A 142,573-nucleotide genomic window follows, 5' to 3' on the forward strand; every position below is an offset into this window, starting at 1 on the left:
GGTTTTTATTTTTATTTTTTATATCAGCAATAAAATTTTATTGAAGAAAACTTGATAAAGGGTACGTTAAGTTGGAAGAGGGGAGAGTAATCTAACCAACGGTTGAATAAAAACAACTGGGACAAAGCCCAAACACCCTAGGCGTCTATTTGTGTTCTCAAGAGAAGGAGGAGAGTTTGAATCCTGAGGGGAGATAAAACTTTGCCATTCTTAATTTTTACACGAGTGAGGTCTCGAAAGCAAATACTAAGAATCAATTTCAATTATTCATTAGAGTTCTTCCATATATAATGTGAGTGTGTCAGCAGCAATAACATGGTGTAGACCAAATTCCCATCAAGAAATCATTGATGTCTTGGATGTTCGTTCCACCACTACTGGTCGAGGAACCTATACACAATATCTGGTTAATTGGACGGGAATAGCACATTGTGAAGATGCTTGTGTTTCAGCTCAAAAGCTTAAGAAGTTTGATGAAAAGCTTTGGGAAGATATAGTTGCGAATTCCGGGAAGGCTTCTTTGGACGGGAAAAACACATTGCGAAGATGCATGGGTTTCCGCTCAAGAGCTTAGGAAGTTTGATGAAAGGCTTTGAGAAGATTTAGTTGTGCGAATTCCAGGAAGGCTTCTTTTCCAGCGGAGGAGAATGATACAGCAGCATGCTAGGGAAATGAGAAGTCTATTTAATACAGATCGAGTGAAAACAATGTTGGGTACACCCAAGTGTGTGGGTGTGTGATGCAGGGGATTACTCCCCATGTTAAATACATGTGCTGTGTGTGCAGAGTGTGTGTGTGTGGGCTGAGGGACAGAGAGAAGGGCCAGGTAAGAGTGTGAGCCGGTTAAGGCTCCCCAGTGGGGGGAGTGGGGCTCCTCGGAGATGCTCGTTGCGACTGTCGAAGAGCCACCGAAGTGAGGGAGAGAGAGAGAAGGAGTGATGGCAGCCGGGTTGTGGCGTGCCCGTGAGGTTTTTTCATGTGTATTGTATTTGTTTTGTGATTAATACATATACGGAGTTTTTTCTCGCCTCTCTCGTATTTGTGCTTGGAATGTTTGCGTGTTGTGCTTGAGGGTGCGGATTAGAGGGTCGGGGTCACGACCCAACAAACAAACGATACAAAAGTGAACATAGTAAAAGTTGAACTGAAAATTTAGACAGTAACAAAAAAAAAACAATAGCAAAATCCACGTAATCCCCAATAGATGGGGTATGGGCCAAGGAGGACCGAGTTGGACATGATTTTTGACAATGTATGCACAAAATAGCTACTCTCAGAAAGCTTTACTACTGAAATATCTTCCCCCTGTATCTCCAAAATTTGAGAAACTCAATGGACATTATGATGCGAAACCATGGCGCCAAATCAAAACCGCAAAGCACCAGAGAGGGCAGAGAAAGAGACCCAATTCAATTTATGTACTCATTACCTTGCTTCATCCTTTCAAAATTTAGATCATCAATACACAAACAAAATCTAGACAGTAACAACAGTGGCAATAGAAGTCGAGGGAGTCTATTCAAATGCTTCTTCATTGGCTCTTATACTAGACAAAAGCTCTCCCGTGAGTATACCGACTTTTAGGCTGTAGGTATTACAGGTGTAGTGTTATTGCTAAAGGTCATTGGATTTGCATTCTACAATCTCTCATTCACTGAGGAATCGCAAACCGGCAAACTGGGCATCGACTGCTGCTCTTCACCCATGGCAAGATACATTCTCCATGGAAAACATGACTGCATGGAGTGACCATAACCTCCTGTCTAGGTTCAAAATCTTCCAAGCAAATGGCACACCTGTAATAATCGTTGTCGTCCTCTTTTTTATCCTTCTCATTGAGCATATTTCGGGCATTGTCTCTATAGTACAGGTTCAGTGATCTCCTTCTCCGTGGGTTGTAAATTCCTTTCCTCAGCTTGTTCGAGGCTTTCTTTTGCTTGTCTTGCATGATTGATTGGCCCAGCCTAGGGTTGATGTCATCAAGGACTAGAACATGCATATGAGAATCAGGTGGTACTGAAACACTGCAAATTGATCAATATTTGGAGGTATGAAATTCGTAAGAGCCATAGAGAAACATTCAAATAAAAACACGTGCAAAATTTCAAGTATTCATTCTCGAATACCCACTAATATAATATTTGCATGCCGCATGGTATTTTCTCAATTGTAGTTGTTTGACAAAAGTTCCTTCTGTTCTCCAAGCAAAGCTCATCGCATCGCAATCCATCATTAATGGAAATAAATACAGAAGCTTACTGTTTGCCCTTGATTCCACACTTACGTGTCCAAGTAGATACTGTTACCAACTCTCAAACCATAGTAAAGTTGAAGGAAAGGCAAGACCTTGGCATCCTGGTTTGGATTTTGAATATATGGAGAGAAGAACCAAGATGAAAAAAAAAATCTAAAAAGATAATGAAGTGAAAGAAGCAAATAAATGGAGAAGAAGCAAAAACATTTTTCACTTTTCTTATTGGGCTTAGGAAAACGAGAAGAGAGCAAAATTATATCTTCCAGAACGTTTTTCTTTTCTTTTTTCGTTAACTGAAAAAACTGGGTTTAAGTCTGCCGAAAAGAGAACAACTTTTCTTTCTGTTGCAAGGTGGAATAGGTCTTTGCCTTTGGAAGTAGAAGGACCTATTTGTGGAGTCTCAATCTAAGTGATTCAGTGTTCTTTAGGTTTGATGCTATGTTGTCGATAGTTCCTGGCGCAGGAACGTCTTTAGAGGTTAAACTTTTAGGCCAGTGTATAGAGCTTCAATGAAATCTCTCTGGTTTTAAGGTAATAAAATCAATTACTTACCAAACAATAATGAAAATAAGCATCTGTAAGACATGTTGTCGCCATTTTCCTTTCCTTATCCTATACAAAACAAAGATCCAAATATAGCCTTATTGATAGATGTAGAACGGTTAGCTATCACCTGGTTAAGCCCGAAGATCCTGTCCTCACTCTTTCCTCCACAGGCAAAGTTCCACTGGCATTCTGCAAAATACACATGCCAAAAATTGTCAACTATACAACCTTGGTCAAACTTCAAAGTAGATACTGACCAGAGGAGCCCCCGAAGGAGGCAAATGTTGCATCAAGTTCCAGTAGTTATTATTATTCCAATCATAGGCTCCATATCCCTGTCCAGATTGCCAATTTCCTGGGGCTTGCATCGATGGTACATTGGTGGTGTTGCGACTCATACTATCTGTCTGTCCTCTTGGTTGCCAGAATTTTGGTTTTGTCACCAGAGAAGATGATGGTGACTTCGACTCTGGAGTCTTGTAGGTTTTATTCCTTGTTTGAATGTCACTCACTCAGAATAGCATCTTTTTGTTGGTTCTTTGTTCCCCTTATTCTTCTATGCTGACATGAAGTGTTATTCTGAGCTTACTTAAAGAGATGCCCTTTCATGAATTTAAAGACTGATAAAAGAACAGATTCAATCAGTGAATTTGAAGAAAGCATCCCATTCTTTCACACAGCAGTAACATATGATCTTACTTTCCAAAGCAAAGATATGCCCAATTATGACCTTGAGTTTTTTCAGCAAATATTTTTGTTTCTGTTTCCTTTCCCCCAAGGAAACAAGAAAAAAGAGAACACAAAAATAAGTTCTCTCACCTTATGTCCTTTTCCCATGTATTCTTTTCCCTCAGCAAATCAAGTACCCAAACTCACACATTATAATGAAGTGATTACGGCTCTTCAGCTCCATGCGTAAATAGGGATGTGTAACATGTGTTAGTCGCATGTGACACACAACAAGTGGCTCTAATTATGAAACTAAAATCAAAGAACATAGCCTAATCATCCAAAAGTAGGTAACTTTAAAAGACACAACTCCTAGTTTGATCTAAGCTACGTCACATGGTCAGGATGGTTAACAATCCCTCTTCAGAAACTGTAGTCATGGCTCCTTGTACACGCTGTTTTTTAAGGTTAAAACCTAGTAGGTTCAAGGGGAGGACTCCCATCCAAATATTTCTACAATACTCATTGCTCACGTCACATGGTCAATGAACAAGCAGCTCAATCAGAACAATCACCAGAAATTCTGCTTCAGAAGCAGCACAACATACCATTGTGCCAGAATAAACTGAAAGACTAATACTCCTATGTCCTAGTCACAACAACAGGCAGTTTCTTTTATCCAATGGGTAGTAATGTCGGGATCCATAATTCAGCTCTAAATCTAGTTAATCAAGAGCTAACAAGTTTGTAGTGATATGGCAATGGAAAAAGCACAACAGGTGTGTTAATCTATGTTCCAAAAGAGGGCAAAAGTTACCTTCCTCATGCTGCAACCGTAAAGCTCCCAGGAGAGACAGAGCACATCCATTGCACAACAAGAACCATTGAATCGTGTGATTTCAACTCCCTTCTCTTTTCACCAGAAATCTCCACAGTTGCAAATTCCATCCTTGAAATGATGAAATCGACTGGCATCTCTCACAGTTATTTTTCTCCTCGTAATGATCGTGATATACTTTAGGGCTTCATGGCAGTCTCCACAAATTCTCAAATTCTTAGTTACAAGAATAGGCTTGTCAGAGCCCAGAGTAAGAATCCCAAATGTAACAGCCAGCTTCTCACTATGATAAAGGAGAATGCTTTCCTTCTCCTCCTCTTCAACATCTTGGAAAACAAAACTAGATTCCGATTGATAACCCAACCTCTTCATCTCCATTAGCAGATCTGCTAATTTATTGTATATTTCTGCTGAACGAGGGTGTGACTGATCTCCACCCACAAATGCATGGATAACCCCGTTTATCTCCACCCAACTGCATCCGGGTCTTTTCTTGAACCCCTGATCCCTTTGCTTGATTCTAACATGTGCTGCATCATCCCACCTCCCAGCAACACTGTACATATTGGACAAGATAACAAAATTTCCACTACTTTCATGTCCCATTTTCTGGATCTTATTGGACACTTCTTCCCCTAGTTCAATATTTCCATGGGTCCTACAAGCAGCAAGCAAGGCACTCCATACACAAAAATCAGGGTCACATGGCATCTTTTCAATGAATCCCAGGGCCTCGTACAAGAGTCCGGCCCGGCCCAAAAGATCGACCATGCATACATAGTGTTCCATCCTTGGTGTTATGTAGAAATATTGACTCATTGCAAAAAAACATTTTTTCCCTTCATCGACAAGCCCAGAATGGCTACAAGCAGATAAGAGACAAATAAAGGTCACATCATCCGGGCGTAAGCCTGCAATCTCCATATCATGGAACAGCAAAACTGCTTTCTTCCCTAGCCCATGAATGCCATAACCGAAAATCATAGCATTCCACGAAACGATATCCCTTGTACGCATCCTATCAAAAACTAGTCGGGCTGTATCAACCTTTCCACACTTGGAGTACATGTCGATCAGCGCATTACAAATTGAGGTATCCGTTGAAAAACCACTAACAATTGAGTAACAGTGGCCGCAAGCTCCATGTTGAAGAGCAGCCAAATGCGAACAAGCAGGCAAGAAGCTAACCAAGGTTGTCGAATCTGGTTCTAACCCAGACAACTTCATCTCTTGGAAAGTAACCAGAGCCTCTTTCGCCTTACCATTCTGTGCGCACCCTGAGATAATAGCATTGTGGGAAACCAAATCTTTTGATTCCATTTCACCAAATAGTCTCACCGCATCCTCTATAATCCCACACTTGGCATACATTGACAGCAGTGTGTTACCCACCATTAAATCAACCAAATACCCAGACTTAACTATGCTACCATGTATCTGTCTTCCTCTACTCAGATCAGTCATATTTGAGCAAGCACGCAGTATAGTCCCAAGTATAACTGGTGACAGACACAAACCATCCCTGAGCATTTGGTCATACAATTCCAATGACCGGATAGCAAAATCACATGACACATATGCTCCAATCATAGCACCCCAAGTTACCTCATTTTTCATACCCATTAGGTCAAAAATCCTACTTGCATAAACTAGGCAACCACACTTTCCATACATGTCCAAAAGCCCAGTTGCCACCATTAAATCACTATGAAAGCTCCTCCTCAGACAATAACCGTGGACTGCTTTCCCCGCACTCAACCCATTCACTTCGCCAATCGCAGGAAGAACTGCTACTACTGTAGAAGGATTAGGGCACAACCCCTCTTCCTGCATCTGAACAACCAATCTCATCGCGTCACCGTACAACCCATGAAGAGACGAACCCGCAACCATCGCATTCCACGCCACAACATCTCTTTCAGGCATAATATCAAAAACCTTCCGCGCTTCAACTAAACACCCACATTTGGCATAAAAATCAACCAAAGAAGTACTTATATACACATCAGACACCAACCCATTTCGCCTCGCCTGATCATGAACCATCTTGCCATCTTCCACGGCCTGTAAACCAGAACAAGCTTTGAGCACAAATGGGTACGTGTATTTATTGGGTATTACCCCAGATTCGACCATTTCGTAGTACAAATCAATGGCTCTACCAAAGGGTCCTTTCCACGCATAAGCCCTGATCAGTTGGTTCCACAATATTACGTTGTTTTTCCTTTCTGGGTTCGGAATTTCGTCGAACACCCGGCGAGCAACTTCGAGTTCATTGAATGAAATGTAAAGACGAGTTAATTTGCCCAGTACAATTGGGTTATTGTTGCCATTTTTTAGGAGATGTTGGTGGACTGTCTTGGCTTCTTTGAGTGATTTTGATTCAATGCAGCGACCAAGAATACTCACGTAGAGATCATAGAAATGGATAGTTGTACGACCGGGAATAGTTGTGCGTGAGAGCAGAGGTGTGTGTGGTCTTCTGACTAGGTTGGCGCATGACATCCCGCCCTTTCTGTTAGGGCATTCGCATCTCAATCGCTACCTCTCCTTTAAAGTTAGAATAAAGAGCAAAATAGAAGAAACTCTCCTGCATCAGCCTCACTCCATCCCTCGCTACTTCCCAATTTATGTAACTTTGCTACAGTGCCTCGGTTCTTCCCACGAGGCACTGTTCATCACATTAATCATTATTTTACTATTTAATCTGTACTACACTTACTATTCATCAAAGCAACCTCATAAGATTTGTTCTTCCCACGTTTCAGCTGCTCCTTCACCTGCTCCCATGCCCGCCTGAGCTCCGACAACGGCTTTGAGCTCGGCCCTCTTCCGCATCCCCTGGCGCTCGAGATCTAACCCTTGATCGTGTTTCTTTGTCCGAGACCATCCCAAAGCACCTTACCCGGTCGTCGGAAAATTGCCGGAGTAGCCACACACGTGGCCTGAGTTAGGCACGTATCTGTTGTGGAACTTTCTCGAGAGGGTCTTTTACTGCGAGAGAGAACATCTTTCTTTCAAATGGATGTACATGTGTTTCCTTCTTTTGCCTGACGGAATAAAGAACATGACGCGGATCAAAAAAAAAAAAAAAATAAAGAACATGACAAAAAAAATATACTAATAAAGAATGAAATAAACAAGAATAAAGAAACAATAATTTTAATGGGATAATTTTAATATAGAGAGCCTGATGCAGTAAACATTTTAAAAATAAATAACTAAAGTAATAAAGTGACTTTTTAAGATGTAATTTGATCCAAAATTTGAAGAGACCGGTGCGGATCCTGTTAGCCCCATTTCGAGGTTGTTGCTGTTTGGGAATACAGCAATTAGTAGCTTGGGGGTATCTTGAAAACTGCCATGTTTCTTCGTTCCTTTGCTGAACACAAAGAAAAGTTCCGATCTTCGGAAAATTCCCCTAACCAAGGAGCATAATTTCGTTCATGATGGGTGAAAGTTGAGTAGATTTCACTAAATCAATATACTTTTTTTTTTTTATCCGCAAATCAATATACTTTTCGGTAACACAATGCTCTCTTTACCTGATGTTCTTAATTTTTAAATATTTATTTTTTATTTTAGGACAAGTACACAAGAGTAGTTAAAATGTTACTTTATAGCTATTTTATTTATTTTGGACACCAAAATAACCTTGCATTAGCTTAGGTAAACTAGTAGCTATTTTTCCTTTTACAAAAAATCCTCTTTGCTAGTACCAAGCAATTGTTCATAAAGGATTTATTAAAAAATTATTTTTTCTCTCTCTTCCCAACCGCTCTCTCATTCTCTATCCTTCTTTATACATTATAATATTATACTCCATACTCTATATAGCAATTGAATAATATATTTTATAAGGATAATAGAGAGGATTGGTGTGAAATTGAGAGAAATTTGAATAGGTAAAATAAAAAAAGTGGTGTGTTGGGTAGCTAAAATACCTCACACTTGGTGTACATGCTCTTATGATACATGTCATTCTCTCATTATATATCATTTTTAATTTAAAAAATAAATACTTATTTTTGTTAGCAAAATGGGGCCATGAGTTTATGGTAGAACCCATACAGATTTCATTAATCACAAAGAGAATAATTTTTTTTTTTTTGAAACCAGTCAATTCATTCAAGCCCGAAGGCAGAGATTACATCGCAAAATACAGAAGTGCACCAAACTACCTAATCCGGGATTATAGGACACCGTACAAAAGCAAATCAACACAAGGTGTCGATATGAGAATCCCGTCCGGGACTAGGTAGAGAGATAAAAACTAAAATCACAATACAAACCATTACACAAATAAGGCACAGATGTAACCGAAACAACAACAGAATACAAGCAAAAAGACGAGTCTACTCCCATGGTCAGACCATAAGGGCCGCCGGCCGGACTAGCTGAGGAGACTCCATGGCAAGCCTCCGCTGTCATGCGAGACTCCGGGCGCAGGGACCAAGGCAACGTCGGAGATCCAAGCAACCACAACAGCTGAAGACCGAACCCTCCTTCACACCAGATCTGCCATTGACGGCCCAGAACAGAGGAATACGCAATCAAACGAAACCATACCAAATCTATTCCCGAAATCTTCCAAAACAGGCACCACTGTCGCTGCCGGAAAACCCCAAGAACACCACCGAACAGCCACCGATCACAGAAACCTCAAATTCGACCAACAACCGAAACCCTAACTAACTTATTCCACCAACCGCCGGACCTGGGGAACCCCGACCAACACAGTCCGAATCTAGGAATACCTAGATCGAAAGTTACCCAAACTGAGACAGCTGGTAAGAACGGAAAAAACTAAAGAAAAAGAGAAACCCACCCCCAACCGTACACCATATAAAACTCACCGGCGGCCCAAGCTAACCAAAACTAAACTCACTGGACGAGGCCGCGATAGAAGGACATCGCCAATCGCCGGAAAGCCAACGCAAGGGAATCCTCACCGAACCAAATGGAATTGGCACCTCAACTGGGTAACTCGAAAAAACCAGACCAGAGAGAGAGGAGCGACGAGGTGAGAAGGGGAATGGGGAAGGAAAACGGGGGGAGGTGAAGGCCTCCCCGCTGAGCGGCGGCTAGGGTACTGCTGTTTGAGAGAGAGAGAGAGAGAGAGAAGTTTTGCTATTTTAGAGAGAGGTTTTGTGGGAAAATCCTTTTAATAATGTTCACCCTCTCTTCTTTAAAGGAGGGTGAACAAAATTATTCTCCTAATCAAGTGATCTATGGTACTTTTTTTTTAATAAAGGTACATTTCCAATAAAATAAAAGGATTACAGGAAAATAACTTTAATTGGGTGGGTTTTACAAAGACAGTTTTTGACTTATTTTTTGTCTTTTAAAAAAAGTTACGTGGTTGGATCAAAATTTTGTACTTTTATGATGTCTCTCTTCAAAGACGAACCAATAAGTTATAAAAATTTGACACAAAACTAATAATTGCGAATTTTTTTTGAATAAAGACAAAAAAAGAAGTCACTCTTAGCTTCTTAATCCAAAACCACTTGTTTCCGTTAAATAGTACTTTAGTTGATGTATTCGAGGAGAATGACTTGTACAGAAATTCGTAAAAACATGAGCTTTAGTCCATTTAATTTAGCGGGAACTCACCCGTGTTACCAAATAGCCCTAAAAATCGACAAAATAATTCAATGGGTTGGGTGTCGCTAATTTTTGTTTTTTTTGACAATAGGATGTAACCTCACATTCAAATGGGATGAAAATAATCTACCTAGGACCGGCAGCAGGGAATCAATACTCAAGAAAAACAATGAGAAGCAACTCAAAAGGGAATTATTGGACGTGACCATAGAGCTACCCACATAGACTTTCAGCTCTTAATTGGTTGGCCTATCCCAAAAATCGAACTCATTCTTCGGACTTCAGATTGAGAGCAAACCCCTGGCAAGTGGAGTGGATGATTTCAGTGGGTTGGTACCAAACGGGCCCTATTTGTGATTTAACATCGGTAAACGCGTTGTTGGGTAGGAGTGGGGTCGTCGTGTTTTTTCGTTAGAATTCGGTATTCGGGTGATGACTGATGACTAGTTTGTTACTGGTAAATGATTAAGGAAAATTCTAAAATTAGCTCATTGGGCTGACAATAATAAGTATGTGAATGTGTATTAAAGGGTATATAAAGTACACAAGAATACGTGTTTTTCTAGGCTTCTAGTGTATTTATCGTCAGCCCACTGGGCTGACAATAGCAAGACCGAATGATTAATTATTACTCTCCGTCCGGATTTAATAGTTTCTCGTTCAATTCTAATCAAATAAAAAATGAGTTATATTTTTAAATTGGTAATTGATTTTATATTCAATATGGATCTTGTTTGATAGATTTCAATTAGTTCTCTAATACAATGTTTTCAAAATTACATAAAATATTATAAATTACTCCTTCCGTCCCATTTTCTTTGGACTTTTTTGATATTCGAGTTGTTTTTCAAACTCTTATATCTTCCAATATGAATCTCTAAATATATGCAATATGGATCTTGTTTGATAGTTCTCGATTAAATCTATAATACAAAGTTTTCAAAATTATGAAAAATATTATAAATTGAGAGATATAAGAGTTTGAAGAACGACATGAATATCGAAAAAGACCAAAGATAATGGGACAGAGGGAGTACAAGATATAATCGTTTGAAAATTTTTCATATAATTATCCTTAATTCATAGTATTTTTATAATTAACAGAACTTTGTCTAAAGGAATTAAGTGATATCTATCAATCAAGATGCATATTTTATATAAATTGTAATATAAATTAGAAAATACAGATGATCTTATAAGAGATGTGAATGGTAAAACATAGGCATTCTTTATGTGACGGCAAAAATATTATTTTTAAAGCTCATTAAAAGGTTTCAAATAATGCTTGAACAAGTTACTATTTGACACAGCTTATGATGCATAAAAAAATTCAAGCTACTCGATTTTGAGTTATAATTGACTCCGTTAATACTTGTCTGAAAACAACTCATAAACTAGTTAAGTTTCCTCATGGGGTGGTTGTATTGCACATGTACAGTTCGGTCAGCTCCGACCCCATTTCGGGGCAATTGAAATGATCAGATTAGTTTCCATTGTATACCTCATTGAGTAGTATATATATATATATATATTTCTTAAAAAATCGAGTCAATCGGATACCAATTTATATATGATTGGAGCACACATAAGATTTGTTTGAAGGATTGTTTGCGTTAACAACTAATTTTGAATAATTTTCTTGAATTTCGTAAAATTTTCAAACTGAGCTCCAACAAATTAGTACTCGTCTCGTTCGGCTTATAATTTATGGAAAAAATTAACTGCTCGAGATCGGCACGGAATAGGCTTTGATTAAATCAGGTTGTATAAGATCACAATGATTTATAAACTAGCTAATATCCGGAAAAAAATTCGAACCAAACTTGAACAGTTATTTGCTCAACCTGTTACCTAGTTAGGAAAAATTATTACTCTCTCCATATCACATTGCGTGCCAATATGAAATGTAATTTTTGGACCAAAAAATCAAATATTTGCATGATTTTTAAAAAAAATTTACGCTAAATTAAAGTACTTTAGGACTTCTTTAATCTGGTGTAAATAAATTACTCCTTCCGTCTCAAAAAAGATGATAATTTTTGAAATTTGTGCCATTTTTATTACTTATATCTTTTAATTCTATAGTATTTTTCATGAGTTTGAAAATTTTGTATAATAAAACTAATCAATAACTATCAAACAAAATCCATAATATTGCATATTTTTTAAATTCATATTGAAAGATATAAGGAATTAAAATTGACACAAATATCACAAATTATCATCCAATTTGAGACTGAAGGACGTCAAATTTTGTAAACAATTATTTTTCAACCACAAACACTTACACACACATTTACACAAATTCACTCACATTCACATTGGGACCCACACATACCGTGTATGGGCCTCACCAAATCACATTCATATCGTGACCCACACACCCCGTGTATGAGTGTGTGTGGACCTCACCAAAAAACGTGAATGTGTTTAAAATATGTGTGTAAATGTTTGTAATCAGAGAATTACTATATTTTTTTTATATTATAGATGAGAGTATGTGAAGTTGTGCCCTATCACATGCATGGGTGGAGATGTGATGTTTACACGCGGCACTTTTGGGTGCGGATCCACGGCAAAGCCGTGTTTGTCAAGCTAACTTCCCCCACCTACTTTTCCACGTAAAAAATTATCACTTGTTCCGGGAGCACCATGCAACAGTGCTCTAGCCATTTCCATAACACATTTGCATGACTTTCACCGCGAAATGTGTGGTTTCCACACAATTGTATACAATTACTTAATGCCTATGGGGCATCATACATGGTGTTCTTGGTCTTTTTTTTTACCATACATTAAATCAGAGTCGTCCATAGGGTAAGCTCAACCAGCGTACTGGCTTGGGCAACCCCATGGGGCAAAAACAAAATACGTAAACTGAACATAAATTTTTTTTTATAAACTCCCAAAAAAAATAATTTCAGATTAAATAAAGAAAAGTCCATTCCAAAACTAAATGGGAGGAAACTGCAACGACTCGAGCCAGCGGCCCTGCTAACCCATAACTTAATTATGTAGCTCAAAAGATTAACATCATATTATATAAAATAGCTGGCCAAAATTCGGTATATACTAGTATCATTTTTTCAATTTACCTACCAATGTGGGACTGATTATGCCCCATTGGGTTCTCACAGAAACGCGGAACCCTTTCCCTTATCTCTTACCCTACGGCCTACACCATTCGAACTCGAATGTTCAACTGGTATGTCTTCTTATATATTTAAAGGCTTATTAGTAAATGGCAACGAAATTTAAGGTCGAACTTAAACAATCCGAACATCAGGCGGTCACTCTTTAGATGTGGGGCTTAAGACAGCCCCATCCCAACATGTGTTGGAAAACAAGCTTCAGATACCACGTGGTTCGGTTGGGTTTTTAGAATTTGGACTTTAAATTATTACTCTACTCTAAATTTCACTCATTATCCATACCTTCAATCATTATTTTTTTTTATCTCTATCTCTCTTCAATCATTACCCCTATCTCCTTACCTTCATCATTACAAATTCAAATCCAAAATTCCAAATCCAAAAACCAAAAAACGAACAAGCCCGTTCATAATCTCTCCGTGCGGTAAAAAAGTTAGTATTAGAGCACAAGGTGACGGTGCTCCTGGAGCACCGAGTAATCACTCTCACGGACGGTGTAGATAGAATTAAGTGCGATTCCATCTCCGCTTTACACTCTTCTTCGTCTTTCCTCTGCCTCACCCTGCACCAGTCCTTTCAACTCATGTCAACCAATCTCACTCAATCCACGACGGCGCCGGCGCCGGCGCCGGCGGAGGAGCCCTCGCCGGCGAAAGATCTCCCCAAGGACATCATCATCGACATCCTCTCGCGCCTCCCCGTCCGATCCCTCGTCCAATTCTACTGCGTCTGCAAATCATGGTACGCCCTTCGCCTAAACCCTAATTTCATCTCCAAGCACTTCCGCCACTCCACGCTCAGCACCGCCAACCACGGTGACCGTAGCTTTTTCCTGCTGACACGTCACCAATCCAAGGCCATCACTTTACTCTCCGGTACCAAATCCGTAGACATCCCAATCAACATGGACATACCTTTCTTAAACATATCGAAACCCTTACGGATCTCCGGTAGCTGTCACGGTTTGGTCTGTCTCAGTGTCATGCCCATCGCTTCTATACTGATTATCTGGAATCCGGCCACTAGGGTTTTCAAGGACCTGCCGGTCTCGAACGTACAGAGGCCGAACGCGGGGCCCATTAAGGTTGTCTTGGGGTTCGGGTTCGATTCGGGTAGTAAAGATTACAAGGTGTTGAGGATTGTGAACTATTGTTACCCTCTGAACCAGGTTGAGATCTACTCCTTGGGGACGGATACTTGGAGGGAGATAGAGGCTAATGTGAGGTTTATAATTTTTGAGGCGTCGAGTAGGGTTTTCGTGAGGGGGAGGTTCCATTGGACGGCCCTTGGGTTTAGGGAGTTGAATGGACGGGAGCTGATCGTTACGTTCGACTTGGGGGAGGAGGTGTTTAGTCAGTTCATGTTGCCGAATTTTTCCCGCGAAAATGACGATAATGATGGTGATGATGATGATGATGACGACGAGGAGGATGAGGGGAGATTAGGGTGGCATTTGGTGGCGTGGAAGGATTCTATTGGTTTGATAGTTTATCCTAACCATTCCAAGGACAAGAAATTCGATATGTGGGTTATGAATGAGTATGGGGTTGCGGGGTCGTGGACTAAGTACATGTCATTTGGACCTTATCCGAGAGTTAATAAGCCATTGGGATGCCGAATGAATGGTGAGGTTTTATTGCATAAGGAAAATGGGGAATTGGTCTTGTATGACCCTGCCACCCAGGAATTTAAGAATGTTCCAGTTAATGATGTTCCTTATTGTTCAGAAGTTTTCAATCATGTGGAGAGTCTGGTTCCAATTAAGGGAGGAAAAGATCTGGAAGAGGCAAATATGTATACTGTGGTTCCAGACCTTTTCTTTGTTCGGAAAATCGATTTGCTGTTGGAATGATAGTTTCCTGGATTGAGATTTAGCCTACTGCTGGGATCCTGTGAGCAATCTGCTTTACTGTAGCCCTCCTCCTCAGTGATTGGCTTTTGTTGTGTTTGTTGTTGTTTCTTTCAGTGGTGTTCAAATGCTAAGTTGGATTGAAGATGTGCTAATGGAGTGATTCTCTGTGTGACTGGTCGACACCTGGGTGAGGACCATTTCCCATTGGTCTGATTTGGCTCTTGTAGCAAGAAGTAAGAAAGAAAACGAAAAAACGAGGTCTGAAGAAAATGAGGAAGAAAGAGAAGAGGTATGGTGGCTCGTCTCATCAGAATCTCCTCTAAATTGTGATGCTCGTTGCAGAATTGCCGGAATTGTATGTCTGTTGTAAGGACAATTTATACATGCGTATGTTCCAGACTTTGGAGTGCACCTGTTATGTACTTAATCCTTTTACCTTAACAACTAATGCTTCTCCTGTTGTATCCTGTAGCTCATCGTTTGTGTTTTTAGTTCTCTCTCTTTCTCTTAAGTATTGCAACTTTAGTATTGATTTTCATTTGCTTCATTTTATAAGTCACATTTTTTTACTTATGTTGTGAGGTGATTGCTGTGGTATATGTTCATACTTTTCGGTCAGGCTGTTTGTTAGGAACGCATTAGATAATAACTAGCAATTTGCTCGTTCTGGGTGTCTTTTCCATTATTTGACCAATGCTCTCTCTCTCTCTCTCTCTCTCTCTCTCTCTCTCTCATAGCAAAACAGAGTAGTTTTTTAAGCATGTATTTTCCCTTGAGTTTTAAGTACATCCAATACTTGCTGTGAACTATCTCAATAGACAAAGGGGTTCAAGCTCACACTCGAAAGTTTACTGTTTAGTGTGCGTTTGCCGTCGTAATGTCGTGTGTTTCTGTTGTCCTGGTTTCATTTAACACCAAGAGGCTGAGATATTTAGTAGTAGCTTCTTCCTCTGCTCTCTTGATTCCTCTTTTGAGAACTACGACATTTCTTTTTCTGTTTACTATTAGTTATCCTATATGAACTTTTTGTACTGGAATAGAACTACAGTTCTCCCGGCCATTCATTTTTTGATTGTTCCTTGAGATAAAACAACCAGGTTATTCTGCTGTAAGATATGTTGGTTTAAGTGCGATCTTTGAGTTACTCCCTCCGTCCCTTTTTTAGAGTCCAGTATTTCATTTTGGGTTGTCCCTTAATAAGTGTCCATTTTGTAAAGTTAGTAGGTAAAAGTTCGTGAATTTTCCATTTTGACCCTAAAAATAAATTCTATTTTGAAAAGTTTGTGAGTAAAAATGTAATAATGATGTCTCCATCGAGGGTTTAGAGAGAAAGTGGAGGTAAAAGTTGATGTGAAAGGTGCAATGATGATATTTTTTTAATAAGTTAGAGTTATGAAGCAGGACATTTAAAAAAGGGACGGAGGGAGTACTTAAGAACAATATTTGGTGAGCTATATCCAATGTGTTTTCAAGGTTCACTTTTTAACAGGTTCATTTGTAGGGGTGTCTTTGGCTCTATCATATACTATGGAGTGGTAGTATGGCATACCTGTCATGAAAGTTTAGCACATGAACTCATGTATTGCCTTAGTTTTTCAAAAGTGTTCTCCTTATATGCAGTAAACCTGTAAATGGACTGCCAAAAGTGACTTGATGTACTATAGTAGTAGGGTTGTAACACCAGTATGATTAGTGCTCACGCTTGTTTAGAGACTTAAATGCTCGATGAGTTATGCGTTATGACGGTAGGCTAATGGAAGCTAGGACTGTGTCTTGGTTAATGCTGGTGGGTAGTTTAGTTTTTATCATCTTCTTCTTTGTCCTCTTTTCTTTTCTTGACTTTTCCTGCTCTCTAGGCTAGCGGAGTCTCTAACAGTTGTTTTAATTTACTTATCAAGAAAAAGCATGATTAATCTGTTAATGTTCTGGGAAAATACTGAGGCGATTACCAAAATGGGAATTAGTTGGTGTATTAGTAAAATCCATTAGTAGATGCTTAAACCTGTGCAGCTATGAGTTCTTCGACAGAACCTGAAATTGCACATGGTTGCCCTTTTAGTCTTGACATTTTGATTTTCCTGCTTTTGTACGGCTAGCTTCGTTGGGGCTTATTTAAAGTAAGAGTGCCCATTTCTCATCCATGAAAGCAAACACCCGTCTCATTCTCTCTCCGTGATGAGGCTCCTAGTTGTCATTCTTCCGTCTGTCCCGATATTGATTTGGATGCTCCAATATTTACTTCTTTTGTTCCATTTAAGCACAATGTGAGAAAGAGAAAGCGGGCATGCGGTTGATGGAACGAAACTCAATAACCTCCTACAGTTTAGTAGCTTAGCTCACGAATTGAAAGGTGTCTATTTCATAACATTGACCTAGGTTTGCTTGCTTCTTTATAGTTTTGGAGTATAGACAGTCCGATCATTGATATTCTGCAATTTAGCAAACTGTATGTCGGTTTCTCTTTTACTCCACTTCAGAAGCCTAACGATTCTACCATGGATTGATCGGATACGGAGGGAAACAGTTTTAGCAGGTGGTTAGTCATTGTTATTCGTTGCTTATATGACGAATCATTTCCTGATTTTTCGTTCTTCTGGAGTATGTGACGGTGGTTATGCTTTTCGGTTGGTTTTTCTAGTCCCGCTTTATAGATGCATGTTTATGCACTAATGATGCACACGAGAAAATTTACGTGAAGAATAGCATTTTACCCCAGAACAGAGATGCTGATAGATTTCTACATATGATTTCTGATTGTTATTCCTAGTAGATGATCTGGAATTTATAGAAAGCCTAAACGATGAAGGGGAAGCATTGAACTTAAAACAATGTGAGGGCCTTGCCATGAAAAATTGAGAAGCAAAATAGTATGTAGGCCTTTGATATGGTAAAGGAAGTTCCAGTAACAAACCCAAGTCAACTCTGAAAAGTATAGTCATATTAACTTATCAAAAAGTCTACATACACAGCTTTAAAACACAGCTCCTGTCCGGAGCTGTTCGATGCACAACTTTAAAACAAAACTCCTGTCCGAAGCCGTTTGATGCATGTGGATCAATGTACATCGAATGGCTCAAGACAGTTGTATTTGGAGTTGTGTTGGTAGCTTTGGTCTTATTTGGTTTATCAAGAGAAGAATTGGTTCCGCAAGAAAAAAAGAAAGGACATTGCAGCAAGACAAGCTGCTTATCATTTAGTATAACAATAGAGAGGAGGAAAGAAATCAGGTGCTTCATTTTGAAGAAAAAAGAAACCAAAAACAATAAGAATAGTCGCTGCAACAAAGCACACCGTTGGTTTGGAGGGAAATTAGACACCGAAGGAAATTGCGTGAAAGCATAATATTCAACTTTCAGATTTCTCATAAACAAATCCATCTTTTCACCCCCTTGTAAGCTGCAAAATCAAGAAGAAAAACTACTTGTTCTCTAACATGAAACTTCAGTCCACTAGTAATTTTTAAACAAACAAAAACTAGTTATTCTCACAAGAGTACTCTGCTATCACTGTCAGGATCAATTTCCTTGCGAAAGCTACTTAATACTCCCCCGCCCATATCCCATCGAATGGGGACACTGTGTTGAGTCCTAGAAGCGGAGCAAGAAACGAGAAACCACGAACAACACCAAAAAAATCAGTGACACAAGGCAGCTACTTGGTTAAACCTCTTAGATGCAGGTAATCTCTGATAATCCTGTACCTCGGATGATTCATTCTCTTAGATGTCAGCAGTAAGAAAGTTTCCCGACAAAGTAACCTGTAAAATGCATTCCAAGTTAGGAATCTCCTTACAATCTACACCAGCAATTATCAATTTTTTAAGCAACAGCAATTTTAATTAAAGCTGGCTATTAGGTCGAACATATACCTTCTCACCAAGTTTGAAAGGAGGGAGACCCTTGTAAGGGCATGTACTGCACCGAAAAGCATCACCTAGTCCACACTGCAGGTTCATCCAATTTCCAAAGAGAACAAATTGAGACAAACATGAGACAAAGTTCCAATGAAAGAAAAGTACAAGTGAGACAAGCACAGAGGTTTGGCCAAATTTCATGCGCCCTTGAGATTAAGGAGGCTACTTTTCTCTCTACATTATTGGTTATCCATTCCACTGTTTCCATATAAGGAAACCATTTTAACACTCCCCCTTTATTAGGGCTGTAAATGAACTGAGCCATTCGCGAACTGTTCGAGACTCGGTTCGATAAGAGCTCGTTCGAGTTCGATTCGTCTGCTAAATGAACTGAACCTGAACCTCAATTCTAGGCTCGTTCCGTAAATGAGCCGAACCTGAGCCTAACGGTATTCGGCTCGGTTAGGTTCGCGAACCTATACTTAAATTTAATTAATAATTCAATAGGGGTCTATTTGTAAATGTTAAAATTTTTAAGGTTGTATATATAATTCAATACTTATTTTTCTCCCAAATTATATACGATCAATGAGAGAGTTTGGATTCGCTTGAGTTTAATGAGCTGAGCCGAATCAAACCTGAGTCTTGACGAGCTCAATTCGAGCTTAAATTCGGCTCGGCTCGATTCATTTGAGTTTAACGAGCCAAACTCGAGCCAAGATGTTCAAGTCCGAATCGAACCCGAACCAAATCCGAGCCGAACTCGAGCCAGACTAGTATCTTAACGAACCCAACCGAGCCGAACCCGAGCCTTGAAAAATTTTAATGAGCCGAACTCGAGCCAAATTGTTCAAGCTCGAATCGAACCCGAGCCGAACTTAATAGGATTCGGCTCGATTCGGTTCGTTTACAGCCCTACCCTTTATAGAACCACACACTCCTTTTTTTTCCTTTACTCAAGTAACACTATGAATTACCTTTTTCATTTTCTTAAATTCCAAATCCCTACGCAAATGAAATGCCAAAATTGTGAATTCAGTTACGTAACTAAAAGAAATGGAGTGTGGTTGTACAAAAGGGGAGTGTTCAAACCACCCACCCTCCCACAAATAGATAAACATACAAAATAGAGTTGGCACACCACATACACTGCCACATGCCGATTGAGGATTGTCCAGCTGGTCCATAGTCGGTCCTAGCTTCTGTACTTTCTCCTCCTCCTCGGCCCTTCCGCAAGTGCAATTTTTGCACGCTTTCCTTGTACTTCCAACTTCACAATCACCAACTGCACAAATGGGGTAATGTGATGCATAAATCAGAAGTTCCCCCACAAATATTGGAGCGAACAAATCCCTAGAATCAAGCAAGTACTGCTTCGAGAAACAATAAGACTTAAAACTCATTGTCTTACTGGTTGGCAACTGGGGTTTCTTCAAATCCTCTTCAGTCAAAAGGCTATCCTCGTCAATCAAATCCATATCATCATTAATCTGGACCTTCGGCAAGCTTTTTGCAGGCTTCTTCTTGAGAGCAAAGGATGAACCAGCCTTCCAAGAAGACTTTGTTGCTCTAATCTGTTGAGAAAAGGAAACAACACATGCATCACAGCTTCGCGAGATAGACATCAGAAATAACATACGACCAATTTGATGTATCCTTCAGAAGGGTTCAAAGAAATGTCAAAGAGCAACAGTGACATGATGAGTTGCGTTAGAACGATTCTAAAACTTCCAAAAACTTGGGGCATCAACTCCGATTTCAGTGTGAAGAAAAAAAGGCCTAAAAATAAAGTTACAATTATCAACACAATTTCACATTTTCCTGGTAAGAGGACAAAGGTCCAATCTAGATATAAAGTTTAAAGCTGTGTGTATGTTACAAGAATACATAATATCTCCACTCAGATTACCCAAAAAGCCAGGAACAAAAAAGTGCAGATGATGAAGTGAAAATAGAGAATGTCATACAAAACACTGGTGGTCAGACATTCAAAACCTCTTCTGTTTTTTTGATAAGTTGGGCATTCAGAAACTTGTTGGTATCAGTTTCCCCTGGACCAAGAAAGAGGAAGGAGTGTGAAGGAAAACTCACGCCAAGAGAGTCTAATGCTTCAGATTGTGAAACCGGCTTCACTGGAAAAATCTGAACATCTAAGAACCCTGCTACAAGCAATTTGCGCTCAAACTGCAAGGAGATAGGGGGAAAAAAATAAATACGACTTGATGTCAACCAAATAAAGAACAGCATAACAATTATCTCACCATTTTCCCAGTTGCAGATTTAAATCTCTGGTGAAGTAGGACAGTTCCACCAGGCCTCAACACTCGTGAGATTTCTCCAAACAATTGATCACCAGGAAATTCAGACGATGTACAGATAAATATGATTACATCCACTGACGAGGAATCTCTTGGCAGCTCAGCTGCTTAGTCATATGATAAAAATTAGGAAGCAGACAAAAGATAGAACCCAAAGACTTGAAATGTCACAAAAGAAAAAACTGAAAGAGGCAAGATTTTTTATTCTTTTCCTCTGCCCCACCTTTGGTCTAGATCCAAACCAAAACACTGATGCCAACTGAGAGACAGCTTCCTACTGTATATATAAAGTGAAAAACTAAAAAATACTCATATTCTTTAACTATCATTAAAAACAAACTTAAGACATCTGGGACTTTCTGATACCCATACTAATTTACTTGTCCGGAAAAAGGAAAAAACCAGAGAATGTCACGAGCAAACAGGGAGAAAGGTAAAGAACTAAAGAAAGTCATGAGATGAGAGGGAAAATATAACACGAGAGGCAGAGAATCAAGTACAGATGATGAGAAATACTTTTTTTTTTTGAACGGCAAAAGAATGATTTTATTAGGGAAAGGTTAATGGTTTCCAACCAAAAGTTGGAACACCAGCAGAGGGACGAAGCCCAATACAACACCCGAGGGCCTAAAGTGCCCAGATAAAAACAATAAACAGCACAAACAACCCAAAAGGCCTACAAGCCCAAATACAACAATAGAAGCCTAACCCAAAGAAAGCGCAAACCTAACCCAAAGGAAACCGTTGCTGCCCACCAAATCTGACAGAACCACCACCACTGCCAGTTTACACCACTGACATGGCGACATCCACCAAGCCTCCACAGGCCACCCCACGGTAGAGTGAACCGACGCCCAAAACAAACCCAAACTGCTGCGGACGCTGAACCTTTGCCGTTAGGTGAGTACCGGGCTGCCCAACAACGGCCACGGCAGGAGCCAACGCCGACCGCTCCATCCAAACCCGAAAGATCTCTAGCCGTTAAGCAAAAGTCAGAGAACCCACAAAACTCCAACCGGGAATGATGGGCAGATTAATGGCCGAGAAACGGGGACAAGCACAACGAGGCTAGGGGGTTGGAAAAAGAAAAAGTGAGGTGAGACAGAGAAGACGAAGACGAGAGCCATACCAGAGCTGAACTTTGTTTAAAGTCAGCAGCTACTTGGAAATCCAAGATTACATGCTGAACCTTGAGGGGCATGAACAATATATTGGCACCAAGTTATGAACTTCCAGGGCTACTTTATCCACCCCCAAAGCACAAAAATATCTTCACGCTCATCTTTTAAAAATCAATTCCAACACAGGAAACTTATGAAGCTATGTAGTTGGTCCATGATAACGAACCCCACTACCAAATTGGGCAACTCAAACAACACTAAATCCCGCAGAGAAGGGAGCATTCATGAACTACAAAGTACAAACTGATGAACATATAATCGTCTATTAGCTCTGATGAGCCTTCAAATCACTCTTGTCAAAAATAAGAGAAGGAAAAGTGGTCATCTTCCTAACAACTAAGCATTAGCCAAAGCTATTTTGCACAATCATCCAAGCAACATCAATAAACATTTGCACAAGATTCATGTTAACGCCCCTAATTACAAATCCAACTAAAACAAGACTGATCCCCAAGCCAATATTTTTCAATCTCGTCCACGTTTCGATCAGTGCATGGCAAAAGCTAATTGCACACAGATCACCTAAGCCTTTCTGTTGAACAACCCTCACAAGATCTACACATGAAAACTGAAGAGCAAGTAATCAACAGGCATACCGTAGAAAACCACGGTAGACTCATTCACCGCTTAAAACATAGTTGAGTAGCTTTCATCATATGCCAACAACTATGAGGGCTATCCTCTGGTAAGGCTACAGGTTGCGATATTCAGACCCATCTCAAATTGTCATGTGTATTGCAGCATAAATGCCAAAACAGTAGTTGTTTGGCACTTGTGGTGATGGTGCATCGTAGGAAGAGAAAGTACGAGATGAAGATAGTGACGCTTGATGCTAATGAGTAATGAAGACAGTCATGACACAAGCTGTTTGTACACACACACACACTCATATATATGTTTTTAAAAACAGTTGACTAACAAAAAAGCATTGAGAAATACGGAAGCTTCATTCTCTCTCACTTATTTTACTGTTCTGTGATTTCCAAAAACAAAAACACAAGGGACCAAAATGAACAAGCACCCTCCCACTTGCTACCCAAATGTTGAAAAACATATCCCACGATACTAGAGACTAAAAAGCAAAACACAGAACGTAAATAAAGAATACAATGACAAAAAGGGGTACAAGGAAAGCTACAGCATCTCTAACAGCCTCACATCACCCATATTTAGGCAAAATAGCTAGCGAATCGCTGAAAAAGGCTTCTAAGTTCTAAAAGCAAGCTCCATCCTCGCCAATTTGTTTTTGAGCAACAGTCCCTAGACATTTCTGGCTAGTCACAGTAGCGCTAACCAACATTTTACTTTTTATTTGTTGACACAGGTTGCTTTCCTTTACCCAAGCAATCTCATTTCAGATGAAACCCATTCAATGAATCTCTTTGGGTTTCAACAGAGCACCAACCATGAATGCCATTGCCACCTCTCTTCAACAGAGCACCAACCATGAATGCCACCGCTAGTTTACCGCTCTCTCTCTCTCTCTCTCTCTCTCTCTCTCTCTCTCTCTCTCTCACACACACACACACACAAGCGCACGCACACACAAATTTAGGGCTTGAACCAAGTTGTAATTCATATTGGGAAGCAAAACTTGAAAAGTGTAAGCCAAATACAGATGATTCATGTGAATCCATATAGAATAATTTTGTTGCTTTGTAGTCCTTCACTATCTACTCTTTTTTTGACACGCCTTCACTATCTACTCATTCTTCACTTAGTCACTCTTTATAGAGAAATCGAGCTTAGATGAAAACCCGAGGAAACAGTTGAAATAGGAGGGGCTATGCTATTAAAAAAATGAAAAAAGAGTCCATGGAGATGTTAAGGATGGTTTATGTTGGAAGAAAAAGAGGTAGTGCAGTTCTGACACATCCTCTTTCTTCCACGAGAGAGTTTCCTTGGCAGAGCATTTGAAAGGTGAGGGCCCCTTCTAACATAGCTATCAATATTTGCATGGATGGCACTCATGGCCAGAATTTGAAGATTGATAACCTCGTTGGTAGAAGAAACTTTATGGTCAAGACGTGTTGCATGTGCAAAGACAATGAGGAAACAGTGCCACACCATCCGTAGGGGAATTTTGGAAATTGATGTATGCTCTATTTGGGAGTCATTGGATGTGTGATAGTCATGCAGCCGGGGTGTTGGGGCGTATAAGGGATGAGGAGAGAAAGGCTTCGTTGCTTGAGCATTGTGTCGCATGTGATTTGATTTGGTTGGAGAGGAATAGAAGATATTTTCATGGTATGGACAAGCCAGCTTCCCATAATATTAGCACTTTGTACACTTGGGTCTTGGGTTTAGTACTTTAGTGGTGCCTAGCTTACACTCTATTCAAGATTTTCAAGATTTTCAGGATCCCTTCTAACTAAGAACAATAGGCTTTTCATGCATTATGTCTTTCTAGGTTTCCCTCTTCCGTAAATAGGTGGCATACCCTCCCTGATTATATTTTGCATTACTCATCAAAAAAGTAAAAGAGGAGATGCATATAGCTTCCATAGTTTGAACAGAGATAACTATACAATCATAGGAAAAGAAACCAACACTGATGTAGAGGATTAAAGCAACACATGAATACTTGAGCAAAGCAAGAGAAACATACTTAGCAATGAAGCTTGAGTGATGATCAGAGGATCAAACTGTTCCACTCCTTCATTCTTTATCAACTTAATAGCATTTAAAACTGCACTAATAGGCAAAACTGCCATATCAGTAAGCGCCAATATACTACCCTGCATCACTTTAGTGTCCTGCAAAAGAAAATGAGAAAAGAGATTCATATGGCATGTTCTTCCACAATGTATTACATTTAACTACTTAATGCAGCAATAGTTCTCAAAACCTCCATCTCCAAAGTTTGCTTACACTAAGTTTGGAGCTTGTGCGAAGAAAGGGAAGTGTGATGAGGGTGTAAGAGCATCCACAATGGCCTAACCGAAGTGGATAATCGAAACATGCTACGTTAGCTTTTGATTATCCAGTTAGATGTTGCTAAAGTTAAAAATGTCCTGGCCCATATTGGTCATAATTAAAAACAATTGACCCACTGCGTCTATTTAGACATTCCATGGTTAATTTCACACCTATTTCGTCCCTCCAATTCTTCCCACTCTCTTCCTGGTCATTTTTTAGTCCAGTAATATCATTCCCTACAATTCTCTCTTCTCACCCTTCAATGGAATCCCACCTCTCTCAAATTATGGAATCACAAACACAAGGCCAAAATGGAAATAAAAAATCAAAAGAAAACAAAGAAATCAATTACTCACAAGATGAAGATGAAACGCTAATGAAAGCTTGGCTACATATTTCTGGAGATGCGGTGGTCAGAAGGGATCAAAAGTGCAAAATTATGGATGCGAGTTCTACAAAGTTTCCATCAATTTCTGGGCATAATTACGGAGAGAAATGCTCAAGGCCTGCAAAATAGGTGGCTAACTATTTCACATGATGTCTCCAAGTTTTGTGGGTATTACAACAAGATCGGACAATTGAATCCTAGCGGATGGAATGATCGAATGATATTTGATCAAACGCCAAAAACTAATATCATTTGATCATTCCATCCATAGTTGTCAAATCGTGAATCAAATCGAGAATCGAAATGGTCATTTTTCGAATCGTGAATCGAATCGAATCGTGAATCGCTCTGATTCAGTCATGACTTCTATAATGCATAGAAACCTATGCTTATTGATTAGGGTAACAACAATATATACTACAAATAAAAGATTTAGACCTAAATCAATAAATACTTTCTTCTAAATGATGATTTGATAATAACGTGGAATATTAGGTAAGTTGCTTCTATTGCTACTACCAAGAGATGATGATTCGTAAAGCCTACTTATGGTTCTTTTTGTACGAAAGAGTTATAAGTACAAAACAAACCCTTAGAAGGCCTATTCCATTTATCTTCCTCATTTTCGATTCACTCTTGTAATAAATCTCTTTTTCTTATTATCAATCCATATAACATAGACAATAGATGATATATAACAATACTAGACCTTAAAAAAATATTTGAACCCTTTTCAAACAAAAAAAGAAGCAAAACAAGAGAAAAATGAATTTCGGAAATTTTAAGTGAATCGAACGATTCACTGATTCACTTACGATTCTCAGTTATTTCCGATTCGGCAGCCTATTCGTATCGATTACCCACCGAATCGTATCGAATCGTACGATATGAATCGTAAATCACCGATTCACTTACGATTCTCAGCTATTTCCGATTCGGCAGCCTATTCGTATCGATTACCCACCGAATCGTATCGAATCGTACGATACGAATCGTGAATCGTACGATTCTGACAACTATGATTCCATCCGCTAGGATTCAATCGTCCGATCTTGTTGTAATACGCACAAAACTTGAAGACATCATGTGAAATAGTTAGCCACCTATTTTGCAAGCCTTGAGCATTTCTCGCTGTGATTCTGCCCAGAAATTGATGGAAACTTTGTAGAACTCACTTCCGTAACTTTGTAAACTTTTGATCCCTTCCGACCACTGCATCTCTGGAAATATGTAACCAAGCTTTTACAAGTGCTCATCTTCATCTTGTAAGTAATTGGTTTTCCTCGTTTTCTTTTGATTCTTTGTTTCCATTTGGCTTTGGTTTGTGTTTGTGATTCCATAATTTGGGAGGATTGAGAGAAGTGGGATTCAATTGAAGGACGAGAGAAGAAAGAATTGGAGGGAATGATATTACTAAACCAAAAAATGGCCAGGAGAGCTAGAAGAATTGGAGGGGACGAAATAGAGGAAAAAGAATAGGAGGGATGAAATACACGGGAAATTAACGGTGGAATGTCAAAATAGACACAGCTGGCAGTGGGTCCATTTCTTTTTATTATGGACAAAAAATGACTTATGTGGGACTTGACATTGCTAACTTTAGCAACCTCTCAATGAATAATCAAAAGCCAATGTGGATAGTTTTGACTATCTATTTTTGGTTAGGCCAACTTGGATGCTCTCATACCATTTTACTATTTTCTCTTTCTCATTCTTCTCAAACTAAACAATGAATCTTCCCTTCCTTTACACATGCTCCATACATATTAATTTTTGATGCAATTAAAATGTGAGTTAGTTTTTTTGAAGCTGACTCACATTAATTTCCTAAACTACCCCTAACTGCCTAACAAAACAAAACAAAACTGCCGAGAAGAAAAACAAATTGCCTAACCTAATTTTGTTCTCCCCTCTTCTACATTCACATCTCACATTTCATTAGAGATTAATCTTAATTGAAGATTTTCCTTTTTCTCTCTTTTGCATAATACATTTGCACATGCATTGCATGGCACATGCACGTCTAGTATATTATACAAGACAAATACTAGAGAGGAAAGTTAAGAAAAGGAAATATTAGTGAAAATGATAAACAAATGTGGGAAACCCAAAATCTTTATGGGGCATTTAAATAGGAGTCCTAGGCTCTATGTACTCTTTAATATTCTCGTTCTTGACCCAGATTATCTTTTAATCCTCCTCTTTTTTAAAACCCAAGAGTACCCTTTCTCTCTCACAATCTTTCAACTATCTCTCTCTTAATCTTCTCTTCAATCATCTCCCTAAAATCTGCAATCAAATTTTACTAAAACAAGCACAAAAGTCTGAAAAATAAGCCTATCAAATACTATCATTTTGATGCTAAAATAATGATATATGTACATTACTTACCAAAACTGAGGAAGATTATAAAAATCTAGATTGTGCAAGAATAAATATGATTATAAAACAAAGGAAGATTATAAAAATTAAGATAACATGCCTTAAACAAGAATAATGATAAAAAATATCATAATAATTGAATTGATCAAAATACATTTACAACCGCTAGTCCAAAATACAAGTTCCCAAGCTCTTTAGGAATTATGATAAATTTTCCAGTAGTAAAATCATAATAACCGAATCTACCATAAGGGAATCTGCTAGTTCAAAACATAAGTGACCGATTTTTGGGAATTATAACAAATTCATCATAATAACTAAATCAAATTTATCATAATAACTAAATCTACCCTAAGAAATCTTGCAACAAATAAACTTGCCATAGCTTCTACAGTATTCATAACAAATTTATCACACTTTCTGAAACGAAATTGACCACACAATTACTGGGAAAAACAAAAATACAACAATTACAACCTATGTGACAAGGACTGGACCCGTTTTCCCAGAGCGAAGATCAAGATCAAACCGGAAAAAAACACTAAGAACCAAGGTGTGAACTTGGCTAAAGGAGGACAGATCCAAAGCACAACTTCAGTTGAAGCACAAACTTTATTTTCCAAAACAATGGAATACAAACCCGTGGTATCCATCTTAACAGCCATGAAAACCTCTTTCTCATTCTTTCCATTGGGAGCATGAATAATCCCTCAAGTAAGAGCCTCATGCCAATATGTGTGTTTGGGACAAGAGCAAACTGATTTTTTCTCTTTTCACTAATAGGTTTGCTATGTTTCCAAAAAAATAGGGCTCTTAATTAGGAGGATTCCACCGAAGGTAACAATGACGTTCGAATAATGAATGAACTCCTATTTATAATTGGAAATTAGATTTTTCAAATTTAAGAAAAGGAATTCGCGAATTCTGACAGATCAAGGTGGAAATACGCATGCTAATTACCAAAAGTGTTGCAAACACATAAAAAACAAAAAAAACGAATTGACAATTCCAGGGAAGAGAGAGAGAGAGAAGCAAATGAGAAAATTGTACCATGTCGTAAGAGGGCCGGCGTTCGGTGACGATCAAACGAAACCCTAATACACCGCACAACGGCTGGAAAGGCTGTAACTTCGACGCCGATTGCCGACTCTCTCTCTCTCTCTCTCTCTCTCTCTAGATTGTTGTTTTGATGGCGGCGAGCTAGACGAAACCCGCGGGCTTTGAATACTTTAAACGCGGTGGTGGGAGGATTGGGTGTGATGGCGGTGCATCAATGTGCGAACGAAAAGTCCAAGCGGTGACCTGAACGAATACTTGTTGCACGTGTTTTGGTTTCGGTTTGGGTTGGTGCACACGTCGAATTCTCGTTTTGTTAATGCCAAAAATGTTGTGCAAAAAAAAAAATCGTAATGCAACGATACTTTTGGTATTAACAAAATAATTTTGACATTGTTACTTCCCTTTGATTTTGGTTTACGTTTTTATGTGATGAAAGCACTAGAAACAAGGAAGACTATTATTTAAAAAACGTGAGGCGACGAGGCAATTTAGGTTTTTGCGAGCTTTAGAAGTGCGAGGGTTTTGGTCCCTTCGAGACTATCTCTCAATGCAGAACCTCTCATGTTGTAATTTTACAGGGTTTTTTATGATCTTAATAATATAAAAACCTTTTTTGTCAATAAAAAAACGAAAAAGGAAGCCTATGGGATGATGTTTGGTAGCTAAATTGTGTTATGTAAATTTCCTTTATGATGTTAAACAATTACTAACTATCTAGGTTTAAGTTAGGATCAAGAAATATCATGATTATCATAATACGAACAATAAGCGGAAATTATAATCAAGAACGTCGTATTTGGATCAACAGAAGTTGAGCAATCCAAGATTTTATTGAAGCAACCATTGATTTTACAAAGAGGATTTTGCCTTCGGTGGAAGACGTGTTACTATCCCTTACCTGCTAACCACACATATATCTGTACATAGATTGTGCACAAATTTTATTGTGGGATCCACCACAGGTTCCACACAAATGTTCCGAGCCGTCCATTAAATGTAAAATATTTTTTCAAGAGTCTCTATAAAAAAATTAGCTCAATCTATTACCTATAAGTGCTCGATCCAATTATCTAAATTTTCATTCAAATTTTCGGGTAATGAAAAGTTAGATAATTTGATCAAGCACCTAGGTATTGGATTGAGCTGATTTCTCACGAGGACTCTTGAAAAAATGTTTTACATTTAATGAATGGTTCGGATCATTTGTGTGGAATCCGTGGTGGGCCCCATAACAAAAGTTGTGTACAGATTGTCTGTGTCGACAGATTTATCGTACTTTCTTTCTCTCAATATATTATATCACATACTAAGAAATTAGCTGATGCCCATGTCTAAAAGCACGTTGGAATATATCATAGTCTCAATTTAAATAAATTATTAATCACAAAATAATTTTAAAAACAAAACAGTTTTCCAAAACTTTTTGTATAAAAACTGTTTTTTTAAAACAGTTTAAAAAATATTTTTTGGAAAAAATCAATTTTTTAGTTTTTTTTTTTAAAAAACATTGTTGGGGGAGAGAGTAAATTTTTGTGTAATGATTGGTATATTTGATTGACTATACGTGAGGTTCATTAAATTTGGTTATTGGCAAAAAATTACTAATTTTGGTTATCCAAAGTCTAAAATTTGATTAATTCTAAAGAAGTTGTTAAATTTGATTATATTATTGCCAGCCATATTTTATATCAATATTGTTAAGTGAGAGTTGATAATGCCAAAACCTCTTTTATTTCTGCCAAAACCATATGTGTTCCTTCCAAAACTCAATATTTGTCTTTCATTGCATGACTTAATTGTCTTTTAGTACACCACTTGATTTACGAAAATGCCCCTTAAAATCCCTTAAGAGTATTTTAACATTCTTTTGGCATTCCATCGTCAGAGCATTCTTCTTCTTTTTTCGAAAATACCAGAGCTTCAACTTCAGCTACACTGCACCCCTTTTTTTTTCTTTCGAGAATACCAGAACTCTATTTTACTATGACTTCTCTTTTTTATTTTCACGTAGTAATAAAAGGCTTCACTTCCAAGTCCGTTCAAGATATGCGTAATGGAGTAGTTTTTGTGTGGAGACTAAAGTAGACAATCTAAACCAAGTTTATTATTTTTTTGTCCTAATTTTGATACTCTGTTTCATCACTTTTCTTTTTTAATTTTCAAGTAGTGGTGAGGAAGGTGTTTCTTTTAAGCGATATGCATAATGGAGTTTTTGTACGAAGAGAGCGTAATCATTTGTTAATCGCAGATTTGAACTTTTTGGAATTAATGTTTAATTCTTGACGATGAAGTGAACATGGCTCTTCTAAAATTAACTAGTGTTTGTTAGACTTATCTTTTTTCAATTTGGGTGAACTTGCTTGCCTTTGCTTGGTCTGTAATACAGTATTTAAACTTGGAGAATATGGTTGTAAGCAGGAGGATTTTTTTTTGATTGGCAAAGAAAACATTTTATCGGAGAAAGGGGAGGAGAATCTATCAAAAAGTTGAAGACATGAGTTGCTTTGCTTTGAACTCATATGGGTTGTTTTCATTTGGGATCATAATTTTGCTTGTAATCATGGAACTAAAATTAGTTGCATGCGGCCTCCCCCTCTCTCAATTTGAAACTCTGGTATTCTCGGAAAAATAATAATAATTTGAAGCCCCGGTGGTGGAATGCAAAAGAATGTTAAAATACTCTCAAGGGATTTCATGGGCATTTTCGTAAAGCAAAAACATTGAGTGGAGGGTAATTAAGTCATACCATGAAAGATGAACATTGAGTTTTGGCAGGAACAAAAAGGGTGGCATTATCAATTTCCTATTATTAACTTTAGAAACCTATTATTTTTTATTATGTCACTAGTGCTTGTCCGTGCCTACGGCACTACGCACTCCGGTTGGAATTGTTCGTGCCTACGGTACTTGCTAGCTAATGGCTCAAACATTAGTGTGTAATATGTGATTCTCTTCTTAGTGACACGAAAATTTAAAAGTGACAACATATGCAGAAATTAATTCAATCTCAATCTAAAGAATTTATTCAGCCCTTGCATTGTTGAATACTCCACAATCAATCTCAATAATTTTTGTATCATTCAGTCAAAAATAAATAAACTAAGTCGAACTCATGTGTGCTAAAATTTGATTGCAATATAGGATGCAAAATCACATGTCTTAAGCCATCTAACATACTGTAACTTCTTTCTTAAGATAGGAAACCTATGTAAATCAATATGGTGTACTTTAAGGAAATGAGAAACTGAAGTTTGTATTCTTTGTAATTTAATCCCAATAATTTACCCATCTTTACCATAAAAATCAGATGTTTCCTTCATTTTGAAAAAAAAAAAAAAAAGGTTTTCCTTTATCTTCACCATTCGTGCCTCAATCAATAGGCTCAGTATTGTTGTTTTCCATTATTGAATAGTTAGCCCTAGGATTTTAAGCCCCAGGATTACACACTATTTACAAAATATGTCATTGGCTTGTATATGAAGGGTAGAAAAATCTGAACTGTTGGATTTGTTTGTATGAGTAGATAAAATGAGAAATCTGAACCGTTAGAAAGAAAATATTCTTTAGAAATATTCCCAAAGACCCTCCAGTTTTATAAGATAGATTGTGGATACTCTAAAACTAAGATATTCTCAAAGCGTCTACAAATTTAAATTTTTGGCTGCAAATAGGGTATGAGTGACGTAATAGCCACCGCACATATTCGGGCCGTTCAAAAATGCAACCGACGGTTCAAATTGAAACACATTTTTTCTTTTTCTTTTTTATTCTTTTTTTTTTAAATTCGTTCGATACTTTCAATCTAAACCGTCGATTGCATTTTTTTACGAATATGCTCTTGACAAACAACCTGTTGGAAATTGGAGGGTAAAACTATAAGCGAAATTTGCTCCGAAACCAAATCCCAAATGGAAAGGATATCTTTAGGCAATCTAAATTATGCCCAATTCGATACAATTCGGATGCTAGCTAGGTGTATAAAAATAAATTACCCCTTGCATCGCTTCGTACTCATCATCGATCAGTTGGTGTTCAACAATGCCAAACTCTTGTCGTTCCAGGAAAAGAAGAAGGCCGGCATCATCGATCAGACTGGTCGGGTCTTCACAGCGATCTTCTGGGCTCAATCCTAGATCGCCTGTCTTTCGTCCACATCGTTTGTTTTGGGGCGGTCTGTCCTTCGTGGCTATCGGTTGCTAAATCGCACACTTCATCCACGCCGCCAATGCTCATGCTTCCCGATGACCTAGAAGAAGAAGAACGCTACACCCTGAGCAGTTGGTCGGAGCACGATTACGGGAGCACTCGCTTCTACAGTCTCAGTGATGAAGAACGCTACACCCTGAGCAGCAACCAGTGGAAGCTGGGCAAGACTCGCTGCGTTGGATCTTCTCACGGCTGGCTGATCCTTTCAGAGGATCAACCTTTACATATACAATCCCTTTCGCCGAGTATCGATTCAGCTTCCTTCTATACGTAGCTTCCCGGCTGTTACAAGCAATGTTCGCAAAGATATCTATTCACACACTGACGACGATGACGTTTTGCAAGTTGAATACCTGTTGTTACACACCTTGTTTCCGCAGGGTGGATGGATACGTGTGAAATCCCTTAAAACTATCTTGATCAATAAAGCTGTGTTATCATCGGATCTGTGTCGCAACAAGAGCTGCTGCACATTCGTAGCTGTTGTGTACGATCAATCGCGTCTTGTCCTTTTTAGGATTGGAGACAGTAAATGGACAGACCTCCAAGCCGCGAATAAATTCAGCTTCTTCTACATGGACGTTATATGGTGCCAAGACCATTTATGTGCTTTATCTCGTAAGGCCTCGGTTGAAATTTGGGATTTTAGCAGCAGCGCATCGTCAGTTCCCGTGAAGAAGATGGAAATCGAACCTACTTTCTTTGAGACCGAGGTTGAGTTAAAAGAGCTTTCCAGGGATCTACACACCAATCAGAGTTACATTGTTGAAGCAATGGGAGAGATTTTGCTTGTTGTCAGGTATATCGGACAATTTGTTCGCAAGGAGGATCGCGTACCTGTCCCCAAGAAAGATCGTTCCCTATATGGCTGCACATACATGACGTTGAAATTCCGGGTATTTAAGCTGGATTTTGCTCGGACGGTGTGGGAGGAGATAGAGTCCTTGGGTGATCGCGCGTTGTTTTTGGGTGGAAATCACTCTTTGTCGCTCTCTACTGCTGGTCATGGCTCTCCAAGTTGTCGCCAAAACTCAATCTATTTCACCGATGCTAATTGGTCTGAGATGGATTCATCTCGCTGGGGCTGGGCTGGTGGTCATGATATGGGAGTCTTCAACATGGAGGATAAAAGTATCAAACAGGTGTACAAAACCAAATCTTCGGTTATTCAACCACCCCCATTTTGGGTTGTTCCGGCCAGTCCACGGTAGAGACGGTACTGTATAACATTAAACATAACTAATTTCTGGTAGTTTTGCTCCTTCTTCTTGATTATACGCGTGGTGATGTTATTTTTATAAGCACTTTGCCTCGTAACATAATCTTGAGTGGCTTTTCGAATTGTTGTGGATGTAATGCTAAGTAAAAATGTTTGGTACACATATAGTTCTCAAGATTGCGCTATGGAATTGTCGTTAGAGCATCTCTAAGTTTCCAACGGGGAAGTCAAATTCCCTCTAGAGCTCCAACAATTAAATTTGGAGATGATGAACTTTTGGGGTATCAAATTTGGAGATGTCAAGTTGTTAAATCAGCCTTCGAAAAAATTTAACATCTCCCAATCTCAAGCTAAGATTGGACTTGCACTAATGGAAAACAAATTAGAGTAATGATTTTTGAACTTCTCTTTCTCTTAAATGCATTCTAAAATTCGTTTTCCGGTGCTTCAAATTACACCCAAGATAAATACTAAAAAAACATTGGACAGAGTTTATAAAAAAAGTGGACTGCAAGACTAATTTTTTAATCAAATTCTCACAATTCATTGGCTAAACAATCGTTTGCGGCTCCAAGATGCTTTTATTCACTGTGTATGAGAAAGAACAAACAAATCACTGTTTGTTTTGGTAAGAAAGCAATAAAAATGCCAGAACCAGAAACCACACACTTCGCACACGTTGTGAATGTGTTTGTGCACTTCTGCGTGCAAACGTGCGTGTGGTTCTAGCACTACTCAAAAAGAATGGTCTATCTTGAAATGAGGGCTGCATACAGGAGTTGATTCCAAGTATCGGGAACCCCGGCGATGCACCAGTGGCTGCAGTCCAGCCCACTGTGGCCGCCCAGCCCGTAAGCAGATGGGTGCCCATCTTTCCTTAGTTGGGAAAGGGGTGTTATGTTTAGCAAATACACTGGCTTGGACATTGCTCTCAACACTTTCTCCGCCACCAATTCTGCCGGATGGGGGCCGGCTGGATAATTTGAGCCCGCCACGGGTCGGGTTTGTCCTCTGCAGTCCGCCTTCGGCTGGGCCCAATCGCTTCCACTGATACACGAGAGAAAAGAAGTGTTGGGAAGAAGAAGAGAGGATAAGTAATTATGAGGACATGAACATCAGGGCAGCTCTTGTCCATTGTTAAAAGCCCCCGGTCTCGTTCAATTTCGCCCATTTTGATGATCGAAACCATTCACTTTTTAGAACTCAACAAGAATATTGGCTACGTCAAAAATCACATTGATCGGATATCGTTTGGAATTGTTATGAGTCTAAGAAAAACCCACAAATGTGCAAAATTGGATGGGACTAGAGGCTATTTTTATTTTTTAACACTGGACAGGAGCTGCCCCAAAAATATAAACAGTTTTTTGAAAACTATTTTCTCATGTTCATTTCGTATTTAATGGCATTGGGTAAAGTGGGCGAGGTCGAACAGGGTGCAATAGTAATTGGCTTTTATTTGTTCGACGGTCTAAGGTGTTCGGGTCAGCTTATGTGCACCTTGACTATTTCCCTCTCTAGTCCGGTGAGGCATGCTATCCACGTTGGCATTAAGGGATTCAACAAGAGATTTCTCTTTACTCGGTGTTCGGGTTAGAGCCGTCAACAATATTTTTGGCATAAAAAAAGAACTTCATTGCCGAGCAAAAAAAAAAAGAACTTCATTGATATAAAAAAAACGATGCTTTTTCTTTTTCTTTAGATGAATAAAGAAAATTGATGTAGGTATTTGTCAAAACATCCAATTGTTTGTTTGTTACTAACATATATAAGCAAGAATTGCTACATAACTTTGATTCCCTTTCATCCTTTCCCTTGGCAAACTTGTTTTGTATTAGGATTTTGCATTGGAAAAGGTATTCAATGATCCTATCCATTTTTCCCTATATCTATATTCCTACATACCCTCAACAGATAGTCTGGTTGGTTGTTAGTTTGCTCGATCACCACACAACTGATTATGGTGCGATCTTCCGGGTCAGGCCGCAAGCAAATAATTTTTTGTGAATTCGTTAGTTTTGGACGTAGATGGCCTGCTTTTGATCGGACATGAAAGGAGATTAGTTGAGACCCATGTAAGTTGACCCGGATACCTTGACCGTCGAAGAAAAAAAAATCCACACTCAATCCCGTTCTACTAAGGTTCTTATTTTGTAAGTACTTTATTTTTCGTTTTACAAAACAGGTCATTTTCTCACAATACATTACCTTTAAATTCAAAAAAATAAGTATTTATTACTCTTAGCGAAACATGGCCTATTGTTGTTATCCCAACACAACATTAACGAACTAAATAATCACTTACTTGGCATGATCAGGCGATACACCTTGGAAAATGACTCTGGTTTTTGTAGGATCAATGTTGGACTCAACCCATCTGGCCCATGTATTCAGAGCTTTCTCGTAGGCAACCAAACGAACCATGTCTTTGTATACAGCACTCCCATCTTGAATAACATCCCATCTGTAACACGCACAGTACAAAAACATTTAGTTAATTTACTTACTTCCTGAAAAACTCCGAAACCAATTTTTATTAGTGATATAAAAAGGGTGGAAATTTTTACTCTCAGATTTGTTCGAAAAATATTCAAAGACAATTGAAAATAAAAACATGAGAGACAGTTGGGTCTCGATCGGATGCTTTTTTTTTTTTTTTCAGAACAGGATTTGTTGATCGATTCTTACGGTTGTTTCCTTCCGGTGTGAAGCCACCAGTGCCATGAGTTGAATATCAATACGTCCATCCCTTTCCACATTGTGCCGCTCTGGATCGAATCAAGTTTGAGAACCCGTCCACTTTCTTCGCTCATGATATCAACTAGGAAAGCATTGCGATCGAACATAATCGAAGCGTTGTACGTCTGCATTGTTAAAAAGCGTCCATCGTAGATGTCAGCGTTCACAGAAGGTGCTCAACTAGGGTTTCATGACTTTTTTTTTTGAAAAGGATGATAACTGTTTTTTATTTTATTTTATTTTATTAATATCGATTCATTTTTCTAAAATAAAGACACCTCCTCCTTCCCCACTTTTCTTTTCCAATTCCTTCACCTTTATTTTTTTTTCCCCGGCAAAAGTTAGTATTGTTAGAATAGTTAGACTAACACCTTAAAAAAATTGAGCTCCTGACCTTTTATCCTCAAATCTAAGTAGAGCTCCTGATGTTGTTGGACCAAAAACCTCTTGGCCCAATTCCTTGTACCTTCCCCTCAAAAGTAGTACTAGTAACAAAAATTCAACCAAGTATTATTTCAGCCATATGTATGTCGGTGTCTTGTAAGTGTGTACTCTATCACTCCCCTGGGCTGTGTTTGGAACTCAGGGATAGAAAAAGAAAAGAAAGAAAAATGATTAAGAGGAAAATGAGAAGGAAAGTTAAAGAAGAAAATGAGAGAAAATTTGAACTTGAGTTTGAAATTTTCCCTTCTCTCTTTTTGAAGAACCAAACAAGGGAAGGGAAGAAAAATTTCTCTCACAAGTTCTGAACATAGCCCAAGGTCTCCTCACCAAGGCTCCGTTTGGAACTTAGGAAAAAGAAAAGAAAGGAAAAGAGAAGAAAAATAAGAGGAAAATGGTAGGAAAAATTTGGAGTACTATTCACTAAACTTGAAATCTTTATTTTCTTCTCTCTTTCTTTTCTTTTCAAACCAAACAATGAAAGGATTTTTTTATAAAAATTTTTCTTTCTTTTCCTTGAGTACCAAACAGAAGAAAACATGCTTGGCCGTACTACTATTTGTCAAGTCTCTATCGTTTGAAAAACCACTTCATGACGAAGCCATCTCTATCATTCACCCCACCCACGATTTTACATCATTTCATCACACAAACATGCCACATGTATTTTTTCTTTAATTTGGTAATGAGAAATTGCAATATTACAGGTCATTTCGGACCGACAATCAATAGTAGTAACAAACAAGTCACAAAGATAGTACTCCCGCTGTCCTACTTTGTTGTGTTTGTTTTATTTTTGGCGCCTCACAAAAAATTGTCTATCTTTCACAATTTATAATATTTTTTATAATTTCAAAGACTTTGTTTAAAAAAATTAATTGAGATCTATTAAACAATATATCTATATTTCCATACTGAATCTATAAAATATTGTAAATTAAGAGATATAAACAACTTTTTGGGACGTCCCAAAAAGAAAACAGGCATAACAAAGTGAGACGGAGAGAATACTAATTAAGATATAGGTAAGTCAGATGAAATTCGAATTTGGTTCTAGTCGAAAATTAGCTCTCCATGTATAGTTGATTCTAGTGACAATTATAAATGAACAGTTTTACTATTTCAGGATTGAGATAAGAAATTTGGCATAGAGGAAATTTGGTGAGCCTGATTCATTTGGCAACGTGGTCTCTATACAACTGAAGTTCTGAACCCCATGCACACATAAATTATTGTTCGCTTTGGGTCTCAAAGTAATCCAATCCCTCTAACTGCATACGGTCCCCATTACATTTTCTCTCCAATTATTACTTTCATTTCTCTATCTATCTCTCTCCACTCATTACCGCAAACTCCCGTCAAAAGCCAAACCTAACAAATTCTTACTGAACAATTTTGCCAGTCTCAATTCTAGGATCATAGAGTATCTTCGATACTAGTAAACTATATATAAAAGATACAATTTATCTATTTTTTATTTTTTTAAATAATCAAATGTCCGGGCTAGCTAGGTTGCACGCATTACGACTAATTTTGGAGCCCTGAAGCTAACGACAGGGTTAACCCTCCAGTTGCCCCAAAATTTGAAAATGTTTGGCCTACGTGAGATACGGGCATTTGGGCAAACCCCAATTTGTTCATGCATGCATATTGAACTTAATTAATGCAGAGAGGGATGATAATTAACTCACCGGGAATGTGAAAGTAGAAAGGCCTTGAGTCCTCTGTAAGGTGTACTTGGCCCGTGGTACTGCCACGTGAATCATGCAAGTGAGTGACTGCCACTGGTTGAGGCTCAGAGAGTCTCCTACAAACAAGAGGCGTTTCCCTCTCAATCTCCACAACAACTCTGCACCATTAAACCTATATGTATGAACAGATCAGGTTGATTCAAGTAGTCCTAGCTCGTCTTTGTGCATGCAGGGGTCCACTAACGTGAAAAACCATTTTTTCATGGAAGCACGATAATATTCAATCTAAGGCCGTGTTTGGTTCGATTGGGTGAACGTTGTAATCATTTTTCATGGCTGGTAGTGAATGTATGTTGAAATGGACATCGTTACTCCCATTCCAAATTGAGATGTCCTAAAGTTTTTTTTTGCATTTAATGAATTTCCAAAATATTTACTACTTTTAATTACTTGTCAAATGTAAAGAACTTTTGTATGTGTCTTCGCATATCGAAAATCTCAAGACAAATTATCATAAAAAATTATACATTACTCATTGACAAAAGTGGATTGAAAGACCACCCTTGGATTGTCCAAGTGGTAAGGGCGAATTTGCGCCTGCAACATGACAGGGTTCAATTTCATTTTGGGCTGGGCTGTAATGTCTTATCTGGGGGGTGGTGGGCGGTGGTCTGATCTTTTGTGGTTGTGCTTGGGTGCAGGTTGCAGCTCTGTCAGGTGGCCAGTGGTGGCTTGGTGGTTGGCGGAGTTGTTGTCCGGCGGTGGGGGCGGGTTGAGATCTAGGGTAGGTTTTGGTTTTCTTTTGGGCTGGGCTGTAATGTCTTATCTGGGCTTTCTGGCTCTTTGGGTGTTTGTTCTTCATTGTATTATCTGGGCTTTCGGCCCTTTGGGTGTTTTTCCAACTTTTGGTTGGAATCATCTTTTCTTCTAATAAAATGTTTGCTTTGCCTTTTAAAAAAAAAGGGTTCAATTTCATTTGGAGACACTAGTTCCTCCGTAAGTTTACATTGCATGGATGGGTCCGATACGGCCCTATCATGGGGTGGTTTCTACGTCGTGAAAAAAAAGAAGATGGATTGAAAGAAACATATATAGCAACTATACATTAATAATAGAGTTGTCCCCAAACTTGGCCAAAGGGAAAAATGTAGTCCCCACGTTTACGTACGTAGTGGTGAATGATTGGATGGAGAGAATCCAACTGAACTGAGCTAGCTGGGCACCACATGATGATATTCTGGATTTGGTTTTACGTGTGGTTCCTCATGAAGCCATCTTGTGTGCACGCAATTTCCATTTGGGTAATTAGTGGGATGTTTGGATGGTAAGATATCAATTCACCGGCTGGTGGTACTCCGCATGGCACCCGCAAATAAAAGATTGTCACCATGCTTTGTTGGTCACTCAGTATCTCATAACTACTCAACAAAAGTAAATGATAGTGTGTCCCTACCGCATAAATAGTTGGAAGTACCACACAGGCAACGTCACATAATCTCGTGAACACTGAATAATTACTCCAATTCAACCGCGTAACGTAATTCCTTCAGAATTGTTACGTGGTGAGAAAAATTGTACGTACAGGGTCCCTGATCTCAAAGCACAGTTATGAGGAGCCTATCTCCAAATTATAGCCACCCTGTAATGCCTGTGAGAGAAATATCGCAGCACTTTTTCTCTTTAGGAATGGCGAAAAAAGAATTTATTAATCCACTGAATATCTTATTTACCAATTGCAACAAGATCGAAGACAACGCCCCAACGAGATCGCAGTACTCTAAAACCCTCGGCAATCATATGATGCTCAAGGCCGTAGACATACAACATGGTTGACAAGCAATCAACCAATTAAAGCCGACAATCATAATATTGCAGCACTGTTTCAGGAATAGTACGTACTGATTTAACTTTTCTATGTTAGTGGTAATTGCATGAGATTTTGTGTGTTGTCTTTTTCTATGTGGGGCGGTGGTATTTGCATTAGATTTCATGGGTGTCATTTATGATGATTGTTTTTTTATGGCGGAAATGACCCAAAAAAAAAAAAAAGAGGAAGAAAAAGTCTAAAATAGAACATGTGAGGAGGGAGCAAAAGTGGACCCAATTATATTTTGAAGTGTCATGGAAAATATGAGGCTGACATATGGTGATTTTTTTGTTTCCCAGTGAGAATATCATTATAGGTTAGACTTTAACTCGTTCTGTTAAGATTCTTATTTTTTAAGTATTTATTTCTGGTTTACGAGATATTTTAAGTACTTATTTTTTGTTTTACGAGACAAATCATTGTTTCATAATACATCACACTTAATTCAAAAAATGAGCGTACGTACTTATTTGAGTTAGCGGAACGGGGCCTAAGCCAGCTTCGAAAATTATATACTCCGAACTATATTTTTTTACAAAACTACATTTTCATATTATTTTTTTATTAGATCACTACATATTCAATGTTAACTCACCAAGCAACGACCAATTTTATTTATCAATTACATTTCGTCTAACTTTTGAGATAAATAAAATAACTAGTATTTGGCAGTGTGACACATATTTCACCACAAAAAAACTATTTGACCAAAACTACACTCTACCACCTTAACCAAAAATGCTCCATCGATCTAAAGTTTGATTTACTAGATCTTCATTCTGGTTATGACTTGTTCCATTCATGCTAGAATTCAATCGCTGGCTCATATTTTGATTTTCCTCTGGGAATGTACTAAATTCGCAAGCGGTTTTAAAAAGTCAAAGATGAAAATTTAATGCTTCCCAAAATTATAGAATCTAAAAAGCTAATGGCATATTCAATTCAATTTAACAAAAAGTCTAAATGCAATTACTACGTCCTTAATTAAAAAAATCAGAAAAGTTAAAATCAAGATTATCCGACGGAGAGAGAATTGCATAATGCAATTCAAAAAGCACTAAAAACGCGTAATGTGACAAACGATTCGGGCTCAAACAAATGAAAATCATCAAGATGTCATGCATACAATTAAGAACAAACAATAAGTGCATTCTTGTAAACAGCTTATTGTTTGAAACTTTTTTTTTTTTATAATTTTTTACTTTTTGACTTTTTTCGTCGAAACGAATGATTATTTCAACAAATATTAGCAAATCTAACAACAATTTAGAAATAAAAAATAAAAAGAACAAAACACATAAGACGGGGTTTACTTTAATTTTTTTCAACTATGACAAAGAAATGAGATGACAGGAAAGGATGACAGGAAATAGCACAGTACCTTGGTAAACTGCATCCAGAGGGCTGCCATCTGTACTTGAGGTAGTCTCTATCCGGCCGGCCGTTCTTCAGGCAATCGAATTCCTTCTCCACGAACGGGCACGCCGTTGCTTCGTACAGAGGATACGAGTTATCGTACACCCAACTCCCTTTGAACAGATCACAGGCGCCGTTGGGTTCGAACCCACCTGCTGCTGCTAGTGCTCCATTATCAATGCGGTCATAGGACTCCCCATGTATCTGGTTGAAGAAGAAGAAGGGAATGAGGAGGAGTAGGACCAGGACCAGCGCTGCAGGGGCTGCAAATGAGTAACTGCCCATGAGAGAGAGAGAGAGAGAGAGAGAGAGAGAGAGAGAGAGAGAGAGAGAGAGAGAAGGTAGTTCGAGGTCACGTTGTGAGTGATTTTTTAGTGGAGGAAAAGATTAAGAACCGCAATATATATGTACGTGTGTGTGCATATGTGTTGGTATCTGGGAGAGGAGTGATCTTTTTGCGGAAAGTCTGCTCACACAGATTTTCTGTGCATAGATTGTGCACAAATCACTATATGGGATCTACTAAGAGTCTCACACAAACGATCCGATCTATTCATGAAATTTAAAACACTTTTTCAAGGGCCTACGAAATAAATCAGTTCAATCCGATACCTATTGATACTCGATCCATACATCTAAACTTTCATTCTGACTTTAGATCTTCAATTCTGAATAAAAGTTTAGATATATGGATCGAGCACCTATAGGTATCGGATTGAGCTGATTTCATAAAGGAATGTTTGAGAAAGTGTTTTAAATTTATTGAACGATTCGGATCGTTTGTATGGGACCCATAGTGAACCCCACACAATGACTGTGCACAATCTGTACACAGAAAATCTGTGTGAGTAGTCGGACATCTTTTTGACAAAAAGGGAATTGAATTGAAGAGGTGGGACGAAAATAGTGATTCGGCTAGCAATTGAAGCGACAGATTCAGACACAAATATATCCAAATTCGTTTCATGTGCATTGGTTTCACACGGATACGTACGGAGCTCACTCAAATCAAAAAACGTTCTGGCACATTGTTTTTTCCTACTACTTTGTATATTTCTATTTATGTCCGTAACATTATTGGGTTTTTTTGTTTTTAAGGGAGTTTAGTTCGGTTTTCATTTTCATTCTCTTTCATTTTGTTGTTTATGTATTGAAATGGTAATTATTTTTTCACTCTCCTTGTATTAATCCTTTATCTTTATCTATGTACATAATTACATATGTAGCTTTCATGTATTAACAATTGAATAAAAAAAATAAAAAAAATTGAATCACAGATTAAATTACTTTCACCGGTGGTGAAAACGCACCACCGCCATTGTGTGCTCCACTATGCATTTATTGGTAATATGAATTGTTCGTCTTGCAGGGCCCCGTAGAGTAATACACTCTTTCAAAAAATTAGCTTGACTGAACGTCGATAGATGTATCAAAATTTGTATTTTGGTTTATAAAATAGACAGTTATGGACAGTTTAACTTGACAGAATCAAACCATTCATTTTCTAAATCAAAATTCAATTTTTGATAGATGTATCGATATCCTATCAAGTTGATTTTTTTGCACGAGTACACTACTCAATGGGTCATACAAGACGAACGATTCGGATTATTACGATAAACGCACGGTGGGAACCACAACGGCGATGGTGGAGGTGGAAAGAATTTAATTTTGTAATGAGCTGGGGTTATACATGAATAGAAACAAAAGATTTAAAATAAAAAAAAAAAGAATGTTAAAATCATTTCCTTTTGAAATAATTGGCACATGTGTACTATGGAGAGAGAGAGAGAGAGAGAGAGAGAGAGAGAGAGAGAGAATGATGCGGTTTATCGTTTGGAAAGAATCTCTCGAGTTAAGATTTTTCACTGAGAGGATATTAATTGGTCCTTTATTATTGTCCTGAAGGGAAGCGAAAAAGGATAAGGTGTAAAACCGTGTATGAAAAGGTAATGCCATAAGTTTTTTTTTTTTTTTTGATGAAAGTCAAGATGATAACTTTATTTACCAACTCACCCAGGCAATTGTTGACTAAGGAGAGGTAATGCCATAAGTAAAACAAAGGAATTTCATGAACTTTGTTAGTGCTAATCCAAGACAATTGAGAAATGTTTCTTCGGTCCTTTCCAGGTGCCGGTAATTTTTTGACTAAGGTGAGCTGAAATTGAACACAAATGATAGCAGTTGTTGAAACCCCGGTCCAGCTGGATTTGGAGGGGTTTTCTATGAGGAAAAAGGGTTATCGATGATTGGGAATTACGAGAAGATCCACGTGCAGAATTTGTGGGGTTTGCTTATGGGGCTGGAAATGATAAGAGACTAGGAGATGTTAGCCGTCTAAGTTGAGGCTCCGTTCCACTAAGGTTCTTAATTTTTAAGTACTTATTTTCTGCTATATGTGATAGGTCATTCTTTCATAATAATACTTATTTGAATAAGATTTCTCTAATTGTTGTGCAAATGATCGAGGAAGGCTCTTCTCCAAATTCTATGCACGACAATCTGGCTAGTGAATGCCGAGTTCTATTGGAGGCAACTGAAAGTACGCTGAGTGTGAGGGAGAGTGTTGCGGACAGACTTGCTAGAATGGGGTGGACCAAGACCACATATATGGTGTCCCTTGCCACTCCTTCGGGAGAGATAAAGGACACCTCCTAGTGGCGGATTTGGCATAAGTGTCTTATGAGGCGATCTAGTTTCCATTTTTCTTTCTTGTGCACCAAAAAACAATGACTTATCTATTGGATTCGAGACAGACCCTCCCAACCAGGCTTAATAGTCTCCCCAAAGTCCCCATCCTACTGATTGAGAGTGTGGTCCAGTTTTTAGGCCCAAAGTCATGTTTATGCCTATTATGCAGCAAAAATGGATGGATATTTTTTGTTTGAACTGCTAAAATGGATGGACCTAAATGAGTGACAATGATGAATACAATAGTCATGCATCTTGTTAACTTCATTTCCTGATTTTTGTATTTGTTTTTTGTTATTTTATTTATACAAAAAAAATTGTAAGGCTGAGGGGTAGGATAAGCTTTTAGGAGTTGGCAGCGTTAAGAGGGTATTATACTCTACGAGACTCTTTCAATGCATTTCTTTTCCTATTGTTATGGTTTCATAATAATGAAATTTCTTTTCTGTTTAAAAAAATGAATACAGCCGTACTGTAACTGCATTCGTTCCGAGTTGAAAACGCAATTCAAAGTACTCATCAACCGTTTAATCCACCCAGCTTTTCGCCTTTCTGTATTTTTTCGTGTCACAAATCCAAGACTCAAACATAAGTTTAAGCTAGTTTTCAGTTTTCACAAGCTTTAGAGCACCCAGACAATTTATACTGGAGATTGTGTCTAAACTAAAACTCAACTAGCCAACAACGTTGCTGTCCATGGAATACGATATTAGCTAGAGCACCTCTCAGCCGACCGAATTTGTTTATCAAATTTTGTACATTCCAGAGTAGCCCAAGAAGGGGTAACATATTCGTGTATAAGAAACTAGAACATGATATCTAACACTATACATTCATCTGCATAGACGCATATGGACACCTCCACCGTGGGATTCTTAAAGTTTAGGAATGGTTATTCGAAGAAGTCCGTCCCTGCACAACGATGCTCATTAGTATGTGTATCTCTTCCAAGAAATATAGTAATATCCAATAACCAAACTAATCTGAAATTGCGATAAAGTCCATCCACTTCAATGCCAAGTACAAGCCCATTATTAGTAAGAATAAAGTACAAAAGAAGCATGATTAACGCCAGTTATTACTTGGCCGGATTTTTTTCTACAGTTATTTTTTTGAAAGTAAGCATAGGAAACTAGGACTGAAGTGAAACAATCCATATCTTTTCTAATCCAAGCCCAGAACCTTAATTACATGCTGCCTGTTCGGAACTAGAGAGCAGAGGTTTATCGAACCATAAAAGTTCAACCGATCGATGTCAAGCTACACAAGGTTATGATCTAAGAAGCACAGATACGGATACGACACGACACGACACGGACATTTTATGATCTAAGAAGCATAGATCACGTGGTCGTCGGCGGCTTCATGGGTCGCCGACTTAGGAGCTTGATCGGCAGGGGGCTAGGCAAGAGAAGGGCTGCTCAATGACGGAGGGGAGTATATTCTTTTCGTGTTATTTCGCTTTTTTGTCCGAATTTAGTCCGGTTTTTGTTCGGATTTAGTCCGGTTTATGTCCGGATTTAATCCGGTAGTTTGTTGGTCATGTGCTTGGTATTGGCTTTATTTCCTGCGAACTGATCTCGCTAGGCGAGTTTGAAGTAGGGCTGCACATACTGTGCTCTGATTGCCCTATCTAATGGTTTGTCTGGTCTGTGGACGCACATTTGCCCCCATGGGATTTCTCTCTATTGTGTAGGCTTTCGCCTCTCAGTTGAATACAACTTCTCACATTTGCCACAAAAAAAAAAAAAAAGTGTCCCTAACATGTTTCACGAGTGTCGCCAACGTGTCATAGAGTATCCACAATGTGTCTGAGTAAAAGAATATGATAAAAAAAAAAAGGGCAAGTATTTAAGCACGTTTGATACGTGTCCGGAGAGTGTCATGTCCATGACCGAAACATGTCGGAGACGGAAACACGAGGTCGATAGATGTGTTCGTGCTTCTTAGGTTATGATGATATCCTACCACTCAAATCTTGACACATCATATGCAGCTGAAATTACCTACAAAAGGGATTTTCACTTTTTTGTTCTAACTTCTAAATTTCATCTTAAGTCTTTCCTTAAACTTGAGTCTTCCAACAAAATCCAGAAGAAAAATGCCCGTGCTGAATTCACCACCGCCAACGCGAATGAGCGGTCGAATAAGGCACGAAAACAGGGGACCATATAATTAGCAAACTATTTTCCCCGAGATGCCAAGATTCATGGGGTAACTTTTCAAAGAATTCCTAGTGCCGCTGATCCATAGAATGATGAATGGTATCAAGAAGAAGGAAAGGATTCCAGCCTATGACTTACACAAATTCAGCAGAGATATCATCCTTGTTTGCATTACTGGGCAGTGGCCATACAACCTGGTATGGTCCATGTGAAATCTCCCTCTTGTGAAATCCAGAGGCACTGTCTTTTGAATGTACCGCTCTCCCCCTCTGGTCTGAATTTTTACCCATCACAGTCAAGCTGTTAGGAAATGAACCAAATGATACCGCTCGTGAGGCCAATATTGAGATACAATTGCAATTTTTCTTTTGGTACATCAGAAATTCTGATCCACTTGTAATTAATGGAAAGCAAAACTCACTTACCTTTGATCACTTGCTTCCACTCTGATATCATGGATACTTACACCTGGGAGTTCTACCAAAAGAACGTAACTGCGTCTAGATTCTGCAACATCCATTCTCGGGGACCACTCAAATCCTGTATTATAATGTTACAACAGAAGCATTACCTATTCCAACTTGGATCCATGCCAAAGGAGTCCATAATCTCATACAATCTTCCTCTTTGGCAACAATGTTCTAAAAATCGCTAGGCGCTAGTCGGCACTTAGTCCCCGCCTAGGCGCTAGGAGGCCGACTTTTAGAACACTGCTGGAAACAAAGGTGGAAATACGCATACATCCAGAGCCTCATCTTCAATTCATTACTTCAACAGTTGGTGTAGAATCAAGAATGAAAAGAGGGTGGGCGGGGGGAATGCATCAAATGTCACATATTCAGACGTCAAAATTCCTTACCACTAGATCCAAAAGGATGTATTTTCTTCCTGGAAGGAGATTGATGTAGCCTGCGAAGACTTCTGTGTGGCCTGGCAAACTTAGGAGGCTCAGTTCTGGGTAATTTGCAATCTTGCACCACAGCTTGGATAACAGTAGCATTGGGGAAGTTTGGTTGCATACTAGTTAGTCTAGAAAACAAAGGTGCTTCAAAGGCATTGGAAGAGCCCTCAGTTGTAGAACTAGTGGATTTGAGAGGGACACCTGACTGAGCAGAGCTAACCTGAAAACGTTGTATAAGTACCCAGCGAGAAATGCATAAAATGTAACTCAAAAAACATTGGTGACACACAAAACGAGGACTGAAAAGTTTGAAGCACCTGATCTGTTGACGCCTGCCTCATGAAACAAGCTTGAGAGCTAGACCCCTGCCTAGCAAAATGCATTATATTGTCGCGCCTCTGTATGATAGAGTTCAAACTACTAGTGCAATTCTGTGGCAAGAAGAAAAAGAAATGAATGAAGTAAAGTGCACCCATAGAGAGGGTTGAAACAAGACAACTTAAATAATGGAGACATTCGTACACTTCAATGGCAAAACCAAAAAGAAAAAAAAGAAACTACTATGAAGTAAAACCAAAGGAAGAAAATTATCATTCCTGCTACCAAGAGAACTAGTAATCAACGAAAGCAAAGTTAAAATCTGAAATCGCATAAAACTTCTATGAAGAAGCCAAAACTCGAGCCACAGTGTGAAAGAATTCCTAGCCACCTAGGAGCTGTTCTGTTTGCCTACTGTAAATCCCATCCAAAGACAGTATCAAGGCAATCCACAATCCTTTTAATATCTGCCATGATGGGGCATAACTTCCATGTGAGTCATCACAGACACACAACAGGGCGCAGCTACTTGATTACAATTTCCCAATTCAAACTCATTTCAACTGCAAATTCACCACCCATTTAAAGACCACTCTAATAGCTAACCCTAGATTTGCAGCCCTGAAAAGCAAGGACTGGCAGGACATCGAATGCACCTCTTACTTATGTTGTACCACTAGATGCTTAGGCTAACTAAACAGTCCTCAATGCGAATTAGCTTGAACTTGGAACACGAATTCCATGCGCCAAGTACGACAATACACATTTTTAGACGATTATGAGACACATTATTTACCTAGGCATTAGAGAAGAGAACAACCACATGCGGACATCCACATGAATCATGAGGCCCATTATTCCACTGACAGGTCTTGATAAATTGGATTTATCAAAGAGCCAATAATATCTGAGTCATGCCCAATTCTTTCCACGAGCTACTTGGGCATAGTCGTTTAGATGTTTACTTCACATGGAAGGAGTATACAATACCAACAAGTGCCATTTTGCAGTCCTCGTGATAGTTAAAACTCTCCTTTAAAAGATATCATGTTCAACAGCTCAAACCACAAACTTATCATGATTATCAATGCAAATCATGTTGAAAAGCCTTAACTCTGCACTCTGTCAACTGTTCATTTGGTTCTCCACATATCTCCAAGACTTCCTCCATATTTCACACTCCTAAATGATTGAAATGCTTATGCCTCGAATCAAAGCAATTGAAAATTCAAATGACACTAAATCATGTTCCTTCTTACTATAGTGGCATTGCCTACTAAATAAGTTGAGATAAGAAGTTGGACCAAATGTTTAGGTTTTAATCCAAAAAAGGTTGTCCATGATTCAGGTCCTGTTTGTAAAGTATCCTTCTGAAAGTAACACTTTACAGGTTTTTTCCCAACAAAAAAAAATTGGGTTCTGAGAGTAACCCTTTAGCTCCTCGGTTCTTGGAGGTATGGGAGGCCATTGTTTCAATGGTTGTAGTGGGCCTGACCAGAACACTTAATGGCCGAACCAAAACACCAATCGGACTGAGCCTAAACACTCATTGTCCTAACCAGAACACTCATTGTCCCAACCAGAACACATATATTGGCCGAACCGTAACACATTGGGCCGAGCCAAAACACCAATTGGGCTGAATCAGGACATTGATCCGGAATGTATCTTTGCGTCAAGCAACCAGTTCTTACTTGGTCCCGCCCGATCACCATATCCGAGCCATTTATTTCAAATCAACCCGACTCGAATCCGACCGGTATAACCTGACATCTGTGATAACCGTTTGGTTCCATATGTCACAACTGACATCAGCCAGAGCAGTTGTCACGCGTGGCCGAACGCGTGCAAACTCGGAAGGCATCTCATGCATGTGAACAGTAATCGTATGTCATACGTGACATAACCCGAGGCGGTTACCTCGCGTGCCGAACACGCATCAAGCTAAGAGGTCTCTATAAAAAAGCAAAGGGAGAAACCCCAATAGGTACGCCGCGCCATTTCACTCAATACTTGAGCTGGTTACTTCTCCTTCTCCCTCAGAGACTTATTTAACCATCGGATTGCCTTCTCGGTCGCCACAGGCCAGACTAGGCGCTAACGGTGGTTCTTGCCTTGCAAGCATAGGTCAGGCGGCGGAGCTCAGGTCCAGATCCGAACCTGAGATGCGAAGGAGAGCTAGATCAAACACCACCCCACAGTGGAAGTGGTATTCTAAGAATAGTCACTTTGTGCATATATTACTAATGGATAGGTCTGTTTCCAATCCTCACCGCCCATATTCCCAATGGTGACTACTTACATGAGTTATGTGGGTTACAGAAATAGACAGGGAACTCTTGTACCAGAAAAAGCAAAAAGGAAAACCAATCAAATCCTAAACAAAAGCAAAGAGACGTACTACCTAAAGAAAGGAACGTAGGAATTTAAAGCTAGTAAAAAAGTCACAAGGGAACGCTCGAAGTGCACCTGATTCATGAAACTAGAAGCAAAATGTCAAGAACAGTACATTAGTAGACGTAAACCAGTCAAACGGTTGTTGGGTTACTTAGAGAATGCTGCAAAATAGGTAAAATGTTGGTATCCGTTTGCTGACATAATTCAGTTTCCTCAAGAATCAAAGAAAGGGTTAAGCTCCTAAAGCCCAAACGGCCAAACTTGAGGAGAGGAGTACAGACACCATACCTAGTGTGGTTGGTTTATTGCTCTCTCTTGGAAAGGAGGGAGAGGTCCAGAGTTTGAGTTCTCATGGTTGAGGGACTGTAACAACTAACACCTACCATTTTTATCGTCTGGAAAAGAATACTAAAAAAACTTGGGAGGAGCATGTTTATTTACCAGGGGAAAAATTTGGGTTGCAGAGCCGGAGATATCGTCCGCGGCAGAAGCAAAGTGGCCGCCGATTGTGCTCATCCTCCGTCTTGCCACCTGACTCTCCATATCTCTCTCTCTCTCTTCAAAATTCACACAAAACTAGAGGAAGCGAATGTTTCCAAGTGTTCGTAGAAGAATGTCATGCGATAAAGATATTTCTGGTCCGGCTCTGGAAATCCTCGTGTCGTTTTCTCAATCTCTTCCCTGGTTGCTCCTATCCTGATTATTATCATAATTTCTCTCTTTATTTATTATTTAAAATTTTTTAAAACACCATCCAAATAAGACATAAATAAATAACCTATAGCTATAAGACAAATTTATCTGATTTTATGTCTAATCATGTGGTTAACATTGCACATGTTGGTTGCTTATAAAAAGAAACATTGCACATGTTGGTTCGGACGTCCGATTATAAATAGAAAGAAACCCTCCATTCTCCAACTAACATCATTTTTATACTCCCACTGTCTCCTTTTTAATGTCCAGTATTTTTTTTTATTATCCCTTAATAAGTGTTCATTTTGTAAAGTTAGCGGATAAAAGTGTGTACATTTCCCATTATGCCCCTAAAATTAGATTCCATTTTGAGGTAAAAGTTGATATGAAATGTGTAATAATGATGTTTTTTTAATAAATTAAAGTTACAAAGCGGGACACTTAAAAATGGACCAAATGAGTAATAAATACAGTGTTTGTCCAACTTTATAAAATTAAGAATTCAAATAAAAGCTAATAGATATTAAAAAAAATTAAGAATTCAAATCAAGGCTAATAGATATTAAAAAAAGATTAAATTTCACTGACCTCCTCTGCTTTTGAAACTATTATCATGATTCTTTCGTTTATTAACTAAATGGAAATTGATTTTGGCACTCTAGTTTTAATAACTGTCACTCCATTTTGTGTTTTGATCATGTGAGAAAACAAAAATAAAAGTAGAGTGCCAACATAACATCCCTAACTAAATAACTAATTGTGTTAAATTTAGCTTCTATAAAAACAAAAATACGCTTTCAAACTAAATGAAAATTAATTTTGGCACTCCAGTTTTAATCACTGTCACTCCATTTTGTATCTTGATCATATGAGAAAACAAAAATAAAAATGAAGTGCCAAAATAACATCCCTAACTAAATAACTAACTGTGTTAAATTTAGCTTCTAAAAAAACAAAAATACGCTTCAAAATACATTTTTCTCCTAGTCTTTGATTTTGTCCTCAACTCTAGCTTATTCTATTTATTAACAAATGTTAGGTATTATGCCATTAGTTTAGTTTGAGGAGATTTAGATAATCAGAGATCGGTGAAATTTTACAAAAAAAAAAATGAAAATTGATATTCACGATATACTTTTTACTTATGCGATCCATTTTATTTATGAAGTTATTAGTAATTTTACGTTAAAATTGGAGCGCCATCAATAAAAAATAGAGCACGAAAATAAAGTTCCATTTTATTTATGAAGTTATTAGTAATTTTACGTTAAAATTGGAGTGCCATCGATAAAAAATAGAGCACGAAAATAAGGTTCCAAAAAAATTTATGGCTAATAGAAATCGGTAGGGCCCACCAACCCCCTATCTAAGGGAGGTGAGGGGTTATCCTCTGCGGGATTAATGAAAAAATTTTCAATACAAAAAGTTATTTATAACGTCCTCTTGCTGATTACGAATAACCTCACATGATAAGGAGCGGTGCTATTTGCACCGACCATTCCATACCGACGGTGTACCGATGGCCGGGCGCGGCCGTCTCCGGCCACCGGACGGCCGATTCGAGCCGTTCAAAAATTTAAAAAAAAAAAAAATCGAGCGGCCCAACGCGGGAATCAACGGCATCCGATGTGTGTAGGGTGCTTGATCTAAACATCCTATTTTTCATGTCTCGGTTTTTTTTAAAAAAAATTTGGAACGGCTCGAATCGGCTGTCCGGTGGCCGGAGACGGCCGCGCGCGGCCGTCGATACGATTTTCCTACATTTTTGGCCGGTACATATAGGATTTTCGCATGATAAGGAGGGGATTCAAATAAGAATCAGTAATGCTACACGCACAGCAAATGTGCACAGATTTTGTGCACAGCTTTTTTGTGGGGCCTACTACGGGTCCCACACAAATAATCTGAGCCGTTCATTAAATGTAAAACATTTTTTCAAGGGCCCCCGCAAAAAATCAGCTCAATCCGATATCTATAAGTGTTTGATTCAATCATTTAACTTTTCATTATCCTGAGATTAGAATGAAAAGTTAAATGATTGAATCAAGCATCTATGAGTATCGGATTGAGCTGATTTTTTACGGGGGCCTTTGAAAAAATGTTTTACATTTAATGAACGGCTCGAATTATTTGTGTGGGACCCGTAGTGGGCCCCACAAAAAATCTGTGCACAAAATCTGTGCACATTTGCTGTGCGTGTAGCATTACTGAATAAGAATTGCTGCAAGTCTGTTTACACTGCCAATGCACACACAGATTCTGCACGGATTTTAAAGTGGGGCTTAAGACTGTAAATGAGCCGAGCCGAGTTTTACCGTGTTCAAACTTGTTTATTAAGTTTTTAACAAACCCGAGCTTAAACTCAATGAAAACTTAATGAGTCAAGCTTGAGCCGAGCAGACTTTGGTTTGACTCGAACTCGAGCTTGTTTAGGAGCCTCAACGGATAGGTCTAAATATATATACACAAATTATCAAGTGAGGGATCCCTCACTTTGTTAAAATGCGAGACTTTCATTTTTCGATCAAATTTTGAAAATCCGAACCGTTCAATGTGTGCAGAACGTGATTTTAAGGGTCCCCGCGAGAAATCAGCAAAAAAAATGACCGGGAAGGGCTTCATCCGAGCAGTTTTTTTTGAACCGTTCAATGAAAACTGCTCGGATGAAGCCCTTCCCGGTCATTTTTTTTTTGCTGATTTCTCGCGAAGAACCTTAAAATCACGTTCTGATCACTTTGAGCGGCTCGGATCATCGAAATTCAATCGGGAAGGAAAGTCCCGCATTTAAAAAAAATAAAGGATCCCTCACCTGAACCTGACTGTGTGTGTATATATATATATATATATATATATATATATCATCGCATAGACCTAATACAACCAAAAATATTTTGATTATGAAGATATATATCTTTCATTTTTCTATGGAGTGGGAGTGTATTAGTGTGCGTGTGCTCTCGCCTCTTTTGGTTGACTTGAAAAGTGAAAACGGAAATAACAAATTATGAAATAACAATAAAAACCCTAAACTTAAGTATATATACCTTGGTTCGCGAGCTGACTCGAGCCGAGTTTATCCTAGCTCGAGTTCGGCTCGTTTACAAAATGAGTTGAAAAAATCGGCTCGAGCTCGTTCATTTAACTTTCAAGTCGAGCTTGAACAAGCTACTAATGAACCAAGCTGCGAGCCGCTCGGTTCGTTTGCAACCTTAAACTGAAGCTCACTACAAATTTCACACAAATAATTTGAACTGTTTATTAAATGTAAAGTATTTTTTAAAAATTCTCACAAAAAATAGTTCAATTCGATATCTATAAGCCATCTATCTTTTTACTATCCTCAACAGCCAAAACCCAAGGGGGAAGAAAACGAATGTTTGCCCTTGGATGTAAAAAACCAGTTCCACGCGTCACACTGTTAGTAGGGCTTGAGAGAGATCGCCATGGCCTTTTTTATCCACCTACCACCTCCCTCCTCCATGGCTCCACCTATACCTTTTAAATGTACGTCTCTCTCTACCAACAAAACTGGATTTTTTAATATATTTATGCATTTGTTAGCTCTACCAAACCAGCTATCCTTCACGTGCTCCTCCACTCTCGCTCTCTCCATATAAACATTCTTTCCGAAGTTCATTTTGTGATTAGTATACAAAGCAAGAACCTCACAGGCACTGTAAGTTTAACCCCAACTTGAGTTGATGCCTCATTTTCCAATTCCTCCTGCTTCTTTTTCTTGACCCAATTTAGATGCTTCTTCATTATAATCTACGGCAAGTTCTAGCATGTGGGTATTTACAATTTCGTCTGTTCTGATTCTTCTTTATCGGTTTGAAATTCATTGAACCATTCTTGTGACCTGCGATCCCTAATTTGGAATTACTTTCTTACTCGCTCATTTTCCATTTCATCTTCAAGTTAATGTCAATATTCAATGACCCCTTTTTATAGGATTCCCTTTGTTGGGTTAATCTCTGATTATCTAAATTTGTTTCTCTCGCTTTGGCTTCTTGGCTCAGATTGATTGAGAATTGAAATGGCTCAAGATTTGGCAAACCCAGATGAACCGGTACTGAGCACTGAATTATTTCACAGTGTCCGAAAATTGGGCCCTTCCAAGAACACTCCAAAACTTTCTGTTGCTAAGATTCTTTTTCTTCTGAAAATAAAGAAGTTGTTGTTTCATCACTCTTTTAGGTTGTTCTTGGTGAAGAAATTGACCGTGTGAGATTGATCACCCTGAACCGGCCACGTCAATTGAATGTCATTTCACCGAAAGTGGTAAGCGCAGCAACCGACTCCATGTTGAGCTCACTTGCGAGTTTTCGAAAGGACTTCTCATAAAGTATTTCTTCTGGTTATGTGCATTAGGTTTCTTTGCTAGCAGAATACCTAGAGAAATGGGAGAATGACGACGATGCAGAGCTAGTGATAATCAAGGCTAGCACTCATACTTTCTCTTGTTTTCTTTACTGATTTTGAAAGAATTTAATTATTGAATTCAAGTACAATTGGATTACTGATGTTCATTTGATGGATTTCCTTTGTGCTTCACATTATTTACCTTGCTTATTTACTTTTATAGGGAGTTGGCCGTGCGTTTTCTGCCGGTGGGGACTTGAAAGTGTTCTATGATGGCAGGAAATTGAGTAATTTATCATCAAAACCTCATAAAATATCTTTAATTGTAGCCAATTCTTATTTTCCAATATATGTGGCATGATGACTTATAATTCGGTCTTTGTTCGCAGAGGATTCCTGCCTTGAGGTGGTTTATAGAATGTATTGGCTTTGCTATCACATTCATACCTACAAGAAGACCCAGGTAACATTTGAATTTCATCTATTATACCTACACTTGTAAAGTGAATAAATTCTTGTTTCTCCTGCTTAGCCAAATAGATGATTAGTTGGATGGATAGCTAAAGGACAAAAGGAAAAGAACTAAAAAACTGTTTACACAGGTCAATGTTATTTACTCGCTATTTAGCTGTTGGTAACCTTTGCCAGGTTGCTCTTGTTAATGGAATATCCATGGGTGGAGGTGCATCTTTGATGGTTCCAATGAGATTTTCTGTGGTCACGGAAAAGACCGTGAGTTCTTTTATGATTCTTTCAATGATCATGGTTTTCATCTGTTCTTCCTCAAACGCTATTTATTTATTTATTTTTCTGGGCCAGTTATTTTAACTTTCATGCCATGCTCAAATGTTTACCACAGGTTTTTGCCACTCCAGAAGCAAGTATTGGGCATCACACTGATTGTGGGTTCTCATACATGCTATCCCATCTTCCCGGGCATTTGGGTAAGCATTTCCTACCACCAAGTTACTGCCACAACATTGTATCTGATTTTATACTAAAGCTGAAGTCCTATCCTCCGTCCTTAATGCTCGAGTGAAATCCTTATTTATCCATGAACAATTCCACAAACCGAGGACCAACATGGTCAATGAATTTGTCCTTTTTCTCTCCATATTAACATTGTGTGGTTATGCATGCAGGAGAGTATTTCGCCTTAACAGGAGCAAGGTTGAATGGCAAGGAAGTGGTTGCAGCTGGACTTGCCACCCATTTTGTTCCTTCGGAGGTTAGTTATTAACTCTACTCAATTCCAGTTTTACTTGTTCCAATGTCGTCCGCCGTCATATTCGAGGTCTCGAAACTCATGGTCCAGTCAGTCTTCCCCCCATAGGCAAGGTTTTGTGAAGGCGATATGTGACATGATTAGCAGTCGTTTGAATTATAGTACTAAACTATCAGATTTCTTATAGACAACATAAGGTTAATATCATGACCTATGGCCGTGATATTGTCTTTCAAATTGCCATTTAGCTTTTTCAAGGTTTATCTTGTCTCTTCAAGTAAGTTACTGCTGATGCCAGATGTTATATTTCCTTATACATTCTTGATTGGAGCTAAAGTACAAATAATTTACAACACCAATGCAATATTCCAGCCATACTAAAGTATCATTAGGTATTCTGATGGGTTATGATTGTTCTTAGTTTGTCCCCTTGGATTATCGGAATGTTGGCGATCTTGTTGATGAAGAAAGTGCGTTAAACAAGTAACGGTTTTTTTTTTTTGGGTAAGTTAAATTTTATTTCAAACCAAATCACGAAGCAGGAAACAAGAAAAACTGGGGCATACCCGAGTTACATCACAAAATACCACTGACTGAAACAAAAACACCAAAGCTGAAAACTGGAAACAGACTACACAATGCCAACTGTGCCGATACTACCCCCATAAGAAACTGACAATCCATAAGCCCATTCATAACAAGCATCAATGCTATCAGAGAGATTCCAAGCCAAGCATAGAGTCTTGATTATGGGGGATACTTTCATGTTCATCCAAGAATTTATGCGGTGCCTTATGTCAGTCACAATCCTTCTCAGCACGGGTTCCACCCCGTATTTTGAAAAATTTGGCATTTCTTTCTTTCCAGACATGTTATAAAGTGGCTGCAAAAGATAGTTTATATATGGTAGGTAGCATGAAACTATCATCCTATCGCAACTGCCAAAGAAAGGAAGAGTGTTGCAATTTGATTGTTCTTTTTGCTTTACCTCTTATTCAGCTTACGTCTGCGTCTCTGATAGTATGAATGTTCAGTTACTTTTCTACTATTATTATGTGAATCTTTTAGTTATTCATATACCATTTTATGAATGTCAGAAATTGCTTGAGCTAGAGAAGAAATTGATAAGCTTAAACTCGGGAGATGTAAATGCAGTCAATTCTGTGATTGAGGAATTTTCAGTAGAAGTGCAGATTGACGAAGAAAGTGTTCTAAACAAGTAATATATCCCTCCAAATGAACCACAACAGCCGTTTCCAAAATATTTGGTTAGACTAAATATGTTTTGGTTCTAATTGCAGGCAGACAGTAATAGATGAGTGCTTTTCCAAGGATACTGTGGAGGAGATTTTAAAATCACTGGTAAGTTCCTCTGTTTCTACCAGCTTCGAATGGATGGTTTCTATAAAAACTGCATCCTTAGAGCTTAACTGAGATACATAATCCACGATTTGTGTTAGGAAATGGAGTTAGGCAAAGAAGGAAATGCTTGGATTGGTGGAGTGCTCAAAGGGTTGAAACGATCATCCCCTACTGGATTGAAAATTGCACTAAGATCGGTAATTGTTTCTTTTGATATCTAATACAATAACAAATAGTCTATACTTTTTTTTATGGTCTACTTTGAATGTTTTGTTGATAACCACTACACTAAGTTTTGGTGTTTGGGGCCTGATACTTGGTGACAACGTGAACACCAGGGTATTTGCCCTATTTTCACGAGTATATCGATGTGTCCCTGTTAAGGGATGATTACACTTGTGGCCCAATAGCGATACATGCCCAGAGCTGATTTTTTTTATTCTATTTATTAGATTTTGTTTTCTATAATTTTTTTGCTTAGGGATTTGTATTCTGTTGGTTGTGGAACTGATTGTAAATGAGCATACTGTAAGTTCCAAAACAAGTTTTCTGTCTGGCAAGTATGATTGTTCATGGTGGACCAAATGAATATTTATGCTTGTACAGTTATACTAACTACCCGTGTTCTCTTTTAAGTACTATGTTGGCTAATGGCTAAGGTCGTTTGAACTGAATTTTTTTTTATTTTCTTGGATTTTTCTGCATTTTGACCGGATATTATTTGTTGTACTTTGTACTTACAATCTGAAGTTCTGAACAATAACCGTGAGGAAAGGGAAAAAGTGAAAACTTTTCTATGAACATCACTTTGTGATACGTGTGTTTTGAATTTAACATAAAAGATGGAGTTTGAATTCTCTTGGATTTGCTGCTTCAGTTTCCTCTAATTGTGCTGCATATACAGATTCGTGAAGGAAGGACTACAAAACTGTCTGAATGTCTAAAGAAAGAATTTCGGTTGACAATTAACATACTGCGGAGCACAATATCTGGCGATATTTATGAGGTGATTATTTAAAATCTAGATATTGGTCTTCCACAACCCGAAAGTTCACAATGATAAATGATTTTCAAAATTGTACTTAGTTTTTTCGAACTCGAGTAATCTTTTTTCTTGTCCTGTGTAAAGGGCATCAGAGCGCTCACCATTGACAAGGACAATAATCCAAAGGTATCCTCTCTCTCTCTCTCTCTCTCTCTCTCTCTCTCTCTCTCTCTCTCTCTCTCTCATTTGTTTCAGTTGGAAAGCTGAAAAAGATAATACATATGGATCTGAACAAAAAGATTTGGAGATTTGTTTCAAGAATGATAATTTGACAACAAACCTCCACATAAACTTAGACAATGAGGCATTGAACTAAATTTTAGCAAATGGATTCATGCCAGGAAAGTTTACTAATAACCTCTCGTTGTTGTGTACAGTGGGATCCTCTGACCCTGGACAAAGTGAACGATGTCGAAATGGACTTGGTTTTTCAGCCATTCGAGGATCATTTGGAGCTCCAGATTCCTGAGAAAGAAGAGTGCAGGTGGGAGGGGAAATATGAGAATTCAGCCTATGCAACATTGCAGCCGATTGACAAATAGATATAATTTTTTCGCTTAGCAGCTACCCGTTTGTTGAGTTCGTTCTGTTTCTTGGTCAAAAGTTATGGTGTGTTTGGCTGCGATGTGATTACGACGTCTCTCCGAGTTTATTTTGCCGACTCTAGTAGTGGATGAAAAGCTTTCTGCTGTAGTTACAACTAAAAAAGCATGAACATTATCAGTACAGGAAGCCCTGCATTTTCTTCATCATCTTGCGGGACGTAAATGTTACACCCCTTTCCGGAAATAACCACGCGAGTCTTTTTCAAATGGGATGGATCCCCATCTTGGCCCTGCTCAATGCTCATATAATAAATAAAATACATGCAAAAATATGAAACTCAGGTGCGTTTTTCATTAAACTAAATGGACTAAAAGTTCAAGTTTTAACGGCTTATTCTTGTTACATATATCAACTAAAATAAGTAAAATACCCTTAGCGGAAAAAACTATTAACTATTAACTACTGTCATTATCTTGTAGTCCATTTAAGTGTACTGGAAATGCACCCTCAACTTCTAAGTATATGGGAAAATCTGTCATACAAGACAAGCCCACATGTATTTACAACAAGAAGTCTAAAGTACTCCCTCCGTCCCTATTCTTTGGTTCTACTTAGCACGTTTTTCCGTCCTAAAAAGATTGTCACACTTCAAAACTAAATAAGTGATATATAATAGATTTTCTCTTTTACTCTTTCATTTTTAAATTTATAATACAAAAAAAGTAAGAAAATGTAATGATTGAAGGGTAAAATGAGAAAAATAAGTTTTTGAAAGTGTAATGATTATATGTTCTTATATAGTTTGAATTCTCAAAAGGGACTAAAGAACGGGGACGGAAGGAATATTTTTTTATCAAAAAAGAGAGTCTAATCTACTCTATTTACACTTTCTATCTAGATTTGCAATGGATCCATAAATGAAATATTACAGTAAGACCCCAAAGGAAATACCAATGTTCTAAAAGTTGTTAGACGCTAGTCGGATGGTCAGTTATCTTCGAGCGATTAATCGATGCATATTAATTAATAATCGACAATTAATCGCTAATCAAACTTAATCGAATAGGTCTTGGCAGCGATTAATCGGCAATTAAACAACGATTAATTCCTTGTTTGTTTAAGAACATTGGGAAATCCATTTGCCGACTAAATTACTTGGTTGGAAAATATTTACAGTTACAAGGCATTCAACTACAGTGGGTAAAAACTGTAGGGGCAAAACCGTAAGACCACAAAAAACTGCCTTGCCAACTGCTACACCCCCGTCTGACACTCTTATTTTTCCTCGACTCCTCCCAGTTCAACATCTTCACCATTACTTCTACAGAAAAAGAAAGCTTCGACTGCTGACAAAAGAAATAGACAAAAGAAAGAAGGACTTCTTTTTCTTTGGACACCGGAACTAGAAAGAAAGCACAAAGAAGGAAATGTTGTAAAAGTAAACAAAGAAAGAGCTTCGGATAAAAAAGAGAGAGCAAGAGAACATAATATATATAAAAAGATAGTTGCTTCAGAAACTATTAACGAGAAGGAAAATGATATTAGCACTCCAAAAATTGATGCAGACACTCCAAAAAACAAAGAAAAATGGCTTTGAAATTACACTGATTTTGAAGTGCATGTATCAATTTTTGGAGTGCTAATATCATTTCCCATTTTCATGACTAATAAAATATTATTGAAGGATATCTCACAACTTTAATTTCACTCTTTTACAATAGTATTTATCTGATTTTTTGGATGAATAAAAGTAAGAATTGAGGTCCCCCTTTATAGACGTTCCAAGGGCTAATATGCAATATACAAGAACTTGAGGGACTAAAGTTTGACGTGCAATTACACTAAGTCTAAGTCCACCGCACAAGTTCAGTGCGCGTCACGTGGGACCTATTCTGAGCCCCACAAAAATAGAAGGAAAAAAATCCTCTATCACAACATGTGAAATAACCGTAGGGCTAAAATAGGAAAATCCTTTACTTAGTAACTTCCACCCACGTTTTCTCAAGTACTGTATATAAATATTTTGTTTTAATATACTTCTACCCATTTTTCGTTTCAATCTGATCACAAAACAAAGTTGCATTTTCCAGAAACAAAATGTGAAGTGTTACGTAAATGCGATGAGGAAAATTTGAATAGCTTCGAAAGTAATTAAGTTGAAATCGTTCTTTGATTTCCTCCTCATGATCACTTGCATACGTATCGCGTGCGCCTCAAACGCTATTTGTTTAATGGGTATAAATCTCTCTCTCTCTCTCTCCCTTTCCCTCACTCCGTGGTGTAAAATTCTACTATTTTTTAATAAAATTCTCAATTCAAAGTCTATGCACGTACCCAAAAAAATGCATTCTTCTTACCGAATCACCTTTCCCTCACTCCGTGGTGTAAAATTCTACTATTTTTTAATAAAATTCTCAATTCAAAGTCTATGCACGTACCCAAAAAAATGCATTCTTCTTACCGAATCACCGATATACGGGTTTAGCTCTCTTCAATTTTTCATTTTTAGATGTTGGATACCAGACGAAAAAAGAGAGTATGTTTTACTCTGTTTTCATTTATGTGCTTTGTTAGTTTAATGTGAACAAGCCATCACGGCTTTCTCCATCGGAAAAAAAAAGGCTTTCTCCATGGGAATTGAAGTGCGAGGTGACAGCGTAGTAACGACAAATGCTTGGTGGATAGTAGGGTTACAAACGAACCGAGCAGCTCACGAGATCGGCTCGGCTTGACTTGTTTACTAAATGAGCCGAGCGCTAGCGTGAGTTTTCGGCTTCGTTTAGTAAACGAGCTAGCTCAGCTCGTTCAGCAAAAGTTCGGCTCATTAAGAGTGACTCAGCTCGATTAAAGAGGCTCGTTTAGTAAAAGACTGAGCTCGGTTCGTTACGGCTTGAGCTCGACTAAGCTTGGCTCGTTTATAGTGCTACTGGATAGAAACAAAGTACGCCATAGTTGAATCGGGCACCACACAACTGCATCTTAACAACTGAGTTTTAATTTTTTTTAGTCTTCCTCTTTTGGACTTGGTAGAAGACCATTGTTGGACTCATTGTTGATATTTTACTTTATTTTTTGGCCGTAAACCCATTCGAACAATTAATAGTAATAGTTTATTTTTTTAATATAATTTAGAGTTTACTCCTAGCTCAATTAATTTTTGAAAATCAATCACACCGTCCATTATTGTAAGCCAAAAATTGAAATCGAAGGAAAGCCCGTATGAATTTTCATGGACTTTCTTAAGAATTTTTCGAATAATTAATAGTAATATATACACACACACACACACAACATATATATTACTCCCTCCATTCAAAAATGAGTGACATTTTTGGGAGAGTGTGTCATTTTTAATTGTTTATATCTTTCAATATGAATATTAAAAAATATGCAATATGAATTTTATTTGATACGAAGTAGATTTTAATTAGATATATTAAATAAAGTTTTCAAAATCACATAAAATTTTATAAATCGAAAGATATAAACATTTTAAAATAACACAGAGTCCCAAAAAGGTCACTCATTTTGGAGCGGAGGGAGTATCATTTAGAGTGTCCGTGTCAGCTTGCTCCTAGCTCAATTAATTTTGGAGATCAATCACACCTTCCATTATTTTAAGCCAAAATGAAATCGAAGAAAAGCCCGCATGGACTTTCTCGGACTTTCTTAAGAATTTTAACTGTAATGCGTGTGTAAGTCGAATTATGACAAAATATGCACAATAAGATTTGCACACGCATTACATGTGCCTCGGCCTCTATATTTTGTATGGAATCTTGTAAAAAATCAGTTTTAACTGATATCGATAGATATGTTTTCTGAATTTGTAGGTGCAAAACTAAACTCAACCCATCGAATCATATTTTAAAATAAATAAATAAATATTTTCTGGTGCAGCATTGTTGTTGGTGCAATTAATGCACCATGCACCGCTTCATTATTTCGACAATTTCATCGCGTACCCACTTTCTTCAAGTTGACTGAGATGATGAGGTCATCCATTGCATCATTAGGGTGATGTCACAACAAGAAAAGGCATGCGTCACATGTGGGAGCTTTGACTAGGTTTGTAGTTTGTACCAATCATTTTTCCTAGAGTGCTGGGAAAAATGATAAGAAAATACTCCCTCCGTCCCATATTATTTGGACTTTTTCGATGTTTGTGTCAGTTTTCAATTATTTGTATCTTCCAATATGAATCTCTAACAATATACAATATGGATCTTGTTTGATAGTTTTCGATTAGATCTATAATACAAAATTTTCAAAATTATAAAAAATATCATAAATTGGGAGATATAAGAGTTTAAAGAACGACGCGAATATCGAAAAATACCAAATATTTTGGGACAGAGGGAGTATGAAAGTGTCAATAAAATACGTAAAAATGAATGTCTAAGATTTACACGCTAGCCAACTACTTTCGTCGGGGGTTTATAAAAGCAAACAATGCCTCCGTCCTAGTGCTCCATCAGTCCATCACCTTCTCGTTCATACACACTCTCTCACAGAGAGAGAGAGAGAGAGAGAGAGAGAGAGAGGATGGCTTCAAAAATCCCACAAAGGAAATGCCGGACTCACGTCCCGTGACCGGTGGAGATGGAACCAACAGCTATTCTCAAAATTCATTACATCAGGCTCTCTCTCTCTCTCTCTCTCTCTCTCTCTCTCTCTCTCTCTCTCTCTCAAAATCAATTTTTTTGTTAATTTCTTAGTAGTATTTGGATTGGCTATGCTACATTGGCCTGGTTTTTAGCACTTATAAACTAATTTATTTAGCTTTTTGATTAATTTTTTTTGTGTGTAAAATTAGCTTTTGATTGCAATTGGGAATAATCAATAATTTGCTATGTTCAATTATCAGTCGGTATTCAATCGATTTAATTTTTTACATGGTTATTCTTGTTGTCGTGTTGTACAACATGAACGAGTCTGATCATTGAAGTATGTCCGAAATAGAACTGAAGATGTCTGGACTGCACCCCTTGTAGTTCAATAGGCAACTTGAGAGAAGCTACCTCCAATATGTTACTCCCTCCGTCTCAAAAAGATTATTCGGTTCACAGAACGCAAACTCTAGAAAAATCCATTTTTGTCGAAATATATTCGTACTTTCTGCCAATAGTTACTAAATAGTATCCGTGAGTTCTTTTAATTTATCAAAAAAAATTAAATATTCTTTCATAAAAATATAATTTTTTTAAAGTTCTTGTCTTATATACTGAACAATCTTTTTTGGAACAAAAAGAGTATTTAAAAGTATGTAAATAAATCCGAAACATTCATGCCGTCCCCCATAATTCTCAAGTACCAATTTACCACACAACAAACTCATAATAACCCCACAAAAAAAACCGCCCTGGAATTCCACGTTTTCTTCAACGATCACGTCGACAACGATTTCAACGCCCTCTTCAAGAACGTACCGGCGAGCAGGATCTACTCAGCCGCCGGGGTGCCGGGTTCGTTCTACAACCCGTTGTTCCCCGCGGCCTCTCTCCACGTCGCGCATTGCTCCTACGAGCTGCAGTGGCTCTCCAAGATTCCACCGGGAATTAGCGAAAGAGGCTCTCCGGCGTGGAACAAGGGTAATATCTATTGCGCAGGGAACGAGGAAGGGGTTACCAAAGCCTACTTTATGATAATTTTGGTCAGTTTCACGCATTGTGTGTGACCCTGTGGCATCAGAGGTTTTGAACATATTCATGTCCTAGATCCGTTCGTGTTTGTTGCATTACTTAACACGTTCTATTTTTTTTTAAATTATTTATTCGTCTTGACGAGAAAAATGGTCAACATTAAAAAATAAATCATTTTTGAAATATTGAGAAATACAACATAATCTAAAAAGTTCTCTCTTTTGGATTATTTTGTCTTCAGACAAACAAATATTCATAACATTTGACATAAAAATTCAATAAAGTTCAAAAGACGAAGTAAGACACAAAAAAAAAAAAAAAAAAAGGCCAGATCGAGCCTTGAACTTGGCTCGTTTGTCATTAATTGAGGTGCTGAGAAAAAAAAACACAAAATAAAAGGAGATAAAACGACTTATTTCAATTATTAATTACTCATGAGGCTAATATTGCGAGGTCAGATACTCACAATTACAACATTTAACTAGCAAGCAGAAGAGATTGTTCAGTGACTCGCCCCTCTTTCACGAGTGTTTGGGATCGATACAGTAATTGGAGATGAGATAGATTCACAAACTCGAAGGTGGAGCCCACGGTCTTATTGAAGAAATGAGCAAACGTCCTGTGACTCCTCTCGATTAATTGATGTTGACTTTAAGAGTCAATTGTTATGCATTGCAGGGAGTAATAAGCGAAGAGAAAATGGAATGTTCAAGTTTCCTCTGTACATGCCATCGAGTACTAATGAGGTGGAGACGGTGGTAGAGATGAACAATTGCTTTACAATCGAGAAGATACCCCGTCAACTCTAAATTCGGGCCGTTGGTTGTCGAAAAGACTTAGTGCAAGTATAAGATCCATCATGGAGAATCTCATGCGGGGTCATTTTGAAAGTGAAAATATGGATCAACTCTTTCATCTCTTTGCCCAGAAGTTACAAAAGAACCAACTCCTCTATGAAAACGCAATCCGCAAAGACGTTTACCTATTTCCGCTAAGATGTTTACCTATTTGTCCTTCTGAAACGCAAAGACAACTTTTAAAATTTAGATTGACTATCGATCGTTGTGTTCGTGGGTTTCAGTGTGTCGAGACAAGCTCCCAACTTTGTGTTTGTGCGTGTGTTTCATTGAAACATAATAAAACCGTGTGCAGATTGGTGTTTCGTCTTTACTTTACCGTTCCTAGTTGATTGGTAGTAGCTTTTTTTTAGTGATCTCGAGTACTTATTCAAAGATCCTAGAGCACTATGTGACATTTTCCCGTTACACTTTCAACAAAAAATGCAGTGATAAATATTGAAAGTGTGATTAGGAGTTCATATAATCTGTGGCGGTCGCAGGTCCGCAATATTCTCATTATAAATCTCATCCTTAAACTCTCACTCCCGTCCTTAATTCCCCGCCGTACCATTGCATCTCAGGAATAGGAAAGGAGGTGGGTTTTGGAGCTGTTGTGGTGATGGACCCTGGGGTTTCAGTCGCAAAGATTGGTTCTTTGTTGGATTTATCTGTTCTTTGAGATACCTTTTTTTTTTTCCCCCCTCTTGTTTTTTGGTTGTTTTTAATATGGATTCCATCGGTGCTCCGTGTTGCTCCGTGTTTAATTTTATTCTAGGCTCCGTTTGTTTCAATATAAAATGTTTTATAATGTAAAATATTTTTCAAAAAACAAATTTCAAACTTTTATTTTCCGGTGTTTGGTTGACAGATGAAAAATAATTTCAGAGAGAGAGAGAGAGTGAGAGAGATGTGGGTTTAAAAAGTGGAGAGATCTGAGAATATTAGAATTGAACGTGAATTAAGACTGACGATTGAGGAAACTGAGCAGTGAGAATTACAGTAGAAGGCAACAACTTCATTTCAGAAGATAACTTACGAAAGATTTAAAGGTAAATCATTTTCATCCAATTAATGAAAAATGTTTTTATATGTAAAATGTTTTCCTTACTTTTTACACAACCAAACACCGGAAAATAGGTGAAACATTTTACGCCCAAACAAACGGAGCCTAGGTCTACACGATCAGTAAGGGGTTTATTTCCCTAGACTTTTATGATTGTATTTTCGATGGAATCCTTTGTAATTTGCCTTTGGGCTTGATTGAATGAGAACCATTTTCTTCTGATCCACAAAATTTAGAACAATTATAGAGAGTGTGTGAGAAAGTGAGACAGGGTTGAAACAGTACTAAAGCAAAGCCTGATTGTTTTGGAAAGAGAGAGGAGAGAGAGAAAAATGGGTGCCATCTACATAACTTTCGCAAACAAACTTCAAAATGCAGTAGAGTAAATCGAAAAATTGTGAGACGTGCAAGGGCCCAGATCCCCCTTCGCATCTCTGCCGTGTACAATGCGATAAATCTGTTTCCAGGGATGTGTATCCCATGGACTGTACTTGGCCGAGTTACTTAATGGAGGTCTAGAAACACCTTGAGCAGATGCGGTAATGTCACCTTACGGCTATTAGATATGTATGCTTCTCTTGAGTTCACAAGGAAGTGTGATATCTGTACAACTATTATTGATAAATATCGGTCAAGGAAAAAGCTGTACATAACCGGTTAATATAGCGATTCCTAGAATGACAAGAGGTGGAAGAATTACAAATGCTCCAATCGTGGTGAAGAAAACCGAGTCATTCCTCTGGGATACTTCATCTAGGTAAGCCTGTCTCTTGATGTTTCTCTTCTGTGAGGTAGTTAAGAACTTGGGACTAACCTTCTTTAGACCCTTGCCCAATGGAATGCTGAAATCGTCATCCCGGCCCCCAATCAACTGAACTAGCTGGTCACGGATAGTAAGTTTTTGAGAGCTACCATCACTCTCATAACCTGATCATTAAATACGATGGAACAAAAAACATTAGCATTTCTGTAAGTGGTGTTCATCTCTATGCTCGAGGACTAAGTACTGTCATCAGTTCTGTTGTACTGTTAGAGAGCATTCATATACCATCAACAGCTGAGCTCGTTGAAGTGAGTTGTTCTAGGAGATCCAGTTGTGTGCGAGCAGACGAGGAAGACCCTTTCACAATGAAAAACAGGAAAAATCATGTCATGGATAACAAGGGAAATAATATATCAATAATTGGTCTTGAGTGCGACATAAGCATCCTTGAACAGTGAATAAACGTAAGCATCTCGAATCTTAAGCCAATTTCCTTTGCTAAAGTCATAATTTAGCGCAATCTCACAAGGATCACGTCTGAAAGTCAGAGCCAGATTATAGTTTTTTCAATTGTTTTGTGTCTCTTTCTCTCCCGAATTCTCGCACAACCTATCCTGTTGGCACATAATTGCCAAATAATGGCATTGGGACACCTAAGAGCAATTCCAATGCAGCTGTTTTGTGCCAAAGTCATAAACTAGTCAAAATTTTGCCAAAATAGGAGGAAAGAACTGGCCAAAAATTTGCAACTACCAATTCATGGCCATGTTTGGCCGTCGTATGACAATTTTCATACAATGCCACCTCATCAAAAATTGTAGGGCACTACACCTAGCATTGGAGCATTTTGATGGCTGAGATGAGGAAAACTGGACATTTTAGCTTAGCAATGGAATAGAAATGCCAAATTCTCGCTTGTTGAACACTTTAGCATGCCAGAATTTATGATCCAGATGGCCAAAATTCCATTTCCATTGGAGTTGCTCTGAGTCTGTGACCAAACCAAAAAGTGGGCTGTCTTTGAGAAGCCATTGGAGATAAGGGCCAAGAGCATTCCCAGCGGTCTTACCCAATATCAAAGCATTTGGCCAGCATTTTTCCAATGCTGTTCCACTGTTGTGGAGCTAATTTTTGGCACCACTACCACGTTGGCCATTGAATCACTTATTATTGATCACCTGATCACAACCATTCTAGTATCTGCTGCTGGACAAGGGGAACACAGATACAAAAGCAAACCCCAATGGAACTGGATAAGCAAGCTATAGCCCCCCATTTCCCCATTGTTATTTTTTCTGCCTACTCTTTGTCTGTGAGGTGTATGTAAAAAGTTCTCACAGACTCAGAACAACTCTTAGACGGTATATAAAACAGCTACAATCCATGAATGGCAAGCATGCTTCCTTCATCCAAATTCTTAACAGCCACGATTGCAAAATTCTACAAGAACCAAATCAGTAATTCATATTTTTACATTAAAGACCCAAGAACATAGAAATAGCTACGGTGATTAATACGGAGTAACAAGGAGGATACACAATATATCTAATCAAACAAAACCCAACCCACAAGAAATAAACGTGAAATTAACAAGAATACCAGAGTAGGTGGGAGGGTCCTCCTCCTCTGTAACTCGTCCACCTTGAGTTCCCTCGGATTGAGCAGCTGTTCTGAAAGAAGAGAGAGGGTATTGGAGGTGGAGCTTGACGAGGGTTTTGTGTTTTGGGTTCAGAAACGGAGGGCTAGGACTAGGAGGCTTCGGGTGGAGAGAAACAGAAATGAAATTCAAGGCCATGGGTTGATGGTTTCTCTCTTTCTAATCCGAGCCTTTTGAAATCGAGCATTTGAGCTTTTTCTGTCATCCATAGTCTCTGTGAGGCTACAATTTTTCTGCACTCGTTTGTCTCCCCAAGTAAGTGTTCGGGGGGAAAAAAAACAGCTCCTCCAGTAACAGGGGTGGAAACGAGCCGAGCCGAATCCAGCAACGGCGAGCTCGAGCTTGGTTCGAGTCTTAACGAGCCGAGCCCTTAATGAGTTGAGTTTATCCATTTATTAAACGAGTTTCTTTAATCGAGTCGAGCCTCTCTTAACGAGCTTAATTTTTGTCGAACGAGCTGAGCTCCACTTAACTCGTTTAGTAAATAAGCCAAATACTCGAGTTCGAGATCGCGAGCTGCTCTGTTGATTGTATTCCATATATTTCTATGTGGATCACAAGTTTAAAGATTTTTTTAATAAATTCCAGTCACATCAAGGCCAACCTTGATGTCTGAGTTGCTCAAATCCGACCTCAAATTTGGTAATTCACCTATTAATAAGTCATAAAAAATAAAAAGACATGCAAGTTAAAAACAAAAACAAAATCACGGTTACATGTGCTTTTAGCTTAAATTACATTATAAAATCAAAATTAAAAATTAACACGATCATGTCGGATGCCGTTGATTTTTGCGTAGACTCACTCGGTTTTTTTTTTTTAGAATTTTTGGACGGATCGGATCGGCCGTCCGGTGGCCGGAGTGGGCCCGGCGTGCGTGCGGTGGACGGTTCGGTGGGGAAACCGCGGTGGGGGTATCATTCTCCATGAGCTTGAGGCTTAATTCATAGAACCCTTCCATGGGCGTTGACGGAGTGTGCACCGCCGGAATGCGTGGCTCATTTTGGATCCCCTTACGCCAGGTCTTTCTCGTCTTGGCCTTTTGCCTGTGAAATTCAAACATTATTTTTCTGTACAGATAATTTGAACTGTTCAATAATTTAAAAAAAAGTTGAGTCGCAAGGTGAAAAATCAGTTCAACTGGATAAGTGTAAGTGCTTAATTTTTGAGGGAGGGTAAGAGAGTAATTTCACCTACCAAACTTAGTGTAAGTGTAAGTGCTTAATTCAATCTTGTAATTTTTCATTCAAATTACATGAGACAATTTTTCATTTAGGTTACTAGATTCTGCGATCTTCCGTAATGAGAATGAAAAATTGAAAGATTCCATAAAACATTGAAATTTCACCCGACCACCCGATTTAAAAAAAAATAAAATTAAACAGCTCGAATTATTCGTGCGAGACCTATAATGGACCCCGCGTGCAGGATTATTGGGTACTTCTGGTTTCCATCGATTCCAGTATGGAGATATGCCTCACCTTGATTTCCATATGATTCAAACTCTGTCGTAAGAAAAGGGCTATCGGTCGGGTCAGACTGATCCCTGCCCAAGGTTTCCCGAGATCAGCCCAAAAAGAGAGTAGCTTGCCCAGGGAAGGTAATCTAGTAGATTCACTATTGGTCATGAGGCTTTCTCTTTGGAAAGATGACAGTCTATGACATGTTTTGATAATTAATATCTGCTAAGGACATGTTAAGAACATTTATTAATGCTGAAAATATTATTGACAAGTATTAATTATCAAAACACGTTATGAGCTGTCGTTTTCCCTTTCTCTTTAAGATCCCATAGGCCCGCTCTACATTACCAGAAATGAGGTTCATCAAACGGTAACTGAGGGCTTGTTCGTTTTGAGTTATGAAGGAGATTTGAGTGGAGAGAGATAGAGAAACAAAATGCATTGGGAATCATGGGCAGGGATTTTAAAACCTCAAACGAACGAGCCCTGAGGGACAGCAATGGCTACATGGTGTGTGCCACATGTCCTAGATTGTGGTACGAGAGGGGAAAACTTTCATTATTGTTATTTCGGTCATTGAACTCCAAAAAGTTCCGATTCAGTCATTAAAAAACATTGGATTTTCGCCAATGCGATCAGATTCCGGCCATCGATTAGTTTTATTTGTTTTTCAAAGAAAGCCAAGAGTTTACTTTGCCATCACTTATTCCCTTTTACCTTCTTAATCACATTCCAAACATATATACGTGTTTATGCATCACTTACAAGTTACAACGTAGGATTGGTGCTTTATTCTCCTAGAACTAACCAGAAATAGTAATAAACTCCGAAGGTTTGTGCATGAAAATGGTTTGGTACCATTACTTTTGGCACTCCATATGCGCACACACATTTAAAGGGTAGTAATGCTACACACACAGCATTTATGCACAGATTTTGTGCACAGATTTGTTGTGAGGCCCACCACGGGTCCCACACAAATAATCCGAGCTGTTCATTAAATGTAAAACATTTTTTCAAGGGCCTCCGCGAAAAATCAGCTCAATCCGATACCTATAAGTGCTTGATTTAATCATCTAACTTTTCATTATCCTGAAATTCGAATGAAAAGTTAAATGATTGAATCGAGCATCTGTAAGTATCGGATTGAGCTGATTTTTCGCGGAGGCCCTTGAAAAAATGTTTTACATTTAATGAACGGCTCGGATTATTTGTGTGGGACCCGTAGTGGGCCCCACAACAAATCTGTGTATAAAATCTGTGCATAAATGCTGTGTGTATAGCATTACTGTTTAAAGGGTATACATCAATGTTGGCAATTCCATACCATACCGGCCCGTACCGGACATAAAATGGTACTCCATATAAGTAGGTGTTTCGTACCGCCCCAAAATATTGGCACGTATTGGTTAATATCAGGCTTATCAGCCTGTACTGGATGATACAGGGCTTGTACCGAGATCTCGGCTGGCACAACAAAAAATTGTGTATTTTTTCTTTTGCTTCAAAAAGGCTTGGATTTTAAGATAATTCAACAAACCTTGGAGTTTATAATATCTTAATCATCTTAATTTGTTATTAGGACAAATTTAAGGTATATCGAAATGTTAGAATTTATTTTATATCTCTATATAAAATATATGTTGTGGTCAATCCTGAACAATATCGAGATATATACTGGTACAAGTACCGTTCCAGTAAAGAAAACGGTATACTTGCCAGCACAGAATTGATAACTTTGGTATACATCCATATGTCTGCATTTACATACATCCCTTTCTATGTTCATCAGCAACCCTTTTCGTGAAGCACTGCCATGAGCTCTATTCTTTTCTTCGTGGTCATCTCTCTCTCTCTCTCTCTCTCTCTCTCTCTCTCTCTCTCTCTCCCTCTCTCTCTCTACTTGACCACATATGAGGCATTGCTTCGTATCTTTTCCCGCATAAAACACCATTCCATTTGTCAGTTATGGCAAACTCTGCAACAAATTTCAACGGTACTACTTTCATGAGCTACCGCTCCAGAGCATACAAATCCGCATCCGAAAAGACACCCGGATCCCTCGTATTCCTCTGCGACTTCTTGAGAGAGTATGGCGCGGCGGTACCAATAGACAACCGGGGCGACACGGTCCTCCATCTTCTGGCCATCAACGGCAACAGGGCTGCATTCGAAAGCCTACTCCGGGCAGGCCTCCTGACCGATGAAGCGCTGACAAAGAAGAACGTGCACGGCAATACCGCCCTGCACGAGGCCGCCAGGTCCGGGCAGACGGAATTCGCGGAGATCATGCTGAGGAGGAAGCAGGATCTGGTTTTCTTGCGCAATCATGACATGGACGAGACGCCTCTTTACGTTGCCGCTGCTTACGGGAAGAGGGAGGTTTTCAGGGTTTTGGAGAGTTATCGCAGCGATTGCATGATGAGGAGACGCGATGGCCGCACCATTCTCCACGCTGCTATTGATGGAGAACGTTACCGTATGTTTCTGGTTACGTGCTTCTGATTACTGTACGTATTGTAATTGCCACTGTTATGCATACACCATACAGCATTTGCATACTGCATATATATATATTCTCAAATAGACACATTGAGTTGGGTGGTGGTGCATATTCGACAATATCTTGCCGTGCACAAATGCAGTTTGAGTAACATTTCTGTTCATATGCGATAGAGATGGTGCCAGCCATCTCCCTCGCCAACATTTTCGCGTTGTCGTGCACAAATGCAGTTTGAAATTACACATCTCATGGGAACTAGGAATCGCTGCGATAACTTTCCAAAACCCGGAAAACATTTTCGCGTTGTGTGCACAAATGCATTGTCGTGCACAAATGCAGTTTGAGTAACATATCTGTTCATATGTGAGAGATGGTGCCGGCAATCTACCTTGCCAACATTTTGATAGAGATGGTGCCAGTGTCCTAGATCTCTTTGAGAACCAGCAAAGAGATCTAGGACACCAGTTTGGTGCCGGCCAACATTCCCTCGATAGCCTAAAAGTAAATGAGTTCGGGAACTTCTATTTAAACACACATTGTTATCTTAGTGCATGCACCTTCAAGGCTTCAAGTACACATTGTTATCTTAGTGCATGCCCTTCGGCCCCTTCCCCTCGCCACCATCGATTTCCAAATATACCCTCTGCCCCAGTGCTATGATCTTTACACTCGAAATTCAAAACCTGATGTAATTGGAATACCCAATTGCGCCCCCCATGGCCAAATCAAAACCATGCCATAATCAATCCCCAGTTAATGTCCACCACCCTCGAAACAATTGAAGATTAAATTGCACTAGAGAAGGAGAAGTCAAGAGAAATGGTTGGATATATATAGTATAACGGCTAAGTGTTGAGAATTTTGATGGCCAATTTCACAAAATCCGTTTGTGTTAGCCTGGTTGTCAAAGCCTGAGAGAATTGGGTGTGCTCTCCCTAAGGTCTCATCCATACGGATTTTGCCAAGGTTTTTGATGGGCCCCACAAGTGGACGGGGTGATTCGTCATGAGATTAGTGGATGTGTACATAAGCTGATGGGGGGTGATTGGTCATGAGATTAGTGGATGTGTGCGTAAACTGGTGGAGACACCAATGTTAGCAAAATTGGAACGAAAGTAGAAATCTTTTGGGCGGAATATACTTTCTCATCTTGGGGATGTTGAATGAATGTCTTTGTGAGAAACTTCGGGGAGGTATTTTTTGTTAAACTACCATGATATACAAGTACGTCTACGCATTCATTACCAACTAAAAATTGTATTCTTGGTTGCATTGCATTCATCTTGAATGGGGTGTGGCTCCATTGAGATAAAATGTAATGCTGTCAACATTGCATTAGGTGATTTCTTTTGAGTTGTTATAGAATATTAGTGCCCATTCTGTTAACTATGTCATTAACCAATATTAGAATTCAGTGGATAACAATCTATTCTATGTTTAAAGGGAGAACACCAGTTTGGTGTCTCTCCTAGAATGAAATTTTATAGATTTTTGGTACTTTCAAAAACGCCCCTAGACATTACGTTCTTTTACAATTTAAATGTTCCATAATAGGGCAAAAGAGTGAAACTTGATTTGGAAACTACCCATTGTAAATATCCACTATCCATGTTAAACCCATTTTTGTACCTTAAGTAGAAATTTCTATGCATAATATAACTATGGTTTGAATTTTGTACCGCTCGCATCGTGTGTTTACAACTTCTTGATTGCTAAATATTCCCTTCTAGCTGTTAACCCAACAGACTAAGTTAATGCACTACTGCTATTTTCTACTGTTCATAATGTATGTGTGCTTTGAGTTTTATGGTGCTTGCGTTGCATGTTTATAACTTCTTGATTACCTAATATTCCCTTCTGGTTGTTAACCCAACAGACTAGTTGATGTTTTATGTTTTGTGAACCAGGTTTGGCTGTCAACATAGTGGAGTCATATCCTGATCTTGCTTGCAAACAAGATGAAAAGGGTATGACCCCTTTGAATTTCTTGATCACAAAAGCATCTTCTTTCAGAAGCAGGTCATCATATGTGTTTTACGATCTAAGCAGGACAGCCTTCATCCCCTGGCAGATAGTTGAAGCTATAATATACTCCTGTAAGTTATTCCTGCGGTTGTGTCAAACATGAAGTTTGCTGCCTATTTTCGCTACTATGCTTTTACTAAGTTATTCCGATTCTGTCCTTAGAATACAAGTTAAGTTTAAATAAGCTTTCATCATAATATTCAAATTTTAGGTGAAATATGTGAGGCCTCCACTTCTGGTTTTTCTATTAATGAATTGCCAACCTTGGTATTAAGCAGTTATTCCACCAATGTATGTCGAGGCGACTTCAGAGTCACAAGCAGCCAACAATGAAGAGGCTCCAAGAGATAATAGAGTTGGTATCTCCAAATTAGAAAGGTCTTTCTTCGCCAAAAAAATCCTCGGTGTGTTAACTTCTGTTTTTTATTTTCTTCTTGTCTTTTTTTTGTTTTGCTGTTGGAAAAGATTCACATTGTTGATTGATGTTCCAGCGACAAGTAATAAGGGAAGGCAACAATCAGGGACTTTGTGGAGCTAACCTCCTATGATGCACGGACACGGATACCGACACCGACACGGAGACATGGGAATTCTAAAAAAATGAGGACACGGACACAGCGGGGGACACGCCACGTGTATATTTATTTATATAAATAAATAAATAATTATAGTTTGACACCCAAAATTTTTTTTAAAATTACAATTTGGCCCCAAAATTTTTTTAAAAATTACAGTTTGACCCCTAAAATTTATAAAAATTACAGTTTGGTCCCTCAAAATTACAGTTTGACCCCTTCCGTGTCCCCCTAAAAAATTTATATTAAATTATGAGACATGCCACGTGGCGTGTCCCATACGTGTCCCCGAGGTGTCCCCGCTGTGTCCACGTGTCCGACACTGCGATACTTTGACCTATAGAGGTGTCGGTGCTTCATAGCTAGCCTCCACTATAGTAATTGATGTCCTCCACGCTCCAGCCCATTTCCCATCAGCCTTCCAAACAAAAATTGAAAATGGGTCGATTAATGTAGGGCGATGATTTTTGTACTTCACTTTTCTCCAAATGCTCTTCTGTCTTTATAGGTGACGTTAAACTGTTGCACAAATGCCCTAACTCCGTAGAACGTCATTTTTGTATCTTTGCGTAATAAAGGCAGGAAAAAAAGGAAAAGAAAGAAAGATATATTTGAAGAAAGGTGGAGTGTGATAAATAATTCAGTTGATGTATCATTAAAAAACAAAACCATATTCAACTACCTCATATATAACCTTATTAAAATAGCACTATTTGTATGTGTTGTATAGCTCGATACACATTGTTCGACCCATTTCCTAGCAGAGGTTTAACATGGTATCAGAGGTTTTCCCCCCTTTGCATTCTGTCTCGCTCTATATGTTGATGTTTGCATCTCCACATGCAAGACGAGGTTGCACGTTGGGAGGTGTTGGATAACTTGAGATACATTATTGGGTCCATTTCCCAACAGCTTAAGCTTTTGGGACAATTGGTGATTAAACATTATCATAATTTTAGTGTTGATTTGTTGCTTCTATAATTTTTTTTTTTTGCGAACCTGTACGAGAATAAATATCATGAATATTGACATCAACAACTAGACTCATCTATATAAGAAAGTCCAACAATGAAGATTCACCACGATACAGAGTACTCGCCCAAGAAATTACAAATACAATTCAAAAAAGAGCTCCTATAACGTGGGTGAGGCAAGAATTGACACCTTAACATCCTAGATTTCTAGTAGTTGGGAGTGTGCAGGGGTGACCAACTAGCAGACTATGTAGTTGATTTGCTTCTTTGTCTACAATATTTATTTTTTCCTATGTTGTGTTAGGTTGTTGGTTGTTCAAAAACATTGACGATGCAAAACAAAAACATGCACTCACCTTACTGCTGGCAAATAGATTGATTGAAAAAGAAGATTGGAGTCGTTACATTAACTTTCCAAGCACAGATTCTGGAGCCAGTTCAATTAGAACATTATCATCACCGAGAGCGCCTGACCCACTAATTCAAGCAACAAAGCTTGGCATTCTTGAGTTGGTAATGGCAATACTCAAAAAGTACCCCGAGGCTGCAGATTCCTTTGATGATAATGGAAGGAATATATTACATATATCGGTGGAGCTAAAGCATAGATTTCTTTATGACTACTTGATGTGTTCCGTTGCATATAAGGATAGGATGTTGGCAGATATTGATTTCCAAGGGAACACAGTCATGCATATGGCAACATGTTCAGAAAAAAGACCACCTCGATCACCGGGAGTCACGGATGAATTGATAGCAAATGTTCATGGCGGTCAAGGAAACACCAATTTTCATGTGGGGGGAAAGCGGGGAAGTGTTGGAGTAGTCAACCAGATGAGTTGGGATGTCCTTTGGTTTAAGGTACCAAATCTGTCACTACTCTTGGTTTTACAATCACGAGCTTCCTATAAATTTGTTATTGCTCTTGGTTTTCGAATAACAAGCTTTGTATGCCTTCTTGAAGCCATCTTTGAAACTTATGATGGTTTTGTGTTACGTACCTTGACTATGTTCAGGCATGTGATTTTTTTAAAATTGTTTTGTTCTTTTGTAAAATTAGTTTAGAAATTTTTTGGTTGCCATAATTAGTTGATAAATGATAACTACGTCATTGGACATTGATTCTCTCCTGGTTTTGCATGCCATGGGTGACCCCTGCTATAGTCATGACCCCTGCAACATCATTTTACATCAATTTTTGGACTTCATAGAGCTCTTAATACTTAGTGGTTTTGTATAGTGTCTTTTTTGTCTATGGCCTTTTATTTCGTACACGGTTGGCATTCCCTTTACGTCTTTTTTATAAAATTATATTTTACTACTTTTCAAAGAAAATAAGTCCTTTTCATAAAACATTAGTTATTGAAGGACACGACTTTTAGGAAAGCTTTGTAGTGTTCAATAAAAGTAGGGTTTGTACTGCACCTATTAAGCATATCCAGAAGGCCAGGGATAGCTCCACTGGGTATGTCTTGAACGTAATCGACTGCCATCTGTAAGAGGTGGTTCGATCCGATACTGTACTGTTCTTGGATTAGTTTTGATGACGGATGTCTGATTGCTGTGTTGTTCTGAGGAAAATTTTCACCTCTACACCTCGCGTCATTCCAAATACTTAGTCTCTCACATATAAATCAACCTTTGTTTCTTTAGGCAAATGATTCATATTGCAAAGATCATGGAGGCAGATCAGATATCTGTGTGTTTGATTGGTAGGTTGAATTGTCATAACTTGCACGGAGGGTGTAGTTTAGGGACACTCGGTTATTTTGCCTCTCATTGTATCACATGCTAATTTCTTTCGCTTCCATTAGTTTTTGCCATTAGTTTTGTTAACATATTTTCCTATTCATATAGTCGATTTGCCTTTGGTTTATTGAGAGTTCCATGTTTGTGAATTCTCAATCCAATAATTGTTCACAGTAAACTCACCTGATTGATGACTTTTTCCTATCCCACAGCGTGTAAAACATGATTCTTATCCGCACTTATGGCACCTTCGTAACATTGATGGAAAGTCAGCAGAGGAGCTATTCGAAGAAAATCACTCAGCTCTACGAGAACAAGCCGAGAATGCAGCTAAGCACGTGAGCAACAACTTGATAGTTGTGGCCATTCTCATCGGCACAATCAATTTCGCAGCCCTTTTTACCCTGCCCGGAGGCTTCGATCAAAACACGGGCATACCCATGCTTCTCAAAAGCAACAGGCAAGAAGTGCAGTTCTTTATGGCGTACATCGGGTTAGCTCTTTTCTTCGCTTTCCTCTCCCTAGCAACTCTGATGTTAATCCAGCTATCGCGGTTTGACACCAACGATTTCCACGTAGCGATACCGGTCAAAACCGTTCTTTCTTGCATCACGATTATCCTCTCCACGGGCTTCTCCGCCACCGCATTTGGGCAAGGCTATATTCTTGAGGGTAAGTTAGGACCCTTCTTGGCCATTTTTTTGATATTCTTCATGTTCCTCGTTACTATCGTGTTGGCCCTCATAATGATGGACACAAAGGTGTTGATATTCGATTACATGTACTATGCGATTCGTGATTGGCTTGTTTATAAAAGCCCGGACATGTAAGAAACTTGTTTGTGGATTTATATTTTTATGTGTGTATATGGAGGTTGACATTGACATACATAAAAGGAAAACGAAAAATTTGAATAGAGACAAAAAAAAAAAAAACAATCGACTTAATTATTAAGGCAAACAAATACAGAGAATACAATTCACTCTCATAAATCACATTCACACTCTCATATGGGTGGGGGGGTGTTCCCCGTTGGGGCTCCCGAGCTTTCACAACATTCTGCCTTTCTCTTCTCTCACAATACCCACACGATGAATACACACACAAACATCCATTTATAACACTTGCACTATAATCTCATCATCACAACACCACACTTGCATCCCTTGACTCTCTCATCAATCCACCGAATTACACCACTGGCTTTGCTTCTCTCTCTACTTTCCATCTCCCACTTTGTCTCTTCAACTTATAACTCAAATATGGCCCACTCATTATAACTCACCCTATGTGGTTTAGGATTTTCACCCTCTGTGGTTTAGGTCATGTGCGGATATACACACCTCCGATGGTTCAAAAGTGTTCACATAACTCCCTTGTGGTTTGTGAAATATGCGGATAGACTCCCTGCCGTCATGTTTTCCATTCATATTAATGAAGGTGTATCTCACACGCCTCTAGAATATAATCTGAGCCATTTATAATGTACTCCCTCCGTCCTTTTATTACAGTCCAGTATTTCATTTTGGGCTGTCCCTTAATAAGTGTCTATTTTGTAAAGTTAGTGGGTAAAAATTGGTGAATTGTCTATTTTATCCCTAAAAGTAGATTCCATTTTGAAAAGTTAGTGAATAAAAGAGTAATAATGATGGGTAAGTAGGGAAAGTGGAGGAAAAAGTTGAAGTGAAAGGTTTAATAATGATGTCTTTTTAATAAGTTGGAGTTACGAAGCAGGACATTTAAAAAGGGTCGGAGGGAGTATTAAATAAAGAATAGAATATCTCTGTAAAAAATCATCTCGATCAGACAAGATCGAGATCAATAATCCAGTGATCTAATTCTTGGTAAATTCAAATTTGAAAAATTAATTTCATAGTAAATTCGATTTGATCATGAGGTTTTTATTTTTTGATCGACTTGAATTTTGGTTTGGATGTAGTATTCGTCAAACTCTATAATATAAACGGTTCAAATCCAATTTTTTTGTACAAGGAATGGATTGGTTAGATTTGAGGAAGAAGAAGAATCAATGGAGAGGATGAGGGTATATCGGTCTTTTAATGCTATTTTTGTTAATATGGATGGAATCAAGAGACTCCTTAGAGTTTGTCTTCTCTATATTTATGGAAAGTCTTGCTAGTTCATGCCACAAGAGAAATGATGCTGAAAATTAAAAAGTGACAAATTGTGAAAAATAATAAAAGCAAAAACACCAAGGATCCGATATTTATTATGTTACGAATCCCGTTCAACTGGAGGCTTAAAGCATTATTTTATTTTATTTTTTCAATTCAAGGGCGTCGGTAGTGCATCAGGATAGCCCAAGCATAACTCCCAGGGCGGGGACGGAACAAGGATTTCGCAAACGCGGAGGCTGAATTATGAACAACAAGATTTTAAAATTTCAAGGTTCGAAAATTTAATAGTTTGTTTGGTTGAAATTTTCAGGGAGATTTTTCAGATAGGAAGTGGAGAGAGATAAAAAGAGGAATAAGATTAAAAATTGAAGAAAAAACTTATGGAAAATCGTGTTGCAGATAGAGAAATTTGGTTTTGGAAACTAAAATGAGCACATTTTTAGAGAATTTGTCTAAAATACAATATCTAGGTTCTCTTGACAAAAAAAAAAACTAATACTAAGAGTAACATTAATTTTTTTTAAAAAAAAACTGAAACAATGCGGGAACCATAGCCCCATACACCCCAAGCTAGCTCCGTCTCTGGACCTGGGGGTTGGAATAGAATTGCAGGTGAGGGGATATGCTTGAGGCAAGTGGATGGGAGCCACGTACACTCCTGACTCCAATAATCAAGAGTGTATAAGTAGTCACTAGTCAATAATGTAGTGTACGTAGATCGATCTCACAGCCGCCGTACATGTTCATTGCGAATATTCCATTAGAAAATTTTCTTTACCGAGGTTATGTAAATAAATGTTTACAATACTCAATCGTGATCATCCGAAAATATTTTGGATGATCAAAATTTTAATAAAATTTTTTTGACAAAGAATTAATTGTGACCGGTCATAATTGAAAATAGATCTCAATTATTAATTATTCAAATAGACAGTTGTATTAATTAGTATCACTAAATAGACTGTTTACAGCACCTCTGTAAATAAGACAGTATTATATTTCATATGGATATGGACTCAAAAAGAGTACTCCTCTGAGTAGGCACGTGCACGTCCACTGAAATCACTCCAGCCCCTATAAATAGACATCGAAATTCTAGTGCAATTTCATTCCATCACGTCTAATCTTGATCAAATATTTAAGTTATAGGACAAAAATGGGTTCCAAAACAAATGTTTTCCTCGGCCTTTTTCTGGTCATTTTCCTTGTGATCATGTCCTCGGAGGTGACAGCCAACAGGGATTTGGTTGAGATTTCCACTACTGAGAAAGCTAATAGTAAGTTTATTCACTATTTGAAACAGTTACATATAGATCTAGCTTGCATTAAGGCAAGGATATTGCTTAATTTAGTACTATTTCACTATTTGTCTCCGTTTTCGATTGTTTTTCTTGGCGGATCCAGGGCCGGACCAAGAGAAAATGGCATGAAATTATTTGACATTGGTTCTCTTTTCCATTTACGAAACTGATATTAATCGATCACTTCCGGTGTTTATTTATTTATTTTGTGATAAAAGTGATCTTAATATATGCTTTATTTCACTATATATATTGCTTTAATTACTCACGCTAGATCCAACTTATTATTTATTAACATGAGTGCATGCATGTCATTTGTGCAGCTGACCAAAGAGGAGGTAACTGTCGTTACAATTGCTGCCCGGGTTATGGTTTTGGTGGGGGGTGCACCAGGTGTTGCTCTCTTCTGGGTGAGCCCGAGGAAATAGAAAACTGATGGACTGAAGCCATCCATGCCTCACAACTGGATCAGAAATTAAAGCCAATCTACGTAGTACTATGCAATGTAGAAAAGTATGAATAAAAAAAGCATGAGTTGAGGAGGTGATCCGGTCATGCCCTTTTTAATTATAGTAGTTAGTTCTCCTATGGGAGAACTATGTATGGTGTAATATCTCTCGTGTATCTGTTTTTCAAGTTTTGATGGCCGGTTTAAATAATAAGTGATTGTGTCTTAAACCACTTTAAACATTATGCTCATTAAACTGACAGAGGAAGGAAGGAAGAAGTACACTACTAAATCAATATTGAGAGAGCTTCATGATCAAAGAGTACATCGATATATATATATATATATATATATATATATATATATATATATATATATATATATATATATATATATATATATATTTCTCTGCAAAAGAAAATTGATTGTGAAAATTTGATAACTGGTACATCGAGAGGATATGGACAAAGTTAATTATGAAACTGGACAAAGAGAGAATATGGACAAAGTTAATTATCAAACAAGCAAAGACATTTCAATGCGAGGTTGGCATTCCTACACCAATTGTGTGCCCAATCAAACCCAAAGATAAGAAAAAGACATCCACCAAAAAGTTGATTAATTAAAACTAAGGAGAACAAAAGGAAGGTAGTTAACTTTTCAACAGAGGAATCCAACTCAAACACCTCCTAAAATCCTCCATTGAATAATCGCTGATGTTGAACCAAAGTTATCAATATCGTATAGGCAAGCGTACTGTGATAACCCGAATTTTTATCCTAAGAGTTTGAAAAGTATTTTTCAAGTTTCCTTCATGAAATCCCATCGCCACGGTTATTATTAGAATGATTTTCAACTCGATGGTGGGCTTTTGGATATTTTCCGAAGACGAAGACCGGACAACACGTCGACCAATCTTGACTGGTTTCATTGTCGGTGAGTTATCGTCCAACTGATTGCTACCATATATAGATAAGATGCTCTTGAGGAAATATGATTATAAAGAAGAAGGTATTTTTTTATAGAACAGGGGAATAGAAAAACATATTTCGGAAATAGGAGATAGCTAAACTTTAAAAAGAAGAAGAAGGAAAACAGCAACCATGGCCGCCACTGCCATGGCCCATGCATGCACGGCCCTCTCCTCCAGGGGCGGACTGATATTGAGGAAGGGGGGTTTACTGACCCTACTTAGTGCAAAATTTTTGTAGAAAGTAGTAATATAGTTTTGGGGGTATTTCTATAAATTTGCCCCATAGAATATTATTTCCTCCAAACATTTTGCCCCTATACTGCAACCAAACTATAATGTTGCCCTTTCCACTTTCCAGTTACTTTTTTCTCCTCTCTCTCTGAAAAAAAAATTCAAGAATGGAGGATAACTCACCATGTGAAGGAAAAAACTAGAAACCCTCGAATATCGATCACCATCGTCGAGGAGCTCAGCTGGAATTGGACCGGGAACAGACCCGTTTTACAGGCGAGGAGTTTAGATCCCATTTTTCATTTTTTACAGAGTGGATTTCAGCCACAAATACTCTATTTCTCTAAATACTTTTTTCTCTCTACATGGATAATGAATATGGGAATGGAAATTAGAGTTTCTGCCTGTTTTTTAGAACTCATTGTTTCTGGAACATGGACGAGGGCCATGAGGCCCAAGGGAAAGGAAATCAACATTTTATAAATAGATATCTCATTTTGGTTATTGTTTTATTATTTTTGTTATTTTCAAAGTCATTTTGTACGTACAAGTGCAAAATTATATGTTGTAGATACTTGACGGCTTGATCCCAGTGTAATAAAATCCTCGGTCCGCCACTGCTCTCCTCCCGTGATCTCTCTCTCTCTCTCTCTCTCTCTCTCTCTCTCTCTCTCTCTCTCTCTCTCTCTCTCTCTCTCGTTCCGGTGTTGGTCAATATAATTGTTCGTGCGGTAGTTTATGATTCACACGTCAAAGGTGAGTTGCGAATATACCTTGGTTACATAGCTTATTTTTAGGCCCTGTTCCGGAACTTATTTTAAATACTTATTTTTTAAGAAAGCAATTTCAAGCTCAAAAATAATGTGTCTGCGCAAATAATTTTTCTAACAATATAAATCTTGTTTGATAGATCTTATCGAGATTTTTTATACGATGCAAAAAAAATAAAATAATAACTTTTTATTTACATTATTTTTTTTAAGTTTAAAAATGTGAAATAAGTGGGCTTTAATGTCTTGCGACTATGAAACGTTAAATTTGTGAAAATAGACGGCTTGTACGGAAGCATCTAGTGCATAATGAGCATAATTGGAAAGATGGAATTTCAATGATAAGCATGGGATATGTATTTTAAAGGAAAAAGAATGAAATGTATTACACATATTGAAAAAAAAATCAAGGCGTTGAGATTTGGCGCCCAAAGTGTTAAAGGATATAGTTGGGTATATAAGGACTTGATATCATTTCCTGCCTATGGGGTCACTCCCTAGATTAGTTGACAGTGTTCCGCTCATGATAGATGCATTATTCGATATGCGTATTTTCACAAATGTGGTTTAGCAGTTTTGAGCCTGAAAATTGACTTTTTCTTTTAATAATGTGGTTTAGCAGTTTCGAGCCTGAAATCTGACTTTTTCTCTCTTAAAATTGTTATCATTTTCTTATGAGAATATCAAATTATTGTCTGGCTATTTTCCATGTTAATTATGTAACCTTGGTATATCGTGACGCTCACTGAAATGATTTTATGTTTATGAAACCATTTCAGGATACAGGGGTAAAGTCGGCTATGTGGTTATCGTGTAGTTAATATTTGGTGATTGTTGTGCTGCTATGGAAAAAAAAAATATTCGTGATTGTAATAATTCAAAGCTGTTGTTATTTGGTGGTGCCGTAGTTGTGGGACATAATATTGTAATTTAATGCCGGTAGGCAGGTATGCATTTCAATTGCATGTTGGACAGTTCTGTATGTATTTTTGTGCTCCTAGTTATCTATTCATAAAACTGGTAATTTATAAAAGGATTTTACAAACATAGTAAATGCCTGAGGTGATCCTCGAATCACTGGCCGGTCACAAATTTTTAACTTATGATTTTGGGTCGTGACACGTACCGATTTTTCTCCTAGAATAGTATGTATTGGCACCGATTTGTATCTCGGTACCATTTCGGATTATATATTTTTAGGTATTTTAAATATATTTATGTGCCGGGGCGGTTCAGGGGATACCTAAAAAAACATCTAAAAAAATACCCCAAAGTTCCCGATCAAATTTCAATGATCCGAGCCGCTCAATGTAATTAGAACGTGATTTTAAGGGTACTCGCGAGAAATCAGCAAAAAAAAAAAGACCGGGAAGGGTTTCATCTGAACAGTTTTTTATTAAACGATTCAATAAAAAACTGCTCAAATTAAGTCATTTCTGGTAAATTTTTTTGCCGATTTCTTGCGAGTACTCTTAAAATCACGTTTTGAACATATTGAGCGGCTCGGATCATCAAAATTTGATCGAGAACTATGAGATTGAGATTTAGAGTGTTTTTTTAGGTGTCCCCAAAACCGCCCCGTGTATCGGTATAGTTGCAAAACTTAAAATGGAGAAATAAAACAAATTCTAGCATTTTGATACACCTTAATACTAGTTCTAATAACAAATTAACATGATTAATATAAAATGGATTCGAAATTTTGTAAAAATATCTTAAAATTCATGCATAATATGGATTTCGTAACTTCAAATTCCTTTAAAATACCTTACAAGTGCATATTTTAAAAATATACAAAATATTTTTGTACCGGCCGGTATCCGGAAAATGACCGGTACCAGCCGGTATGCCCGGTGCTGGCCGGTACAGGCCGGGTACGACCAGGCCGTTATTTTGGCCAATACAAAACACCAAGGAGTGTGTACCATTTTATGGCTGGTACATAAGGAATTGATAACTATGTGTTGAACTTGCCATTACGCCATTGCTGCAAACCACATGGTTCCTAGCTAGCCACAAAAACACTTACTCCAATCTCCTAGTAGTACTGTTTTTCCAGATTGCAAAAAGTGTTGCCAAACTATAAGCTTAGAATTTGACTCAAAAGTAGCAGGACAAACCCAAGTGACTTTTCCCACCATTGCACATAATTTTTTATCAGACCTTCCAAGAGAATTGGCAATGAAGCAGAAGATCGATGGGATGAGGTTTCTTCTTCTGAATGACATAAAGGACACTCTGTTAAGCTACTATCAACAATGAAATTCCAGGACACCAGCACTTACCTTGTGGCTATTTTATCTTGAACAGCTTGCCAACCAAAATTTTTTGTAAAAGATTTTCCAAAAGCCCTCGTGCTTTGCCAGCCAGAAGTCCAGCACAACACAAATATAATTGTTCAATTTCGTTTCAATTTTTTGAAACCTCTTTTGCAGTAAAGTATATGTGTCAATATAGTTGGGATGTTGATAAGTGCCGAAATGTACACATTTAGGCCACCTAATTTATGTTTGCTTTGTCCTTTACTTCTTTCTTTTTCTTTTTTCTTTTTTTTATAAGCTTTGTCCTTTACAATATTATTCAATGTCTTTTGCTATATTTTTGAGATTGTAGGTGACAAGAGTGTTTGTATCAAAACACCCCTGCTTGGTCTTGTAATATAAGACCAAGTAGGCCTAAGTAAGCTACTTGTGAGCAGCTTGTGCAGACCTGATTGAGCTGCTTAGGTCATATGGGCTGCATGATCAATGCCATGTGTCCTTACTTCACGTTGAAAGATGACGGCCATTCAGGCCTTAAGCTGCTTCTCAAGCATGACTAAGCAGCTTATGACATTTTTGACTTGATTACCCATGAGTTGCTTGTGCAGGCCTAACTAAGCAGCTTCAACCCTTCCCAAAGATGGCAATTACTTGAAGGCCATTTTTTTTATTTTTTTTGACTTTGTCACCCTCAAGTGGTGAGCTTTCCAGGCCAAAGAGAATTATTTCATGCTCCTCATTCTACAATATTCTCTTTAGACCTCCTCCTTATTAGGCCGAAATAATCCCAAACCTGATTAATCTAGGCATTTACAAAATGAGCCCAGACTTGAAAAACGAATTTGTGCCTTTAATCAATTGGACTACATGGGCCTAGGCTTGACAATGAACCTGTGCCTTTACTGATTTGGGCTTGGGCTTTAACTCTGATTATGGTCCATTTACGTCAAACCCAATTCGGCTCAATCCCTAAAATTTGACTTGGGCTTTAACTAATTGGGCCATTCTCCAAAATAATGCAGCCCGATCAATTTTCATACTCTACTCCGCCCTTCAAATTCAATTCAGCCCAATTGTGGCTTACTATAAATTCAACCAAAGGCCTAATTCAATTAAGGCCTATTTCAACCAAGGCCCAAAATAACATTTTTGGGCCATTAATCCATTAACAAATTTCTTTTTAGAATTTGGCCATAAATGAGTGTAAACAACCTTCTGCCCCAATGCTATGATCTTTACACTAGAAATTCAAAACCTGATGTAATTGGAATACCCAATCAAAACCCATGCCATAATCAATCCACCACCCTCAAAACAATTGAAAATTAAATTGCACTAGAGATGGAGAAGTCAAGAGAAATGGTTGGATATATGTTTAGGGAAGTGCTACAATACACAATCCTTATTTGGGTGTGTATCATATGCACCCTTATTAAAACACACTAAAATGCTATGATTCTTAAAATGTTATGAATCTATTGCTAAAAAGTTACGAATCATATTGATAAAAAGTTACGAATTTTTAGTATAAAAGTTACGATACGAAATAAAATGTTATGAATGACCGGTCCTACAAAAATTTTTTTATGAGGTGTCATAATATGAACCACACAATAGGTACATATGGTACACACCTTGAAGGGGTGTGTATTGAAAATTTTCCATATGTTTAACGGCTAAGTCAAGAGAAATGGATGGATACAGTCGATTTGCCTTTGGTTTATTGAGAGTTCCATGTTTGTGAATTCTCAATCCAATAATTGTTTACACTAAACTCACCTGATCGATGACTTTTTCCTATCCCACAGCGCGTAAAGCATAATTCTTATCCGCACTTATGGCACCTTCGTAACGTTGATGGAAATTCGGCAGAGGAGCCATTCGAAGAAAATCACTCAACTCTACGAGAACAGTGTTGGGTCGAGACCCCGATCCCGAAAACATACACAAACATCATTACATAAATGGATGCTTGTTGAATACATACACAAACATCCATTTATAAGAGCATCTGTAGTGGAATAACCAAAACTAAAATGTTGCTAAGGTTAGCATTGTTTGTTCAAAAAAGTGCTCATATTGAAATAATCAAACCTAGCAACCTTTTAGTAACTCATCAAATTTTGGCATTTGAATAATTAAAACTACCAACATTTTGCCAATAACTAAAATTTTCCTCTCTCAATCAAGTAGACCATCATTACACAAAATTCCTTTCTCTCTCTCTCTCAACAATGTTTTCAAAAACTAATTTTAAAAAATTGTATTTTTCAGATTTTTTCTGCTTTTTTCAAAATTTTTAAAACGTGTAAGTAAATAAAGTGTGTGTATTTAAAAAATTGTTTTTGAAATTTCAAAACTCTTTTACTCAACTTTTAAAATACTTTTTTTTGGTAAACGGATTTCGAGATTTCAAAACTGTTTGTTTTTTTACACAAAATCTATTTTTAAAAAAACTGTATTTAATGAGATTTCAAAACTTTTTTTTTTTTTTGAAAACTATTTTTTATACAACTTTTTTGTTTTGTTTTCAAAAACTGTTTAATAAATAGTTTTTTTTTTCAAAAAATATGAGTGAAATGAAGAGAAAAAGTTTGGAGGGCCCATTAATTTTGATTATGGGCAAAAATAAAACGAATGTGAGATTTGAAATTGTTAACTTTAGCAACCTCTAAATGGATAATCAAAATCTGATGTAGCATGTTTTGATTATTCACATTTGCTTATTCTACTGTAGATGCTCTAACACTTGCACTATAATCTCATCCACACAACTCCACACTTGCATCCCTTAACCCTATCATCAATCCACCGAATTACACCACTGGTTTGGCTTCTCTCTCTACTTTCCATCTCTCACTTTGTCTCTTCAACTTATAACTCTAATAAGGCCTACTCATTATAACTCAAAGGGCAAAGTCCACTTTCACCCTCTGTGATTTAGGTCATGTGCGGATATATATACCCCCAATGGTTCAAAAGTATTCACATAACTCCCTTGTGGCTTGTAAAATATGCAGATAGACCCATTGCCGCCATGTTTTTCATCCATATTAACGGAGGTATATCTCACACGCCTCTAGAATCTAATCTGAGCCATTCATAATATATTAAATAAAGAATAAAATATCTCTATAAAAAATCATATCAATAATTGACTGATGTAATTCTTGATAAATTCAAATTTGAAATTTTAATTTCAAAGTAAATTCGATTTGATCATGAGGTTTTCATTTTTTGATCGACTTAAATTTTGGTGTGGATGTAGTATTCGTCAAACTCTAAAATATAAATGGTTCGGATCCAATTTTTTGTACAGAGGATGGATTGGTTAGATTTGAGGAAGAAGAAGAATCAAGGGAGAGAATGAGAGTATATCAGTATTTTAATGCTATTTTTGTTACTATGAATGGAAAACATAACAACTGGGGATTTATCCGTACATTTTACAAACCATAAGGGAGCTATGTGAACACTTTTGAACCATAGGGAGTGTATCCGCACATGATCTAAACCACAAGGGGTCAAAGTGAACTTTGCCCTAACTCAAATATGGCCCACTCACATGCACACACATCTCGCTTGTTCTTCACAATTAGACTTAGGCTCTGTTTGTTACGATGTAAAATATTTTTTTAGAATACAAATTTTAAACTTTTATTTTTCGTTGTTTAATTGGCACTTGAAAAATATTTTTAGAAATTGAAAAAATAGTGTAGCGAAGGGGGGGGGGGGGGGGGGGGGGGGGGCTTAAATGGTGGAGAAATCTCAGAATATTAGAATTGAACGTGAATCAGGACTGACGATCGAAGAAATTGAGCAGTGCGAATTACAGTAAAAGGCAGCGCATTCATTTCGGAAAATAACTTACAGATGATTTTTATATGTAAGTCATTTTCATCCAATTAATGAAAAATGTTTTACATGTAAAATATTTTTCTCATTTTTTACACAACCAAACATTGAAAAATACGGAAAACATTTTACGCCCAAACAAACAGAGCCTTAATTCACAACACTCCCCCCTTATGTATGCTTAATTGTGTTCTCCGAGACTCATCCTTTTGCTTAGGAAAATTTTTCAGTGTCGCTCACGTGGTGCCCGCTCGCGTATCCGAGCCATCGATTTCATTTTTAACGGCTCAGATGCGGAGGGAGAAAATGAGAAAGAAAGTGTTGGGGTGAGAGGAGAGAGAAGGTTTCAATCCGAGCCTTCCAAAAGTATATCAGACGGCTCGGATGCACCGAGCGGGTACCATGAAGAATATACCCGTTCCACACTGAAAAATCTCTCCTTTATCTCACATCTCTTCTCTCTCACTCGTAACACTGTGTGTTGGCATGTGGTTCGTCATCGAAGTTACGATGGCATTAAAAGCTTAATTGGCCGACACAAGAAGTTGAATTTTGACTAAAAGAACCGAAACAAATTCTAAAACCAACAAGATTCTAAAAAGGGCAGAGTACGAGAAATAGGATATACAAAGGGGGTGTGTCATACATGCCCAGGTGCACATTTCTTACCAAGATTCAATTTTTGTGGTTTCTTTTTCGGGTAGAGAGAGAAGGGGAGGGGGAGGGGAGGAATGTTAATGGGTGGTTATGTTCAGAGGAGTTCACTGGAAATGGTAAACATTGTCGGGACGTTAGTTGGAATTGTTGAAGTCGAAGAAACGCCGAAATGGAAGGCATGAAGAGGATGATACAGTATTGCGTATTCGGTATTTGTCTGGTGTACCATATTTTATTGGAGAAGACGAACGAGGGTAATGCTCTCTTATCTTCTAAGGACGGTTCTCGTGCGTTGATTAATGCCTTTTTGAACGATCTGGCTTCGATTGTTGGTCGTTGGCTCTGTTCCTTTTCGAGAGGTGCGTTCTACCCCCCCACCCCAACCCCCAACCCAACACACACACACACACACACACACATCCTCCCGACCCCACACCCCTTTCTGAGTATACCCCGCAGCTTACCCCAACCCCATTTTCTCCTTTATTTATTTAATAATTTTTATATTTTTTTCTCTTTTATTTATTTAATATTATTTAAGTGTTTCGATTTTCAATTTGGTTGAATCGGTGCAATTTTTTTTTTATCATTTTATTCTCAATGGTAATAATAAATTTTTGGCTCTAAGGCCTTTTAACGAGCATCTTAAAGCTCCTTACTTAGTTTCAGGTTTGTTTTAAGGTACTTATTAAAGAATACTGTTATGAGTACCGACCGGCCGTACCGGGCCGTCTCCGGCCACCGGACGGCTGATCCGAGCTGTCCTAAAAATTTAAAATAAAAAATCGAGGGGTCTAGCGCGGGAATCAACGGCATCCGAGGTGTGTAGGGTGCTTGATCCGAGCACCCTTTTTTCGTATATATACACATATATACATATATACACGAAAAATGGATGCTCGGATTAAGAACCCTACACACCTCGGATGCTCGTTTATTCTCGCGCTAGGCCCCTCGGTTTTTTATTTTAAAATTTTTGAACGGCTCGAATCGGCCGTCCGGTGGCCGGAGATGGCCCGACGCGGCCGGTCGGTACGATTTCCCTCCCCGGCCGTCCGTACCTATATCATTAGCGCTTATTAAAAGGCCTCAAAGCCAAAAATTCATTACTACCATTTAGGATGAAATAATAAAAAAAGTAAGATCATCGCACTGATTAAAACGAATTGAAAATTGGAATACTTATTTTTTTACACCATTTATATATTAAAAATAAAGTTAAAAAATTAATTGTTTCAACTTTCAATATATTTGATTCGGTGTAAAGATTTTATTTTTCTGATTATTTTATATTAAATGGCCATAATGGATTTTTGACTCTAAGGCATTTCAATAGGCATCCTAAAAGAGTTTTAAAACTAAATATAAAGTCTTAGGGTGCTCGTTGAAAGGCCTTAGAGTCAAAAATTTATTACCACCATTTAGGATGAAATGATCAGAAAAATAACATCTTTGCACTAGTTCAAACGGATTAAAAATTAAAACCCTTATTTTTTTTACACCGTTTATATATTAAAAAATATAATTAAAAATTAAGTATTTCAATTTTTAATCTGTTTGAACCGGTACAAAGATTTTATTTTTTTTATCATTTTATCTTAAATAATCATAATGATTAGTCTTAAATGATCAAATGGACACCCTAAGAGAGCCCTGAAACTAAATAATTAGTCTTAGGGTGCTCGTTGAAAGGTCTTGGAGCAAAAAATTCACTATGACCATTTAGAATAAAATCATCAAAAAAATACGATCTTCGCCCCGATTCAACTGAATTAAAAATTGGAGTACTTAATTTTTGAACTATATTTTTTTAATATAGAATGGGTGTATTTATTCCGTTTGAACCGAAAACGTTCCAATTTTCATAGATAAACGTAATTTAGTTGAAAATATAATTTGAGTTAACCAAATTAAAATTAAATAAGTAATTCAATAAATAAAGAAAGAAATTAAATAAATAAGATAAAAACAATTAAATAAAGAAAGAAATTCTGGGGGTTGGGGGGTAATCTGGGAAACGGGTGTGGGGTCGGGAGGGGGTGTGGTGTCGGGGGTGGGAAAACCAATCTACTTTATTGGGTTCTCCTCTGTAAATTGCTTTCCCCCCTCCCCTGACACCACAACCTTCGGACCCCACCGCCTTTTCCCGATTTACTTCCCTCCCCCAACCCTGCAATTCTTTTGCTTATTTAATTGTCTTTATTTTATTTAATTAATTAATTTATTTATTTATTAAATTATAAAATTCAATTTTTTAAAAAAAATTAAGTGTTCTAAATTTCAATCTGTTTAAACCGATGAAAAGATTTTTGATTTTTGATCATTTTATCTTAAATGGTCATAATTAAATTTTGATTCTAGAGCTCTCGTTGATTAGCTTTAAAAAAATTATAGAGTCAAATATCTCTTAAGGCTAATCAACGAAAGTCATAGAGTCAAAATTTAATTATGATCATTTAGGATAAAATGATCAGAAAACTAAAATTTTTCCACCGGTTCAAACGGATTGAAATTTGAAACACTTAATTTTTCAACCTCTTTAGACAGTTTGTATATTAAAAAATATGGTCAAAAAATTAAGTGTTCCAAATTTCAATCCGTTTGAACCGATGGAAAGATTTTAGATTTTTGATCGTTTTATCCTAAATAGTCATAATTAAATTTTGATTCTAAGGCTCTCGTTGATAAGCCTTAAAAAAGTCGTAGAATCAAATATCTTTTAGGGCTAATCAACGAGAGCCATAGAGTCAAAATTTAATTATGTCCATTTAAGATAAAATGATCAGAAAACTGAAATCTTTCCACTAGTTCAAGTGGATTAAAATTTGGAACACTTAATTTTTCAACCTCTTTATACAGTTTATATATTAAAAAATATAGTTAAAAAATTAAGTGTTTCAAATTTCAATTCGTTTGAACCGGTGGAAAAATTTTAGTTTTTTGATCATTTTATCCTAAATGGTCATAATTAAATTTTGACTCTATAGCTCTCGTTGATTAGCCCTAAGAGATATTTGATTCTATGACTTTCTTAAGGTTAATCAACGAGAGCCCTAAAGTCAAAATTTTATTATGACAATTTAAGATAAAAAGATCAAAACTCTAAAATCTTTCTATCTGTTCAAACGGATTGAAGGTTGAAACACTTAATTTTTTAATCATATTTTTAATATATAAACAGAATAAACTATCTAAAGAGGTTTATGTATAAACACTTTAGATAGTTTTCCCTTAATATATAAACACTTAATTTTTCAACCTCTTTAGACAGTTTTTCCTTCCTTTCAAAATTGTCTAAAGAGGTTAAAAAATTAAGTGTTCCAAATTTTAATCCGTTTGATCCGGCGGAAAGATTTTAGTTTTCTAATCATTTTATCTTAAATGGACATAATTAAATTTTGATTCTATGGCTCTTGTTGATTAGCCCTAATAAATATTTGATTCTACGACCTTTTAGGGCTAATTAACGAGAGCCTTAGAATCAAAATTTAATTATGACTATTTAGGATAAAAAGATCAAAAATCTAAAATTTTTCCACCGGTTCAAATGGATTGAAATTTGAAACACTTAATTTTTTAACCATATTTTTTAATATGTAAAGGATTCCAGTGTTGCGTTTTTAATTCTTTTATTTATTGAATATTTTTTTTATATATTTTCTCTTTTATTTATCCGAAATACCCCTCCCTTTAACTAAATTCTTTTTTTTATTTAATTTCTTAATTCTTTTTTCTTATGTATTTAATATTGTTCATGCAATTTCATTTCTTATTTATTTCCTCGTTTATATATTTGTCTCTTTCTATCTATTTATTTTTTTCTAGTACTGCAAAGATCAGTCCATTTAATCACCGAATTTGAAAGGAAAATGCTACCTACAAAGAAAAAACACCCGGAAAATGCCCTTAAAGTTGGTGTGGGTCCCACCAACCCACCCAACTCGTTTTCTTTTCTTTGTTTTTTTTCCCTCTCGGGCCAGCCCTTATTTCTATTCTCTCTCCTATTATCTTCGTGTAAGGACCATGTGTTTTAAGGGTTCTTTCATTTTGGAGCCCGCCAAAACTGAAATCTCTGCAAAAACCAACACCAATTCTCTGCAATCTCTAAGTAGTTCCGTCAAAATCACTCCAACAACAATCTTTTGAATTTGGAGTCGAAGAAATGAGAGATTCGCCAAATGGGAGAAATGAATGGACAGAGATTCAACTATCTTCTAGGGTTGAGATCCATTCATTCTTATAGATTGTAATAATATACTGTACCTTCAATCTTTGAAGAGCAATCCCCTGCTTTTTGTTCTATTTTCTTGATTATATTTACTTATGATATCAGGGGTTTATACTTTGAAGTCACTTACACTGACACTGTTTTTTTTTTTTTTTGATGTTTTGATTTCCTGAGCATTTCCTCTGAATTGAGTGCTCTGGTTCTCGGATCAAAAAAAAAAAAAAAGAGTGCTCTGGTTCTATTTGCAGGGCAGGAGCAGGGGAGATGAGGAGAGAGAGAATAGAAATGAGGACTGGCCCGAGAAGAAGAAAAAAAAGAAAATTAATGAGTTGGGTGGGTGGGTGGGTGGGCCCCACACCAACTTTAAGGGTTTTTTCTTGGCATGTAGCATTAGATGAAAATGTTGATCTGTCTGCCAATTAATAAATGTGGCCTATTATTAGTTCAAAAAAAAAAAAAAAAGACCAGACAGAATGGAACAAAGATCTTATTTTTCTAATCCTTTTATCTTAAATAGTTATAATAAATTTTTAGCTCTAAGACTTTCAACGAGCTCCCTAAGAGACCCCTAGAACCAAATATTAAAAGTTCAAAAAAATCTTATGTGATTTTCGGTGAAAATTAACGACTTATTAATCTAAAAAAAATGTGGTTTTTGACTTCCCTTAAAGGAAGAAAGAACAGATTTTTGAAACATGCATCGAACGAAGATACAGGATGGGCTGCTAGTTATGGAACACGTTTGCGATTGTGGTACGAAGTAATGGGTATAAGCGCGCCGGGAGCAGCACTTGGAGGAAATATTGATTAGAATTTGTGTTTTTATATATTTTCATGTTTTGACAATATGTACTCAATTATAATAAAATGAAATTTTGTTTAAATTTATTATTGTTTATTACAAGTTATTTTTATTATTCATTGTTAAGACAAATTAATTAACTAATTAAAATAATATAAATTTATTAAGTATAAAGTCAATTTGAATTGAAAATAGAATTTGAGTTAACCAAAAAAAAAAGAAAGGAGGTAAATGGGAAAAGAAACAAAATAAAGAAAATAATTGAAAATTACAAAAAGAAAAAAAAAGATTCAAATTGGAAAGAAAGAAAAGGAAATAAAGGGAAAAAAAAATCTAACTGGAAAAAAAGAAACGGAAAAAAGAGGGAAAAAAAAATTCTAACGGGAAGAAAGAAAAAGAAAAAAAGAGAAAAAAAAGAAAGAAAAAAAAGAAGCAAACTGCCAACGGCTTGGCGGTAAGTGTGGAAATAGGGTGTGGGGTCAGGGGGTGGGGTGTAGGGGGGGTGGGAAAAGCAGGTCTCTTCTCCTCTGAATCCATGGGGCAGCAAGATTCAGAGGGGAGGGAGTCCATGTTTGTGCTTTTGATTTAGAGAGAGAGAGAGAGAGAGAGAGAGAGAGGGGACAAAGATTTAGAGGTAATTTATCCAAATTAAAGTATTGGCGTACCAGAGTCATTTAGCATTTTCTGATAACGGTGTTAGCGTTGCACTTTACTCTAAAATCATAGGGAGGCAAATTGGTCATTAATAAAACTCAGGGAGGTCATCCGCCAAACGGCCAAATCATAAGGAGGTAATTCGTACTTTACCTTTTAAAAATGATTAAAAGTAACATTCCAAACATAATCTAATAGAGTAGAGAATGCTGATGAGCGATGGACTGCAAATCCTCTCATGAAGATCCAGACACTCACACGTCGCAGAATAAGACTCTCACTATGGGTCTCACTTGAAGATCCGAGCGGTTCATTTTGCAATCCTCTTATATTTTTACCTATGTAAAAAATTAACTTAATTGCATTAGTATCCTCGTATATTTTTTTTAAGGTTTTGATCATATTTTTTATATTTCACTTTCTTTTTGCCGAGCTGAACCAATAATTTAGAAAAAAAAATTGATGCAAAACTAACAAATGCCATTTTTTAATAAACTCTAAAAAATAGTCCAAAAGGATTATTAAGCCAAACGGCCATGTAATACGAGGGAGTATATGTCAGTCTACATAACATATACTCTGATTTTCTTGACTTCGCGGGTGATATTTACTGAGTCGTGCCGTTGTTTTCATTTTACGTAGTACAATTTATTTACTACGTTATAGTCTTTAAAATATGTGCCGACCATTCGAATATTGAAGCGTAATCTTACCGTGAACCTAAAATTTTGTGTTTCGATTATTAGGATAGACAATCCTAGAAACATTAAAATTTGTTGGGAATGCCTTGTATTCTTTAGTCCCACATTGGTTAATTATGTTGTTCCCGTTTTTGTAGCCTATTATAAATAAGGCTTTTGGGGTACTTCTAGAAATTATCTTTTGGGCTTTCATATTGTGGCCTTTCTAGAGTTACGGATTATAGCCGGCTCTTTGTATCTCTTCTTCACGTTGGTTAGTGAATCCTCTCTCTCCTCGCCCGTGGACGTACCCATCTTGGGGAACCACGTATATCTTGTGTCTTTGTGATTTCTTGTTTAGTTTTCAATTTCTCGTTCTTAGCTTGCATTCATAGCGTTCGTTACAACAAACTGGTCTGATACCATTTGTTGGGAGTTTGTCTGATGCATCGACCCGCTACTGCGTGCTCAAGGCCCAATTTTATGAGGGAGTAACGGCAAAGAGTCCACCACATTACTTGGGCCCAATATACATTGAATGACCCATATCCACTTAAAAGGCTAACATAAAATTGGGCCTTGAGCACGCAGTAGCGGGTCGATGCATCAGACAAACTCCCAACAAATGGTATCAGAGCCTTAGGTTGCAAAAACTAGGGTTTCGTTTCCGATTGTGGCTATGGCGGCTAAATTTGAGATTGCGAAATTTGATGGGCAGAGCAGCAGTTTCAGTCTTTGGAGAGTAAAGATGAAGGCTCTGCTAACCCAACAAGGATTGCACAAGGTTTTGTTAGGCAAGACTAGTTCTGGAATCAAAGAGGAAGATTGAGATGATACGGATGCCAAAGCTCTGAGTTCTATTCAGTTGAGTTTGGCAGATGACGTTCTTCGCGAGGTGGAAGAAGAAATTTCAGCAGCAGGAATTTGGCTGAAGTTGGAAGGCATATATATGACGAAGTCGCTCACCAACAGGTTATATCTCAAACAACGTCTTTATACGTTTCGTATGCGAGAAGGTATACCTGTTAAAGATCATTTAGACGAGTTCAACCGTATTATTATGGATCTGAAAAATATTGATAGTAAAATTGAGGATGAGGACCAAGCCCTAATTTTGCTATGTTCTTTACCACTTTCGTATGAGCACTTTGTTACAACCCTATTGTATGGCAAAGACACGATATCCATGGAGGATGTTAAGGCCAGCCTATATTCGAAAGAATTGAGGAAAAAAATGTCAGGTGAGGGTGATGCACATGCGGAGGGTTTGTTTGTTAGGGGAAGAACAACAGAAAGGGTGGAGTCGAGTAATAGGGGAAGATCCAGATCATCAGGTAAGAAGAAGGGAAAGTGCAATTATTGCAAGAAACCCGGGCACTGGAAAAGTGACTGTTTAAAACTCAAGGAGAAGGAAAAAGAAGACCAGAAAGGGGGTAAAGTAATTGCTGGAATTGCTGAAAGTTCAGATGAGTCAGATAATGTGTTATCAGTTACAGAGGGCGATTCTCGCTCTAATACCGAGTGGGTTCTAGATTCTGGATGTTCATACCATATGTGTCCGCATAGAGAGTGGTTTTCTACTTATGAGGCGGTCAATGGTGGTACAGTTTTGATGGGCAACAACATGGCCTGTAAGACTGTTGGTTCAGGAACGATTCAGCTTAGGATGCATGATGGTATTGTTAGGACTTTATCTGAGGTTCGACATGTTCCGGATTTGAAGAAAAATCTTATATCCCTGGGTGCTCTTGATTCTCATGGTTGCAAATTCCTCGGTGAAGGTGGAGTTTTGAAAGTCTCAAGGGGTGCATTAGTACTGATGAAGGGTCAGAAGCGTGGTAACCTCTATACACTCCAGGGCAGTACAGTTATAGGTGCTGCAGCAACGGTTGCTTCATCCAAGGTTTCAGATTCAGACTTGACTCGTTTGTGGCATATGCGCCTTGGGCATATGAGCGAGAGGGGGATGACAGTTTTGAGCAAACAGGGTTTGCTATGTGGCCAGAAAATTGAGAAGCTGGATTTCTGTGAGCATTGTGTTTACGGCAAGCAGTGCAGGGTAAAATTCAGTACAGCTGTTCATCGCACCAAAGGCACGGTGGATTATTTTCACTCGGATCTTTGGGGTCCCGCAGAGGTAACTTCTAAAGGTGGTTTTCGATATTTTATGAGTATTATTGATGATTTTTCTCGTAAGGTTTGGGTGTATATGTTGAAACATAAGAGTGACGTCTTTAATACATTCAAACAGTTTAAAACTTTGATTGAGAATCAGACTGGTAAGAAAATAAAACGTTTGAGAACTGATAATGGTATGGAGTTTTGTCTTGGCGAGTTTGATAGATTTTGCAGTGATGAGGGCATTGTGAGGCATCACACAGTGAGAAAAACCCCTCAGCAAAATGGTGTGGCTGAACGAATGAACAGGACTCTTTTGGAGAAGGCACGTTGTATGTTGTCCAATTCCGGATTGGGCAAAGAATTTTGGGCTGAAGCCGTTTCCACAACATGCTATTTGGTGAACAGGTCTCCGTCGACTGCTATTGAGTGTAAGACTCCGTTTGAGGTATGGTCAGGTCATCCGGCTGATTATTCTGTGTTGCGTGTTTTTGGGTGTCCAGCTTACGCTCATGTGAATGAAGGTAAACTGGAGCCACGGGCCAAGAAGTGTATTTTCTTGGGTTATGCAGCAGGTGTCAAAGGGTACAGGTTATGGTGCTCTGATGATTTGAAGTTTTTGATCAGTAGGGATGTGACTTTTGATGAAAATTATCTGATTAAGAGGTCTAAGCAGATTGATGATACAGTTCAGGAACATAGTGTTCCAAAGCAGGTGGAGTTTTTGGGTGAAGCTTCCGACTCAGGGAAGAAGCACATTGAGAAGCCGATTGAAGAGGAGTTCAAGGGTTCAGACACAGAGGTTGATGCATTAGTTGAGCAACCACGCACTATTGCTAAAGATAGGCCAAGGAGGGAGATTCGGCCTCCTGAAAGGTATTCGGCTTATTCTGAGATGGTGGCCTATGCTTTATCAGTTGCTGAAACAATTGAGTATGAGGAGCCTTCAAGCTATACGGAAGCTGTTTTGAGCGCTGAGTCTGCACAGTGGTTTGTTGCTATGAATGAGGAGATTGAGTCTCTTCAGAAGAATCAGACATGGGAGTTAGTAGAACCGCTGAAAGGGAAGAGGATTGTTGGATGCAAGTGGATCTTCAAGCGCAAACCAGGTATTCCAGGGGTAGAAGACGCTCGGTTTAAAGCTCGGCTAGTGGCGAAAGGATACAGCCAGAAGGAAGGTGTTGACTACAATGAGGTATTTTCACCAGTTGTAAAACATAGTTCCATTCGCACTTTACTTGCTATTGTTGCATGTTATGATCTTGAGTTAGAGCAACTTGATGTCAAAACTGCGTTTTTGCATGGCGAGCTTGAGGAACAGATTTATATGCGTCAGCCTGAGGGATTTGTTGTTTCTGGTAAGGAGGATCACGTTTGTTTACTTCGTAAATCTTTGTATGGCCTCAAGCAATCCCCTAGGCAGTGGTATAAGCGGTTTGATACTTTTATGATAAGCCAGTCATATTCAAGAAGTGAGTATGACAGTTGTGTATATTTTCGAAAACTTCCAGATGGTTCATTTGTTTATCTACTGTTGTATGTTGATGATATGCTTATTGCTGCCAAGAGTGTGTCAAAAATCAACAGGTTGAAACAACAGTTAGGTGGTGAATTTGAGATGAAAGATTTGGGTGCAGCAAAACGTATTTTGGGTATGGAGATTTGCAGAGATCGAGTAGCTGGCAAACTATTTTTGAATCAGAAGTCTTATGTTCTTAAAGTGCTTGAGCGCTTTGCCATGCAGAACTCGAAGCCAGTCAGTACCCCTTTGGCAGCACACTTTCGACTTTCAGCTGAGTTGTCACCACAGTCGGAGGATGAGGAGAAGTATATGTCTCAGGTTCCATATTCGTGTGCAGTTGGGAGCCTTATGTACGCCATGGTATGTACTCGTCCTGATATTTCACATGCAGTTAGTGTCGTTAGTCGTTATATAGGGCGTCCAGGAAAGGCACATTGGGAGGCTGTGAAATGGATACTACGGTATTTGTGCGGAACTGCAGGTGTTGGTCTATTGTTTGGGATTGTCAATTCTGGTGATCATGCTGTTGGTTATGTTGATTCGGATTTTGCCGGTGACCACGATAAGAGGAGGTCTCTGACAGGTTATGTCTTTACTCTGTCCGGAAGTGCCATTAGTTGGAAAGCTACTTTACAGGCTACAGTTGCGCTGTCTACAACAGAAGCGGAGTATATGGCCATTGCTGAAGCTGTGAAGGAGGCATTGTGGATGAGAGGTTTGCTTTGTGAGCTTGGTCTTGCACAGGGTGTGAGTTCAATATTTTGTGATTCGCAGAGTGCTATACATTTGACTAAAAATCTGATGTATCATGAGAGGACTAAGCATATCGATGTCAGGTATCACTTCGTTCGGGATATCATCTCACAGAAGCAAGTTGAGGTGAAGAAAGTGGGTACGGCAGATAACCCAGCAGATATGTTGACTAAACCGGTTCCGGTTGCCAAGTTCAAGCATTGCTTGGGCTTGCTTGGTATTTGCAGTTGATCGCCCCTCGGGGGCATTTGGCGAGTGAGAGGTTAGAAGGGGATAGCTATATTTGGTGATTTAGTTCGGTGGAATTCAAGTCAAGGTGGAGAATTGTTGGGAATGCCTTGTATTCTTTAGTCCCACATTGGTTAATTATGTTGTTCCCGTTTTTGTAGCCTATTATAAATAAGGCTTTTGGGGTACTTCTAGAAATTATCTTTTGGGCTTTCATATTGTGGCCTTTCTAGAGTTACGGATTATAGCCGGCTCTTTGTATCTCTTCTTCACGTTGGTTAGTGAATCCTCTCTCTCCTCGCCCGTGGACGTACCCATCTTGGGGAACCACGTATATCTTGTGTCTTTGTGATTTCTTGTTTAGTTTTCAATTTTTCGTTCTTAGCTTGCATTCATAGCGTTCGTTACAACAAAAATTATAATTTGATTTATTGAATTCATTAACCTTCAAAAAATGCTACTGGTACCTTTTTTTTCCCCCTAAAGTAGAGTTTGTTTTTGAGTAATTAAACCAATTTATAATGCAAACCAACCAAGAACAAAAGGATTTCCCAACATGCAACGGGAACTCAGGCAGAACTAACACATTCCTAGCTACCTAGGAAAACCAGAAAACAAAACTCAACAAAGAAAAGATTCACAGAGAAAATATGTGAGAGCTAAGACTCCAAGATCGAGCTAACGACCTCGTACCATCACATAGCCTCAAACATCTCCACGAGCATAAACAAGCACAGACTTCCTCAATAATCAGCCCACCCAAAACTGAAGTAGATACACCACGACCTTGAAAGATTCTCTTGTTTCTTTCTCTCCAAATCGAGTAGATAGTAGTAGCCAATGAAAGTTTATATACTCTATTGGAATACGAATTGTCAGACCTATGATTCATAACCCAAGCCATCTCTTCAGACAACCTAGAGCTCCTCTGGCTAACATTGTTCCACTGCAAGAGAATATCCCATACCGCACTGGAAAACTCACAAGCAAAAAATAAGTGATCATGTGATTCATCTGCATTTTGACAAAAAGGACATCTTTGATCTCCCACCACCACCCATCTATGAAGAAAGTCTATCCTTAGTGGAGAGACGTCCCAAAAAAGGCAAGCCACTCAAAAAAAGTCTAGCATGGTATGTGACGAGAAAACCAGACACATTTAGGCCAAGGAACTAAAGGGAAAGTGTGCCTCATCTCCTGCCATGCTGACTTAGCAGAGAATACCCTAGAGTTACAAAGAGTCCATCTCACGGTATCAGGAACAAAAGCGTTAGGAAGCAAAGATGGATCAGTATTTGAGACAATTTCTCGCGTAATAGCACTATGTGGTCGAGGCCACTTCCACGCACCATTATGGATAATTGAAGAGACCTTTGCAGATAAAGGTCTACCCACATTGAAGTCCCTAGAATCACCAAATCGTTTTGTAGAGGGGGCCCAAATTATGCCAGTTATCAGCGCAAAGATAAGTAGACTTACCATCACCAATCACGTATTAATTGAATCCAAGGTGGAGCAATATCCCTAAGCTTTAAGAGCTTACGTACCATCCAAGAAGCATCCTGAGGGATCTTAGCCCTCTATAGACTTTGTTTCTTTAACACAAACGTGTGAATCCATTTAATCCAGAGGGTATCGGCCTTCATACAGATTGCCCAAAGATGGCGCAACATAAAAGCTTTATTCCAAGTTTTGAGCCAACGAATGCCCAAACCTCCTTCCTCTCTGGGGGCACACACAGCATGCCAAGCCACCTTAGCACTAGAGTACTTTAAATCAAGTCCATACCATAAGAAGGCACACAAAAGTTGCTCAATATCATGTAACACTCGCTGATGCAGAATAAAAATAGCTGACCAGTAAATTTGAGTGCTGAAAAGGACAGATTGTATTAATTGAAGTTTACCACCATAGGAAAGGGTCTTGTTAGACCATGACTGAATCCTTTTCAGAATCTTGTCCTTTAGCTGAGCACCGTCACAAGCTCGAAGTCTAGTAGAAAGCAAAGGGACTCCCAAATACTTGACTGAGAGAAACCTTCAGGAATAGGCAACACCATTCTTAAAGTTTCCTTCAAAGTCTCATCCACCCGAACAAAAAATATAGAGCACTTTTGCAAGTTAGGTTGAAGCCCAGAGAAATAGTAAAAGTCAAACAAATTAGAGTTATTCATGCTTATTGCATACATAATTCTTTTTGTTCAACTGTAAATCTAATTAATAAAAATAATTAGCTAGATAATCGAAACGACATAATATGATGATCTTATACATCCATTGTGAAGTAAATGAGGTGTTAGCCCCACATGAAATAGAATGGAGATCGCTCATTCCACGGGTGGAATGGATGGAGAGGATGTGGATCCAAATTAATTACGTCTTATCTTGTTCTATACTAGCTACTACCATGTTAATCAAGAGACTTCTCAGAGTTTGTCTTCTCTATATTTATGGAAAGTCTTGCTAGTTTATGCCACAAGAGAAATGGTGCAGACAATTAATAAGTTACTAAAATGGTGAAAAATAATAAAAGCAAAAACACCAAGGATCCGATATTTATTATGTTACGAATCATTCAACTGGCGGCTTAAAGCAATATTTGTTTTTTTCAATTCAAGGGCGCAGGTAGTGCATCAGGATAGCCCAAGAATAACTCTAGGGGCAGGAACGGAACCGGGATTTCGCAAATACGGAGGTCGAACTATAAATAACAAGATTTTAAAATTTCAAGGTTCGGAAATCCAATAGTTTGTTTGGTTGAGGTTTTAAGGGAGGTTTTTCAGATAGTAAATAGAGAGAGAGATAAAAAGAGGAATGAGATTAAAAATTGAAAAAAAATCTTATGGGAGATCATAACGCAAAGAGAGAAAATGAGTTTTGGGACCTAAAATGAGCACATTTTTAAAGAATTTAAATGTCTAAGGCCCCGTTCCGGAAACGGAAATAAGTACTTATTTTTTAAGAAGGCAATTTCAAGCTCAAAAATTATATGTTTACGTAAATAATTTTTCTATCAATATGGATATTGTTTGATAGATCTCATTAAGATTTTTTATACGGTGAAAAAAAAATTGAAAAATAATTTTTCATTTATATTATTTTTTAGTTTGAAAATGTGAAATAAGTACTTATTTTTTAAGAAGGTGTTCTGGAACGGAACCTAAGTAATGTCTAATATAAAATATAATATCTAGGTGTTCTTGACAAATAAACAAAAAAAATTTACTATTAATATTAATTTTTGTAAAAAAAACCGAAATAACGTGGAGGTCATGGCCCTCGTACGCCCGAAGCTGGCTCTGTCTCTGTCCTGAAGGTTGGAATAGTACGTATTGCAGGTGAGCTGATAAGCTTGAGGCAAGTGGATGGGAGCCACGTACACTCCAATAATCAAGAGTGTATGAGTATTCAATAATGCAGTGCACGTAGATCGATCTCACAGCCGCCGTACATGTTCATCGCGAATATTTCATTAGAAAATCTTCCTTGCTGAGGTGTTGTAAACAAATGTTTAAAACACTCAATCGTGACCGTCTGAAAAAATTTTAGACGATCAAGATTTTAAAAAAACTTTTTCGAAGAAGAGTTAATTGTGACCGGTCATAATTAAAAACAAATCTCTATTATTAATTACGTGAATAGCTGGCTATGATTGATTAGTGATGTAAATAAGCTGCTTATAGCACCTCCGTAATTAACACAGTCTCATATTCCATATGGATATGGACTCAAAAAGAGGAGTCCTCTGAGTGCGTACGTGTACGTCCACTGAAATCACTCCAGCCCTATAAATAGACATCGAAATTCTACTGCAATTTCATTCCATCACGTCTAATCTTGATCCAAAAATGGGTTCCAAAACAAATGTCTTCCTCGGCCTTTTTCTGGTCATTTTCCTTGTGATCATGTCGTCGGAGGTGACAGCCAACAGGGATTTGGTTGAGATTTCCACTACTGAGAAAGCTAATAGTAAGTTTATTCAATATTTGGAACAGTTATATATAGATCGATCTAGCTTGCATTAAATATTTCACTATTTGTCTCGGTTTTCTATTTTTTTTCTTCGCGGATATAGGACCGGACCAAGAGAAAATGGCATGAAATTATTTGACATTGGTTCTCTTTTCCATATACCAAACTGATACAAATCGATCACTTCCGGTGTTTGTTTATTTATTTATTTTGTGATAAAAAGTGATCTTAATATAAGCTTTATTTCACTGTATATTGCTTCAATTACTCAAGCTAGATCCAACTTATTATTTATTAACATGAGTGCATGCATGTCATTTGTGCAGCTGACCAAAGAGGAGGTAACTGTCGTTACAATTGCTGTCCGGGTTATGGTTTTGGTGGGGGGTGCAGGCGGTGTTGCTCTCTTCTGGGTGAGCCTGAGGAAATAGAAAACTGATGGACTGAAGCCATCCATGCCTCACAACTGGACCAGAAAAGCCAATCTACGTAGTACTATGCAATGTAGAAAAGTATGAATAAAAAAAGCATGAGTTGAGGAGGTGATCCGGTCATGCCCTTTTTAATTATAGTAGTTAGTTCTCCTATGGGAGAACTATGTATGGTGTAATATCTCTCGTGTATCTGTTTTTCAAGTTGTGATGGCCGGTTTAAATAATAAGTGATTGTGTCTTAAACCACTTTAAACATTATGCTCATTATACTGTTTGTTTTTTTGATTTTTGAGTTGGGCAGAGGTAACATTCAAACAGAGGAAGAAGTACACTACTAAATCGATATTGAGAGAGCTTCATGTTCAAATTAAGAGTAAATCGAGATATATATATATATACACACACACATATACGGAGTAGTTTCGTGAACACCTAAAAAAACACCTTATAGTTTCCGATCAAATTTTAATGATCCGAGCCGCTTAATGTAATCAGAACGTGATTTTAAGGGTATCTGAGAGAAATCAGCAAAAAAAAAGGATCGGGAAGGGCTTGATCCGAACAATTTCGAACAGTTTTTTATTGAACGGTTCAAATAAAAACTGCTCAAATTAAGCATGTCCCGATCATTTTTCTGTTAATTTCTCGTAGGCACCCTTAAAATTACATTCTACACATATTAAAAAATGATTGTGAAAATTTTATAACGGGAACATCAAGAGGATATGGACAAAGTTAATTATCAAACTACTAGACAACGACATTTCAACGAGGTTGGCATTCCTACACCTGTGCCCAATCAAACCCAAAGATAAGAAAAAGACATCCACCAAAAAGTTGATTAAACACTAAGGTAAACAAAAGGAAGGTAGTTAACTTTTCAACAGTGGAATCCAACTCAAACACCTCCTAAAATCCTCCATTGAATAATCACTGATGTTGAACAAAAGTCATTAATATCCTATTGGCTATCGTACTGTGATAACCCGAATTTTCATCCTAAGAGTTTGAAAAGTATTTTTCAAGTTTCCTTCATGAAATCCCATCGCCACGGTTATTCTTTGAATGATTTTCAACTCGATGGTGGGTTTTTGGATATTTTCCGAAAACGAAGACCGGATAACACGTCGACCAATCTTGACTGGTTTCACTGTCGGTGAGATATTGTCCAAATCTTGGTTTTCCCTTTTGTTTCCAATCTGCGCAGCCAACTCCTCCACCGTCCGCATGGGCTCGTTCTCCGGTCATCGTCGCCGTACGGCTGTCGTTCTCCTTTCGTTTCTGATTAGGCCCGCTCTATTGTCAGTGAGCCACCGTAGGCTGTGGCCGCTGACCTAGCCGCTGCCCCCTGTCGCAACTGCCGCCCTTGCCGCCTGCCGGTTTTGATGGATGGTGGATCAATGACTGCATCTGGATCAAGTTAAAGTGCAGTAGATGCAGAGAGATGTCTTCTTAGTCTTCTTAGTTTCTCCATGACTGTGCTTTGCTTTTGCATGTGGAGTTTAGTGCTCCCGCTGTCGTTGGGTCTATTTTTGGGGCCCCGGCTTCTGTTTTATTTTCTGTTTTTGTTGTGATTTGGGGTTCTTACCTTTTGCATGTATGCGTGGTAGCCGTGTGTGACCCGATCAGTCCTCCCTATCTTCTATTTGGTTCCGATAGGTCCCCCGGTGAAGTTTTTCCCTTCCCGTCCCGATCGGTCCTTTTCCTGTCTTCAGTTGGATTCGATCGATCGGTTCCCCCGGTGAAGTTTTCCCCTTACCGTCCCGATCGGTCCTTTCTCCTATTTCTCGGGTCTGTTGGTTGTAGTCACCGGTTATGTTTCACCTCACTCATGCACTTCCTTTAGTGGTGTCATTTCTTCGTTGTTTTTTTTCGCACATGGGCACTCTCACCCACATTTCACACTATCGCAAGCACTAGTCTCGTATTCTTCATCTGTTTCGGCCGTTGTTTAATGGGCGCATTCCGTTTTAGCTTTTGGTTGCGGTTTGGTTTGAGAAGGCTTTGGTATCGGATGTTGGGTTATTGCGGCTCGTTGAATAATTACTTGCTTACTGGAGGATGATTGGGTTATTGCGGTTCGTTGAATGGCTACTTGCTTACTGGAGTCTAATGATAGCTTTGGCTATGGAGGTTTATTGCAGCGTTTGTTTTTTTTCTTTCATATTTGTGATAAAACTGTTGTAATATTAATTATTTCCCTTTTCTTTGTATTATCATGTTTTATATAAATGAAGTTCTCTTTTATGTCAAAAAAAGAAAAAGAAAAGGGTATTTATAGAACAGGGGAATAGAAAAACATATTTCGGAAATAGGAGGTAGCTAAACTTTAAAAGATCGAAGAAGAAGGATACGCAGCAACCATGGCCGCCACTGCCATGGCCCATGCATGCACGCCTCTCTCTCTCTCTCTCTCTCTCTCTCTCTCTCTCTCTCTGTCTCTCTCTCTCTCTCAGGTGTTGCTCAATATAATTGTACGTGCGGTAGTTTATGATTCACGCGTCATGGATGAGTTGCGAATATACCTTGGTTGCATAGCTTATTTTTAATGTCTTGCGACTATGAAACGTTAAATTTGTGAAAATGGAAGGCTTGTACGGAAGCGTCTAGTGCATAATGAGCATAATTGGAAAGATGGAATTTCAATGATAAGCATGGGATATGTATTTTAAAGGAAAAAGAATGAAATGTATTACACATATCAAAAAAGAAATAAGGGCGTTAGATTTGGCACCCAAAATGTTAAAGGATATAGCCGGGTATCCTAGGGACTTGATATCATTTCTTGCCTATTGGGTCGCTCCCCAGATCAGTTACCGGTGATCCGCTCATGATAGATGCATCGTTCAATATGCGTATTTTCACAAATGTGGTTTAGTAGTTTCGAGCTTGAAAACTGACTTTTCCTCTCTTAAATAATTGTTATCATTTTCTTATGAGAATATCAAATTATTGTCTAGCTATTCCCCATGTTAATTATGTAACCTTGGTATGTCGTGATGCTCATTGGAATGGTTTTGTGTTTATGAAACTATTTCAGGATACAGGAGTAAAGTTGGCTAAGTGGTTATCGTGTGGTTAATATTTGGTGATTGTTGTGCTGCTGTTGAAATAAATAATAATATTCAAGATTGTAATAATTCAAAGTTGTTGTTATTTGGTGGTGCCGTAGTTGTGGGCCCTAATATTGTAATTTAACGACGGTAGGCGGGTATGCATTTCAATTGCACGTTGGACAGCTCTGTATGTATTTTTATGCACCTATTTATCTATTCATAAAATTGGTACTTTATAAAAGGATTTTACAGACATAGTAAAGGCCCAAGGTGATCCTCGAATCGCTGGCCGGTCACGAATTTTAAACTTATGGTTTTGTGTCATGACACGTACCGATTTTTCTCCTGAAATAGTACGTATCAGCACCGATTTGTATCTTGGTGCCATTTCGGATTATATATTTTTAGGTATTTTAATGTATTTATGTATTGAGGCGGTTTTGGGGACATCTAAAAAAATATCTAAAAAAACACCCCAAAGTTCCCGATCGAATTTCAATGATCCGAGCCGCTTAATGTAATCAGAACAAGATTTTAAGAGTACTCGCGAGAAATCAGCAAAAAGAATGACTGGGAAGGGCTTCATCTGAATAGTTTTTTATTGAACGGTTAAATAAAAAATTGCTCAAATCAAGCCATTTTCGGTATTTTTTTTTTGCCGATTTCTTGCAAGTACCCTTAAAATCACGTTCTGAACACATTGAGAAGCTCGGATTATCAAATTTTGATCGAAAACTAGATTGAGATTTGGGGTATTTTTTTTAGATGTTTTTTTAGGTGTACCGGAACCACCCCGTGTATCGGTATAGTTGCAAAACTTAAAATAGAGAAATAAAACAAATTCTAGCATTTTGATACACCTTAATACTAGTTCTTAAAACAAATTAAAATGATTAATATAAAATGGACTCAAAATTTTGTAAAAATATCTTTAAATTCATGCATAATATGGATTTCGTATCATAAAATTCCTTTAAAATACCTTAAAAGTGCATATTTAATTTTAAAAATATATAATTGTTTTTGTATCGGCCGATATCCGGAAAATGACTGGTACTGGCTGGTATAGGCCAGGTACGACTAGTACAGGCCGGTATTTTTGTCGATACGGAACACCAAGAGGTGTGTACCATTTTATGTCAGGTACCCAAGGAATTGATAACTATGCGTTGAACTTGCCATTATGCCATTGCTGCACACCTCATTGTTCCTACTTCCTAGCTAGCCACAAAAACACATACTCCAAAGTCCAATCTCCAAGTAGTACTGTTTTTCCAGATTGCAAAAAGTGTTGCCAAACTATAAGCTTAGAATTTGACTCAAAAGTAGCAGGACAAACCCAAGTGACTTTTACCACCATTGCATAATATTTTATCAGACCTTCCAAGAGAATTGGCAATGAAGCAGAAGATGGGATGAGGTTTCTTCTTCTGAATGACATAAAGGACACTCTGTTAAGCTACTATCAGCAATGAAATTCCAGGACACCAGCACTTACCTTGTGGCTATTTTATCTTGAACAGCTTGCCAAGCAAAATTTTTTGTAAAAGAGATTTTCCAAAAGCCCTTGTGCTTCGCCATTAATCCATTAACAAATTTCTTTTTAGAATTTGGCCAAAAATGGATGTAAACAACCTTCTGTCCCAATGCTTTGATCTTTACACTCAAAATTCAAAACCTGATGTAATTGGAATACCTAATCAAAACCCATGCCATAATCAATCCACCACCCTCAAAACAATTGAAAATTAAATTGCACTAGAGATGGAGAAGTCAAGAGAAATGGTTGGATATATGTTTAACGGCTAAGTCAAGAGAAATGGATGGATACAGTCGATTTGCCTTTGGTTTATTGAGAGTTCCATGTTTGTGAATTCTCAATCCAATAATTGTTTACACTAAACTCACCTGATTGATGACTTTTTCCTATCCCACAGCGCGTAAAGCATGATTCTTATCCGCACTTATGGCACCTTCGTAACGTTGAAGGAAAGTCAGCAGAGGAGCTATTCGAAGAAAATCACTCAGCTCTACGAGAACAGGCCGAGAATGCAGCCAAGCACGTGAGCAACAACTTGATAGTTGTGGCCATTCTCATCGGCACAATCAATTTCGCAGCCCTTTTTACCCTGCCCAGAGGCTTTGATCAAAACACGGGCATACCCATGCTTCTCAAAAGCAACAGGCAAGAAGTGCAGTTCTTCATGGCGTACATCGGGTTAGCTCTTTTCTTCGTTTTCCTCTCCCTAGCCAGGGCCGGCTCAAGACTTTCGGGGGCCGGAAGCGCACTTCGAAAATGAGACCATTATGCATTTTTCTATTCCTTCCGCCCCAATTTGTTTGTCCAATATTTGATTTTTACTTGTTCCAAAATGGTTATCCACTTTAAAAGACGGATCAAAGGCTACAAAATTCCCTTTTTGTCCCTTACCATATGAACTAAAGTAATTTTTTTCAAAAAGTTTGGAGGGCAACTTTTGGAAAGTTGATCATTTATCGGTGCAATGATTGTGTTCCCTTAAAAACTTGTATTTCGCAAATTGGACAAACAAATTGAGACAGAGGGAGTAGTATTAAAAGAAATCAAAATAGTAAATTTGAAACAAATAAAGAATATGTATTTGTTATGGAATACGCCTTATTTTTTTTCTTTTTTTTAATGCCTCAGTGTTTCTAATGAGTAATTTCACAATTTAGCCCTATTTTAATTGTGGCTTCTAAATTTCAATTGGGCTTATTTTGTGTAAATGAGACTAGTGCAATTTTTTTTGGACCACATATATATATATATATATAGGGATCCTAAAAACTTGGGACCCCTCGTTTTTAATTTTTTCCGGGGGCCGGAAGCACCGGCTTCCCCGGCCTTGGCTATAAGCCGGCTCTGTCCCTAGCGACTCTGATGTTAATCCAGCTGTCACAGTTTGACACCACCGATTTCCACGTAGCAATACCGGTCAAAACCGTTCTTTCTTGCATCACGATTATCCTCTCCACGGCTTCTCTGCCACCGCGTTTGGGCAAGGCTATATTCTTGAGGGTAAGTTAGGACCCTTCTTGGCCTCCTTTTTGATATTCTTCATGTTTCTCTTTACTATCGTGCTGGCCCTAATAATGATGGACACAAAGGTGTTGATATTCGATTACATGTACTATGCGATTCGCGATTGGCCTGTTTATAAAAACCTGGACATGTAGAATCAGTTTGTTTGTGAATTTATATTTTTATGTGTGTATATGGAGGTTGACACTTGCATACATAAAAGGAAAAAGAAAATTTTGAATAGAGACCAAAAAAAAAAATCGACTTAATTATTAAGGCAAAACACCCCTTAGTATATTTCCAATTAAATGACAATGTTTTTGGGTACCGGGTGCGTACCACGTAGCCGTGCCCATTTGGTGTCCGAGCAGCCAATCCGGGCCGTCCAAAAGTGTGTTGGACGACTCAGATTGAAACCCTCTCTCTCCTCTTTTCTCATCCCAACCCTCTCTCTCCTCTTTCTCTCTCTTTTTTCTCTCTCCAAATCCGAACTGTCCAAAACCGAAATGAACGGTCCGGATGCGCCGAGTGGGCACCAGGTGGTACCCGCCTGGCACCCAAAAATTTCTCCTTGTTTTCATGACAACGTCTTATTTTCATTTTGATTAAGTAGGCCCGTAGTATCCATCGGCTGAAATTTTTTTAAACTAGCCATGCTGTTGCCCTGGACTTGGCTTATATTCATTCATCTTGTTGAGCGTTGGGCTCGAACCTAGTAATTTACCCAATTGAGAGCCCATTGCCCAACAAGATCCTCCAAATTATTGAAAAATAAGTCTGAGTCTTGTTGAAAAATAATTCAAATTATATTGAAAGTTCATATAAGTTTTAAGGAAAATACTAGAATACACATTCCTTATTTGGGTGTGTATCATATGCACCCCCGGATTGAAAACCTCCTTTGTGGAAACTTGACAAAAGAAACCTCAGCAAATGATGCGGCAGACATCTTTCAGATCTGCTGGCCGATATGGAAAGCCAGGAACTCCTTTGTTTTCTCCGGAAAATATCCAAACCCAAGTGATGTGATTGAGAAAGCCAAAGCTGCATGCAGAGACTATCTTGCAGCGCTATTCAAAGGCCCCAATATCATCAATCCTCCAAAAGCTAGCAGAGCTTCTCATTGGTCGCCCCCCCCCCCCCCACCTGATGTGGTTAAATTTAATTCTGATGGAGCTTTTAAATCCTCCAGCAGCTTGGCTGCATTTGGCGTTATCGCCAAAGACTGTGGTGGATCCGCTCTTGTTTGGCGTATGGGTAAAATTGTTGCCCATTCAGCAATTGTTATTGAAGCTTGGGCCCTTCGCATAGCTTGTAGTACAACAGTGGAGATGGATTATAACGAAGTAATCTTTGAATCAGACTGTCTAGCACTTATAAACTGCTTTAAGGATGGAAAGCCTCCATGTCCGTGGGAAACCATGTCCGTGGGAAATCAGAACAATTGTGGATGACATCAGATCTTGGGCAAAAACTAGGAAATGGTCTTTCGTTTGGTGTAGTAGGGACATTGATACAGTTGCTCATGGTTTGGCAGCATTTTGTGCTGATAGGTTTTTTGTTTTCCAAGCAGGATGTTTACCGCCTGCTGTGGAAGTTTTGGTTTCCAAAGATGTAAATCATTCATGAGTTTCTATAATATCGTGATCCTTTCCAAAAAAAAAAAATGCACCCCCAAAATATTATGAATTATAAAGAATATGTTACGCATCGTATTACTAAAAAGTTACGAATCGTATAAAGGTTACGAGATATACCAAAATGTTATGAATCATAATTAAAATATTACGAATCGTACTGCTGAAAAGTTATGAATGATCTAGAACAAAAGTCATGAAACACGCTAAAATATTATGAATGAACTATAAAATAGGTGCATATGGAACACCCTTTTAAGGGGTGTGTATTGTAGAGTTTCTCAAGTTTTAAATCCTTGTTCTGTATGGACTAGACAAGTATTTTGGGACAGAGGGAGTAATATTTCTGTAAAAGTTAATGGCATTATTTTTGAGTTCATAGCATTTCTCTGTTATGAGTTTTTATCTTGATGTTTTGAGTTAGGAAAAGTTTTTTTTTTTTTTATAATAATTTTGCAAAGGATAATGAATTGCTATACTAAGTTGAATCTTTAAGAAAATATTAGTATAAATTCATACATATTGTTATCAATTGCTACTAAAAGTGTATGAATTCAAGCAATTTATAACTGTGCATATTTTACACATACCAGTAGATCTGTGAATTATATTATTTTCCTATGATACTTGTGAGTGATAAATAAGTGTCATGTGTGAGCATCATGACACATTGACTCCAATTCCAAGGTGATAGACAACTAAATAGGAAAATTTAAGTACATGCACCCCCATTTGAAGGGAAGTGCTACAATACACACTCTTTATTTGGGTGTGTATCATATGCACCCTTATTAAAACACACTAAAATGTTATGATTCTCAAAATGTTATGAATCTATTGCTAAAAAGTTACGAATCATATTGATAAAAAGTTACGAATTTTTAGTATAAAAGTTACGATACGAAATAAAATGTTATGAATGACCGGTCCTATAAGGAATTTTTTATGAGGTGGCACAATATGAACCACACAATAAGTGCATATAGTACACACCTTAAAGAGTTGTGTATTGAAGACTTTCCCCCATTTGAAAGCTAAAACGTACCATTTGAAACCATACATGGTAAATTTTGTAGGCACACAGCTTTTTTATCGTTCTTGTTGCACACGAGGGCGAAATATTGTTTCACTTTCTTAGTTTGAGTAATATGTACTCTCACATTAATTATATCACAACAAAATAACTTTCCTATTCGAAATTCATTATGAGACGGCCGGGGATAAGGTCAACAAATTCTTATAAAGTAGTTCATGAAACAAATGTTTTCCGGTACTGAAGCAAAATTTCATAAGAACCTTAACAACACTTAGACATTGATGACTAACCATCACGACTTCCCAAGGGAGGCGCACCATGCCCTCCTGTACCCATGCGAAGAATAATTGTAATGGCTGGATTACGAAAGAAATCTTTTTTGATAAGTATTCGTAGATATGACAAAAGAGTTGCAATCCTCAGAAACTGATATGACGTGAAGACATTCGATTCATTCAACAACACAAGGAGGGAATAACCACAATTCAAAATGGAAGAAGCTACACACCTCATCGATATCTTCAAATGGAATTACCACCTGCCAAATGGAAACAAAATGCACACACTAAGTCCTAAATTTCATGCACCATATAGGCAGTTAACATAGGCTATAACAAAGCGCAGATAACTAATCACTAATATGTTTTTCCTCCTTCCCAGAATTAGAGAAGGTGCAGGAGGTAAAGAAACTCACAAAAAATAAAGGGAAAAAATTCGAAATGGTCCTTGTAATTTAGTGTTTGTGTCAACTTGGTCCCTACAGTTTGAATTGACTCGATTTACACTCTGTAGTTTTCATTTTGTTTCAACTTGGTCCAATTACTAACTGTTGTTAGACTCTGTTAATCCTAGACACGAATGAGCCCCTTTTGTAGGGTTAAAATTGTAATCTGTCATTCACCTCTTACCCTAATATACATCTGAACCAAAACACAGAGCCTCATTGTTCCCTTATCCATTTTTTGTCACGGCTTCTATTCTCCATTTGTCACGCCAGGGATTTTGGGTTTGACCGAAACATGTCTTGTTCGCCTTCGGGGGGAAGGAGTGAGAGGGATTAAGGCCTGAATAAGTGATCTTATTCCTATAGATTGCGACGTGGTTCTTGAAAAGAAAGAAAAAATGAGGAGTTTTGTGTTCTATAAAAGGGGTTTAGCTATTTTTGAAAAATGTTTGAATTTTAGAAAATGAAGTGGATTTTATTTTAAAAAGGAACCGAGCTTTCATCAAGCTGCCTACATATCTCCGGGTAAAGGAGAATCAAATCCGGCCAAAGTTTGGGTCACAAAAGGAGTTTAGAAAAAAACTTAGAGTCTCCACCAAGTATAGAGTTTAGGGGTGTCTGGTCATCTCTTGAATATCGGAAAAATAATTCAAGTATTTTAGAAAAAAGAACACGAGCCAAAGAACCCGATTTTTGGAAAAAAGTAACTCCGTTTTGTTTTTTAGGAAAAGATTTTAGATTTGCGAGGTTAATGAAGAAATGGTTCGGTAATTCACTAGAAAAGGAACCCATTTGTGTCTAGGGTTAACGGAGGCTAACGACAGTTAGTAATTGGACCAAGTTGAAACAAAATGAAAACTACAGAGTGTAAATCAAGCCAATTCAAATTGTAGGCATCAAATTGACATAACCACTAAACTACAGGAATCATTTCGGTTTTTTTTCCAAAAATAAATTACGCAGTAGTATTCAACGAAGATGTTTTGAAGATCACAAAAGGAATAGGAGTGATTTCATCATCATTTGAAAACGCTACGAATTACAACTCACAAAAAAAAAATTACGCAGTAGTATTCAACGAAGTTGTTTTGAAGATCATTAAAGGAATAGGAGTGATTTCATCATCATTTGAAAACGCTGCGAATTACAACTCACAAAAAATAAATTACGCAGTAGTATTCAACAAAGTTGTTTTGAAGATCACAAAAGGAATATGATTGATTTCATCATCATTTGAAAATGCTACGAATTCCAAAATTTGAAAATTGGGTTAGTCAACTCAAATTTTTTGAAATAATATAAGGAGTTAACCGATCAAACGGATGCGGATCCCAAAAAAAAATAAAAATAAAACGGATAGATATAACGTATGTTATCGTTTAGAAATATCAGTGATGTTTGATGACTGATGGGGGTATAGTTTCAATTCTCAGGCCCTGTTCAGCTGTACGGAAATGAAGGAAAAATCAACTTTTCTGTAATTTGTTGTGTGTAGAACCCACAACGTCAACTTTTTCACCCAGAAATACTGTCCTGCAAAATAGGTCTTGCCAAAATGAAGAAATTCTTATTTTCCTGCAAGATGTCTTGTAAACAGAATTAATATACGCAGGAAAATAAATTTTATTTTCTTTTACTTCACCTCACTTCACTTTTTCTGGGAACCAATTTTTCACACAGTATTCTCGACAATTGAACGGAGCTTTTAAGGAATCATATGGAGACTAATAATTCTTTAAATAGTAGTGTGTGTGTGTGTGTATATATATATATATATATATATATATATATATATATATATATACAGTCCGGATCCAATGAGAGATCCCGCACGGTGCTACTGTGCGGGACTCTCATTTCCCGATCGAATTGCGACGATCCGAGCCGCTCAAAGTGATCAGAACGTGATTTTAAGGGTACTCGCGAGAAATCAGAAAAAAAATGATTGGGAAGGGGTTGATCCGAACAGTTTTTTATTGAACGGTTCAATAAAAAACTGCTCGAATCAAACCCTTTCTGATCATTTTTTTTGCTGATTTCTCGCGGGTACTCTTAAAATCACGTTCTGCACACTTTGAGCTGCTCGGATCGTCGCAATTCGATTGGAAAATGGGAGTCCCGCACCGTAAGGCTTTAAGAGATCCCTCATTGGATCCGGACTGTATATATATGTATATATATATATATATATATATATAGTTTTTCTCGTAATTTTCAATTTCTGCATGTATTCCTGATTCTCGACTCTCCGTTCTCCGTCAATGAAGACTCTCTCTCTCTCTCTCTTTCGCTTGCTCTCTCTGTGGTACATTGACACACTAGTACTGTTTCAACCTTACAAGGGTATAAATCTCACGGATGAAATTAAGTGGTAAATTTGTTTATAATGAGTTTATCGAAACTCTTAAAGAACTTGGCGACTTGTGTTTCAGACTAGAGGATTCACTCATCGTATATTAATTTATAATTCTGAAGATAAATTTATGATCATTCATGAACAACTTGGGCACTGTGTTTCAAACTTGCAGTCATAAATTTATTATGGTAGATTCAGAATTTTTATCGTTACTCATTTATACGGAATTTTACAATATTGTTTTTACAAGGAAATTTTACAATTTTTTTTTTTACATTAAATTGTGTTATGAAATTCTACATATCTACGTTTTCAATAAACTTCTTTGATTAGTTTTTGATGAGTTGTGTGTTTTTATGTTATTTTTGATAGATTTTTTTTTTGTTTTAGGGTTTTTTTATTTTCTATGTATAGTTTAATTTAAGATTTTATGGGAGAGAGCATTAATTGATGAGAAGATTAGGAGAGATGAAAGGATAGTGATCATGAGATTTCTCAGAAGATAGGACCTGTTTCAATGAGATAGGTGGCGAGCGCTAGCTGATGGATCTCATCCATTGGCTACGTCGATACTGTCCCTTCGGTAATCTTTCTTCATGATGCATTGGTGTTTCTTTCGAGGGATGTCTCCTTGTTGAGATGTCAACTCGTCACTTGTTTCAATGAGATAGGCATGCGGCAAGCGCAAGCCGATGGATCTCTATTGGTTACGTACGGCATTGTCCCTTCGAAAATCTTACTTGGTGTTCCCTTTGGGGGTTACCTCCTTGTTGAGAGAAAAACTCGTCGTCTGTTTCAATGAGATAGGCGATAAGCGCCAGCCGACGTGTCACCATTGGCTACGACACTGTCCCTTCAAAAATCTTCCTTGGTGTTCCCTTTGGGGGATGTATGCCCCCTTATTGAGAGGTAAGCTCGTCGCAAGAAATTCTCTTACAGTAACTACGAGTCTACGACTACTTGCTAAGGATCTCTAGAATATAGGACTAGGAACCACAATTCTAAATTAACAAATTCTCTTACTGTACATTGTGAGGTGGTTTATGATATCTATTTTTTATATTTCAAGTTGTAAGAGGAGTTGAAGTCTGGAGACTTTAAGAGCATCTCTAGCCTTCATCCATATTTTTCCTCAAATTTGAGTTAAATTTTGGGTAAAAATCCATTTTGGGTAGATACATCTCCAACCATCAAACCCAAATTTTACACATCTTCCTCTTTCTCTCTCTCTAACTAGCCGTTGGAGAAATGGATCAAGGCAAAAGTTGTCTCAGATTTGGGCAAAAAAATGGATAAAACCCAAAATGGGGAAGGATTTGGGTCAAAGATTGGAGAGAAATTTTTATGGTTTTTGCCCCATTTTTAAATTTGAGTCTTAAAATGGAACAAGGCTGGAGATGCTCTAATAACTTTCCACAACCCTTCTTTTAGCCTTTTGATTTATCATCATGATATATAGACGGTCTTTCCATGCAACAAAGAACAAACTAAAAGCGTGAAAGGGGATCGCCTCGTCTACTGGAAGGAAATTCGTCTCTGGTATTAGCATTGCGGTATGGCAATGCTAACACCAGAGACGACACAACTCATAATCAACTCAATCCATGCATATATAAAGTGTTAGAATTAATCAAAATAAAGGAGGTACGTATATATATCTGCAAGGAACAAAGACCAGGACACTTTGTCGTAAGTTTTCTCCAAATCAATTTTAAAGATCATTAATTCCGCCTTAATTTCCTACCCTTCTTCGATCTGACGGTATATATGAAGGATTTCCTTAGTGATGGATGATATTTTAATGGTATCGTTTTGTGGATCTCCTAGGGATAAAGTTACTTTGGCGAGGACATATGATATATGGTACTGAAGGAGGGGCATGATTCTAGGCTTAGCTACTACTCCCTCCGTCCCTTTTTTTTTTGTCCAGTATTTTATTTTGGGCTGTCCCTTAATAAGTGTCCATTTTGTAAAGTTAGGGGGTAAAAGTTGGTGTATTGTCTATTTTGTCCCTGAAAGTAGATTTTATTTTGAAAAGTTAGTGAGTAAAAATGTAATGATAATGGGTAAGTAGGGAAAGTGGAGGAAAAAGTTGATGTGAAAGGTGTAATGATGATGTCTTTTTAATAAGTTGGAATTACGAAGCAGGACACTTAAAAAGGGACGGAGGGAGTAAAATTTTTGTGATGGCCATTGCAAAGACTTACAATTGATTACTAAAATCTTTTTTTTTTTTTTTTTGTTGTGAGAACAAATTACGATAAAAAGTAGCTTGTAATTGTATATATCCCATCAGGTCCAGGAGCTTTAATTGGATCTGTGTTTTTTTTTTTTCCAGAAATGATCTGTTCTATACTCCTTTCATTCCAAATTGTTTGTCCGGTTTGTAAAACGGAGTTTTAAAAATAATTTAATATTTTTAAGAAAAAAATTCAAACTTTTTGCACAAATTAAAAGAGCTCATTAATATCTAGTAATTTGTTGAAAAAATTTTGATTTTTTTTAAAATTATATTATTTATTAAATTTCGTTTTGCGAACCGTACAAATATTTTGGAATGGAGGTAGTACATGCTATTCCAGACCTCAACATTAGACACAGGATTGCACTGAACAAACTCAACTTTTATTGATTTCTAACACATATACACATACAAAATTACACCTCTCACAGTCACACATCACAACTCTGTTTCTCACATTCACAGGTGGCGGGAGAGTCCCCACAGGGCTCCCTAATTCTCTCTTCCTCTCTGCTCTATCTCTTTCACTTCCCACCCTTAAACACTGCTAATAATACACACAGTCACACACACATATCTATGGAAGTCAGTGGTGTCACACCACTGTGTGAAAACTCCAAAGTGAACACCGGCGGCCGAAGCAAAGTTCCATTATGCTGCTTCTTCTTTCAAGCCAACACATCACATGGGCGGCTGGCTAGTCACATCCCCCCATTTCACTAAGTTTAATATTTCAACATCTTTGAGACCAAAAAATTTATTTCTGACCGCGTATATTATTATAATTAGTTTTTTCGCTCGGCAATAATAATATTATTATTAGTTATGAGCTCTTTTTCGAGGATTTGAAGATTGCGTGTGAATTTTTTCTCCTGGGATCTTTGAATACATTCGATCGATCCCTGTCTATCTTTTCTTCTGAAAAAGATAGCCTTTTTCAGGCCAGTTAAGGAAAGAGAGATAAAAAAATGTCACTTCCTATCTAGGAATTAGTCATAAGTTCCTCGATAATTTTAGGATCCGGCATCTCTCCATGTGATTGCAAAGAAACGTGTGTGGTTCAATCTTGATAATCAATGATTCAGATTTGTTAAAATTTTTATCGGTAAAAATACATTCTTACAGGTACGAATATGAAAACAAATTTGGATCATTAAAAATACCATCCGACGGTTGCGATCACTTGGACCGCACCTCTGCAATCCAAACAAGCCAGATTCTAATTTTAAGGTGATGAGCCAAAAGGGAAACAAACAATTTAGATTTGTTCAAATTAATACTTGGGCTTTTTCCACTTTCTCAATATTCTAGCTATTTGGGTGCATGTCACAGCTGGTTCTCATTTTGCATTCTTCAATTATATTCGAAACAAAAGACTAAAATATGCCACTGATATTTCATCCAATGACTATGTACCATTTATTATTACAACCCGTAGTAGAATACATGAATCAAAATTACATCATACGGGAAACAAGTTCACAATCACTATATGAGCTAATCAAACTTTTTTTTTGAACGGCAAAGTAGCAATTTATTAGGGAAAAGAGGGAAAGTTTCCAACCAAAAATTGGAAACACAGTAAAGGGACGAAGCCCAATACAACACCTAAGGACCAAAAGTGCCTAGATAAAGCAATAAACAGCACAAACCCTAAAAGGCCTAAAAGCCCAAATACAACAATAGAAGCATAGAGCAAAAGAAAACCCAAAACCTAACCCTACATAGTCGCTGCTGACCGCATCAGATAGAACCACCACCACTGTCGCCAAAAAATCACCCTCGACATCCACCAAGCCACCATAGGCCACCCACGGTAGTGAAAATCGAAACCCAGAGCAAAACCAAACTGCTGCGGACGCTGCACCATGCTGTTTGGCGAGAATCGAGCCACCCAACGACGGCCACGACGGGAGCCAACGCTAGACGCTCCATCCAAGCCCGAAAGAACCCTAGCCGTTAAGCAAAATAAGATAGCCTAGCAGCAAACTCCAACCGGGAACCACGGGTAGACTAACGACCGAGATACGAGAGCAAGCATAGGAGGGGAGGAGGTCGGAAAATAAAAGATTGGAGATGGAGAAGACGAAAGAAATGAAGACAAACCAAAGCTGGATCTTCGGATCGGAACCCTTGATGTGAGCCTCCAAGGGGAGAGGAAGAGTGAGATAGAAGAGACCGGATCTTATCAATACCACTTACTGGCAACCGAGAAACCCCAATGATGATCCGCCGGCTGAAATTAGCACACATAAGACGGATTTGGAGAAGCCCACCCGTAGTCAGTCACAGGCATCAGCCAAAACCCCGCAGAGCATCGCCACCATCCGCCGAACCGGAACCCAAAAATAGCAAGAGAAAGCAAACCCAAAGACCAAGCTGCTAGCTGCCATCAAGGATCGTCGTCGCCACCGCCATCTCGCTACATAGCCATTCGTTTTGAGAATAACAAAAAACAGCGATAAAAGGAATCGGAGAGGGAGAAGGTGGAGAAAGCGGAAAGGGAAGGAAAGAGTGAGAGAGAGGTAGAGAGAGGAGGAGGAGAGGAGGTCGGGGGGAGGAGGGGAGAGGTAGTGCCTCCCCCCCCCGGCGGCGGGTTAGAGGTGAAGACGAAAAGTTTAGAGAGAGAGAGAGAGAGAGAGAGAGAGAGAGAGAGAGAGAGAGAGAGAGAGAGAGAGAGATGAGCTAATCCAACTAATGGTTCGATAACTTTGATTAAGGATAGAAATAATCCAAACAAATACAAGAGAAATAATATACACATGTAGGTGGAAAGATTTAAACTCTTGATCGACCTCTTAGCTAGTGAGATGCAGAAGTTTGGCAAATTGAGGTATGCAGCCACAATTGGTCCAATGACTACCAATTGTAATACACACATTCCAAGAAAGAGCACTATGGTCACAAGGTCATGATCTTTTCTTCCACTTATACTTCAAACATATAACAGATTTATAATCTATTTTGCATATACCATGCTAACACTTTCAACTATTCACAATCTATTTTGGATAGAATACAAATCTGCACATTACATTTTGTAATCTATATAGGAAAAAAAAAGAGAGCTCCCAAACACCCCACTATCCAATATCTGGCCAAAAAAGATTTTGTGAATCCAATCAATGTGAGCTCTTGAGGAAGATATGCTTGTTAGCCTTAGAGTAATTTTTATTTGTTGAGCGACCCTGCCCCCTCACGTCAAACACACAAGTCTCTTATCCATTTTCATTCAATTTTGCGACCGCCAATTTTAGACGAAATCGATCAGATGACCATAATGATTGCGCGTATATTGACCAAAACAGAGAGAGAGAGAGAGAGAGAGAGAGAGATATATATATATATATATATATATATATAAGGAATGACTCTATGAAATAAGAGTGAAGAAATATTGTATTGAATTCAATAATAAACTATACAATGAGGTTCTTAGTTATACAAGGTGAGGAAGCCTAACTATGGAAAAAGAATCAATCTAATTACAATCAAATCATAATAAATTATAATAATAATAGATCAAGATAATCATATAATACCATAATCATATCATATCAAGATATGATTACGATATTATATGTTTTGATATTCTAACATCTCCCCTCAAACTCAAGGTGGTAGTGCAGACACCAGCTTGAGTTTGGATACCAAGTCATGAAAACGTCTAGGAGGATGAGCCTTTGTAAAGATATCCACAATCTGATCAGATGAGGAAACTGAGAGAAGGCGAACGCTACACTGAATGACATGTTTTCAAATAAAGTGACAGTCGATCTCAATATGTTTGGTGCGATCATAAAATACATCATTGCGGGCAATCTGAATAGCACTCTGATTATCACAATAAAGTGTAGTAGCAGTGGAATGAATAACACCCATATCACTGAGGAGCTAGCGAAGCCATATCAACTCTTGATTAGTGTCAGCAATAGCACGATACTCCGCCTCATTACTAGAACGAGAAACAAGAGATTGCTTCTTACTTCACCAAGATATAAGAGAGTCACCAAGAAAGAAGCAGTAACCTGTGGTAGAGCAACGGATTAGCGGGGTCACCAGCCCAATCAGCATCGGAATATGCACATAACTCATGGGAGGAATGTGCTGAATATTAGAGGCCATGAAATAGAATGTGCTTGACCGACCGGGTGTTAATAAATAAAGACTAAAAACGCGTCCCAAGCGTAGGACTCTCGACCAATGTAGCACAATAATTCCGGAAGTACCGGAGTCGAACCACAGAGACGGACGGACGGTGTTGACTCAATTGTGATGAACTTTAGTTTAATCTGGCTCTTAGGTAGCCACCCTTTGTTTGATTGATTGATTTACTACCTAAATCACTGAATTGATTTAATTAACTATAAATTTAAAGGAGAGTACAGCCGTGGGAACCCAGCGTCTGCAACTAGCCTAACCAATATTTACTCGGGACACAATTATTCAATTCACTGATCTCAGAATAAGAAAAAAAGGGGTTCCTAATAAATGCCCACCACTTGTCACCAGCTCTCATGCGCATTTAAAATCTGATGATGCCTGGGTTTTGTTTATTAGAAAGGGATTTTCTTTCATATCCCAAAACTGTTGGAAAAACGAATTAATTCGTACCTGAGGTAAAACATTGATTAAACTAGTCACAGGACGCCTTCGTCCCGTGGCTGCACCCTTGGGAACTACTCACGCATGCTTGAAATAACAGAAAATAAAACCCTAGATCGAAACATGATCATCTATTGCAGAAGAGACGGAAAAAAAAATAAAAGAAAGATCCACGTAGAATAGATAATAACGAACAACTTTAATTAACGAAGAAATTCGACAAACGTTACCAGAATCCAAGCGATTGAAAGAAATAGTGCAGAAAACTTAAGAACTGAAAGAAAACAAAACAACGTTAGTGAAAAAGCTGCTACGTAAAAGTCTGGAATGAAAAATCTACCCTAAAACTAACTTAAAACGAGGTATTTATATTAATCCCCGAATTGCAATTAAAATTCTAAAACAAATCGGAATCGGACCCGCAACGACCCAAAACGCCACCGTTCCATAGCCAATTAACACCCTCGGTAGCGCTATACAAAAAATGGTATAGCGCTCGCGAACTTGTTTGAGGCGTTGACTCCGTTGACCTAGCTTTGGCCAATGTTCTCTCTTAACCTTTAGGTAGCGCTACACCAAAAAGGGTGTAGCGCTAGCCAACTCTCTGATCACTTTGTGGACTTTGCTATCCACTTCTGAGCGCTATACCACTTTCTTGTAGCGCTCGCGAATGACTACGGTGATTTACTCGTCAATTTCACTCCAACACTTAGTCTCCACAGCCTTTCACGCTCACAAGCTCTATCACGGCCTACCGGGTACTTCTCATTAGCGCCAAAACATCTCAATTTCCTGCAAATTAGGCACAAACACAAAATCCAACCTCGTGCACGCATTAAATGGAAAAATGAGAAATAAATGCACGTCTAACGCGCTAATTTCCCTACTTAGGCGCTTAAATTCATGAATTCCACGCGCCTATCAGAATGCCTTTGACATAGCGAAGAATTCGAAAAATAGCCTAAAAATGAGTCGATCAAGGCGCAGACATGAACTGGCTAACTATGTGAACGGCATAGGCAATGTCAAGCCAGGTGACAGTAAGATACACAAGACTACCAACCAATTGGCAATAAAGAGTGGCATCAGGGAGTGGTGTGTCATCCAGAGGAGTGAGTCGAGTGGTTGGCTCAAGTGATGTAGATGCAGTCTTGTTGTCGGTGATACTAGCACGACTAAGAAGATCATAGGCATATTTAGCCCGAGTGAGATAGTAGCCATCAGATGTAGATGAGATCTCAAGACCTAAGAAATAGCTCACAGTACCCAGATCCTTCATTTGAAATTGCTTGCTGAGGAAGGCTTTGAGATTAGAAATATCAACGTTATCATCGCCAGTAATAATCATGTCATCAATGTGAGACTCGAGTCATTCGTTATTGTGCATTTTGAGATAGGGTGAAATTAGAGAAGATAAATATCACGTGACAATTAAGATGGGTTTAAAGATCGTGGAGTATTTTTTGGGATTCAAATGAAATTGGGTTAAAATTTAAGGGCCTTGGTGATATTTAAGGTCAGTTTGCATGTCAACGTTTAGGTGTCACTGTGTGAATTTGTGGTGCACGTGAGTGATGAGGGGAGGTGTTTTGTGCCTGCATGACTAATGCCCAGGGAAAGGAAAATAGGACACGCCTCTGAAAAGGATAAGAGGAGAAAAGAAGAAAGGGAAGAAAAACAAAAAAAATAAAAAGAGAAAAGGAAAGGAAAAAAAGAAGAAGAAATGGAGTAGATGGGGAGAAACAGTTTTAAAAGAAAAGAAAAGGAGGATTGCCTCCATATCTCTCTCGATGTTAATGCTCACCAAGTGTTGGTTCTCAGTTTTAAAGAGGGTGAGTTTTACTTTAATTCAAGAGGTTTGAAAATTTAGTTTAAAAAAAGGAAACCCATGGTGAGCCGTTTCTTTTAGTTTTCTTAGTTGATCATTCTGAATAATGGAGTAGATTTTTGATTAGATGTGTGAAGGTTAGGATCAGAGTGATGGATTAACTTAAAAGAACTTATAGTTAAATTTTGACCGTAGGTGTGTGGGAGCGTGTTGTGTGTGGATAAATGTATTTGGTTCGAGGTGTTACAAATTGGTATCAGAGCAGTCCCAACCGAAAGTGTGGAGTTTCACATCGCCTGGGAGAGATTACTTGAGGTTATTGATTTTTGAGGTGTCCGAAATTTTGATCAGAGCTTGAATTTAATAATTCTCTCTACTAATCTTGATTGATAATTATTTGTGGGTAAGCAACAAGTGGTACTTGCATATGGGGATCGTGTAATGAATTTGTGGTTCTTGATTTATGATCAAGTAGTTCCTCTAATAATGAAATCGTGGGCAGAATAAAACAACGCTTAGTTGTCGACGAAGACTTAACTTTGAATCGGCTCTCTTAAGTTGATTGATGTGTTGATTGATGTATAGATGTTGCCCATGCGAAGGATATAGAGTAGCGTTTTTGGATTTAATATTATTTTACGTGATCCTGTGCAACGAACAGTGTGTTCTCTACTTCATGTGGTATATTGCATTCTAAGTAGAATCTAAATAAAGAAAATTAGGAAGGGTGATGCTTCTATATTCGGGTCAGTTAAGTTGAAATATTTGGGTTAGTAGTTAATCGGCCAGAATAGTTTCAACTTTGGCATGAACTACTTTGGTTTTTGAGCTAGGGCTTGTTTGATAACTTATATTCATCACTTAAAATTGAATCAGTTAAGTAATAAATGATTCAGTAGGTTTGATAACAATATTATACATTGCTTAATAAATTAAGTGCTACTTAAAATGTAGGCTAAAATGTTTAAAAAAATTAAGTAGTTTTGAGCTACTTAATTCTGGCTGAATTGTTGTGCACTTACATTTAATCACCATACCACCACCACCACCACCACAACCACTTCGCCACCATCACTATCATTCCACCACCACCACCTCACCACCACTCCTCTACCACTACTACCACCACCACTCCCTTATCACTCCATCACCACCACCATTATTACCACATTGCCACCACCACTACCACACCGTCGCCGCCTCCACCACCACAATGCCACCATTTCACAATTATCACTCTATCGACATCACTCACTGTCATTATCACACCATCACTCCACAGCCACCACCACTCACTACCACTGTTACATCACCATGACTCCACCACCACCATTACACCACTATCGCCAGCACTCCAACACCACCACCATCGCCGCCGCCGCCGCCGCCACCACTCCATCACTACCACCACCACCATCACAATCATCATTCCACCATTATTATGAGTACATTGTGACTATTAGTAAATTAAAAGAGAATCGAAACTAAAATTAATTTATCATTTTTTTAATTCAGTACTTAATATGTTTACCAAGTATTTAATTTTTCAGAATTCAGTTTCAGTTTTCAGTTTTATCAAACAGGTCCTTAGTTTATACGATAATTATCCAAGAGATGCTTTATAACATCGTATGGTCGATTTTATTTGGATTCGGATTCGTACGGAACATATCGGTTAATTAATCACTCTACAATCCAGCTGAGGTAATTCTGTTAACCGTGTTAGCTTAAGGCTTCTTATCCAAGTTGACGGTGACTTGGATTTCTTAACACTTGGTGGTTGTTGTAGTACTTATCTGAATGGTGTGTTTGGGATATGCTAGTATTTTTTATGCCTGAAGATGGGTTACATGCTATTCCACTGGAAAAAAAAAAAAAACACCACAGTTATTCTATCATTTTAGTTACTCTCATTTGATAGGTATATTTCTTTCCACAATCATTAGTTACTGTTGGGGGGTTAGTTCACTCTATGGTGTACAGATGAATGTTGAGTTACTGTTGGGGTTTAATTCAACGTATGGTGTACAGATAAATGCCTAACTGTATTGCTCGTAGAAGTTCATGTACTCCCATTCAAAATATGTGTTGTGTGATGTGAGGAACCATGTTATGGCTTCCGAATTCTAGTTATTTTATGTTACTATGATATTGCATGTGTGGAGTAGCCTTAGTGTGGCATTAATTATAGCCTTAGTGGCGTGAAATATTGCTTTAATGGCTTGAATAATATTGCCTTGGTGGCGGAAATATTGCCTTAGTGGCGTTATGAGTACAGCCTTATGGCGCTATGAATATTGACCTCGCAAGGTTATGTTTGTTGTTGAGTGCTATATACGGTTTGGCCGTTACGCGAGAGTTGGAGAAATGTTAGGTACTTGCCTGTGTGGCACCGAGGATATTATGCATGTGAGGCAATTTAGGTAATGAGGTGTGAAATTCATGATTTCACATGAGTGGCGTTTAATTTAATTTTTGCATGTGTGCCGCAACTACCTATGTGGAGTTGACCGTTGGCTTGTGTGTCATAAATCTCTGTGACATGAGATTGATGGTAATCGTGGTATATATAGTTCTGTGGCAAGCATATACGACAACATTCCAGAAAATTAAATGAAGGCATGATGATGCATTGTGCAAGTGTGGGTTGAATTTCATATCTATAGTAGCTAATTTTGAGAATGAAAGTTTGAAGATGGGAAGATTGTAATAGTCCATATGATTTTCATTTTGAAAGTATGTTATGGAAAAAAAGTTGTTGCATGTGAGCTTCTGTAATTTTTTTAGAGCTAAGAGTTGAAAGAGGAGGGCGCACCCTGGGTAAGGAAGGATCTACATGAGGAAATGTTGGAAAAAAGAAGAAGTAATTGATGAGGTCTCAAATGATAATCGAGTTGAGTTTTTGGTCAAGGTACTTATAATCTTGTGAACTGATGTTTATACTGTGTGAAGAGGACTATTTTTCTTATGCCTTTTTATTAGAGCCAAGTATGTAAGTGCACTTATGCATAGTTGAAGAGTATGTTATTGTGTAAATTAAGATTGTGGTTGGTTAAACTAATCGCTAGTGGCTGGGAGCCAATTTACTATAAATATAGTCTTGGCATAGTGAATATTGCATTAGTGGTGGTATGAGGATTGTCTTGGCGATGTTATGTTGCTATGAGGTAGACGCCTCAATGGATTGGAATTTGGTCTTTGTTGCAGTGAAATTTATGCAGTTGTGGCCTTCCTTCTATTGTTACCTATTGGGATAAAATTTGCGCCTTTTGGCTTTGCTCATGTGGCATTGCTAGTGTGGTGTCATGGAAATATTATCAAGTGAAATAACATCATGAGGTGAAAGTGTTGTTGAGAGCAAATAAAATATACCATGTTCTTTGTAGGAGCTGTGATTTTGATCAAGGCGTTCTAACAACGAACTTGGGCTATGGGAAGAACTTAATTAATATTTTGCTTTTCGGCTTATCAGCAATGGTGACGATGGTACAAATGTTGTTCTTGTTGGCATGGATTTTTATCCTTGCAGTTGATTACAATTACATGCAGTATATGAGTTTCCTTTTCTTTTTGTTCCGGGTATAACTGGTTGATAGTGATGAGTGTCTCTTGGTATACAAATGGCAATGATAGACGCATGACGTGCAACGACGAACCAATGGAGTGGAATTTTATCAAATTTATGGCAAATTAATTTTCGGGATGAAATTTCTAGGAGGGAAGTGTTGTGAGACCCAAGTCATTTGTTATTGTGCATTTTGAGATTGGGTGAAATTAAAGAAGATAAATATCACATGACAATTAAAACGGGTTTAAAGATCGTGGAGTATTTTGTGGGATTCAAATGAAATTGGGTTAAAATTTAAGGGCCTTAGTAATATTTAAGGTCAGTTTGTATGTCAAGGTTTAGGTGTCACAATGTGAGTTTGTGGTGTATGTGAGTGATGAGGGGAGGTGTTTTATGCCTGCATGACTAATGCCCAGGGAAAGAAAAATAGGACACGCCTCTGAAAAGGATAAGAGGAGAAAGGGATGAAATTTAAAAAAAAAGAAGGAAAAAAGTAGAAGAAAGGTAGTAGATGGGGGGAACAGTTTTAAAAGAAAAGAAAATGTGGATTGCCTCCATATATACCTCCCTCGATGTTAATGCTCACCAAGTGTTGGTTCTCAATTTTGGAGAGGATGAGTTTTACTTTAATTCAAGAGATTTGTGCTTTTGTTTGGATGATATTTTAAAAAATTTTGAGTTTGGTTTTTGAGTAATGAGTTGAGAGATAAATTAGGGTAATGATTAGAGGTATAAGTAATGAGTGGAGAGAGATAAAGAGAGAAATGAGAATAATGATTGGAGAGAGAAGAGAGAAATTAGAGTAATGATTAGAAGTATGGGTAATTAATGTTTTTTAGTTGGAAAATATTTTTCAAGAAGTGATCCAAACAAGGCATTGAAAATTTGGTTTAAAAAAGGAAACCCATGGTAAGCCGTTTCTTTTAGTTTTCTTAGTTGATCATTATGAATAATGGAGTAGATTTTTTACTAGATGCATGAAGGTCAGGATCAGAGTGATGGTTTGACTTAAAAGAACTTATAGTTAAATTTTGACCGTAGGTGTGTGGGAGCATGTTGTGTGTGGGTAAACATATTTGGTTCAGGGTGTTACAATCAACATAGAGAAGAAAAAAAATAATACCACGTACAGACTTCCGAATAAAAAGTGCAGAATCATACTGGGTAGAAAAGAATTCAAAATTCTGAATAGTGGTGCTGAATTTGGCAAACCAGGCATGTAGAGCTTGCTTGAGACCATAAAGAGCGCGATTAAGTTTCACTATAACACGAACGGGCTATTGCGAGGAAATATGGCGAGAAAAATGAATTTCGTCGTGAAAAGTATATTATTTGCGAGGAAATTCAATTTCGTCGCCTTTTCTAGCGAGGAAACAGATTTCCTCGCCAAAAGGCCATTTCTAGCGAGGAAAAACAGTTTTCCTCGCCAAAGGGCATTTCTAGCGAGGAAAAACAAATTTTCTCACCTTTTTTACGACTCATTAATTTTTGATATATATGTCATTATTAATTATGTTTTTATGTATATTTGTAATATCATGATGGTAAAGACATAATAAACTATATAGTTGAATACCATCATCAAATTTATTTTCAAAAAAAGGTGATAACGGGAAAAAATTATTTCGTCACTTTTCTTATTCTAATTAGTAATGAATGATATATTTCACTAATTCTATGCATTCATTTTTATTCATTTTAATTAATTGCTAACAATGTCAGTTTATTCAAATTGTCATAAAATTTATTGTTGCAATAAATTGTTTTCAAAGACATGCTCAAAAAATGGTATCTCATAGTAGTTGAGTGTCTTGAAGTGTAGATATTGATGATTTATCCCATAGTAATGAAAATCTCAACAAAGTTAAAAACATCTTGAAGTGATGTTGTATTGAAAATATCTCGAAGTTAGATCACCACAAATCTATTTTCAAAACATCTACATTACTGCTATCCAGGAATACATGCAATTTCATATCTATTATGCATTTAAGCAGTAAAGATTTTTTTTTTGTAAACCGTTGTTGATTTTTATTCAAACCAACTTAAGTGATTCTAATGGCATTCCTTTGTAATAGATAAGTATGTTAAACATTAATTTCAAATGCAATTTTGAAAGTATCATGCATATTTTTATATATACATATTAATATTGTGTGTCTGAGAGATATAGGGCAATTGAAAATTATAAAAAATTCGTTAAAGATGAATTTTTTTAAAATGTATTGTCTTTAGTGCTTTTTGGATGATCTGAATATTTATGAATTTTGTTCATATTATTATAGCAATGATGAAAAAAAGCTTTTAAAAAATAAGCTACAAATCTATATTACCCTTTGTATTTGGCAAAAAAGAAAAAGCCCAAACTCACTTTTAAACATTAACGACACCGATGCCTCTTGTCATTCATAATGTGATACGTACTAAAATATATCTTGAGCTTATGACGACAAAATAGTCATTCCATAAAAGGTAGGATAATCCTGTCAAATAATTAAAATAATAACACATATTCTTAGTCTTTCAAAAGTTGTTGTTAGTTACCAATATAACATGTTTCAACCAAAAAAATTATGCATTTGAAGTGGAGTGGAGTGCAGTTGGCCTTCTTTACATATTCGAATGTACATAGGCAGGGTTCGATCCTCGTAAGCCTCATCCCCTTCCCAAAGTCCTCTAGGAATAGATTAGGATTAACGAAGGAAAAAAAAAAAAACCCAAAAAAATTTCTTGTGCTAGCAAAAAATTAAACTTGTTCAAATAAAGTTCAGAATTAATGTTGAAGAAAGTAAGAAATTAAACTTGTGCTATGAATTAGCAAAAAGTCGGAAGATCATAATTAATGTTGAAGAAAGTAAATTGGAGAGGTGAAAAACATGCTAAAACTATGATATATATCTAAAAGTTCAACATTTTTGTCAGGTGTGTAACGTAGTGCAGTTGGTAAGTGTTCCGCCTCCTATAAGCAACGTCCAAGGTTCGAGTGCTGGTAGCCGCGGAGAAACAACCTTCCTTTTGGATTTCAACTTTTTTAGCGAGGAAAATAATTTCGTCGCCAAAACTATAATTAGCGAGGACAAATTTCCTTGCCCATTAGTAAATTCGTAGCCTTTACAACAAATGAAATTTGCGAGGAAAAAATTTAGCGAGGAAAAAATTCCTTGCCAATTGTGTCAGAATAGGCGAGGAAATATTTTTTTTCCTCACAAATGCCTTTTGCGACAAGCTTTTAGCGATGAAAACTAGCGACGAAATTTTTCCTCGCTAATACATTTTGCGAGGAAATCAGGTTCTTCAGCGACGAAATTGAATCCTCGCTATATCCCGTTCGTGTTGTAGTGTTCACACACTTTGTTCGGGGGATGATTATACCCAGGTGGAGGCCGCATATAGAGTTCTTCGGTAAGATCACCATTGAGAAAGGCATTCTTGACGTCCATCTGATTTAGATTCCACTTGTGTACAGTAGCAATCGCAAGTAAACTCCGAACAGAAGTGAGACGAGCAATTGACACAAAAATTTTCTCATAGTCAATACCATAGTGTTGAGAAAAACCCTTTGCAACCATACAAGCTTTGTAACACTCTATAGAGCCATCAGAGTGAGTTTTTATCTTGTAAACCCACTTAGAATCAATAAGAGTCTTGCCAGGAGGAAGGTCAATGATATCCCAAGTGTGTGTTTTATCCAAAACTTGTAATTCTTCTGCTATTGCTTGCTGTCAAAGAGGGTTAGAATTTGCCTCACGGTAGGAGTGAGGTTCATACTGAGAAAGAATAGTAGAGAAATAATGATAGTCACGAAGATGAACAGGTACTTCCCTTACCCGAGTAGAGCGACGAAGTGGTGAGTCATTAGATAAAGGTGGTATAGAAAGCTCAGTAGGAGGAGAGTTGGGTAATGTGAAGGGCTCATTGGGAGCAGAACCAAAATGTGAAGGCTCGGGAAAGGATGAGCAATAAGGTGTAGGAGTAAGGCCAGGAGGTGTAGGAATAGGATCATTAGACAGAATCGATGCCTTGGGATAGACTGTAGAAGAAAGCTCAGAAGAACCTGTATCAACATCGTCAAGAAATATATCTACAGAAGGGTCAGTGAAGAACGATGAAGTAGACAACGAGGGTAAGTGAAACTTGGACATAGAAGAGAACATTTTGTGTTCTCAAAATATGACATGCCAAGAAATGCGAAGGCGTTGAGAAGAGGGATCCGAACATTTGTATCATTTATGCTCAATTGAATACCTTAAGAAGCAACAGAGATGAGCACGAGGTTACAATTTTGTACGCTCATGGAGTTGTAAGAGAACAAAACAAGCACATCCAAAAACCTTAAGAAGATCATAAGCGGGCAATATACCATATATTCGTTCATAAGGCAATTGATTCCCAATGGTAGGGGATGAGACACGATTAATGGTATAGACAGTAGTGAGAGCAACCTCCCCTCAAAGTCGTTCAGGACAAGAGGCATCTATAAGAAGGCACGAACGGTATCCAAAATGTGTCTATGCTCACGCTCCGCACAACTATTTTGTTGAGATGTTCTAGAACATGACCTATGTGGCAAGGTTCCATTTTGGCAAAGATATTTTAAAAATTCTGTCTCTTTATATTCCATGGCATTATCAGCATAAAAAAACTTTGATTGGATGTGAAAGTTGAGTTTGAACCATTTTGGAAAAATCATAATAAATCTATTGTATTTCAGATCTATTCTTCATGAGATATAACCATTGTCAAATGAGAATAATCATCTATGAAAATAACAAAATATTTGGAACCGCCTGTGGTAGTATTCGGTGAAGGTCTGCAGATATCAGAGTGAACTAAATCAAAGGAAGCAAAGAACAAAGAGTCACTCGAAGGAAATGGCAATACTGGTTGTTTAGCAAGTTGATAAGAAAGACAATCCATGTGTTCATCTTTTACAAGTCCTAAATGTCTACTTGAAACTAGGGTACATATTCAACAAAAAGACGCATGACTCAATCGAGAATGCCAAATACCAAGAGAATTAGAGGAATTAGACATAACAAAACATTTCGATTGACTCACGGAATGAGTGGGAGGTGCAATGGAATGAGATGAAATATGAAGATTGATGAGCTCATACAGGCGTCCAACCTTATGGCCTATCCCAAGAGTTTTTCCTGTCTGAGTATCCTGCACATGACAGCCTATAGCAAAAAATATAACATTAAGCCCAAGGTCACGTAATTGACCAACATATATCAAATTCAATGTAAGTTTATGGATCAAATATGTATCAGATAGAGATATGGTGGAAGTAGAGATATCACCAATGTGACTGGCGTGTATGCGTGGACCATCAAATATTTGAATGGTTAGAGTGTGAGGGGCATGCGATTTGGAGAAAAAAAAGAGGATGAATCAGAGGTCATATGATTACAACATGCGGAATCGAAGAACCATAATAATGTACCCATGGCAGCAGACAAGGTTGTAAAATACTTACCAGACTCGGATAAAATACCTGACTTTGAGAGAATATCTTTAAACACATATGGCAATTTACTTTTGGTGAACCGAGTTGTAGGAGGGTACTGTTTGAGACCGTCCAAAATGATACTAACATGAGGCATTATGGCGAATTGCTCCATAATGCGAACACAAACCGAAACAGCTCACCAGAGATCAGATGCAGCAAAAAAAAAAAATATAGATCACGGTTGGCGTGAGAAGGCCAACCCAGTGTTGCTGCCGGTTGGTGAAATAAGGGCGTCAGATGGGTTGAATTGAATATTGAAATAGCGGTGGATTTACGGCAGAGACGGATGGTGGTTTTGGAATTGGTGGATTTAGACTTGAGTGGGTTTAGACTTGGTGAAATGGGGATGATTTTGATATAAATGGAACTGAGATGGGTAAGGCAATAGGTTGTGATTATGGTCGACAAATAAGAAACTTGTGGCAATTGGTGACTTGGTGTAGTTGGCTGGGATAGTTGAAAAATCCCGTGGTCTTCGAAATTGAGGAGACCGAGAAAAAGAATGATCGGTGACTGTGGAATGTTGAAAACGGCAAGGGTAAGGCGGAAGCGACGGTGATGAAAAAGCTAAGTATAAAGTCGTAGCTCTAATACCATGTGAAATAAAAGAGAATAAATATTGTATTGAATTCAATAATAAATTGTACAATAAGATTCTTATTTATACAAAATGATGAAGCCTAACTATGAAAAGAGAATCAATCTAATTACAATCAAATCGTAATCAATTACAATAATAAGAGATCAAGAAAATCATATAATATCATAATCATATCATATCAAGATATAATTACGATATTATCTTAACATTTCAATTACACCTTGAAGAAGCCGTTAAGAAGATATTCTTGATTACATCACATTCCAACTTTATTCTTTTCACACATACTTTACCTACCACACACATCACTTCACACCACACACTTCACACTTACAACAACATACTAATAATACACTTTTACTACCACTCCGGAAATGAAAAGAGCAGAAATAAAATAGCAAGAATTTTGCAGCCTTATTTTACTTTCTTTCACCTCATAAACCATTCCTCTTTCAAGTGCTCCATCCATCACCCCTTCAGAGAGAGATGAGGAATGGCTCAAACGAAGACAACAAAATGATCAAAAAGACAGAGCCTACAAAGGGAACGCCGGACTCACGTCCCATGATTGGTGGAGATGGAGCCAACAGCTATACTCAAAACTCATCATATCAGGCTTTCTCTCTCTCTCTCTCTCTCTCTCTCTCTCTCTCTCCTACAAAAATATCCATTGGCTTGGTTTTTAGCACTTAAGCTAAGGGGAAATGATAGCTTATTTGTTACAAGAATTTGAGGAATAGCTAGTGTTTGATAACGATTGTGAATGATCATGTATTTAATTCTTTCATCTAAATAAATCCACAGAAATTAAAAAATATTCTATGCTCCGGCTTGCAGAGTTTAATTTCACTTATACAGAGTTGTCGATCAAAAACACCTTCGCATTTTATTCCAAGAGTGCATATACACATAGAACTATTAAGGACAATCTGAATATTCAGTTGATAATGAATTTTTCTATAGCCTTTTGGACATTTAATTAAACTTCTAAAGAGACACATCAAATATATTTATAACTTATTTCTGGTCTATTAATTTTATCAAAAAATTTAAAATCATATTCATATTTGGTTCATGCAGAGAGGAGTCATAGACGGTGCAAAGGGTATGATTCTACAGACAATCCCCGAGAATATTGACATTCACTTTCCTCCTTCAAATCCATCAAACGCATTTCGGATTGCCGACTTCGGATCTTCAACTGGACCTAACACGTTCGTAGCCATGCAAAACATTATAGACGCTGTGACGCTCAAGAATCAATCCACGGATCAAACTGACCCCAAAAGCACAACCCCGGAGTTCCAAGTCTTTTTCAATGATTTCGTCGACAACGATTTCAACACTCTCTTCAAAACCCTACCTCCAAATAGGCTTTACTTCACTGCCGGCGTGCCAGGCTCATTTCACAACCAGTTGTTTCCCAGAGCCTCTCTCCACATCGCGCATTGCTCTTACGCACTGCACTGGCTCTCCAGAGTTCCGCCGGGAGTTACCGATAGAGGCTCTCCGGCATGGAACAAAGACAAGATCTATTGTGCAGGTAACAAGAAAGAGGTCACCGAAGCCTACTTTGGTCAGTTTCAGGCAGACATGGACGCCTTTCTTGAAGCTAGGGCTCAAGAGCTTGTTGAGGGAGGGTTGGTGGTGATTCAAATACCTGGTGTTCCTGATTGTAAGGTTCTTCCATCTGATACTTGTCCTGGTCTAGGCCATGAGTTCCTGGGAGAGAGCTTAGCTGACATGATAAAGATGGTAAGGATTAACATAAAATAAAGTTTGAAATATTCCTCCGTCTTATTTTGATTGTTGATTTTCGTTATTTATATCGTTCTTTAAATGCTTATATGTCCCAATTTATAATATTTTTTATAATTTTAAAAACTTTGTATAATAGACCTAATCGAAAACTATCAAGGCAGATCCATAATACATATTTTTGAAAATTTGTATTAAAAGATATAAGTAATTAAAAACTGACACGAACATAAAAAAAAGATAAACAAAATGGGACAGAGTGTATACGAATTGGTACATGGGAGCAAGGACCATCAGGAAACAGACTTGTTTGGTTTTGTATTATTTTGTTTTATTCTTAGTTTAATTATTAATTTATTATTATTATTATTATTATTAAGTATAGAGAAGTACAAAACTTATTAACCTAATTGCAATCTTTTGGACTTTTCCCCTTGTTGGAACTAGTAAATTCTTCTAACTCTTCACCAATGTTTGGATGATCATTGAAGCAAAAAATGACAAAGTAAAAGGAGTCAAAGGCAATTTCGTCAGAAGCAATATTTTCCTCAATCCTAAGGACTTCACTTTCAAAGTAATTTTCACGAAAATACTCACGTCATTCTTCTTATTAGCTGTTTGATAAAACTGAAAAAATTAAATACTGAAAATTGAATTTGTTAAGATGAGAAGCTGTTTGAAAAAAAAAATGTTAAAGAACTGAATTAGAAAATGGTCTGATGCAAAGATAAATAAATAAAAAAAAATCGATTATAATATTCAAAATTGCTCTCTTTTAATTTTACTAGTGGTTGCTATATGTTTGTGGTGGCGGTGGAATGGTTGGTGGTGAATAGGTGGTGACTGCATATATGGTGGTTTTGTGGACATCACGGTGGCGATTGTGTTCGTGGTGGCAATCGGCTGTTGTAGTGGAGGTGGAATTAAAGGAAGGTGAATATGGTGGGGGAGGTCGAGACACGGCAATGGTAGGACTGGTGCTGGAGGTGATGGTAGCGAGCTATATGTTGTCATGATGGTAAAGAGGAGGGTTAAATGTAACGATAGAAAGTAGTGGACAAATAGAGAGATGGTGGCAGTTGGAGTGATGATGATGGTGGAAAGATGGGCGATGGTGCGGTACTGGAGTAATGGCAGTGGTAGAATTGTGGTGGTGGCAGAAGTGGTGACGTGTTAATGGTAGTGGCAGTGGTGGTGGTGAAATGTTGATGGTAATGGTTGAGGTAGGGGAGTAATGACAGTGGTAGATGTGATGGCATGGTGATGACAGTGGTGGTGATAGTGGAATGGTGATATAGTAGTGGTTGAGGCTGTGGAGCTGTGGTTGTGGTTGTGGTGGTGGAATGGTGGTAGACTCCATAGTGGTGGAATGGTATTTGTGATGGGTGATGGAGGCGGTGGAGTGATGGTGGTCACTGATGGTCAGTTGATCGTGAATGGTGGTGGTAGTTCGGTTGTACCATGTACTCATAAATTCATCCAAATAAGTAAGTAGTAGGTTAATTTTCATGAGTACTTTTCATGCCAACATTTTAAGAGGTACTTAAAATTTTAAACAGTGTGAAATATGATTGTCAACCGAACTTAACTGCTTATAACTTAACTAGGTGCGTGCTAACGTGCAAAACACGTTATTTGTGCCTGTTGTGTAGATGGGTTTGGATTTTCATTGAAATAATGGATTTTGTTGATGATAGTGAAGGTTATATGGATAAATTTGGTCAAGTATATGAAAGGAAGCTTAGGGTTAGTTTGATTAATGATTACAAAAGGGTTAAAAAAATTAGATTGTAACAAACTTTCTTATTCAACAGGTTCGTATGTAGAATGCCAGCTTAGGTAGAAGAAAAATGGTAGTGTAATAGCCTGTGATTCTTGAGAGATTCTTTTTTATCAATGCTAGAGCAAGGAGCAACTACTATTATGCACTCATCTGTATTCAACATTAGGTATATCAGAAAGAGAAGGAGATAGGAAGTGATTAGCTTCATAAAAGGAGTGATTTTGGCATAACTAAGTCAGCAATAAGGGGAAAGGAGTGGAAAGCAAATAATTGACGATAGCATCTATATGGAAAGGACTAATTAATGGGATCCCTTTGATTGCTGCAGTTCCTTTTTGTCTATTTGATGGAGAAGCTTCAGTAATTTGTTGTGCTTTGTTCTTGTACATGTCAATAGTTAGGTGGTGCACAAGAAATGCTAAAAAATTACCAGCCATTACTCTGAATGTGCAGTTCAAAGAATGGGTTTATTTTGAAACCATCTGATCGCATTGAGAAGTTTTCCTTAAATTGGCCAAGTGCTGGTGAACAGAGCAATCATAAGAACAGACCCAAAAAAAAAATAGCACATGCAACGACCAAAAAGTCTGGATCTGAACAAATAACTCTACCACAGATAACTCTACACCGAAAAATCAAACACTCAACATGCAGAGATCAAACACAGAAATAGACAAGCCAAACACTCAATATGCAGAAATCAAAGACAGAAACTACAAAATAAAAAATGACAAATTACCCAATAAAAAAACAACACATGCAAGGACCAAAAAGCCTGAATCTGGCCAAATAACTCTACCACAAATAACTCTACACAGAGAAATCAAACACTTAACATGCGGAGATCAAACACAGAAACAGACAAATCAAACACTCGACATGCAAAAATCAAAAACAGAAGCTACAAAATCAGAAATGAAAAATTACCCATTACCTCGTACCAACGAGACCAGAACATGCAACCGAATAAATGGTGAAAATCCAATAAACAAACGGCGTAAATCCCAAACACCAGTTGCCAAAACTTCTGTCTCTAGCAAAGCCTTTCTCTCCGGCTCTCCCTATTTCTGTTTTCTTTTCTCCTATGATGAAATCATATATACAAAACTCCACCCAAAACAAATGTCCACCCCCTTTTTTGCCATGCAGCCCACTAACTAAATTCCCATTGCCACGCAACCCGCTAATCAAAAGCAGTAAAATTCCCATTCCACCCAACAAACAAACAAACACATGCAACTT

At 37.8% G+C, this 142,573-nt stretch overlaps 12 protein-coding genes, 2 long non-coding RNA genes and 1 other non-coding gene across 22 annotated transcripts in view; 7 read left to right on the forward strand and 8 right to left on the reverse strand.

Annotated features, from left to right (window-relative positions):
• Nucleotides 1-1,337: 1,337 nt before the first annotated feature.
• On the reverse strand, nt 1,338-1,445 carry LOC131324976 (small nucleolar RNA snoR100). Its single transcript, XR_009199552.1, has one exon. It is a non-coding gene; the product is annotated as a small nucleolar RNA snoR100 (small nucleolar RNA).
• Nucleotides 1,401-3,200, reverse strand: LOC131321781 (uncharacterized). Its single transcript, XM_058352729.1, has 3 exons — nt 3,058-3,200; nt 2,928-2,989; nt 1,401-2,024 (listed from the first exon to the last, which is right to left on the reverse strand). The coding sequence occupies exons 1-3, from the start codon at nt 3,196-3,198 to the stop codon at nt 1,652-1,654; spliced, it is 576 nt and encodes a 191-aa protein (XP_058208712.1). The 5' UTR covers nt 3,199-3,200; the 3' UTR covers nt 1,401-1,651.
• A 22-nt stretch (nt 3,201-3,222) lies between these two features.
• On the reverse strand, nt 3,223-7,335 carry LOC131321779 (pentatricopeptide repeat-containing protein At3g16610). Of its 3 annotated transcripts, none has more exons than XM_058352728.1 (2): nt 4,287-7,335; nt 3,223-3,356 (listed from the first exon to the last, which is right to left on the reverse strand). In XM_058352728.1, exon 1 carries the CDS (start codon nt 6,810-6,812, stop codon nt 4,386-4,388), a length of 2,427 nt encoding a protein of 808 aa, XP_058208711.1. In that variant the 5' UTR covers nt 6,813-7,335; the 3' UTR covers nt 3,223-3,356; nt 4,287-4,385. The 3 variants fall into 3 exon arrangements, with proteins under 3 accessions (XP_058208711.1, XP_058208710.1, XP_058208709.1); XM_058352727.1 differs by having other exon boundaries at nt 3,229-3,361; XM_058352726.1 differs by having other exon boundaries at nt 3,281-3,420.
• Nucleotides 7,336-13,480: 6,145 nt separating this feature from the next.
• LOC131321782 (F-box protein At3g07870-like) lies at nt 13,481-15,456 on the forward strand. The gene has a single exon (XM_058352731.1). The coding sequence runs from the start codon at nt 13,650-13,652 to the stop codon at nt 14,916-14,918; it is 1,269 nt and encodes a 422-aa protein (XP_058208714.1). The 5' UTR covers nt 13,481-13,649; the 3' UTR covers nt 14,919-15,456.
• Nucleotides 15,457-18,244: 2,788 nt separating this feature from the next.
• LOC131321784 (anamorsin homolog) lies at nt 18,245-29,258 on the reverse strand. The gene is made up of 8 exons (XM_058352732.1): nt 29,010-29,258; nt 24,879-25,026; nt 21,033-21,193; nt 20,863-20,955; nt 20,183-20,345; nt 19,920-20,056; nt 18,787-18,861; nt 18,245-18,675 (listed from the first exon to the last, which is right to left on the reverse strand). Exons 1-8 carry the CDS (start codon nt 29,010-29,012, stop codon nt 18,637-18,639), a joined length of 819 nt encoding a protein of 272 aa, XP_058208715.1. The 5' UTR covers nt 29,013-29,258; the 3' UTR covers nt 18,245-18,636.
• A 3,985-nt stretch (nt 29,259-33,243) lies between these two features.
• LOC131323678 (F-box protein SKIP23-like) lies at nt 33,244-34,435 on the forward strand. The gene is made up of 2 exons (XM_058355525.1): nt 33,244-33,399; nt 33,605-34,435. Exons 1-2 carry the CDS (start codon nt 33,244-33,246, stop codon nt 34,433-34,435), a joined length of 987 nt encoding a protein of 328 aa, XP_058211508.1.
• Nucleotides 34,436-34,990: 555 nt separating this feature from the next.
• LOC131321785 (protein trichome birefringence-like 43) lies at nt 34,991-42,962 on the reverse strand. Its single transcript, XM_058352733.1, has 5 exons — nt 42,563-42,962; nt 39,315-39,486; nt 37,132-37,307; nt 36,749-36,907; nt 34,991-35,490 (listed from the first exon to the last, which is right to left on the reverse strand). The coding sequence occupies exons 1-5, from the start codon at nt 42,880-42,882 to the stop codon at nt 35,193-35,195; spliced, it is 1,125 nt and encodes a 374-aa protein (XP_058208716.1). The 5' UTR covers nt 42,883-42,962; the 3' UTR covers nt 34,991-35,192.
• Nucleotides 42,963-45,979: 3,017 nt separating this feature from the next.
• LOC131321786 (uncharacterized) lies at nt 45,980-51,735 on the reverse strand. Its single transcript, XM_058352734.1, has 6 exons — nt 51,511-51,735; nt 48,672-48,785; nt 48,313-48,574; nt 47,879-47,993; nt 47,592-47,753; nt 45,980-46,200 (listed from the first exon to the last, which is right to left on the reverse strand). Exons 1-6 carry the CDS (start codon nt 51,610-51,612, stop codon nt 46,164-46,166), a joined length of 792 nt encoding a protein of 263 aa, XP_058208717.1. The 5' UTR covers nt 51,613-51,735; the 3' UTR covers nt 45,980-46,163.
• A 3,567-nt stretch (nt 51,736-55,302) lies between these two features.
• Nucleotides 55,303-60,508, forward strand: LOC131321787 (3-hydroxyisobutyryl-CoA hydrolase-like protein 5). 3 transcript variants are annotated; one of them, XM_058352736.1, is made up of 15 exons: nt 55,303-55,441; nt 55,785-55,834; nt 55,963-56,046; nt 56,137-56,205; nt 56,351-56,414; nt 56,517-56,590; nt 56,776-56,859; nt 56,987-57,071; nt 57,270-57,355; nt 58,450-58,571; nt 58,654-58,714; nt 58,813-58,911; nt 59,619-59,720; nt 59,844-59,885; nt 60,137-60,508. In XM_058352736.1, exons 2-15 carry the CDS (start codon nt 55,802-55,804, stop codon nt 60,299-60,301), a joined length of 1,170 nt encoding a protein of 389 aa, XP_058208719.1. In that variant the 5' UTR covers nt 55,303-55,441; nt 55,785-55,801; the 3' UTR covers nt 60,302-60,508. The 3 variants fall into 3 exon arrangements, with proteins under 3 accessions (XP_058208719.1, XP_058208718.1, XP_058208720.1); XM_058352735.1 differs by having other exon boundaries at nt 55,347-55,435; nt 55,770-55,834; XM_058352737.1 differs by having other exon boundaries at nt 55,411-55,552.
• LOC131321788 (uncharacterized) lies at nt 55,416-55,968 on the reverse strand. The gene is made up of 2 exons (XR_009198629.1): nt 55,846-55,968; nt 55,416-55,616 (listed from the first exon to the last, which is right to left on the reverse strand). It is a non-coding gene; the product is annotated as an uncharacterized LOC131321788 (long non-coding RNA).
• A 7,875-nt stretch (nt 60,509-68,383) lies between the features above and the next one.
• On the reverse strand, nt 68,384-70,531 carry LOC131321790 (uncharacterized). The gene is made up of 3 exons (XM_058352738.1): nt 70,212-70,531; nt 68,898-68,969; nt 68,384-68,776 (listed from the first exon to the last, which is right to left on the reverse strand). The coding sequence occupies exons 1-3, from the start codon at nt 70,405-70,407 to the stop codon at nt 68,481-68,483; spliced, it is 564 nt and encodes a 187-aa protein (XP_058208721.1). The 5' UTR covers nt 70,408-70,531; the 3' UTR covers nt 68,384-68,480.
• A 3,169-nt stretch (nt 70,532-73,700) lies between these two features.
• Nucleotides 73,701-74,470, forward strand: LOC131323679 (phytochrome-interacting ankyrin-repeat protein 1-like). The gene is made up of 2 exons (XM_058355526.1): nt 73,701-74,211; nt 74,409-74,470. Exons 1-2 carry the CDS (start codon nt 73,701-73,703, stop codon nt 74,468-74,470), a joined length of 573 nt encoding a protein of 190 aa, XP_058211509.1.
• A 365-nt stretch (nt 74,471-74,835) lies between these two features.
• Nucleotides 74,836-113,687, forward strand: LOC131321791 (ankyrin repeat-containing protein ITN1-like). Of its 4 annotated transcripts, XM_058352741.1 has the most exons (6): nt 74,836-75,428; nt 76,143-76,331; nt 76,539-76,664; nt 78,114-78,670; nt 112,576-112,872; nt 113,517-113,687. In XM_058352741.1, exons 1-6 carry the CDS (start codon nt 75,392-75,394, stop codon nt 113,685-113,687), a joined length of 1,377 nt encoding a protein of 458 aa, XP_058208724.1. In that variant the 5' UTR covers nt 74,836-75,391. The 4 variants fall into 4 exon arrangements, with proteins under 4 accessions (XP_058208724.1, XP_058208722.1, XP_058208723.1 ...); XM_058352739.1 differs by lacking the exons at nt 112,576-112,872; nt 113,517-113,687 and adding an exon at nt 79,771-80,442; XM_058352740.1 differs by lacking the exons at nt 76,539-76,664; nt 112,576-112,872; nt 113,517-113,687 and adding an exon at nt 79,771-80,442.
• LOC131321792 (uncharacterized) lies at nt 82,764-107,835 on the forward strand. The gene is made up of 3 exons (XR_009198630.1): nt 82,764-82,973; nt 83,321-83,624; nt 107,728-107,835. It is a non-coding gene; the product is annotated as an uncharacterized LOC131321792 (long non-coding RNA).
• Nucleotides 113,688-138,176: 24,489 nt separating the features above from the next.
• Nucleotides 138,177-142,573, forward strand: part of LOC131321793 (loganic acid O-methyltransferase-like) — a 5,948-nt gene continuing 1,551 nt past the window's right edge. The window contains exons 1-2 of the mRNA XM_058352744.1: nt 138,177-138,405; nt 138,871-139,545. Of these exons, the coding sequence (XP_058208727.1) occupies nt 138,277-138,405; nt 138,871-139,545 (804 nt within the window). The 5' untranslated portion in view covers nt 138,177-138,276. The remainder of the gene's footprint in view (nt 138,406-138,870; nt 139,546-142,573) is intronic.

This window comes from Rhododendron vialii, chromosome 4a (assembly GCF_030253575.1).
Source record: "Rhododendron vialii isolate Sample 1 chromosome 4a, ASM3025357v1".
NCBI classification, from domain to species: Eukaryota; Viridiplantae; Streptophyta; class Magnoliopsida; order Ericales; family Ericaceae; genus Rhododendron; species Rhododendron vialii.

Bases quoted from the DNA above. Each gene is read 5' to 3' on its own strand.
- LOC131321787 (XM_058352736.1), top strand. From the start codon at position 55,802: ATGGCTCAAGATTTGGCAAACCCAGATGAACCG. The intron at 56,415-56,516 runs GTAATTTATCAT...CTTTGTTCGCAG, and splicing joins CTATGATGGCAGGAAATTGA to AGGATTCCTGCCTTGAGGTG. The intron at 58,715-58,812 runs GTAAGTTCCTCT...GATTTGTGTTAG, and splicing joins AGGAGATTTTAAAATCACTG to GAAATGGAGTTAGGCAAAGA.
- LOC131323679 (XM_058355526.1), top strand. From the start codon at position 73,701: ATGGCAAACTCTGCAACAAATTTCAACGGTACTACTTTCATGAGCTAC. The intron at 74,212-74,408 runs GTATGTTTCTGG...CATATGCGATAG, and splicing joins TATTGATGGAGAACGTTACC to AGATGGTGCCAGCCATCTCC.
- LOC131321791 (XM_058352739.1), top strand. From the start codon at position 75,392: ATGTTGAATGAATGTCTTTGTGAGAAACTTCGGGGAG. The intron at 75,429-76,142 runs GTATTTTTTGTT...TTTGTGAACCAG, and splicing joins TTGTGAGAAACTTCGGGGAG to GTTTGGCTGTCAACATAGTG. The intron at 76,665-78,113 runs GTGTGTTAACTT...ATGTTGTGTTAG, and splicing joins CTTCGCCAAAAAAATCCTCG to GTTGTTGGTTGTTCAAAAAC.
- LOC131321782 (XM_058352731.1), top strand. From the start codon at position 13,650: ATGTCAACCAATCTCACTCAATCCACGACGGCGCCGGCGCCGGCGCCG.
- LOC131321784 (XM_058352732.1), bottom strand. The intron at 18,862-19,919 runs GTATGTGGTGTG...ATGAACCTGCAG, and splicing joins CTCAATCGGCATGTGGCAGT to TGTGGACTAGGTGATGCTTT. The intron at 18,676-18,786 runs GTATATGTTCGA...TGCATTTTACAG, and splicing joins CTTTCAAACTTGGTGAGAAG to GTTACTTTGTCGGGAAACTT.
- LOC131321785 (XM_058352733.1), bottom strand. From the start codon at position 42,882: ATGGGCAGTTACTCATTTGCAGCCCCTGCAGCGCTGGTCCTGGTCCTA. The intron at 37,308-39,314 runs GTGAGTTAATTA...TTAACAATGCAG, and splicing joins TTTCTACTTTCACATTCCCG to ACGTACAACGCTTCGATTAT. The intron at 36,908-37,131 runs GTAAGAATCGAT...TGCGTGTTACAG, and splicing joins CACACCGGAAGGAAACAACC to ATGGGATGTTATTCAAGATG.
- LOC131321786 (XM_058352734.1), bottom strand. From the start codon at position 51,612: ATGGAGAGTCAGGTGGCAAGACGGAGGATGAGCACAATCGGCGGCCAC. The intron at 47,994-48,312 runs GTAAGGAATTTT...ATTATAATACAG, and splicing joins ACATCCTTTTGGATCTAGTG to GATTTGAGTGGTCCCCGAGA. The intron at 47,754-47,878 runs GTAAGTGAGTTT...ATTTCCTAACAG, and splicing joins GTGGAAGCAAGTGATCAAAG to CTTGACTGTGATGGGTAAAA.
- LOC131321790 (XM_058352738.1), bottom strand. From the start codon at position 70,407: ATGGCCTTGAATTTCATTTCTGTTTCTCTCCACCCGAAGCCTCCTAGT. The intron at 68,970-70,211 runs GTATTCTTGTTA...TCATTGTGAAAG, and splicing joins GGACCCTCCCACCTACTCTG to GGTCTTCCTCGTCTGCTCGC. The intron at 68,777-68,897 runs GTATATGAATGC...TTTAATGATCAG, and splicing joins AACGAGCTCAGCTGTTGATG to GTTATGAGAGTGATGGTAGC.
- LOC131323678 (XM_058355525.1), top strand. From the start codon at position 33,244: ATGCTCATGCTTCCCGATGACCTAGAAGAAGAAGAACGCTACACCCTG. The intron at 33,400-33,604 runs GTTGGATCTTCT...TTGTTTCCGCAG, and splicing joins AGCTGGGCAAGACTCGCTGC to GGTGGATGGATACGTGTGAA.
- LOC131321779 (XM_058352728.1), bottom strand. From the start codon at position 6,812: ATGTCATGCGCCAACCTAGTCAGAAGACCACACACACCTCTGCTCTCA.
- LOC131321781 (XM_058352729.1), bottom strand. From the start codon at position 3,198: ATGAGTCGCAACACCACCAATGTACCATCGATGCAAGCCCCAGGAAAT. The intron at 2,990-3,057 runs GTCAGTATCTAC...TGTATTTTGCAG, and splicing joins CTCCTTCGGGGGCTCCTCTG to AATGCCAGTGGAACTTTGCC. The intron at 2,025-2,927 runs GTGATAGCTAAC...ATCAATTTGCAG, and splicing joins GGATCTTCGGGCTTAACCAG to TGTTTCAGTACCACCTGATT.